Source organism: Micropterus salmoides, unplaced genomic scaffold (genome assembly GCF_014851395.1).
Source record: "Micropterus salmoides isolate LMB-PRFRI ecotype aquatic unplaced genomic scaffold, ASM1485139v1 Ms_hic_scaffold_2, whole genome shotgun sequence".
NCBI classification, from domain to species: domain Eukaryota; kingdom Metazoa; phylum Chordata; class Actinopteri; order Centrarchiformes; family Centrarchidae; genus Micropterus; species Micropterus salmoides.
In genome coordinates, this window is record NW_024041150.1 from 36963980 (window position 1) to 37085875 (window position 121896).

At 40.5% G+C, this 121896-nt stretch overlaps 4 protein-coding genes, 4 long non-coding RNA genes and 2 pseudogenes across 9 annotated transcripts in view; all 10 read right to left on the bottom strand.

Moving 5' to 3' along the window:
- The window catches only part of LOC119911947, a 4698-nt gene extending 4170 nt beyond the window's left edge, over window positions 1-528 (bottom strand). The window contains exons 1-3 of the mRNA XM_038730920.1: window positions 521-528; window positions 337-374; window positions 1-68 (exon numbers count right to left, since the gene is read on the bottom strand). The exon at window positions 1-68 is cut by the window's left edge and continues 117 nt beyond it. Coding sequence (XP_038586848.1) covers window positions 1-68; window positions 337-374; window positions 521-528 — 114 coding nt within the window. The remainder of the gene's footprint in view (window positions 69-336; window positions 375-520) is intronic.
- Window positions 529-14465: 13937 nt separating this feature from the next.
- LOC119913261 lies at window positions 14466-15019 on the bottom strand. Its single transcript, XR_005446421.1, has 3 exons — window positions 14937-15019; window positions 14695-14792; window positions 14466-14584 (listed from the first exon to the last, which is right to left on the bottom strand). It is a non-coding gene; the product is annotated as an uncharacterized LOC119913261 (long non-coding RNA).
- Window positions 15020-27024: 12005 nt separating this feature from the next.
- Window positions 27025-28430, bottom strand: LOC119913262. Its single transcript, XR_005446422.1, has 4 exons — window positions 28278-28430; window positions 28067-28154; window positions 27423-27657; window positions 27025-27256 (listed from the first exon to the last, which is right to left on the bottom strand). It is a non-coding gene; the product is annotated as an uncharacterized LOC119913262 (long non-coding RNA).
- A 16577-nt stretch (window positions 28431-45007) lies between these two features.
- Window positions 45008-51374, bottom strand: LOC119913263. Its single transcript, XM_038732656.1, has 9 exons — window positions 51273-51374; window positions 51052-51115; window positions 50082-50119; window positions 49625-49809; window positions 48447-48533; window positions 48030-48268; window positions 46291-46395; window positions 45828-45887; window positions 45008-45205 (listed from the first exon to the last, which is right to left on the bottom strand). Exons 1-8 carry the CDS (start codon window positions 51343-51345, stop codon window positions 45857-45859), a joined length of 822 nt encoding a protein of 273 aa, XP_038588584.1. The 5' UTR covers window positions 51346-51374; the 3' UTR covers window positions 45008-45205; window positions 45828-45856.
- Window positions 51375-51773: 399 nt separating this feature from the next.
- LOC119913264 lies at window positions 51774-52280 on the bottom strand. The gene is made up of 3 exons (XR_005446423.1): window positions 52198-52280; window positions 51935-52032; window positions 51774-51839 (listed from the first exon to the last, which is right to left on the bottom strand). It is a non-coding gene; the product is annotated as an uncharacterized LOC119913264 (long non-coding RNA).
- Window positions 52281-58458: 6178 nt separating this feature from the next.
- Window positions 58459-60569, bottom strand: LOC119913265. The gene is made up of 2 exons (XR_005446424.1): window positions 60396-60569; window positions 58459-59457 (listed from the first exon to the last, which is right to left on the bottom strand). It is a non-coding gene; the product is annotated as an uncharacterized LOC119913265 (long non-coding RNA).
- A 6087-nt stretch (window positions 60570-66656) lies between these two features.
- On the bottom strand, window positions 66657-106856 carry LOC119912515 (F-box/WD repeat-containing protein 7-like). Of its 2 annotated transcripts, XM_038731737.1 has the most exons (14): window positions 106560-106856; window positions 104147-104752; window positions 81244-81326; window positions 80886-81021; window positions 79855-79989; window positions 79596-79719; window positions 77245-77378; window positions 77046-77159; window positions 73034-73215; window positions 72264-72489; window positions 72036-72102; window positions 70954-71097; window positions 69275-69424; window positions 66657-69182 (listed from the first exon to the last, which is right to left on the bottom strand). In XM_038731737.1, the coding sequence occupies exons 2-14, from the start codon at window positions 104690-104692 to the stop codon at window positions 69049-69051; spliced, it is 2175 nt and encodes a 724-aa protein (XP_038587665.1). In that variant the 5' UTR covers window positions 104693-104752; window positions 106560-106856; the 3' UTR covers window positions 66657-69048. The 2 variants fall into 2 exon arrangements, with proteins under 2 accessions (XP_038587665.1, XP_038587666.1); XM_038731738.1 differs by lacking the exons at window positions 104147-104752; window positions 106560-106856 and adding an exon at window positions 85422-85711.
- Window positions 106857-111010: 4154 nt separating this feature from the next.
- On the bottom strand, window positions 111011-113526 carry LOC119912996 (annotated as a pseudogene).
- A 265-nt stretch (window positions 113527-113791) lies between these two features.
- On the bottom strand, window positions 113792-117657 carry LOC119912997 (nuclear factor 7, ovary-like). The gene has a single exon (XM_038732304.1). It carries the CDS (start codon window positions 117440-117442, stop codon window positions 116027-116029), a length of 1416 nt encoding a protein of 471 aa, XP_038588232.1. The 5' UTR covers window positions 117443-117657; the 3' UTR covers window positions 113792-116026.
- Window positions 117658-119289: 1632 nt separating this feature from the next.
- LOC119912998 lies at window positions 119290-121404 on the bottom strand (annotated as a pseudogene).
- Between the last annotated feature and the right edge of the window lie 492 nt (window positions 121405-121896).

Below are 121896 nucleotides of genomic sequence, written 5' to 3' on the forward strand. Positions count from 1 at the left end.
AATCTCCTCCGCCAACAAGTAGCTGTTGCCCCACAAAACATCAAACAGACTCAGACCGTGCATGATTCCTGAGACAGAGGGGGAAAAAATCAAAATGTTATTGCTATGTGATGTTTAATAGTCCTGCGTTATATTAAGAAGTGTTTCCAGTGTTCAGTCTATCGTACAGTTAGTGACTGGCAAAAGCTGCCAGTGGGAAAGATCTGTAAAAAGGCAGCAAGTGGACTTTAAGATGTGATTTCTTTGTCAATCTTGTATTTCCAAAGTCAGACATGGCTCAACAGTAATTTCTTTGCCATAAGTACTGGGATGCAAAAACAACCAGTAAAACGTTACCTGGTTTCCTGTCGCTGGGGAGGACTTCAGAAGAGGAGCTGGAGATAAACAGAGGAAATATTCAAGGTGAGCAAATAATAGAAAAAATATTTCAAGGTTCAAACATTTCATACATTTGCAGTCTAAAGCTTTCACAGGAAGCAGATCTAGAGTGAGCAGGTGCCACTGCTCCAGATCTGTTCACCTTTTCATGTTCAGTTATTGGAGAGACTGTGAGGTTTCCACAGCATATAATAAAATATTCCAGCAGCAAAAAACAAACTTTTTGCTGCTGGAATTCTTTACCTGACATAAAATTTGAACAAACAAACAACAAACAGCTTAATACCACCTTTTAAGCACACAGAGATTAAGAGTTTGACAAGGCCGGGACCCCCACTGACTCTCATTCACCCCTCATAGTACAGTGTACTTGCCATGAACATTTGTACACACCCCTGCACAAACTATAGTTTAAATGATATTGTACACATTCTTTATTCTTTTTTTTTACAATGTTTTTAATATTTTATCAGTTTTATTTTTTTCATGATTCTTTACTTGCAGTACCTGCTTTATCTTCCCTTACACCTTCTACTTGCTATGCTTGTTGTTATGCACCAAAATACCAAAGCATATTCTTTGTCTGTTTAAACCTACTTGGAAGTAAAGAGGATTCTGACCCTGATACTAGCGATGTGTGATACTAATTCTTATGTAATGCAATACCAAGTAATACCCAGGCTGGTATTGCCGATACTGATACCAATAGTTTTTACATATTTTATTTCTAGTTTAATGTGAACTCCCCCTCCCGTTTCTGTATTTAAGGGAAATAAAGAGGAGGCTGTAGGCTTAACAATTCCAAATAATGGCTGCATAATGAATTAAAACTACTGTCATATATTTTAATTATAATAAAAATATCCTGCTCAGAACTGCCACTTCATAACACAACGTCATTATTACCTTCACAGATCACAATGAAATATAAAAACAACAACGACTAACAATTAACAACAGATATGTGCAATGTGCCAGGTTTGTGCATGATATGAAATGAAATAGTATTTACATGTGCAGAAACATGTGTTATTTGAAAGGGGGGAGTGTCAGTGGGGGACCCGGGTCTTGTTGATGAGGCCAGCTGCAGATGGGAAGAAGCTGTTTTTGTGGCGGGAGGTTTTAGTCCTGATGGACCGCAGCCTCCTGCCAGAGGAGAGAGTCTGAAACAGTTTGTGTCCGGGGTGGGAAGAGTCAGCTGCAATCTTTCCTGCTCACCTCAGAGTCCTGGAGGCGTACAGGTCCTTAAGAGAAGGAAGATTGTAGCCAATCACATTCTCTGCAGAGCGAATGATACGCCACAGCCTGCCCTTGTCCCTGGCAGTGGCAGCAGTGTTCCAGATGGTGATAGAGGAGCTGAGGATGGACTCAATGATGGCAGTGTAGAAGTGCACCATCATTGTCTTGATGGAAGGAGTCCACAGTGGTGACTGGGGAGTCACTCAGCATGATGGGGGAGGGTAGGGCTGTGCTCTTTCTGAAGTTCACGACCATCTCCACTATCTTATGAGCGTTGAGCTCCAGACTGTTCTGGCTGCACCAGGTCACCAGATGGTTGATCTCCCACCTGTAGGCGGACTCATCCCCACCAGAGATGAGCCCAACAAGGGTGGTGTCATCCGCAAACTTCAGGAGCTTGACGGACTGGAGGTGCAGCTGTTGGTGTACAGGGAGAAGAGAAGCGGGGAAAAGAACGCAGCCTTTGAGGGGAACCGGTGCTGATGGTCCTGGAATCAGAGACATGTTTCCCATGTGCTGTTTCCAGTCCATCAGGAAGTCTGCAATCCACCTGCAGGTGGAGTCAGGCAGGGCCGGGATGATGGTGTTGAAAGCAGAGCTGAAATTCATAAACAGGATCCTGGCGTAGGTTCCTGGGGAGTCCAGGTCCTGGAGGATGAAGTGAAGGGCCATGTTCACTGCATCGTCTACAGACCTGTTGGCTCTGTAGGTGAACTGCAGGGGGTCCAGGAGTCGGTCTGTGATGGATTTAAGGTGGAACAACACAAGGCACTCAAGAGACTTCATTACCACAGATGTCAGGGTGACGGGTCTGTAGTCATTTAGTCCTGTGGTCCTTGGTTTCTTGGGGACATGGATGATAGTGGAGGCTTTGAAGCAGGCTGTCACATGGCATGACTCCAGTGAGGTGTTAAAGATGTCTGTGAACACCGGAGACAACTGATTAGCACAGTGATTCAGGGTGGATGGGGAGACAGAGTCCAACCTAGCTGCTTTGCGGGGTTTATGCCTCCTGAATAGCCTGTTGACTTCCCCCTCTGAGATGGAGAGAGGGGGGAGGGGGTGGGGGACTTTGGGTTTGTAGTTTGTGATCAGTCTGAACCCCCTCCAGACAGAAGTGGCATCGTTTGCAGAGAACTGGTCCTTTAGCCTTTAGCCTTTAGCCGTAGCGAAAGCAAGGCTTTGACAGGCGGAAGGAGAAATAGTTCCTATCAACTGAGTATAGGTAGACCATCCTGGTGACAATAAGATGCTTGTGATAAAACATACACTCACTCCAAATTACTGAGTTTAGATATCAATCCTTTTATTTAGTATCGAGAGCAGAAAATGTTAGTATCAAAAATATTGATACTTTAGAATTGATCCGCACATCCATATCTGATACTCAACAGATTTGTGTAACTTAAAGTAATTAACCTGAACACTCCCTCCAACATTGTTTTCAGACTTTAGCCTACCTGGTTGTGGTGGAGCAGATGTAGAACCTTAGCTCTCCACAGGGGGCGCTGTGCAGCTTTCCACCTGAACACAAAACACACACAAGGATTTAGTTTTTAAAGAGGAATAATGAAGTATTGTACAATTCAAAGAACAAATTACAATACATTATTTATTTATTTTGAAATAAAAATCAATTTATTAACTATTCTAATCCATTTATTCATTATTTTTTCTTTTACTTCTTGGTTCCATTTCCATGCAAGCCCCGCCTTCACTGGTATTTCCCTTCCCCTGATTGGTCCAACCATTCATCCTGAAGGGGGAGTTGTCACTCCAAAACCAAGAGCCATTCTTCAGACAGAAAAACAAAGACACAATGGAGAAAATTATCAGCATATTAATCCATTTGAAGTCAGATACAAAATAGCTCGAAATGAGCTCCACCTCAGCAACTACAGCGGTAAACTCCTGCTTTACATTAAGGCATGAGGAATAATAATCTGATGATGGGACAGTACCAAGGGACAGTTTACTGCATTGAGTACTTTTACTTTTAATACTTTATACTTACATACTCAAGTAACATTTTTAATGCAGGACTTTTACTTGTAACAGAGTATTTTTACAGTGTGGTATTAACAATAATAACAATAATAATAATAATCTTAATTTGTAGAGCACTTTTCAAAAACAAGTTATAAAGTACTTTGACAAGTGTAAAAACAATAAAACATATATAACCAAATACATATACATACAACATACACATTTAAAATAAATATAAATATACAATAGAACAAAATAAAATAGGATAAAATAAAGTCAAATAAAATCGGGAAAGGCTCTCCTATAAAAATATGTTTTAAGAAGGGACTTAAAAGAGTTCACTGACTCAGCCGACCGGATTCCCTCAGTCATGTCCAGACGTACCAAAAAGCCTCTTGGAGCAATGCCCTAAACCCAACAGAAAGTCAGCCATTTTGAATTTTATGGTCACTTTTGGATGATTTACACACTCCGTACTTTAACCAACTCCTCCTAGGGATTTAGTCTGACCGACTTCAGATTTGTGCTGTACGTTCTAAAGCCATATTAAGAGAGATCGACTTGGGCAAACTCTGTGGCATAGTTTTGTTAGACCTCCAGAAAGCATTTGACACCGTGGACCATCAGATTCTGCTAATAAAACTAAAAGCTCTAGGTTTTAACAGTATGGCATGTGAATGGATTCGATCATACTTGACTGTCTGAGGCTAGAGAAATAAAATGTGGTGTGCCGCAGGGCAGTGTCCTGGGTCCATTGCTCTTTCTTTTGTAAATAAATGACATGAAATCTGTTTGCAGTTGTAATCTTTTTCTCTACGTGGACGATTCAGCCAAGGTTTTCTCCCATAAGGATAAGTTATGGAGAACCATTTAAGTGATGAGTTAAAAAACATAAGCGAATGGCTGATGGAGAATAAATTGTCTTTGCGTTTAGGGAAAAATGAATCTATTTTATCTGGTTCAAAATAAGGTCGAGTAGGACACCAGAGCTCAGAATTTCTGTGGGTGGTACCCAGACTGAAGTTAAAACTTGTGTTCAATATTTAGGCTGTGATTTAGATAGTTCTTTGAGTGGAGAAAGTATGGGTCAATGTGTTATCACAAAAGTTAACCAAAGAATAAAATTTTTACCACGTATGGCTCATTTTCTAAATAAAGAAACTTTAATGTTAACTCAGCCACACATCGATTATGCCTGTAATACATGGTACAGCAGGACCCACAAGACGATAAAAGTTCAACTTCAAATGGCACAGAATAAATTCAGGTTGACTTTAAACCTCAATAATAGAACTTCTGAACTTCAGAATCTAAAATGGCTGACAGTTGAAAACAGTGTGAGGCTGTTGAAACTGAGATCAACATGAAAGATTTTGTATAGAAATGAGCCAAGTTATTTTAAAGATTATTTTAAGCTTATTAGGAACTCTCACAGCTACTCAACTAAAGGCAGTGCCACAGTCATAGTACCTTGTAGATTTAAGAGCTGTTCTGCGCAAAACACCTTTTTGTACACAGCAGCATTGGAATGGAACAAACTCCCAGTTGAGATTAAGTTAAGCCAGTCAGATCGCTGTTTTAATCGAGCATGTGGTGAATGGTTGTTTAACGCTAATTAGTCTGAGTTTTTATGTAGTCTTAAGGAATATTTATTATTGTAGTGGATATTTTTGAGTTTATTTTATTTTATTTTATTTGTATTGGGATGTGTTCGTTTTTTGTTGTTGTTTTGTTTGTTTGTTTTGTTTTTTTGGTCGTATTTTGTAAAGGTTGATTGTACAGGGTTCCTTTACACATCCGTAACTTGCCTTGCCATCTTTATCAGACTACAACGAGGACCACAATTCTGATACAGAAGACAGTGAACTGAGACAGTTCTGATAAATGTATAATATCACTGTGATAGCATCTTGTTATGCATTTATTTTTGTTACTGTCTACTAAATCAAATCAAAAATCATTACGAGCAAAGTGAAAAAGTGACTGAGGGTGAGGGAGAGAGAGCAGGAGGAGAGTGGAGGTGAAGCGGTAATCATGGAGTAGTTTAACAGGGACCTGTCAGGAGGGATCATGGAGGTAGGGTCATAGGTGTCATTTACACTCAGGACTCTGGGGACATGTCCCCATCATTTTTTGAGATGGCAGATGTTGTCCGCATCATTTTTTAATATAAGAAAGGTTTGTTTGCACATTAAGAAAACCTGCAATGCATTGTAAATATTGAAGAAACATTTGCGTTGTCCAAAAAAAAGTGACTTAGGTTAAAAACTGATTACTGCATTATATTCTATTATATTTTTATGTTCTGAATTGTCATCTGCCACCTGAATTTCATGTTTCAGGTAATTAAGTGTTTAATGCTCAAACTTTTTTGGGGGGGGGGAAACCACCACAACTCCCAATCGTATATTTCATCAATTAATATCTTTATCTAAATAGTATTAAAATATGTTCTAGTCTTGTTCTCATGACCCCAATCTTGTGCAATGTCACGTCTCATGGGCTAAGTGTTTTGTCACAGCCCTAATATGAGCCCTTACATGTCCCCACCACTTTTTAACACAAAGTGAGGCCCTTGGGTAGTGCCATGTCGTAGTGACAGTGATGATGATTACTTCAATTAAGGTCATTGATAAAAATATAATCATAACTGTTATGTCAGAAAATTGTGTCCTCTTACATTTAATCTTTTATGTATGTTCTTTTAATATTATTATTATTATTACCATTGTTATTACTATTATTGTTATGTCTTATAGATATGTATTGTGGTTTCATCCTTAACCTTTCCCTCTTCTATGAACCCGAGTACAGACTAGCTAGAGAGAGTAGACAATGGCAAGCGTCAGAATAAAGCGAGGACTGAGTCTGAATCCACTCCAAGATTTCCTTCACCAGTTATGAAATTGATGACTAAAAGTATTAAACATTAATGGAGACAGTGGGTTGAAACAGGTTTCCTCCAAAATGGAAGCTTTTGTCTAAAACTATTGGAGCAGCTCAAGACGGGTTTGGAGAGAAATTAGAGCAGAAATGCAATAGAGCATGCAGCCTTGTAAAAAAAAAGATGGGTAGGCTATTTGAAAACGAGAATCGAGGCCAAGAAAACCTCAGAACTGAAAATTAGAATAGATTCATCAAGGATCTGATTAGCCTATTGATGACTCATGAAAGAAATCACAAGAACAAATCAACCGATTTTATCTTCTTTAACCGAGGTACACAAGTCACGGAATCCATTCCCGCTGATCCTGTCCTGGACTCCGCTCCTCCTCCTCCAGTATGCTCCAGTCTGTGATCAAGTCCAGTAAGGCCCCATCCACACTACTCAGTTTTAGTTTACGGAGAATTAAAACAAATACGATCTCTGTCCACAGCAGCGTTTTAGCGGTGTATCAGAGTTGATCTCCGTCTACATTAAAACGACTGAAAACGCACATCTAATGGCCGTTCAGGTACACTGGGCATGTGCGTGCCAGTGTAAAAATGAAGCAGATGGTCCATTCCGTAGTTAAAGAAGATTTGGCGAAAGAATAAAGTAATGCAGACGAAGAATCAGACCAGATTTTTTTTTTTTTGCATGGACCAAAAACCAGCTGGGACTGTAACTGAATGTAACATGGGACAGTGGCGGCTACAACAGGGAATCGTTGCAAAGAAAACGGCGACATGCACAGTAGCCTACAAGTGTAGGCAGATAGGGCTAAGTGTTATTTACATGTTACAGAATATTTTAATGAAAATACCAACTCAAGAACTCTGTCAGTAGCATCGTGTTTCTGCTTTGTTTGACTTATAAGACCCAATCAGAGAGCCAAGCGTGAGCGTCATCGTTTCTAAAGTCCTCCATTTTTGCCCGTCTTCACTAAAACGATTTTCGAAACACAAAACGGAGTCGACATTTAGGACATTGTTGAAGCCGCGGCTCATGTGACCAGCCTAACTGAAACCTTTGACAGCTCCACAGACACAGGTGGAGCAGTTTGGATAAGGTTGTCAAAGAGTATGGCCCACAATGACGGAGATGAACACAGTGATGAGAAAATCAGATCAAGCTGGACTTCCACAAGATCAGCATTACAATAAGATAAAATGTTCCTCTGCAGTCCATTACAAGAAGCATGCTGAGATGACCAGTGTTTGCTAAAGCGGTTAGCTCACAATGGCCACCCACAAGGCTAGTCTGTCTCAATTGCAATTCGATAAAACTGGGACATGTGATCACAGTGAGAGTACATCTCTCCCTCTCACTGCATATAAGCCTTTTCCATCTATTCCAAAACCTATCACTATAAAGAGGTGATAACGATTTTGTAGACAAAGGATCCTAGTTATTAACAAGGTTGAGATGAATATCTCTCACATGATTCATGGTGAAAACCAGTGCACTTGACCAAATTGAAGCTGACAAAACTGAGATAACAGAGCCTCACTGACTGAAAAGGCTCTCCACAGTCAGCCATACTCAGGGACTATCAAGACCTCTAGGAGACATTATGGATACCACACCATTAGTCAGTTATGAATATGTGATACATGATATTTGACAGCCAAGGTTCTCATCCAGGATTAGCACAAATACAAATATGTTTGATCCCCTGCTTGTTCATAACTTAACAATGTCTATGTTCTGTATTTGGATGTTCAAATACAGCCAGAGGGAGGATTGTTATGGCAGAAAATTGTGTCCTCTTACATTTAATCTTTTATGTATGTTTTTATCCTTAACCTTTCCTCTCCTATACTCCTTATGTTAGTCTGTCCACATTTTTTTTCCACTCTTGTTGTTCCTCTCCTCTCGAGAGAGGATCCCTGTTTCCCAAAACATAGAAACCTACACTGTGTAAATGATGATGCATCCCTTTGCTCGGGGCCAGACGCCTGAAGCTGCCCTAGACAGCAGGTCTCTGCACCAGCTGTATATGTGTTTTAGTACTTCTCAAAGACAACAGTTGGTTGTTACTCACCAGCAAGATACAATTTACACAACAATAACACTATCATAACAAGAGACTGTCACCTACTGCTGGTATTCACTCACTGTCATACAGTGCTGTATAAACAATTTGACATTGTTTTTGTAGCTAGCATAGTTTCTTAATGCAGTCTTAACTTTGGCAAACTATCCTAATGGCTGAGGTGAGGTTATTTGTGTTGGTAAACCATTTTAAAATGTTGATGACTCATTCTGCAACTGTATTAATGTAGCATCCAATGCAAAGATTGCTGCTGAAGGACAGTGTTTCTGGGACTGGGCCCTGTGAATAGTGTACAAAAGTAAGTTTTCACTGATTTTGGTGAAATTGGATCATATTTGATGGAGAAAAATTATGGAACATGGAGAATTTTTGTTCTATTCTTCTCTCTGATGTCCCCTGGCTGCTCTGCCTCAACTCTGTGATTCACAGAGTGTCCTGATGGACAGATAGCTTTACTTATTGCTGAAGTTAGTTAACTGCTAACAAGCTGCAGTTTTTAGCTCAGTTAGCTGTGCAACCACTGGTCAGATGAGCTCACTCTGCCCTTACTGGGAGCTTGTGTTTACACCTTTACTCAAGCACTGGAGGTTTTCAGGCCAGGGTTGGGGGGCCAGCAGTGATTGTGAACCGGAACGGCACCGGGTGAGTGGGCAATTCACCCAGCCTCCCAGTGAACATGACCAAAAACAGCCTTAAAGACCAAGAGGGAATCCAGTACTGAGATGACTTACACAGAGCTTCTTGATGTATATAGTTAGTTTTACTTTTTGCTAAACCGCTAACTATAGCCTATCAGCCTGGATCTGTGGCTGGTTAGCTCAGTCGGTTACCCGTGCTGCTAGCGGTTCTATTATCTTACTCAACCCCGGGGTGCCAAGAGCCAAACCCGGCAAGGAAACCACTTCAGTAACATTACTGTATTCCCAGTGGTCAAACTGGACTTTGACGGTCTGGGAGGCTTTGCTCGGTCCCTGTCCAGCTGCTGTGTTCACTCACTGAGAGCTGCATGGACGTACACAGACATTTTGGGGGGCAGGGCAGTGAAAAAAACTTCTTAATATAAATGACTGCACAAAGGAGAGGGACATTAAAATTAAGTGTTTAAATACTTGTTTCACAGACAAGATAACCTTTAGCTTTACACAGCCAAGCAACAGAATACTGAATTGCCTGAACACATGAACGTATTGGTCAACCACAGGCACACGTGTGACAAGGACATACGCCAGGAATCCACTGACTCCGGCTACGGCACGTTACGGCTGTTCTGTGTCTGACTTCCTGTCTGGTTCGATCTGCTCTGTGCTTCTTGACGCAGCTAGTGGCAAAAATAGGCCTGCTACCTATTCTCTGCGGAGCGGAGAGCCGCTTCTGGGACATTTCTGGGACGCGCTGCGGCCGCATCTGGTGGACTCACAAGCACTGACTATAATCGCCACGATTAGCTACGGCGCAGCCATAACGCGGAGTCAGTGGATTTTAGGCTTTAGTTTCACATTTGAAGGAGGATTGTCTGTAGCATACTGTTTAAGGCAGGACACTTTTTTTCATGTATCAATTTTGAGATGTTGGTTTTGCTTCCATGTCTTCTTTTACTGTAATGGAAAAAACTTCCAAACTTCACATTTAGATGTTGTTACTACCCCCGTCTGTTTGCATCTGTAGATTTCTTCTAAATGAACCAAAACAGGCTAATCTGCATATTTAAACAACATTTCAGGGAAAAGACTCAGCAAGAGTCACTAGCTGTAATCGTTCTGTGGCAATGTGCCTGCACCTGCAGTGCTGTCAAATGTATACAAATAATCAACGCCTACTTGGATATCAATGTGGCAGTTGTGATGACATTATTATTTTAGACAGTGCAGACGGTGCAGCTGCACTGGGGCCCGCGCTGTACTGATGGCCCTCCTGCCAAGTTACAGGCTGGTCTTTGTCAGTTACATGGTAAAAATGCATTGAGTCTCATCAATCAATAGTAAACACACATTTCACCTCAACTTGTATTTTCAATGTCGATCAAGGGCTATATATACACTTATATGTGCATTTCCCCCTTTGCTGTGGTGTCTGACACCACAGACTTTTGTGTGGAGGTGAGTGGTGATCATAGACTGTAGGTGATGACGAACGAAAGACTAACAAACTACAACACACTGATTTGACGCGTTTCACCTATTGCTTCTTCAGGCTCATTTCACTGTGTGAACACTGCCTGTGTTAATGAATGTAGAAAAAGGTATTCACCAATACACAAGTTCTGGTATCTTTGAAGGTTCTCAGTCATCCAGGTCACAGTTATCCAACAAAGGCTGAGGTCAAGGGCAACTGGACTGGGTTTGTTAGTGAGTTGAATGATTCCTTTTTAACTTACCTATCAATAAAAATAAAATATTATTTTGCAAGTGCATTATCTCAGATTTTTTTTTGTCCACAGGGTTGGAAGCAATTTGGTAGATATTCTATTATAATACACAATGTTCTAGCTATTTTAGGATGCTGATGAAGACAGCGTGTCACAGGACCTTGCTGTACAAAGGAGGAAAATCTACATCATCAAGACTACTGTGTCAGAGGGTCTTGAAGACATTGGTATCGTGGTAGAGGGCGTGAAAATTCTGACTGCACTGGGTAACTTTCAAAGGGCTCCAAGGTTGTTGGTTTGGCGTGAATCTTGCCTATCCCAAGAAACTCAGGTACACGCTTGAATTCTTCCAGAAACTCCTCCTCAAGCTGGATTGTTTGTTCCCAAAAGTGAACAGCCTCAAAAATAATCTACTAGCTTAAGAAACGGGACCCTCACAGAATGAAATAATAAGTCACTGTCCAAACCGGCACATGATGACCCACTCACTGTGGAGGAGCTACAAACTGTGACTGAAGGAGACATTCTCCGAGTAATATTTGATGACCGAGTTGAGGTGTTGCTTATTCCATCAGGAATCCCACCCACTGTGGAGGAGCTGCAAATTGTTGTGAAGGAAGCCTTTGGAATTTCTGATGTGTTCAGTTTTCAGTATTTGGACTTGAAATCTAAAGATTACTTTATTCTTCATAAAAGTGACCAAATTAAACATAAGGACACCATAAAGACTGTTGCTCTGACTTAACCTGCTTTCACTTGATGAAAGTTTGGGCAGTGGTTTTGAACAACAGTTAACTGACTGAAAAATGATTGAGTTTCAAATGGTTGTTTATCAAAATCCAACTAGCCGTACTCATTTGATGGGTATGGCATTGTGTTTCTGACTTATACAGTATATATATTGGCACAGACAGCTGTTGGTACAGTTTGTGATTCCACTGTGTACACTAGGGATGCAAATTTGACATAAGTGATTTTTCAAGTGAGTCCCATTTTAGCAAGCAGTGAAGAAGAAAGGCAAAGTACTTGACCTAATCCCAGACTCCATTTAATTTTCAATCTCAAAGTTTTAGCCGTTTGATAAACCGAATGGCTCAGACGATTTTAATTGGCACGTCCATCCATCGTCAACCGCTTATCCTGTATACAGAGTTGCGGGGGGCTGGAGCCAATCCCAGCTTACATCGGGCGAAAGGTGGAGTACACCCTGGACAGGTTGCCAGTCCATTGCAGGGCCACACATAGACAGACAACCACTCAAGCTGATGATACATAGAGCAACTTTTAGAGTAATCGTACAGGTCAACGTTGTCGTCAATGGTAATGAGTAAAGATTACTACCATAATCCCCTTCCCCCACCACTCCGCCACCCGCCCCACACCGCCGCTATCTGTCCAAAACATAGTCGGACTTTCCACTAGCAACATTGTCCCGTGTATCATCAGCTTCACACTCACATCCACACCTAAGGACAATTTTAGAGACACCTGCATATCTTTGGATGGTGGTAGGAAGCCAGAGCACCCAGGGAGAACCCACGCAGACAAGGGGGAGAACATGCAAACGCCACACAGAAAGGCCGGGGAAACCGGGGTTTGAACCCACAACCTTCTTGCTATGAGGTGACAGTGCTAACCACTGCACCACCCTAATTGGAACATGTAATAAATAAAATATTTAACTGAAAATTTAAAAAAAAAAATTACAGTCTGAAAACCTTGTCGTACTTTAAATGCAACAGGACTAGGCAAAGGTTATTGGTCATTGTGCAGTTTTGGTTAATTTGTACTGGGTTTTTTCATCATTTAAAGTGAACATGACATACCTGGTAGTCATATATAGCTAAATTTGTCGGGTAATAAATCATTGTGGACAATTTAAGACACTGATGTAGTACATATTAAACACCATTAAATGATTAAACCTTTATTAAGTGAATCAAAAATGCCAGTTTATTGTATCCCTATTAGACATATACATGGTTTCTGTCTTTCATTTCTTATAGCCTCTCTCATAGTTGGTCACATTTTTTACAGTGCACCGCCACACAAGCCAAGAAAAACACACCTGGGAGAGGAGCTGGGAGGAGCTGCTGCCTGTCTGTGTGTCTGATGTGCCAACGTGCATGACGCTGCAGCGCAGATATGGGGAGAGAGGGCATCGGAACTGACAAAGTCTCATCTCCCGACCTGATATTTAGATTTTTATTCAATAAATATATTTGTTGGACACGGAAGCTGTGCGCAAACAGGAATAGGCCAATGTATATTAATTTATAGTAGTATTTAAAAGAGCACCCCAGACACTAGAGGAAGAAAAAGGGCAGGTGCTGAATCCCTTTTTTATGTCTATGTGTGCACGTGCCTGGAGAGCTGGGACTAGTCTGCACAGAGTCTGCAAGACAGGGTGGATGGGGGTGACGTTATCACACATTCGGCGCACCTATAAATGCCAATCAATGTCTTTGACGCGTCCCTCCCCAACTTTGTGTTTTTACAGAAACACACATATACCATGTACTATTTATAAAAAAAACACACAAGGTTTAATGGAAACTTTCTGCTTAAAGTAATCCCTATGAGTAATCCCCGATTTTTCAAAATGTTCCTGTAATCTGATTACGTAATTTTTTTTCTGTACTGTAACTGAATACCGTAAAGCTTGATTTATACTCCTGCGTAGCTACGCCGTAGGCTACGCACGTAGCCAGGCATTTATACTTGTGCTTCGTTGTGTCCGTCAATCTGCAATTACACCCCCAAACGCTAGTCGGCAGTAGCGCTACAGCGTCCACTGTCTTGACTTTTGCAGGCCAAGCAGGCTAACTTCCGGTTTAGCCCTCCGCTAACATGAATGGGGGTAAAATTGTAAATGTGCGGCTGGTGTAGCCTTTTCAAATGTTACCGACCGAATGGATCACATTCTGATAATGAAACGAGTCATTTCGCTCGTGTTGTGACTGTCAGATATATTGATCCACCGTGTTACAGCCGCCGTTTTGGCAGTTACTTCAAAGCACGGACCACTTCCTGTCGGCTCTGAGGTATTGTGAGGCTACCCAGCCGACCAATCACAGAGCTTATGGTGTGTCGACTCGACGTGTAGTTACATTTTTGAGGAGGTGCATGTCAGGCTAGGTGACGGCGTAGGGTAGGGGGCTACGCCGCCGATTTGACGCAGTAGTATAAATTGCACTTTAGCCTACTTTTTTTGTATCCTAATTAAGCATACGTAACACTGTTACATTTAATCCATTACTCCCCAACTCTGTACACCCACGGCACATAGTACTCAGCTGGTTTGGGGGAATACACGTTATATGGAAGCTTGGTGAGGGGTGTCTAACTAATTTTGGTCGGCCACCATGGCCAAAAATGGCCGATTTTTTGTCCTAGTCCAGCCCTGCTCTTACTGAAGGATCTGAATCTTCTCCTCCACTGGAGAGGTGTTTTTAAATAAAGTCCTGATATAAGAACAAGAGCACAGCACGCTGACACAGACACCATACCTGCTGTTCCTGGTATCCACCCAGCCACACAGGTGTGTGTGTGTGTTTGCTAGCAGACGAACAAACTGCCTCTCCTCTGGTGTGTGAAGCGACGCCAGTTTACCAGCTGCCTGAAAGCACAATAACTAACACACACACACACACACACACACACACACACATTAAACCACACTGAAGCCATGTAATACTGAATCTTCTATTTTATAAATTTAAATGTATTGTATCTTCAGTTTACATCGGCATCGCTCCAGGAGCTCCACACAGGGTAGAAAGCGAAGCATCTCTGACCAAACAGGAGCCACCGAGGTGGGCATGAAAAGACCTGCTCCGTCCCTGCTGACACGTTATTTAATTATTAAGTTTGAAAAAGCCATTTGAATTACATATTTATTCAGTACAAACCCACTGTGGAAACGAGAAATGTTATTATTATTTTTATGTGACTGACAGGAATCTCCATCTTACTGTTTTTCTTACCTGAAGTTGACAGTGAAGCAGACGTCTCAGTCAGGAGGACAGTCAAGACGAGAGGAACTAACACACACACCATCATTTACCTGTAACATATACATATATTTACACTATAGCAGAGACACATTTTAATATTTACTTTATTTAAAGGAAGTTGACATATATGAGGAGATAAGTCAGACACACCTGTGAGTTGGAGGAAGAAGAAACAAAAGCAGCACAGAGGAAAAGTGACAGAGGAGTGCGAGTGGCTAAAGGAGGACTGAAAGTCTTAATCCGGTTTGGGCATCTAGCCTCAAGAGAGAAAAGTATAGTGAAGTAGCTACAATTATAAAAAGTGGCATTAAGAGTGTGCATTACCTCACATTTAACCCTCAACCAAATGAAACCTGTTTTTGCACTGCCCCTATACCCTGCTGATTGCCTGAACAGAACTGAATTAATATATGTACCAATAAAATTTCACCATTTGAACAAGCCATTCTGAACTAATTCAGTGTGTTGTGACAAAGTTTTCATTCAGCAGAAAAAGCTTCAACCTCAGAAACAGCTGTCACATGTTTTTTAATAGGAAATTAATTATTATTCAAAAGAAGAACTTTTAACAGTTATTTATACTACCCTTAACTGCTAATAGTACTTTATCCTTAAAGTCGATTTCTTTAAATTAGTAAAATACTGAATAAAGGACTATGTTTTTTGTGGTAGTGCTTCATTTACTTATATACAGTAGTAAGTAAAAGTACTTCTTCTACCACTGAAGTATAAAAACGTGTAATCTTTCACTTCATCATCTTTTACACATTAAGTGCAAAACAGAGTTCAAAATATCCAAATGTTCTTATTAAAATTTATAACAGGATAAAATACAGGAACATTTTTACATGTGAAATATATGAAATGTCCAAATAACGATGGAAGTCCACTTTATCTAGACTACAATGAGCCTCATAAACAACACAGAGAAGTTGTTTTTAACTCCATAAAATAATCTGCACATTGATTTAACTTCAAAGATTATAAAATTCTGAGATATCAAATATTTTTTATACAAGTTTTACTTTAAAAAGCAACTCTTACCTGCCGTGAGACAAATGATGACTCTCCAGTTTGATGTTCTGCTGTTCTGTCCAACATGAAATTAGCGATTATGATTGATCCCTGGTGATGTTTCAAAGTATGTGCAAATCCTTTGTGCATAGATGGAATGACATGTACTTCCTATAGTGGAAATTCTACATTCCTGATGAGGGATTGACTCAATAATTAAGTAACCACAAATCATTGCCTTTGAAGAATTGTTTAATAAATGAGAATGACAGAGAAGAACTACAACAGGAAATAAACTCACAGAAAGACAGGCAGCAGCCCCTCCCAGCATCTGGCTTGTGAGGAGGTGAGTGGTGATGAACAAAAGACTAAAAATACCTACTAAAAGTAAACCAGTAAACCTCTAATTAAACAAAAGACAAAAGGTAAATACAGACCTAAACTTGCTTACATTTATGACTCATGAGCTGAGCTAATGTAATAAGTTAGCTGAAGTTTAGCTAAGGCAATATCTCATGGCCATACAGGCTAATGTAAAGTCCTACTTAATGGAGACAACATAGGTAAATACAGTAGGGCCTAACATTTGTGTCTAATAACGTCATCACAATCACCACATTGAAATGCAACATAGGTGTTAACTAATTCAAATGTGCTAATTTGCACACATTTGACAAGTTACTGCAGGTGAATAGGACAAACAAAATAATTAAAGCATATCACCACAGAACTTCCCCAGTTAATGACTTACATCAAGAGTATTTTCCTCTGAAATGTTCTAGTAAAGTAAATATGCAGATAAGCTTTAAAACAAGAAATTCCCCGAGCACAGCAACAACAATCAGGTGCTGGTAGATAGCAGGATGAGTCTAAGAACACGTTTCGCCTATTTCTTCTTCAGGTTCATTTCACTGTGTGAGCCTGAAGAAGCAAAAGGCGAATTTCTATGACTTTTTATGCAGATAAGCTTGTTTTGGTTAATTTTGAATAAATCTATAGATGCAAACAGACAGAGGGTTGTAGGCTTAAAACCAACACCATTCTTGAAGTATTATTTATATTAGAGTCAGGGGGGCCTAAACCTGGGGGGGCGCTGAAATGCTAGGGGGCTTCGGGGGCATGCCCCCCTGATTTTTTTTTTTTTTTTTAAATAAAGCACTTAAATGCTCATTTCTAATGATTTTTGAAAACAGAATTTGCTTATTAGTGTGGCTGAAAGAGGGTCTTTGTAGTGACAGAAGATGGAGAATAGACTGGAGAGGGGAGATTATGAAAACTCGAAGAGGGAGAGGTTCAGAGAGAGGGAGTATAATATAACTAGAACAAAACTGACTACATACCATGAAAACCATGGAACAGCTGCTAGTTAATGTAGCCACAGTACAAATGTATTTTGTCATCCTAATGTTACACTTGATGTAGCTGTCTGTGATATTTCCTGTGTTTCTTGGCCCTGACTCTCCCTGCTACAAATGTTTGTGAACACAGAACTGTCTTCAAAGCAAACTCTGATGACATGTCCTTGGAATAACAAAGTCTTTTTACTACGTGAGTTTTAGAATTTACTACGTCTACAAGCTATCCATACCTCTTCCTCTTAATAATAAATACTGAAGGATGCTCGTCTCTGTGAGAACATTTTGACTACTTTTACTACTCTTCATGGACACAGAGCAGAGACACATACACACCTCCTGGCATATGTTTTTAAGGTCAAGGATGGTCACAAACGGAGGTAAAAAAGTGGCCCAGGAGTTTGTCCCTGGTCAACCTGTTCTCCAGACAAAGCATTTTTCGGGGCCTCTGGGTCTTTAGAAAACTTTATTCCAGCATTCTTGAGAATTTTATGCAAGTAGAGTACATAACAAAATGAGCCATTAAAATACATTTTCAAAACTAGGAACATCCCTCTAACACTCCTAAGGTAAAGTAATCACTTCCCTTGAGTAGATAAATAAATAAGCCATATCATCATGAATCTTACCATAAACTGGTGCTTTGGTCTGTGCTGGCTTTGACTCTGTTCTGCTCGTGTTGATAAGATCACTTTAAAATATCATGCTGCCCAGCCAGCTATTGTTGCCTGTATCTTTTATTGTGAACATGTAGCCAACTAAGCCACTTGCTTTACAGAAGCACAGGCAGCCAAAACAATCTGATTATTCCTAAAGCATCTAAATAATCTTTACAATGCAAAGAATTATTGTGGCAGTAACACAGAGCAGCTCGTTGTTGAAGCAGGTAAAGCTGCATACAGAGGAAACTGTGCGTCATGCGTAAAGCCCAACAGGACCGTTTTATCCACCATATTTCCTCTCTGTGCATCTCAAAAATTATTGTTTCCTGATTAAATAACAGCTGGTAGCCGCTGAGTGAAGCCAAGATTTGTTTCACCGGCGACATTCTGTTCACATCTCTATTAAACAGTAACCAATGTAAAAAACAAAACAAAACAGGCAATCCATCAAAAGATGGATTGTTGTTGTTTCAATAGAACAATAAAGCCTTTAACTGAAAATGCATTTGCCTGATTTTCTAAATGTTTACACCTGCCCAGCTCATTCATCTGTGATAAGCGCCCGTCTCTGTACCACAAAGGAGACCTGGCGCTCTTCTGCGTTAACTGCGCGCACAGCCTGGCTGACAGCTCATTCGGTTAACGAAGCCTATAGCAGATTATAGACTGTTATGAAATTAAAAGTAGATTACTGGCACACAGAAAATACTGGAGTAAAGATTAAAAGTTGGCTACAGTTTTAAAAAAAGAATGTGAAAAGGTGCCAATCACTTTTTTTATTTTATTTATTTTGCAAAATTACGTTACTTGTAACAAGTCATTACCCACCCTGCAGCAGTCCTCCCCATTGCTGTCTTCAGGTACAAAAACAACAGCACAAAATAAACGTAATATTGAGGCACTTTGCCGCACCAGCGAACTCTTTTTCAGCACCGCATTTGCCTTCTGATGCATGTTTTCTATAGGCCTACATGATTTTTGTCCGCCTTTCAACCATTTAATCATGTCTGATGCAGAGTCTGTGATTGATTGATTGGTCACTCAAACCGCCTGGCTATGAGCCAACTCCAAAATCGCCATAAAAAAAGTGAGGGGGACAAAACATAGATTTTGAAATGTGGGGGGGGGGGGGGCATGTCCCCCTCACATATAATGGCTCCTACGCCTATGATTAGAGTAAAAGAAGACAAGGAAGCAAAATAAACCAAAGTCTCAAAATTGACCACTATGAAAAAGTGTCCTGCCTTAAACAGACAAAGTCATAGTTTTGATGGTAGGCTTCTCATCTGATATCTATTCATTCTATTAGTTTGTTGCATGCTGATAGATCTTGATACAGACAGCCCTCCCTCAAATGTGAAACCAAATGTCTGCGTATTTGATCAATACATTAATGTAATCAGAGAGTTCAGTATTCTGTTGCTTGGCTGTGTGAAGCTGAAGGTTATCTTTACTCATTTGGTATCTTGCTTGTGAAACAAAAAGTAAAAGTACTTAAATGTTTATTTTAATTATGCCTGCAGCCCAATGCCACAGTTTAGTGTGAAGATTTTTGTTGATTTTGAAGTTTTAGGTATTCCAAAAGAATTAAAACAATTTATTGCCTTGTGAAAAATAAACAAATTATTAATATAACTATGTCCCTCTGCTTGGTGCAGTCATTTATTCTAAATATATACTAGTAGCATATAAAACATGCACATTGTGGCATATAGTTTCTTTGCTGTCGCCTGCTCCTGTGATAAACCTAGTGAATACTAAAGAAGACCTTGATCTCTGTGTGAACTGATTATTTTGTAGAAAAGTAAAAATGTTGAGTACAAGTATTAAATAATTGTGTGAGTGTGAGGGAGTTAAAATAAATTGGAAGGAAGTCAGAGTTGTGTTAATGTCTGTATCATTAAGATCTATCAGCATATAACAAACTAAAAAAAATGGATAGTCACTAGATGAGGAGTCCACGATCAAAATAAAGTAGTTACTGTTTAAGGCAGGACGCTTTTTTCATGTAGTGGTCAATTCTGAGTCCATTTCGCTTCCATGTCTTCTTTTACCCTAATGGAAGGAAAATTTACAAACTACACATTTAGGTGTTTTTTGTTTTAACAACCCTGCGTCTATTTACATTTGTAGATTTTTTCTAAATTAACAAAAACATTATAATCTGCTTATTTAAATATAACATTTCAGAGGAAAAGACTCTTGATGTAAATCATTAACTGGGAGAGTGATACAAAACCACAGGGCATAAGTCGTAATCAAAAACAGACAGCTGAGGTCAACACAAACTGGCACAGATACAAAGAGAACAAGGGGAGATATGAGGCACAGGTGGAGCACATTAGGGTGGGGATTGATAATTACACATGGAGGGAAGGGAACAAGACACAAGATGAGTCACTGAAGCAAAACAGGGAGTGGTAACAGACCAAAACTGAACACACAACCTAACAGCAGGAGCTGGCCGAAGGACGTAACAAAGCGTAGCTATTGTCACGTTCTTCGGCGCCTGGTAGCAATGTACATGGCACACTAAGCTCCACTGTTAAAAGCTAAAAGTAGGACTACTATAAGTAACAGAAAAGTCAGAGTAAGGAGGTGGTTACAAAGCTTTTATCCATTACAATAAAAGGAGGAAACTGTTACAACAGTAATATGAACCAGGTGTGATGAAGTTTTAGAGACTGATGAAGACTTACACAGTATTTTTTAATGAAACTTGGCTAAGGAGATGAGAGTGCCAGACTACAAAGTGTGGACACGTGACTTCATGTCTGGGGATATGAATCCTTCATTCACTAAGTGTTCAAATAAGGTTATTGTTCACCCCTTTCTACATGTGTGAAGAGTCTATTCGTTCATATGAAGACACGTTGTGTGTCATTCAAGCCATATGCAACACTTTCTACAGAGAGCCGGTCAGATTGTCTATAATGAAACAAAATGAAGATAATCTCGACCTTGGGTTAACAAACAAATGGATAGCAGTACATTCTTATCAAGACAGCTCCTTCAGCCAATTGACCAAACAGGCAGAGAGGAATGACAGTGTCTGACCTATTGATTTGTCCCTTGCTGTCAGCTTTGTCTTAGCGCAGCAATTATCCAACGAAGGTTAAAATCAAGGGCAACTGGATTTTAACCGTCGCTGGATAACTATGACCTGGATGACTGAGAATCTTCATAGACATCTAGCTCAGCAATTGATTCCATCATGACCTGAGGTAACCTGTGACATAGTACCTCTAACTTCCTTCACAGAAACAAGTAGTGATGGTATGTTGAAATAAAAAAAACAAAAACACAAGGAGCCAAGACACTTCTTACATGCCTCGACATGACTGAGAAGATATAAACTGAAATTATAAATCGCAGAACAGCATGGTGCAACATGTGAGTCTCTGTGGTCGGGAGTCTACAGGTGAAGCTGTGTCTCTTCTCCACAGTCACTCTGCTGCTGACAGTATAGAGGTCATCAGGACCTCTGACTGTCTCTGTAGGTCCAGCAGAGAGGAGGTTTCCCTCACCGTCCAGCCAGAACACCTCAGGCTCTGGATACCAGCCTTCAGACTCTGTTTATTTACTCTTTATATAAATGTCCTGAAATGTGCATCTGAATTATTAGATTGTGTTATAAAGTCAACAATGGTAAGCATTTAGTTGCCTGTCAGAAAGCCTGTTGCGCTCTCTTGTGGTTGAAGTGAAACATTGCAGTGTGGACTCCAGCAGATCTGCTCCCCTTCTTAATGATCCAGTTTGTGCCTTCATGTGGATCAAACATGTCTCTTAGTGTCCTTGTCTTTATCTTGTAGATGTGCAGCTGGTGTTTGGGGTGATGGAGGTTACCCCAGCAGTGGAGCTGTTCATAAGGAGACCATTCGTGCAGAGGAAGAGGAGATGAGAGAGGATGAAGCAGTTAATGAAGACAACACATGAAGAGCAGTTATGAGCAAAGACAAAGCAAACTCTGTCCGAGTCTCTGGGAGGATGAACACTTGGATCAGAAACATCTGGATAACATCAGGAGCCATGAACTGACAGTCCTGCCATGTCTCCAGTTTGCTCTGCAGTTGATGAAGATCAGGTGTAATGTTTAGCAGCCGACACCAGCTGGTACTCTGTAGTAAAATTTAGACACAACTGAAGTAACAAGTCAAGTCACAAAATTGTCCAGAATTTCCAGTTAAGACTGCTTTATTGCCAAATTGTATGTTGTTCCTCATTTCAGAACCCCACACATCTACCACAAAGTAAGGCAACATATTACAATCCATTAAACCAGTCATAATAAAGAACTAAAGGAAAAATAAACACCACTATATTTAACAGGGTCACAAGGTGGCACCAACTAACCACCTTTTGCACACTAAATTATCACACTACAGAAAACAGTTGGCAGCTATTAATAAGGGTAAATTGAATGCAATTACATTAAGCACAGGCTCTAAAAATATGGAACTAGCACTGTAGATACTCACAAATTGGCCTAATTGACATGACCAACAGCAGCTAAAATTAGCTAGAGCAAGATTTATCCAAGAAAAGGGGAAGACTCTACCCAAACTATAATAATGAGACTTAACATACTTACAGTTCAATGGACGCACAACAGTCAGAAACAAAGGCATTAACACTCCTTTTTGTAACTTATGGGAACTCCGATCTCTCAATGATCTGTGAACTGCATTAGGCAGATAGAACATACCACTCTAAGAGGGGGGCGGAAAGTACCACTTGAAGATAGAGGGTAGAATGTTCCATGTGTTGCTGGCCTTTTTAGTCATGGACTGAAAACAAACCCTCAGTGCTACACAGTTATAATCCATATAAATAATGATTCCCAAACAAACAGACATGCCAGAGCATGAAACATGTGAGGACCCTATTAAATTGTAAGGATTATTGTTCCTCTCCCAAACGAATCGCACTTTTGATGGCCTAAATTACCCCAAAAACTCAAACTTTGCACACCTGTCAGGTCTGGTGAAAAATTACATATTTTCAGGGTCTTGCACATGGGCGTGGCAAGATGGCTCTGTGGCGCCACCTGCAAAGTTGGAAAAAAAATTTGGCCCCGCGCCTACTTCAACCTACATGCACAAAGTTTTCTGGGGACATGTATCATATCAAGACACAAAAAAAGAACTCCTACCCTAAACTCACCAGGAAGTCAGCCATTTAGAATTGAAAGTGCGATTTCAACCTCTTTCACAGTTTACAGGGTGCGTACTTTAACGAACTCGTCCTACAGATTTAGGCCGATCGACTTCAAAAGGCACTGACAATGAAAAGTTGTGTGTTTTGGTCAATGGTCAAGTCTGTGGCGTCCAAAATCAGTGATTCGCCATGACAAAGTTGTAATAACTTCAGTGTGCATGGTCAGATCTGCACCAAACGTTACATGTAGGATGAGAGTCCCGCCCTGAACACATCTGTATGCCAAACACAGTCATAGCGCCACCTGCTGGCAACAGGAAGTTTCATGTTTTACACTGTTATGTACTACTGCCAACATATTTGCCTCACCTGCTTCAAAACCATCTCAGAAGAGCCTTATGACATTGAGGATGCCATGTTGTGAATCTTGTTAGTTTTTGGATAACGGTGTGTCCTTGGCATCAAAGTTTGATGCTTCGCCATGACACAGGAAGTTGTTGTAACTTCACTGTACATGCTCACATCTGAACAAAACTTTACGTCCTTGATAACTGTCCAGCCCTTAACACATGTACATGCCAACATTCACCCACAGTCATAGCGCCACCTGCTGGACACAGGAAGTGACCTTTAACAAAGCAGCCCACGTTTCACCTGCATGTTTGAAATTTGTGGCACGTGTATCATGTCAAGATGTACCAAAAAGCCTACTGGAGTGATGCCCTAAACCCAACAGTAGTATTAATTTATAGTCACAGCGCCAAGTGCTATGTAGCACCATAAAGGGCACACAGGAATTGACGTATAACACCTTCATGCAGTCTCCGAAGCATGTAGCAAATTCACAGCTGCATCGGCAGAGCTCCAGAATATGCAACGCGGCTGGCTCACACCGCAATGTGCTACAAGTGCAAGGGCCCGCCCCACGCTGCTTGCAGCTTTAATGTTTATTTGTGATTTTGTGTGCTTCTGCTAGCGAGCATTTCAGAATATTGTTTAGAGTTAGTTGATTTGGGAAGTTTTCCTTGATTTTTGTGCTTCTACCGTGGTTAAGAAGGCTACATAGCTAAATTGTTTCTTTTGGTCCGTTTTAACTGTTTATTGTTGATGTATGTTCGGGAGTCAGCACAAGGCATTTTATTTTGAAAAAAATAGAAGTCTATGGAATGCCAAAAGGGTCACATTGCGCCACTTTCCTAGCTTGTTTTGGTTAAAAAAAATAAATAAAAAAAAAACCAGTGTAAAAAGCGGTTTGAAAAGCAAAACAACGCATTTTTCGTCGGTCTGGAGGCAGCAAAAAAAACGTTGCTCTACATGCTTATGTAACGCGTAGTGTTAAATGATAATCTCCATTCTGTCTTTTCCAAAGCCAATAAATTTTAACTGTTCACCTAATCGGTAAAGAACAAGAACAAACCACATTAATCCAACCCAGCACAAGGATGAGCTTCTGTGCCTTAGCTCATAAATTTACTCAATGCTGTAGAGCAGGGGTATTCAACTCGAATTCAAAGTGGTCCAGTTAGAGAAAATTTCCCGAAGCAAAGGTCCGGAACATCAAAACGACAAACTTACAAATAATATTTCAGTAAGTTTTCACATCAAACTGTAGGGATATAAATAACTACTAATAATAAATTCTAAATGTAACTAAAATAAAGTGCCTCATTTTGTGAAAAAAAATAAGTAGCTTGAAGTGATGAAGTGTAGTCTTAACCAATTTTATAATAAACACTAAACACATCACAAATAAACAGCTGTAATGCCTCCTCTTCTCTTTCATTCCTCTTACAGAGCTACCACTCCTACTTTCTCTTGTTCTGTGAGAAACGTGAGCTCTAGTTTGTCCTGCCAGCTAGGATTGGAGAGCTATGACATATTCTGTTTTGATTAAAAGCCATGTGAGATTGCTTTTCCCTTTCATCACCTCAATTATTTTCCTAAACATCTCTGGTGAATCTGGCGGGCTCGACTTGCAAGCATCGGAATGCACAGATTTGATTGGCTGAGCAGCGTCACGAGACGACTGGAGCACATGCGATTGGTTTGTGAGTTTCCTGGTCCGTTAAATCAGTACAGTAAATGATAGAAAAGCTGTGCAGGTTAAAATGGAAACGCTCCATCATGAGGTTGTAAGTCTCAATAATAAATTGGCTGTAGATCGGCGGTCCAGAGAGGACAGCGGCTGGGTTTGGACCGAGGTCCACCTATTAGTGACCTCTGCTGTAGAGTATGAAAGAAATGGATTAGCTCACTGCTAATGTTGCTGCCTTGTAAGAGAAGTCTGTGGGTTTGTGTGCTTCTCACATCTTGTTTTTTGGGAGAGGTTTTCTATTTTTGTACAGTTGGTTTTCTATTAGATTGCCAATCAGTAAACTGAAGTTGTAGGCAGAAAAATCCTTACTGTGTTCCTCTATTTATTAACCTAATAGAATCAATCCAATATTAATGTACCGACTGTGCTTACTATAAGGTGCAATGTCTGCAGGCTTGAGAAAGGAGGATGGTTGGTGTGCGAAACTGTCTGTTCAGCAAAAGCACAACATGTTTATAGAAGCTTTGAAACTGCAGGTCTTGGCAGCACAGCAGAATGGGTGATCAGACCAAAAGGAGGCAGAAAAGCAAGTGTGTTCCTACATGATGCACCTGGTCTGGTACAACTTTTCCACAAAGAGCATCTCTGATTATCTTTTCAGCCTTCTTCATGACATTATGGAGACGACTTCCTGTCCCGTGGAACGGCACAGCTAGGTCTCATCCATTTTCCACACTGATAAGTAAACAGTCCAGATCCTATCTTTTTAGATTTCGCTATTGTGATTTGATCTAAGTGAAACCAAGATTAGGTGATGTAGTTTAATGCATATGGGGATGCCTTTCTTATTTAATCCTAAAGCATATCAAAGTAATAAACTACATCTGAGTTGTTGTTCCATCTTCCCTTAACACACAGGTTTACGACAAAGATGGAGGTTAGGGGCAAGAGTTTAAGTTTGTGTTGAAAACTGACACTGAAAAAGTTATTAGCAAGCACGTAATTAAGGAGCCTAGGTAATAAGGAAAGCTAAGTTAACGTTAGAATACAGCTGGGTTGTCGAGGTTAGCACGTTGTTCGTAGCTGGTGCCACAGTTACACTGTCATTCTCTGGGAATGACTGGGATCACTTAACAAATCTGAGGTAAAACATGCAAAACAATTATGGTCAAGTAAATTTTTTTTCAGCTCCTTTTCCTTCAACAAATTAAAGTGCTGATTTGTTTGCGATTAAAATTAATTAGATCAATTCACATGGGACCTCATGGCTACATGAAAGGTACCGAGCTTCCACCTGCTCTGTCTCCGCAGACAGAGATTAGCAAACAGGCGAGAATAGGAACAGATGAGCGCAAAGGAAAGATGAGAAGTTTCGGGATGCCAAAGACTAAAATGTGGAAGTAACTTACTGGTGGCCCACTGCCTATCGTCAAAATTGACAGCACTTATCTGTGAAGCCGTACTCCAACGGCGGATTACATGCCGACAAAAATAGCAAATTGTTACGTCGGCAAAGGTCCAGACGATCTAATCCAATAAAATATTTAGTCCCAAAAGCATTATTATGTCAATGAATACACATGGACTGCTTTTGCATTGCTTTACATTAGCCTAACTACAGCTAGCATGTAAACAAAAACATCCACACCACATGTTGACCTTGTGAGTGACACCTTAATTGACCCAATAGAAACGTCTATGCCCTGTCCACGGCCTACAATAACCAATGAGTGTCCACGTCGCCAGGAAGTGCCAGTCCCCTTTCTTTCGGTATACACCAATTGTGCAGAGGAAGACTGGCGCTTCACACACACGCACTGAAAAATATGCAAGAATATTTTCCACAGACATATTTATATATTGTCGTATACAAAAATGCCTCTCCCCGGAATTCCGGCACAGCGCCGGAGGACTCTAAGCCGTGAATATAGTAGACTACTTTGTAAAACCCCATCCCTTTGTGTTCCCTGACAGAGGCTGTGTAAATGTTTGGCACACCACTATCAGCCATCCAGTCTCCCAATGTGCATTTGAGCTCCTAACTCCTCAGTGGTGCTGCATCTCAACCTGAGTAGAGCAATAAAGTTATATTTGTAGTCAGTATAGATATATATAGGTTACTGTGGACAAAACTTGTTTAGACAATGTTTCAAGATAGTAATGCAAGTGATAAGGAAATGAAATAACGTGTTATTTTTTTAAAACAAGACTAACATAGAATATATTAATTTACCTTTTCAAGCTTAATCTCCAATTCCTCTTCCTGGAAAATATCCAGATCAAAAGGTCATTTCTGGCTTCTGGCCACACATGAGCAGAAATGGGTTTTCCCAGGCATCGGATTCCTGGTCCATTTTGGATAATGGACCAGGCCAACAGCTTTCCCACAGTGTAAAACTTTTGTGCAAACGCCTGTTGGTCATAGCTGAAAAGTAGCCTCCCTGGTCTGCAGTTCAATCATGAGGAATCTGTAACAGAAACACAAAACATCTCAGATATGGTCTTTAAAATAATGGCACATCTGCAAAAGGTACCAATGTTCCCATAACCTTTTGAGCAGGATGCATCAAATTTTGAATTAACCTGAAATACTCTCCCCTTGAACCTCCTTAGTCTTCTGCCATCTCCCCAATGAACTCGATATGTGGCAGTTTATGCCAAGCAAAATAGCTTCTGCTTAAAGCAACACATGCACTCTGAAGAATGTTTTTGCGCCTGGCAATGACTGGGATAATGCAACTGAGGTCTAAATGGTCATTGTGAAAGTCATTCAAAATGTCAGCCAAACATCTGACATCCTGAGAACACAGAAAATAAAACAATGACCACACACATAATCAGGCCATGCAGAGTATACAAATTCAGATAAAATCCTACATTTGAATGCATTGAGGCCGTTGCACCTGACTGGAGAACGGAGAGAATTTCAACTTCTGATTCAGAGGAGTCCATGTAGAAGTCTTCCCTAAGTCCCACAGAATGTTACGGTAAGTGGTGGTAAGGCATGTTGGAGGACCCAAATGCAGGACACGTTGAGTGGAGCAGGTATAGTTCAAAAAGTTTAATAAACAAAGGCGAGCACACTTACAGGCGGAGCGGCTGATAACAAGTCCAAAAACAAGGAATCCAAAAGAAACCAAAAACCATAGAAACCGGAAGAGAACAATGAGCAGAGCAGGCTACACAGGACAACACGTACCAAGATACTGTAACACTGGGGAATCCACGCACAGAAGGTAACACGAACAATGACCAGACAGGTAAAAAAACTACAACTCATAACACAGAAGATGCAATATGATGATTAGGAAAGGCAGTTCAAATATTGGGATCAGCCAACAGCACCCAAACTGTTTTCAGCAAATTTACGAATATATATGAATATTTCAACCAACCAAAAGACAAACAAACCTCATATCCTCAGGATTATGGCTGCCAGTGCTAGCTGGAGCCCGGACTGGTGGTCCTGTGAATGAGTGGCAAATCAGAATTATTTTATGTGCATTACATGCACAGATATGAATCTGTTCCTGTGTGCTCCTGTTTGTTGTAAGAAAGAATAGAACGTTGTTTTTGCTGCATGACTTGATGTCAGAATGATGTTGCGCATGCAGGGTTATCTCCCCCTGCGTCAGTAATCTGTTCTAAATCGGCAGGATAAAATTACTACAGTCCTGATTCAGTGTGATCCTATGTAATCAGGACCAAGTGAGATACAGAGTTAAAATTAAATAATTTATTATTGAGGTGAAAAGGTGCTACATGCACATTTAAAGAGGTTACTTCCCCAAACAGAGATAAAAGAGAAGGGAAGACTAAATCATGACTCAGCAGGGATGATTTTAAATATCTACAGGAGAAACAGCAGCACAGAATGACTAAGAGCTGCACTGACTAAGGCCCGTTCTGAAACTACACCCTCGCCACTTCCACTCCGTTACGGAGTGAACTCTGGTCGGAATCACCCGCACAACCAAATCGAGCTCCCTAACCCTCATAGGGTATAAATTAGTGCTGGGCAATGAAGATTAATCGCAGTGTGGTATGGGCCTGATGGAAAGCCGTGCCTGCCTAAGTATGAGTTTCCTTATTATGCTAAGTTGACACACGGTAAAGACCATGTATGATTTTCTGCAATTAATTGCATAGTTATGCGCAAAATTGAATAATGAATTCTGCTATATAAACAAAAGTGTAATAACATGTGGTTAGCAAACATTTTAAACAAATAACGAGTAAAACACAATTTTTCAACCATAAGTTGAAAAACAATACATTACGTGAATTAAAATACAGTACAGATTTACACAGAGTTTACAAAATATTTACATAGACAAAAATGCAATGACTTTAAAATATATAAACAAACGAAATAAGGACTAAACGTAGAGATCTTCCTACAGTTAATCAAAAACAAGTGCATACATCCGTCATAATGTCAGATATTATTTTTTTAAAGGCAGCTAAGGAAATTAGCGCACCAATCCTAAGCCTATACTGTAGTTCATTCCAGGACGAAGGGCCATAGTAAGACAAACTCCTCTTTCCTGCTTCGGTCCTCATTCTTGGTACCTAACAAAGTAGTCCGTCACTAGATCTTAAATGATATGTACTTTGCATATGAACAAATTTTAAACAGATATAAGAAGGCAAAAGACCTAAAATAGCTTTATAAATAAAAATGTACCAATGTAGCATCTTGCACACTTTGAGTGATGGCCAATTTACCATACTGTATAAGATGCAGTGATGTGTCTGATAACCAGCATTTGTGATGAACCGCATGATAAAGAGGGTCAAGCCTTGACAGAGTAGATGGACATGCAAATTGATAGATGATATCACCATAATCTAGTTGAGACAGGAATAATCCTGCAACCAGTTTTTTACGTGCAGTCCTAAAAGGCAAGATTTTAATCTATATAAGAATGCCAGAGTAAATTTAAGTTTTGTAAGTATTTATAAGTATCAACAAGTTCAATGGCTTCATCTTGCAATGTGTTAATAGCAAGAGCTGGGTCTTTAGTATTTATAGGTGCAAATATTAGCGCCTTTCACTTTTTTGCATTTAAAAGTAGCTTCAACTCAAACAGGGAAGATTGTAATGAGGCAAATTGCACAGGCAGTCTCAGGTGTAGGCGCACACAAATACATAATTGTATCATCCGCATACAATTGATACTATGAGTGTTTAAACTTACTGCAGACATTGTTTATATAGATGATAAAAAGCAAAGGGCCCAGAACTGATCCTTGTGGGACACCCTTTTTTAGAGCAACAGGGTCAGATGTTACATTCCCACGCCTTACAATTTGCTTCCGTTCAGAGAGATAACTGTGAAACCAATTTACAGCTCTATGCCCAACACCAATATTCAACAAGGTTTTGATTAACATGAAATGGTCTACTGTATCAAATGCCTTTGTAAGGTCAATCAACACAGCCATACAAAATAACTTTTTATCAACTGCTAACTTTTAAACAACTTTTAAAGAGGCAGAAACTGTACTATGGCCAGATCTAAAACCAGATTGCATGTCGTTAAGAACATTTTGTGAAACCAGAAAAGTTTAATCAGACACTAAAATCGAAAACCTTTGAGTTAGAGTTTGAGTTTGAGTTAGGTCTATAATTATTTGTGTCAAATGAATCCCCAGCTTTCAGTAATGGCGTGACGCAAGCCTGTTTCCATGAAATAGGCACTGGATCTGTGTAAATGGAAAAATTAAAGATGTAAGTGAATGGCTTTGCTATAGTTTCTGCTGACATTTTTAACAAAACAGGATCAAGTCCATCTGGTCCAGCTGCCTTCATGGAGTCGATGCTCTGTAAAACTTGCAAAACATCTAACTCAAAGAATGGTGCAAGCTCAAAGGTCAAAGAAGAAACAGAAGAAGAAACCACTTCCCCCTGTAGTGACTGGGATCTAGGTTCAGCCAGGAATAAATTATTCCAAGCTTCCTGTGAGTTGGGTTCACCATGGGGAATTTCACATTTTATTACCTGGCAAGGCAAGTTTATTTGTATAGCACATTTCAACAACGCAATTCAAAGTGCTTTACACAAAACATAAAAGCAACAGGGAAACATAAAGAAGTTTAAAAGCAACATAGGGAAATTGGGGGGAAAAAACCCCACTTTAAACAGGGTAACACAGGACAGTAAAAGTTATAGTGCAGTGTACAATCAGGGTTAAAAGAGTTAAATGGAAAATAATAACAGGCTGAGGGGTTGAGCAAATAATTGAGTTACAATTATTTTGAAAAGACAATAAACAGAGAAGTACACTTAATCTATTCTCTCTAGCTAGTCTGTACTCGTGTCCATAGCAATCTTTGGGTCCACTGAAACTCCAAAAACCCTCGGACACTACAGAGAAACCAGGACATGTCTGTCCGCAGGCCACTTTGATCCAGTTATACTCTGGACCCACTTGCGCATTTACAGGTGGAGAGAGGTTCCTGCAAATCACTCAGGCGCAAGATTTAAGACCACTTCCTTCTGTTCAATCTCACTCATTATCTTTTCACTCAATTACTTACTCATTTCTCACAGTGTAAATATTTAATTAAAAGCAATGTTAAAAAGAAAAGTCTTAATTTAAAAGAACTGACAGTTTCAGCAGATCTGCAGTTATCAGGGAGTTTGTTCCAGATATATGGAACATAATAACTGAACGCTGCTTCTCCATGTTTAGTTTTGACTCTGGGGACAGAAAGCAGACCTGCCCCAGACGACCTGAGAGGTCTGGATGGTTCATAACGAAGCAGAAGATCAGAAATGTATTTTGGCCCTTAACCATTTAGTGTTTTATAAACTAACAGCAGGATTTTGAAGTCAATTCTTTGACATACAGGAAGACAATGTAAAGACCTGGGAACTATGTTGAACAAGAGAGGTTTTACCAAATGTATCCTCAAAGATATGTCCTGCCTTTTCAAAATTATGATTAAAAGCATTTTTCTTATTCTGTAATGCTCTAATGGTTTCCCAGAATGTTGAATGCAAACTAATTGACGTTTGTGCCAAATAGTACTCAGCTTTAGATTTTCTAATGAGCTGTACACTGATTTCTAAGAGTTCTAAAAAGATGCAAATTGTTACCACTCTGTTTTTCTAGCTATAGACCATTGATTATTTCTGGCATGGATTAGATCAGCTATGTCTTTAGAAAAGCAAGGGTTGTCTCTAATTCTTATCCTGAACTTCCTAATGGGGGCATGTTTATTTGCAAGCTTTAAGAAATGTTGCTGAAAAAAAGCTCCAGCATCCCCAATGGTAGGGATCAATCCTATTTGATACCATTTCACTAAATCTGGAAGGAAAGCTTGCTCCCTGAAACTGTTGTGGTGGCAGCCCGGCTGACGGTGAGTGTCTTGTTTATTTCTCCTTTTTTCTTGTGATTCTGTTTTCCCTTTGTGCTTTGGCCTGCCTGTCTGTGTCTCCTCTGCTCCCCTTGCTTGTGTTCTCCCTCTCTCTCTCTGCTCCTGAGCCCAGCTGACGATCCGCACCTGCACCTCGTCAGACACCTCCTCTGCCTGCCACACCTGCCAGCGATCAACTCCATCCCTGCCAGTATTTCAACCCCGGTTCGCCACACAATCGCTGCTTGATTGTTGTTGCTCCAAACCTGGTGCCACTACCTCACTCAAGCGCTAGAGTAACCCGCAGAAATCTGTTTCCCAGTTTTCCCCTGTGTTTTCCCAGGTTCACTCACTTCCGTCCTCCGTCAAGTCAGCTGGGCTCACCTACCTACCTTCTCCCCTCAGGTGTCTCCCACGGCACCCTCTCGGTTCTGCCTCGTGCCTCACTGTCAGCCTGCCACCACACTCCTCCACCAAGTTTCAGACACTACTACAACATCAGGTTTAGAGATCATGAACCAAGTTTTAAATATGTCTAATTTGGGTACAATACTTTTTTCATTTATGTGAAGAAAGCCAAGCCCATCTCTGTTACTAAATTCTAAGGTGGTCAAAAGCTGATGTAGACTTTCAGGAAACTATTCTGGACCTGGATTGGTGCTAACATTTCCAGAGACCAGAAGGTGTAAAAGGCATCCAGAACCAATAATTCAAAAGCAACAGTGCATTTTAATCTAAAATGAGCACATTGCACAGTGAAGCAGTGGTCAGATCAGCATTTAAATGTCCATTAGACACAGTAAAGAGACAAATTTTCATCACACAAGTGAACGCACGCACACGCCCGCCGAAGTTGAACTGATTTTTTTGTACACGATGCGGAGCACAAATCATTGGAAGAGAGACTGATCCTCGCTGTTTGCGAGTTTCCAGAATCTATTACTGTTTACTAAATAGGACTTCAACAGGAGGGAATTCGCGTAGCAGAGCATCCCCGCAAAACTAGATGAAGGCCTATCAGGTAAAGTTATGTAGCCTATGATTTTAATTTAAGTTAAATGGACTACAGCTGTGTAGCGCACAGACGCCGTTACCATGGTTACCATCCATAGAGCGCCTCCCTGTCTGATCACCAGAGCAAAGAACAACCCCGTGTTAATTAATTAATGCGTTAATGTGCCCAGCCCAAGTATAAATCCAGCGGCCAACTTTCGGACGAACTACCTTCTCCTCAACGTAAATAGGATCTGACGTTACCATTGATATTCATTGTAAAATTTTATGTTAGGCTATATTAAAAAGATTGCATTCACAAATACTAGATTTTTTAAAAATAAATCAAACATTATATTGAAGCATTAAATAGTCTGAATTTAAATCAGTTAAAAGACTTCACTATTTTTCCTTTTAATACTTTGTTGTTGCTTGTTACGCAATACCCCTGGTATCTAGTTGAGTAATCTATTCTGTCGTTTAATGTAGGCTATTTTGTTTTGGCTGAATTGTATTCATGTCATACTTTTTGTATGACATGAATAGGATTAAAAAAACAGTTGTATTGTCTATCAGACAAGACTATTTTATTTTTTTTTTTTACTTAACTCAGTTTAATTGTTGGGCTATGTTAACTTCTGAATGGCGACATGAAATATTAGTGTAGTTTCAGAATTTAAAAATCCTATCGACTGTCCTATCAAAGTGATACAGAACCCACATTTGAAAAAAGGTCCCCCATCGTGTCGCAAAGGGTGTTACACACCTTCAAAAAGCCAGCATCGGTGCTCACTCACCCACTACCACTCCATCCTCTTTGGTTTCGGATGGCACTCAATGTGGCGGACCCTCCGCATGAACGAGCAAACAGAGTGGAAGTAGGTAGGGAGAAGGAGTAGCAAGCATATTCAGAATGACCTTTAGATTCTGCTAAAGTTAGGCTATAGAGATGACAATTGTCACCTGCCACTTGAATTTTGTTTCTCTTTACATAACGAAAAATGCTTTCACCATAAACTGGTGCAGAAAAATTCATCAGAATGCAGGAATTAAAGTGTTTAATGCTCAAAATCTTACCTTTTATTTTTTTAATTACCTGCAGCCAGGCTGAAAGTGGCGATTGAAGCCTGGACTGGTGGTCCTGTGAATGAGTGGCAAATCAGAATTATGTGCATTTCATGTGTTATATTAATTTTCTTAGGATTTGTTATGTTTAGTTTATGGCCTTATATTTCTCAGAATATGGTTAAGTAGAAGTTTTCAACATGGTAGATGTTATGTGTTCATCCACATGTGGTATGAATCTATTCCTGTGTGATCCTGTTGTTTCTAAGAAAGAATAGAATGGTTTGTTACTGTGTGACTTGATGTCAGAATGACATGCAGGGTTATCTCCCACTGCGTCAGTAATCTGTTCTAAATTACCAGGATAACATTACTATGAGTTCAGTGTGATCCTATGTAAGCAGGACCAATGAGATACCCCCCCCCAGTCAGAGATCCAGAGGTTCTCTGACCTTCCCTTTATGTGCGCCATTGTATTGAATAAAAATTGTTGCTGATTTTTGTCCAACACTGCCTGACTGAGTCTCCATTTATCTGTAGGATTAAAAAAGATAATATAATAATCATCACCTGCAGTCAGGCTGAAAGTGGTGGCTGGAGCCTGAACAGACAGCTCTGCGTCCTGGACGAAAGTGCTCGACGAAACCTCGTTTGGTGGACCCTGAAAAGACTACACACTTAATACATACAGTGGGGGAAATAAGTATTTGACCCCTTGCTGATTTTGCAGGTTTGCCCACTTACAAAGAATGCAACGATCTATAATTTTAATCATATGTACATTCTAACAGTGAAAGACAGAATCCCAAAGAAAATTCCAGAAAATCACATCATATGAATTTATTAAAATTGATAACCATCTGATGAGGAAAAACAAGTATTTGACCCCCTGGACAAACAGCATGTTAATATTTTGTAGAAAAGCCATTATTGGCCAGCACAGATGTCAAACGGTTTTTATAGTTGGTGACAAGGTTTGTGCACATTTCGGCAGGGATGTTGGCCCACTCCTCCCTGCAGACAGCCTCCAAATCATTCAGGTTCCGAGGTTGTCGCCTGGCAACTCGAATTTTAAGCTCCCTCCAAAGATTTTCAATTGGATTCAGGTCTGGAGACTGGCTAGGCCACTCCAGAACCTTGATGTGCTTCTTCTTCAGCCACTCTTTTGTTGCTTTGGCGGTGTGCTTAGGGTCGTTGTCGTGCTGAAACACCCATCCTCGACCCATCTTCAGCTCTCTCACTGAGGGAAGGAGATGTTGGTCCAGAATTCCACGATACATGGCCCCGTCCATCCTCCCCTCAATACGATGGAGTTGTCCCGTCCCCTTGGCTGAAAAGCACCCCCAAAGCATGATGTTGCCACCACCATGCTTGACGGTGGGGATGGTGTTCTTTGGGTTGTACTCGGTGTTCTTTGCCCTCCAAACACGACGAGTTGAGTTGAGGCCAAAAAGTTCTATTTTGGTCTCATCTGACCACATCACCTTCTTCCAGGCCTCTTCTGAGTTGTCCAGGTGGTGAATGGCGAACTTCATGCGGGCCTGTACATGTTTCTTCTTGAGCAGGGGGACCTTGCGTGCGCTGCAGGATTTCAATCCATGACGGCGTAGTGTGTTACCAACCGTTTCTTTTGTAACTGTGGTCCCAGCTGCCTTCAGTTGATTCATCAGTTCCCCCCTTGTGGTTTTGGGATGATTCCTCACCGTTCGCATGATCAGGGACACCCCACGAGGCGAGATCTTGTGTGGAGGCCCAGACCGAGGGAGGTTGGCGGTGGTGCTTCTTCCATTTCCTGATAACTGCACCGACAGTTGATCTTTTCTCTCCAAGTTGCTTTCCGATTCTCTTGTAGCCCATCCCAGCCTTGTGCAGATCAACAATCTTGTCCCTGATGTCCGTAGAAAGCTCTTTGGTCTTGCCCATGGTGGTGATGTTGGATGCTGGTTGTTTGGGTGTTGACAGGTGTCTTTTATACAGGTAACGAGGTGAGGCAGGTGTATTTGATGTAGATAATTGGTTGGGATTGGGGCTGTGTCTTAAAGAAAGACTAACTGGCTTGTAGGAGCCAGAATACTTGCTGTTTGGTAGGGGGTCAAATACTTGTTTTTCCTCATCAGATGGTTATCAATTTTTATAAATTCATATGATGTGATTTTCTGGAATTTTCTTTGGGATTCTGTCTTTCACTGTTTGAATGTACATATGATTAAAATTGTAGATTGTTGCATTCTTTGTAAGTGGGCAAACCTGCAAAATCAGCAAGGGGTCAAATACTTTTTTCCCCCACTGTATATACTGTTTAATTAATACATTAATATACTAACCACTCATGTCACAACATATACAATTCATGTTACAAAATTACGTGATATGTTCAATTTAATGACCCATCTATATACACCATAAAACATTTCATAGTCTGATTTGACTAAAGGTGTAAGATTTACCTGCTGTAGGTAGATTATGTAAAAAATCTGCTCATAAAGGATTCACAATTACCCAAATATAACACATAGTAAGATCCACCAGATCAGAAACAAATTTCTGCTTTAATATGTAAATGGTTTTGCAACCAACCATTAATTATGGTACTGAAAATCTCCATACACATTTGCCTACCTGTGGACGAATGTACAGGTTTGACCTGCGCAAGGCATTATTCAGATGTATTTCACTGGGGCACATAGTGTTCAAGTTCAGAGGAATGACAATTTTCATTTCGTTGCTTTGTACCTAGTGACATGTGCAATGACAATAAAGTTGAATCTAATAGCAAGTGTGTTCAGTGGTGTGGTAATCACTTATTCAACTATCTAAACAAATACAGTAGGTTAATTAAAGTGAAGAACACATGCATAATGAGTAAGCCTAAACAATAAAGACCAAAATGTCAACAGGATAGACTTACCCATACGTGAAGTGATCCTCTGACTGGAATTCTTCAGAAGTGATACTTTAAAAGTAATTTAACGTCGTAGTGGTCCACTGCTCTAGGAATGCATTAGGAATTCATTGCATTACTTCATTGGGTTTCTTCTAAAAAGTTATTAACACTGTTTGCATTGAAAACATTTGTCTCATTTGTCAAAGTTTTTTTAAATCCAATTTTAAAATGTAACATCAAATGTTGAAAGATTATTTTCGTGCATAACCAAAGTGTTTCAAGCAATTTGGCCAGATCCTTAACTAAGCAGTTTACTTGGATTGATACAGTGAGTCAGCTCAAGAGCAGGCAAAACCTTAAGGAAGAGTCTGGCAAGGACCCCCTTGGTGGTCCAAGTTGGCCTCCAGTGGTTAAGTGTTGTACGAAAAAAGGCGTTAACGAAACATTTTATGAAGAGTCAAAATGTAGGACAGCAAATATTTTTTACCAGCTGTTGAGCATAGCTGTCAAGAGGGGATTTGAAAATAAGGGAAATACGACTGTCAATCTTTCAAGTGAAATACTTGCAGCGACAGCCACCCTTCCCTCCTCGCGCTGCTCTTCTTGTTGTTTTATTGACTGTGCCCATAGATTGTATGACTGTGCCACTGATTTCTTGTCACTGATGTAGCTAATGTTCATAGCAAACATTTCAAATACGGCCAGAATTTTTTTTTATTTTTTTATAGAAACGTTGAAAATACAGAAATTGACAGGAAAATATTTAAAAGGCATAGCAGCAGGATATAACGTAAAATGAGGGATAATACCGGGAAAATAAAGACCGTTAATGATATAAGTTAGTTGTTATAAGTTAGCGTTACACTTAGTTCTTACAAATTGGTAAAGTTAGCTTTAGTTAACTACACAAATGATGCTTTAGATTTGTGGGAAAAAAACATGAAGACAACGCCACATGCCCAACTTGCAAAGGTGGCAGCTTAATCATAGAGGGGTGCTAATACAGACAAAACTAAAGTTGCATAACGTAATATAAATATAAACGCAAATATTAAGAAAAGATTGTGCCTCCTGCCTTGATAAGACATCAGTTTCCTCCTTTCTTCGTTCATTAACCTTTTTAAATTGAGAGTTTATTCTATCTCAAGTCGTTTGTTCGCGCTCCTCTTAGCCATCCTCTCGCCCATAAAACACACTGACGGAAGGATCCGATGACAAATCTCTGGGGGGGGGGAAGAAAAGCGTGTTGAAAATGGGAAATATTTAAAGCACACATTTTAAAATCAGGTAATGTGCTGCAACCTGTTCCGTGACTGTGCTGTCCAACTGGAGGTACAGTCACTCTGTCAGACCAGTCTACCAGTGGTGCCCTTAAGGAAGAAGAGGCTTCTGCAGTCCCATCACCGTGTGGATCAACATCACCTCCCATTGCTCCTGCAGCATGAGAACTTCCCTCTGGTGCAGTTCTGGCACCAAAGATGTCCTGCATTGTAGTGCTTGGCCGTCTCTGCAGTTCCATGCCACCTCTTACAAAAAGGTGCAACGGGCTCTGATGCCTTTCTGTCCGCAACCCATGAGGGGGACCCCCCTGTGTGCTCTGGTGGTGATAGTCAGCAGGCAGAGACAGGGTCAAACAAAGAGCAGAATAAACAGACTGAGTGTCCCAACAGTTTGGAAAACACTGATAATCAAGAAAATGATGATGTGCGTGATAATCTGTCAGTGTGTGAGGACTTTGGTGAAAATGAAGAAATGTCTGATGATGACATGTTTAAAACTATGTCATCATCATGTCATCAAAAAGGACACTTTCAGAACAATTCCATAGCAATGCAAAAGCTATCAAAATAACTACAGGCACAAAAGCTGGGACATCTTTAGAGGAGCCAGAGAGTGATTTCTCCCTGACCCAGCAGGACCAGCAGGATCGGTACTCCCCTGCTAATGTCAGGAAGTTCCTGCAGAAAACTAAAGGTGCCAGGTTTGTGAAAGTGGAAGACCACTTTTCGGATCTGAAACTATTTGTTGAGTCAGCTAAGTCTCTGACAAAAAGATCAGGAAACTTTGAAGATGATGTCCGAACAGACCAGGAAATCTATCGTTTAAAGAAACTGATACTCAGAGTAAAAGCACAAACAGCTGATAATGTTTAAAATAAAAAACATGTGTTTCTCTCTTTTCTTGTTTCCTCTCGTTCTCTGCTTTTTCTCCATGTGTGATTTCAACATACGCACTTTGAACCTAAATGGAGCTAGGGATGATGTTAAAAGAACTGCTTTTTTAAAATAGATGTGATGTTGATTCAGGAAACACACAGCAGTATAGATAATGAAAGTGTCTGGAGAAGGGGGTGTGATGGGGAAGTCCAGCTGTAGTGGAGGAGTGGGAATTGTGTTTTCCAAGAGCTTTGTACCTTCTTCCTATAAAGTAGTTGGCTGCTGTTATCCATACTGATCAGACATACTGTGAGCCCGGCAGGCTCATAAGTGACAATGTCACTTTAATTCGTTTTGGAGGTCTCTAGCTCATTGGCTGTAGACACTGATCTGATTTCTATAGATCAGGAAAAGGCTTTTGACTGGGTTGAACACCAGTATCTATGGCAAACTCTAGCTGCCTTTGGGTTCAGCCCAGGTTTTATAGCCAAGATCCAGGTTCTGTATAGTGACATTGCTCCTTGAGTGCTCCTTTCAATATTCAGAGGGGGGTCAGTCAAGGCTACCCTCTGTCTGGCATGCTCTATTCTCTGGCTATTGAGCCTCTGCTCCATAAACTAAGAAACGATCTGAGTGGTGTCTGTTTTCCAAACTGTGATGTCTCTTTCAAACTGTCGGCGTATGCTGATGATGTCATTGTGCTGGTTAACACACAGAAAGACATTGATATGTTAGTGAATTCTGTAAATCTGTTTGGCTGCATATCCTCTGTTAAAGTAAACTGGGGGAAGAGTGAGGCTGTCATGGTGGGGGAAAGGCTGAGGGATCAGCTCAGGTTACCTGGAGGTTTGGTGTGGAAAAAAGGAGGACTGAAATATCTGGGAGTTTTTCTGGGCACTGAAATGTTTGTGCAGAAAAACTGGGACAATGCCTTGGAAAAGGTTAAAGGTCGGCTCATGAAATGGAAATGGCTCTTACCTAAAATGTCCTACAGAGGTCGCACTCTTGTGATCAATAATCTGGTCTCTTCTGCTCTGTGGCATCGGTCCCCCAGCTTCTCTTCTGGTACAGATCCAAAGGGTTTTAGTTGATTTCTTCTGGGACAGGTTGCATTGGGTACCTCAGAGTGTCCTGTTCCTTCCTAAGGAGGAGGGTGGACAGGGTCTAGTCCATCTGGCCAGCAGCGGCGCTGCCTTCCATCTTCAGTTCATTCTGCTCACTGGGCCGACAGACCTGGTCTGGAGACCTTTATCCTGCTGCATCCTTTGTTTTTGACAGTGAGGGGTTGAGCACATCATCTCTACCAGCTTTTTACAGGAGTGTTTTCTCAGTGTGGACTTTGCTGAGGAAGCAGAGGCAGCAGCAGGCTGACTCTCTGTACTGGCTCCTACAAGAGCCTGTGCTGTTTGGGGGACTCTTGGATTGCCCTAGCTGGGGGTGACCCACGCCATCCAGACGTCTTCACACTGCAGGGGTTTCTACTCTGGGGAAGGTGGTGGAGCTAGCTGGGCCTCGGTTGGACGACCCTGTTGGATTAGCTGATCGGCTTGGATTAAGGTCTACATGAGTCACAAGTCAGCTACTGAAACACTGGAAATAGAAGCTGACGGAGCATGATTGCTCTCTTTTGGTGGACTTTTCTGATGGAACACTGCTGCCAAACTGCACTGATCTCTATCCTGCCATTAGGCTTTTTCCTGGTTTTAAGAACTGTTCTGGTTTTCTACTTGAACCTGTGGACCCTGTAGGTGCTTCTTTGGGGGACGCCTCAGAAAAGACTCTCTATAAACTGATGGTGAAAACTTTGAATCAGAGAACACTGAGTGGACGTAGTGACACCCCATGGAGGGTTTTTCTGGACTTAGATCCTGACTTTAAACCAGCCTGGAGGTCTTTGTACAAATCTCCATTAGCAAAGAAACATGCAGACCTGCAGTGGAGAATCCTTCATGGCAGTGTAGCGTTGAACTCTTTCATCTCTGTTATTAACGCTGATGTAGAAGAAAAATGTGCCTTCTGCAGTGAGAGAGAGACGGTGTTTCACTGCTTGGTGATGCAGGCGGTGTATATGACCCGGAGACGAAAGGTGGAGGAAGGGTTAAGTGTTGATGTGGTTCTTGTTTTTGAGAAAATGGTTAAGTCCAGACTGCTGTTAGACTTCAGTTTTTACAGAGCTGCGGATGACCTGGATACATTTGAGGTGGTTTGGGGTTGTGGGGGGGCGCTCTGCTCTGTGACAGAGGGTCAATTAAGTTTTGAGATGTGCTGATCTAAATTTTTGCTACACATGTAAATGCAAAAGTATCTAGTATTGTAATATAGTATGTTTTTGTACAGTGCATATAGTAAATATATGTTGGTGTTAAAAATCTCTCTCTCTCTCTGACTGTCTGTCTGTCTGTCTGTCTGTCTGTCTGTGTGTAAGCAATAAAACTTTGCAGACATCTTACCTTATAAGTTTGTGGTTCCCATCAAGGTGCCACAAGGATTTTGGTCCGACCGCGCGGTATGCTCTTCGCTGAAATCTTTGCGACATTGTTCAGAGGGCAGCTGCCCTTGGATCAACCCGACGCATAAACTCTCTGTACACGAAGTCCCTGTGACCGAAGTTGTGCCCTGACAGCCTCCGGTCCAAGTAGATCATTCCCAGCTACAAAATCTTTAACCATTTGATCCAGGGCAGAGTCTGACATATCAGAGTATGATGCAGAGCGGGTCAAACTGAACTTCCTGAGAAGTAAATGAATTACAGAATCACTGTATAGCTTATATAAACAACTCTATCAATAAAATCACATAAACCACACATTTGTAATCCATCAACTGCTTGTCAAGTCAGCAATATAACGCAGCAATATTAAGTCCTAGTGCAACCTACCTGAAAGGTCGTTTGACTGTAGCTGGAGAAACACACAGAACATCTGCAATCTGTGACACTGTAAATCCACATGACTTTAGGAATGAGAGTAGCTCTGAAGAGTTGGAGAAGTGAGGCGGACCTCTAGCACCAGTCCAAGCCAGTGGTGCCTGGTAAGATGAACTGGCTGCAGCAGAACATTCAAGTTTGTGTGCTGTGTAGGTGTGTGAAAGTTGTGATCTTGATGTAAAGCTGTATTGTAATAAACAAAGGAAAACAATTCAGTGGAGTGCCAGTCCAGGTTTGACTTTTAACATATCTGATGACAATAAAATGTAAATAAAACATTTCTTCACATGAGAGCTCGTTCGATTTTTAATTCTGATCATGAACTATGGAAAAAGCAAGAAAACCTCTGAAAGACAACAGGAAGTTGTTTTATTGTTTTCCTTGAGATCCAGTTGATTCACCTGCGACGAGTGCATTAATTCTCGGATTCAATGTGCTATACTATAAAAGCACTCATGAATTAAACTTCTGACAACAGCATAATCTGTCTGCAGAAGACGAGTGCAGTCATCTAATGTCCACTTGCACTGGGAAAGAAAGGCCCATCTTTTAAAACAAAAGTTAGACAGTCATCGTTGTTGTTCTCTCCTCAGACTGTATAGTTAAATAGAGTTTAAAAGTGACTGCCCCCTTATTTCCGTTCCAAAAGTAAATTTCCCATTGATTTCCCCAAAAGCCTTTAAAGAATTTTAAGCCTTGAGCGAATCCAACTGGCTACGATATGAATCGTGACCACAAAACATTTAAATCAGCACAAAAAAATTACAGGAACAATGGAAAAGGCAAAGTTACAATGTGTACATCCTTTTTAAATGAGTAAAGGAACTACTACTCCCATAAACCATTGCGAACTGAGATAACCATGACGATTCCACACAGAAGTCCGTTATAGAACATGTTATCATAAATCATTTAGTATCATTAATAGGCTATCAAAGTCGAATCGATACATGTATTACATGCCAATTTGTAGATTGCACAATTAAACAGGTAAAACAAGACAAAAGTTTGGTCTTTGACGTTTTGATTTATTGGACTTTAATATTTGTAACCCACAGAAAACAATCCACAAATGTGTACTATGATGCGCAAATATTTGAATAGTAAACTAAATACACTACAAACATTTAGACTGAGTAGAGTCCAGTGGTAATAACAAATTGACAGGTAAAGATCCGCAAATGTGCAAAAACTGTTATGTGTGTAAAAATAGATCCACAAATGCGTAAATAAAACTTTGTATGTGAAATCAAAATATGTGTGTACAGAGTAAATTGTACATATTTGCGAATTGCGCTGTATTTTTGTGGATATGATTGTACACAACACAAATGTAAAAATACACATTTGTAGATAGTGAAATATTTGCGCACCATAGTACACATTTGTGGATTGTTCTCTGTGGGTTACAAATATTAAAGTCCAATAAAGGTTAGGTTCAAATGTATTTTTTAACATTACTGCATATGTTGGGCAGTGTAGCTCTGATGCTGCAGTAACGCGACGCACACGCTGCCTGTGTGACTCCGGGGTTATTGAACTACAGTATATATTTACATATTTACACACATACAATTGATGGTGGAAGAAGTATATAAGTAAAATACTAAAAGCACACTGTGAAAATACAGTATTTTTATTTTTAAGTAAAAGTATTATCAGCAAAATTTACTTGTTTCATTTGCAACAATTTCATTAAAAAAATTCAAGTTTACTGGAATTCAGATTCATACTAATAAATTCAATTTCAAATGATGCTATTCAGATTCAGTTTTTTTAATGCAGTTATTCAAGTTGAGCAATTCAAATTCATATCTAAATTATTAAAATTCAGATTCCACAAATATTAGCCCATAGACTGCTCCAAAAACTGTTGAGTAGCTAGAGAATGACCAACATGATCACAAAAAACTTTGTAATAGCCTAAATAGACGAGTTGTTTTTTTCATTTATTATATCATAAGTAACTCTTTACAGTTTCTCTCTCTATATACTCTATAGCTGTACCAATAAAAAAGGACCTGCAAGGAACTTGAAAAGACAAAGGACACGGGACAAAAGACACACACCTTGGTTCTTTTAGTTTATGTTTTATAATGAAATAAGTCCCCTTTACATTTTATGTACTGTAATTTACCCCTTTGTATACTTAAAAAGTAACTATAAAAGTAATATGGGACTGTTTAAATACGACTGCAGATGAAAAGTAGTTTCTGGCTCACTGGCATATTTTCAGTATTCCTGTCAAATAAAGTAAGACTAAACCTCTTTTTAATAATAAAGGTAAAGAGGAAATTTATCAGTTTGTTCATTATTTTTTCTTTTACAGACAAAAAGTAAATACAGTAAACAAGCTAATAATATCTTTCAATCTAACAAATGATAACCAAAGTTTTTTCCTCCACATTCACAAGAAAAACTGCATCCAAACAAGTGTAATATGATTTAATATGCGCTGTCCCTCAACTCTTTGAGGTTTGCAAACAAGGTCAACAGGAAGTAGAACACTTAAAAAAACATAACTCATTCTTGGCACAATGTATTGTGGTTACAAACACACTTGTAGGAGAGAAGTCACTTCCTTGATCGTGGTGGAGAAGAGGTCTGTTAGTTTGTCTGGGAAAATCCTGAAAATAGAGAGATTCAGTTGAAGGTGAGATGAGTTATCTAATGTCCTAAAAAAATAAATAAGAATCTAATTAAATGGCTTGTTAAATATTTTAAAATATTACTACTAATAATTATATTTTAGTAGTAGTAATAATAATACCAATGATACTTTAATTGTAATATTGATAATCTATATATCTTTAACTTCTATTAATACTATAACTAGTACCTCTAACCCCCACTACATTGACATTAGCTGCACCCATGCATATACTACTACAACTTCTACTACTGATAATTTTACTATAGTACAACTACTCTAGTAATACTGTTACTATTACCACTACTTCTTAACCCTTTTATTACCTCTCTAATATCTCTAATAAGTATTGGTTAGGGCTGGGCACGTTAATGCGTTATTATCGTATTATGCTTCTATACACCGTTCATCCAAATGGATTAGGATCTTTTACACCCCCCTTATGCTACTTCTTAAACTCCTAGTGCTATTACCATTGTTGTTATTATTATTATTACTGTTACAACTTCTACTACAAATCCAGTTATCTCACACACTATTTGTTGGATTGTAAAAAAATAAATTAAAAAATATATGTAATTTAAGATGTAATGACTCACCTTCACCAGGGGACACACCCTGCTCCTCTTCATAATTTTTCATCCTCTATATCACAGTCTCTGCAGCAGAAACACACATGTTAAAGACCCACACTGATCAATAGGGCTGTACTATTAATCCAAGTAATAATCCAATATTTTAAATTAAATATTGTCGTGCTACAAGTTAACTAAGTTACATACGTTGAATAAGTACCGTTATTGAACTTCATTTAAGTCATGTAGGTATTTTAAGCCAAAACATGATCTTTTTTAAAACTTTGGTGACTAAACCTAAACAAACTTCAACATTGGAAAAACGTTAGTTTGATTTTGAAAGTCTAACCAGACCTTACATAGTTATTCTTGCAAATTTGACTGCAAAGCCCTGCAAGTACAAAAACAGTGCTACAGGGTCTTGACATAGTACCCATATGTGGTGCCCTGATATGAGAACAGGATAGATCCATCATCAGATTCTTACACAGCCTTGTAGAAATTCTTCTGGTTCATCATGTGCTCGTGGAAGATGTTAATGGCTTTAAACACATCTATCTGATCCTGGTATTCCTCTAACACCTTTCTGTACCTGTCTCACACACACACACACACACACACACACACACACACACACACACACACACACACACACACACACACACACACACACACACACACACACACACACACACACACACACACAGAGTAAAAAGGATCAATTAGGACAACATAAAATAACTACCTAACCTCCTTTACCTGACTCTTGCTCAAACCCCATAGGCTCACAGATCTGGGGCCTCAGGTCAGGAGGGACTCATTCACTCTTCTGTGAAGCTGCTGAAATCAAACAGACCAAAACTGGAAAACTGACACTCAAAGTAGAGTGATACTCAAAGTAGGATGTCCTACAAAATACTATCACACTTTCTGGTGTTGCCTCGGGATCCCCCAGTCAGAGGATGAGAAGACTACTTCAGAGAAACCTATTACTGAAGCGTCAGCGTAAGCTATTTGTGTGAAGACCTACTTGGGTAAAGACCAGCGAGTCTACCTGTGCAAGTCCACTAAGCAAGGCCCCCTACAAGAATAGCTTTTCCTTTTCCTAGGAACACCTACTCGCTTAAAGCTTCTGGTAACAACTACAGTCAGGCCATGTCTCTAGGAATGACCATCCGTATCAGTCTGTTTTTAAGAGTGGCCACTCTACTGAAACGGCTCTTCTGTCTGTAACAGAAGCCATATAGACTGAATGGGGACACTCCCAGGCCCCCTCCAGCATCCTTGTGTGAGTGAAAAGCTGATCTGTTGTTCCACGACCAGGACAGAATCCACATTGTTCCTATTCAATCGGGGGTTCAACTGTCGGCCGAGACCTCCTCCCAGCACCTTGGAGTAGACTTTACCAGGAAGGCAGAGAAGTGTGATACGCCTGTAATTGGTACACCCTTTCTGGTCCCCCTTTTTGAACAGTGGAACCACCACCCCAGTTTGCCACTCATTAGGCTCAATGTCCCAACCTCCACAGGAATACTAGAAAATCTCTGCCGAAGTTGTGAGTTGAAGATCTCTCAGATAGATACCTCTTCCAAACGTTCCCAGTTCATGACTCAGGCTCCATCTACAGTACTGCATTTGTGTTTAAAAATGTTTTAAAACAAAAACGATCTCTATAAACACCAGCGTTTTAGTTGCATTTCAGAATTTATCTCTGTCTATATTAAAACAACTGAATGCACTTCAAGTGGTCTTCACACACAATGGGCATAAGCGTGCTACTACAGATGAAGAACTACACTAGAGATTTCTTTGCATGGAGCGACACCGAGGTGGAACTGTTACTGAAAGTAATACGGGAGTACAAAGAGACTGTGGTGGCGAAAAACAGACTGGGAAACCTCGCAAAGTAAATATGGCGAAAACTAAACAATATTTGAATAAAAATACCAAAACAAACACTGTCAATAGCATTGTGTTTTTTCTTTGCAGAACTGACAGGACCCAGTTTTCAGACTTCTACGTTTTAGGTCTTTGGATTTGTCGTATTAGGCTGGGCAGGAGGTTTTGAAACAATTGCATGAGTGTGAGGGAATTAAAATAAATTGGTAAGGAAGTCAGAATTGTGTTAACATATATATATTTTTTTTAAATTAAACAATTATGAGAAGTGCCCTATTTTTCACTTGAGACCCTGCCCCCTCAAAATGTCTGTGCACGTCCGTGTACCTGAGAATCCAGGTGACCTCCTTCAGACTCTCTACACTCCACTGCTGGTAGATGCTGCAGGCCTTATCCTCAGACCCAGACACCAACTTGGAACCAGGCTTGGGCTCAGCCAGGAAGTCCCGGAGGCAGGCCCGGGCCGACAGAGCCACCAGCCAATAGATCGGCTCCTCCAAAACCACAGAGTGGAAAGACTGCAGGGCGAAGTGGAGCCACTGTGGGGGAGGCGAAGTGAGGGGGCTCTGGAGGAGGACACAATCAAAAACTAAATTACAATATTATATATTTTTTATATAGCTTTATATTTCCATAGGTGTATGTTTAAAGCGAATGCATATGCGTAAAACTCCTTGTATGTGTAAAACTACTTGGTAATAAAACCGTTTCTGATTCTGATTTATTCTAATCAAGGTGTCTCACCTGGTTTCTGCTTCTGTAGTGTTTGAGTGTGTCCAGCAGCAGTGATCTTGTGTTCTCATCTGCTTCCTGTAAACTATACATCAGGGTCTGCAGGAACAAAAACATGACGCTTATATCTCCACCCAGTCACACCAGTTCAACTCAGACCTGGAATTAAAATCACCTTCACAGCAGTGCAAACATCAAGTCACTCAAATCATGTTTGACCATGGACCCCAATTTGAAAAGAGTCCCAGGATCACCCATTTGATAGAATTCTGACTTTTAGATGATTTATTTCAGAAAGTATATGAAATCCATTAACAATATAGTCATACATTCTGTCACTGTGTTACTTATGGATGTATTTTTTCCTGGGGACCCCCTGGAACTCCATCAAGGACCCCTGGAGGTCCCCGGACCCCTTTTTGAGAACCACTGCTCTAACTAACGAGCGAATCTAAAGTCTAATTCACCAGGAGACAGTTTCCCACGTGGCTGGCTGCCCCTGCCATCATTAGACTTGTATAACAAACTGCTCCAGATTTTTTTTGTCCCATAAAATCCTTTCTTGCAGGCTAAATCAATACAGTGACAAAATACCGGTGGTCCACAGGATAGTAACATGGGTCACGTTAGCAGGTGAAGTAATGTGGAAAGATATACAACTATAGTATTTGGCACCGGATAACATTAGCAACTGGTCGTCATTAACTAGGAAGCTAACATTATCCAACCTGAGCCAACTAAATCTCAATTACACAATATATTTTCATGTTTTGCAGTGATGGTAGTTCAGGATGAAAGCCAACTCTGGGTCGGTTTATATGTCTAAGACAAGCGGAGGTCTCTCCATGACTCAAACGCCTTTTTGATGTTGATTGAGTTTTCGCCTGAAATCAATCTGATTCTTGTTTGGCCTGACGGGCTTCAGCACATGAAACTTTTTTGGTGTAAACGAGGGTACGATGCAAGAGAGAGAGTATCAGCTGAAGTGTAAAGTTTAGAGTTTTTGCATGAAAATCTTGGAAACATACAGACGGCACCAACAGAGGCTGAAGCAGAGGAAGGAAACGAGAAAAAAATTACTGCTGGAGAGAGCTGAAAATCATGATGAGAGACTGATGAGAGACTGATGAGAGAGTGGACGAGCATCAGAGGATCAGAATTTAGTCTAGTACAGAAAGAAAACCTCTGACCTCCAGTGTGCTGCTGACACTGTGCAGATAGAGCGCCTCCTGCTGGATGAAGTTGTTGTAGCAGCGCTGAGTCAGCTGACCGGACTGGAGCTCATTGAGGAAGGAGGACGAGCGGAGAATCTCCTCCGCCAACAAGTAGCTGTTGCCCCACAAAACATCAAACAGACTCAGACCACGAATGATTCCTGAGACAGAGGGGGAAAAAATCTAAATGTTATTGCTATGTGATGTTTAATAGTCCTGCGTTATATTAAGAAGTGTTTCCAGTGTTCAGTCTATCGTACAGTTAGTGACTGGCAAAAGCTGCCAGTGGGAAAGATCTGTAAAAAGGTAGTAAGTGGACTTTTAGTTGTTGTTGATTGTTTTGTCAAACTTTTATTTCCAAAGTCAGACATGGCCCAACAGTAATTTCTTTGCCATACGTACTGGGATGCAACAACAACCAGTAAACTGTTACCTGGTTTCCTGTCGCTGGGGAGGATTTTAGAAGAGGAGCTGGAGATAAACAGAGGAGATTACAAACAAGCACTTAATGTTTGAGTTAACACACGATGACAGTGTTATTCACGAACATATTCACATGTTGTCGATCATCAAATATCAGGACTTTGCATTTTATTTTCATACATTTGCAGTCTAAAGCTTCCACAGGAAACTGATCTAGAGTGAGCAGGTGCCACTGCTCCAGATCTGTTCATCTTTTCATGTTCAATTATTGGACAGACTCTGATGTTTCCACAGCATCTAATAAAACATGTTGGATTTACCTGAAAAGTTGTCCCTGCTGAAATTCTTTAACTGACATGAAATGTGAAGAAACAAACTACAAACAGCTTAATACCACCTTTTATACATAAATATGTCGCACATCACTGCACAAACTGTTATTTAAATAACATACTGTACATATTCTTTATTCTTTTTATACTGTTTTTAAATATTTTATTGTCAGTTTTATAATTTTTGGGTGATTCTTGACTTGCAGTACCTGCTTTATCTTTCTTTATAACTTCTACTTACTATTTTTGTTGTTGCACCAAAATACCAGAAGCACATTCCTTGTATGTGTAAACCTCTTTGGCAGTAAAGATGATTTTTTAATCTGATACTCAACAGATTTTGTGTCCCTTAAAGTAAATTACCTGAACACTTCCACTAACATTGTTTTCAGACTTCTTCTTCTTCTTCAATTAGAATTTAAAGAGGTCCAGTTAGAGAAAATTTCACCAAGCAAAGGTCCAGAACATCAACTTGCGTTATCATTCAGTAGCCTACCATAATGTATAGCCTAGTTGTATCAACATGTGTTTTTAGTCAACAACTGACTGTCAAATCAGATACTATTTCAACAATATTTACTGTCAGTTTTCACATAAAACTGAAGGGATAATAAATAATAACTACTCTAATAATAAATTTTCGCCTACCTGACTGTGGTGGAGCAGATGTAGAACCTGAGCTCTCCACAGGGGGCGCTGTGCAGCTTTCCACCTGAGCACAAAACACACAGAAGGATTTAGTTTTTAAAGAGGAATAATGAAGTATTGTGCAATTCAAACAGCAAATCGTATGGCATTTGATTTCATATTAAAATAATAATCCATTTATAAATTACATCGATCCATTCAGTCCTTGTTTTTTCTTTTACTTTTTGGTTCCATTTCCATGCAGGCTCCGCCCTCGCTGGTATTTCCCTGCCTCTGCTTGGTCCAATCACTCATCCTGAAGGGCGAGTCGTCGCTCCAAAACCAGTTCTATAGATGACAAAAACAAAGAGACAGGTGTCACTTTGGGCTCTGGGTAATTGAGATAGTATTTCTCACAGTTATTAAAATGTTTACATATCAAACAATCAATAGATTAATGGAGAAAATAATCAGCAGATTAATTCATAATAAAATTAATCATTCGTTGCAGTCAGATACAACAACATTTTTAATGCATGATGTTTACTTGGAACAGAGTATGTTTAATGTGGTATTAGAAAAGTTGCTTAAGCATCAAAGTACTTCCTCCTCCACTGGAGAGGTGTTTGTTTAAATAAAGTCCTGATATAAGAACAAGAGCACAGCACGCTGACACAGACACCATACCTGCTGTTCCTGGTATCCACCCAGCCACACAGGTGTGTGTGTGTTTGCTAGCAGACGACAAACTGTCTCTCCTCTGGTGTGTGAAGCGACGCCAGTTTACCAGCTGCCTGAGAGCACAATAACTAACACACACACACACACACACATTAAACCACATTGAAGCCATGTATTGAATTTTCTATTGTATAAACTTAAATGTGTTGTATCTTCAGTTTACATCGGCAGTGCTCCAGGAGCTCCACACAGGGTAGAAAGCGAAGCATCTCTGACCAAACAGGAGCCACCGAGGTGGGCATGAAAAGACCTGCTCCGTCCCTGCTGACACGTTATTTAATTATTAAGTTTGAAAAAGCAATTTGAATTACATATTTATTCAGTATAATGAACAAACCCACTGTGGAGACGAGAAATGTCATTATTATTTATGTGTAATGTTATTTATGTGACTGACAGGAATCTCCATCTTACTGTTTTTCTTACCTGAAGATGACAGTGAAGCAGACGTCTCAGTCAGGAGGACAGTCAAGACGAGAGGAACTAATAGACACACCATCATTTACCTGTAACACACATATATTTACACTATAGCAGAGACACTTTTTAATATTTACCTTTTTATTTATTTATTTTTTATTTATATACTTTATTTTAAGTTTTACTGTTTTATCCTGTTTTAACTGTTTTAACCCTATGATCGTTATTTTGTTTTTGTAAAACACTTTGAAACCTTGTTAAGAAAAGTGCTGCATAAATAAAGTTTACTGGTACTGTAAACAAAAAAAGCCGAATAGCTCTTTTAAACTTCAAAAAGGAAGTTGGGGAAGATGAAAGGAGATAAGTCAGACACACCTGTGAGCTGGAGGAAGTACAAACAAAAGCAGCATGGAGGAGAACTGAAAGAGGAGTGAGAGTATCTAGAGGAGAACTTAAAGTCTTAATCCAGTTTTTGGGCATCTAGCCTCAAGAGAGAAAAGTAGTGAAGTAGCTACAATTATTAAAAGTGGCATCAAGAGTGTGCATTACCGCACATTTAACCCTCAACCTAATGACACCTGTTTTTATACTACCCAATCAGCAGGGTAGCTGATTGCCTGAACAGAACTGAATTAATTCATTAAAGTTATCAATACAATTTCACCATTTATAAAAAGTATTCTGAATAAACTAAAGTTTTCATTCAGCTGAATAAGCTTCAACCTCAGGAACAGCTGTCACATGTTAAGGCATCAATAAATTTACAGGAAATACATTTTTATTCAAAAGAACTTTTAACATTTCTATAACCTACCTTTAACTGTTAATACTACTTTAACCTTAAAGTAGATTACTTTAAATTAGTAAAATACTGAATTAAGGCGCTTCATTTACTCACCTACTGTTAGTAAAAGTACTTCTTACACCATTGAAGCATAAAAATGTGGAATCTTCATCATCTTTTACTTATAAAAATAAATAGTTTTGACGTGGAGTACAAACCAGAGTTCAAAATTTCCTTTAAATTGTTAAAAAAAATTTAAAACAGAAGATTTTTCCATGTGAAAAATCTGAAATGTCCAAATAATGACATCCGCTTCATCTAGACTACAAAGAGCCTAATAAACAACACTGAGAAGTACAGAACACCATAAAATAATCTGCACCTTGATTTAACTTCAAAGATTAGAAAATTAGGAGATATCGAACATTAATAAACAAGTTTTACTTTAAAAAGCAACTCTTACCTGCAGTGAGACGAATGCTGACTTTCCAGTGTGACGAATATGAAATGAGTTCTCGTAAATTCTTCCTGGTGATGCGTCAAAGTGCAGATTCTTTCTCAATAGATAGATGGCGTGACAGGTACTTCCTGTAGTGGAAATTCTACATTCCTGGTGAGAGATTAAGCAAATAATTCAGGTAAAACAAACTGTTGAAGAATTTATCACTGCCATCACACTTTATACATACTTTAAATGAGCCTCTGGGGGCCTGTTTAAGAGCTGCTGTGGGGCCCTACATAATAAACAAAAAAAAAAAAATAAAGTGAGGAACACTCTTTCCCCATGACTTCAGCTGGTTTGTTGTTTTTCATTGTGTTTTGCCTTTGCCTTCCTTTTCTCATTCTGCAGCGATGTGTATATTAAAACCAAAAAAGGTTAGGAACGCTAACTTTTCACATTTCTTTTTTAAACTTTTCTTTTAGTCTCGAGCATTTTTCAGGCCAGTAACCTACTTTAACTTAGCTCCATTAGCATTTTTCCTTCATTACAACTAGTTTGTTATCTACAGTGTATTTTCTGAGTTTTAATCGGTGCACCTGTGCCACATACTAATGAGCTGGGCAGATGCAAGAAAAGGGGAAAAAAAGAGACATTCAGGCAAATACCTTCTCAATTTAAGGTTTTGTTGTTCTACTAATTTAACTCAAATCCAGTAACTGTGCCACTGGTGTTGGAAAGCAGCCTGCGTCTCTTTTTCACAAGCTGCAGAAATACTTCCCCTTTCCATTAATGGCATATTAAAAGTGTATTTAGTCTCTGCAGTATAGAAGCCCTAAGAAGCCATCCATTTAAATATTTATTTTACTCCAATTTCATTTTCCTCATGATCTTGAGATAACGAATGTTGTTTTCCTGTGATAACGTTAAATGGATTCCCCTGAACAAGAAGCACAGGAATTTCCTCTGCCTGGAAATGATGGCGAAATGAAAAGTGCACAGGTTGATGGATGTGGACCAATCGCCAGTCTCTCAATAAGAACTTTGTTGAAGAGGATTATGCAAAAGTTTTTTAAAAAAGTCTTCCATGAGGATTAATTAACTCCATAGTATGAGTCATATGCTCTACCAACCGAGCTAACCAGTAACACTGATACTGGTAGTGAAATGACCATTAAACTACTGTGTTAAATGACTGCTTTATTGTATCAAGATCACATGAAAATTATCCCGTTATCACGGGAAAACAAAGTAAAAAAAGGTTTGAACTGATGGCCGCTTAGGGTTTCCGTACTGCAGAACAAATGTAGGAAACACACTTTTACATCTAAGTCATATGATCAGTTGATTAAAATATTTTATTAACAGAACCATCTCGTTGCACACTGTATGGCTTTCTGTTTGCTGGAATTATTTTTTCTAATTGGCATTGGTTGCTATTTGTTTTATGGCATTGTGAATAAAAAGTGTCAGCCCCAAATCATTTCTGTACACATTTCCTCTTCCACCTGTCTCTATTATTCATGACATGTGGTCGATTTGCAACCTAATAATATCCTACTAGTAATGCTTATAATCAGTTATTTCTTTGCAAGCTCTTCAATAAATGTACACATCAGAAGTATTAAAGTGCTGCAAAAACTGTCACTTTCTCCACGTGGGTCCTGAAGATGCAGGAAGACAATCACCAAACTGTCAAAGAGTTACCTACCAGTTTGTATGACTTCATGTTGATGACTCTTGGTTTGTTTGTAAAAAAAACAAAAACAAAGATAAAGTGTGAATAATGGGGGTTAAGCGTTGCGAAGAGTATCAGGAACAGATGCTACACTGCTCAAAAAAATAAAGGGAACACTTAAACAACACAGTGTAACTCCAAGTCAATCACACTCCTGTGAAATCAAACTGTCCACTTAGGAAGCAACACTGATTGACAATCAATTTCACATGCAGGTGGAAATTATAGACAATTAGCAAGACACCAGCAATAAAGGAGTGGTTCTGCAGGTGGTGACCACAGACCACTTCTCAGCTCCTATGCTTCCTGGCTGATGTTTTGGTCACTTTTGAATGCTGGCGGTGCTTTCACTCTAGTGGCAGCATGAGACGGAGTCTACAACCCACACAAGTGGCTCAGGTAGTTCATCCAGGATGGCACATCAATGCGAGCTGTGGCAAGAAGGTTTGCTGTGTCTGTCAGCGTAGTGTCCAGAGCATGGAGGCGCTGCCAGGAGACAGGCCAGTACATCAGGAGACGTGGAGGAGGCCGTACGAGGGCTACAACCCAGCAGCAGGACCGCTACCTCCGCCTATGTGCAAGGAGGAGCAGGAGGAGCACTGCCAGAGCCCTGCAGAATGACCTCCAGCAGGCCACAAATGTGCACGTGTCTGCTCAAACGGTCAGAAACCGACTCCATGAGGGTGGTATGAGGGCTCGACGTCCACAGGTGGGGGTTGTGCTTACAGTCCAACACCGTGCAGGATGTTTGGCATTTGCCAGAGAACACCAAGGTACGCCATTAGGTAGCGAGATGAGATCCTCAGACCCCCTGTGAGACCATATGCTGGTGTTGTTGGTCCTGGGTTCCTCTTCCTGATACTGTAGAGAGCAGTCGTGCTTTTCCTACTCTCCCCTCTTATCTTGGCTTGCTCCTATTTTCTGTCTACTTTGGTCGTGTGGAAACTTTTCTCTTTCGACCACCTGCCTGCTGTTCTCCTGAAACCATGAAAATGGAATTGATCAACTGGTCACTCAACGCTATTGACAATATTTTCACCTAGAAAGGTGCTTCACCGGGTGAGCCTAACTGTCACAGTGGAACATTCGCTGCAGGCTACGCTCGTGACTCGTGGGAGACCTGGCAAGCGGTTTGCTTGGATGTTTTATCTGTGGAGGACATTGAAGATTTATGGATAATTGGAATTTTGTTAGTGGGCTTCCTGATTATTGGGCTTGGAATCTCCCTAATATGTCAAAATTGGTAAGACAGCCACCAGTAAATTTACCCAAAATCTGTCTGGGGAACTTAAAGAGTGCTTAAATGGGGTGAATGAAAAGCTGAAGGTTTTACATCAAAGGGCTGATCAGAACGGTGAACTGTTTCGTAACATCTCCGTCTGTGGAAGCGCAGAGGAGGATTGACACCATCGGGGCGCAGTCTGGTGAGCTGCTGAGAGTAACCACTGATCTGACAATGAAATTAGAAGAAATGTTGAAATCACTACATGAACTGGATGCACATATGACGCTGAGGATGAGAGCGATTGAAGGACACTGATCTGGATAAATGTTACCGAATCAACCTAAATTGGATAAAAAATTATTGCCTTAGTGCCCCTTCCCTCCTCCACCCGAGCATAGTCAGTCTGAAGTCTCATACTTCACAAACACAGACTCATTATCTTACTCACCCCCCCCCCCGAACTGACTGCCTCGAAACCGCCCTCTTTATTTCTTTTCCTCACAACTCACCTCAAAAAATCCCACCATGTGACCGCATGTAATGTGTGTTGTCTCGTGTATTATTATGTATTGTATGTTGTTATGTCATGTATACTATGTTGCTGTCTGCATTAATTCTTTTCTGGAAAGCAAGTGGCGGCGCTGAATATAGCTGCGGCCCGGAGGCTTGCTCCAATAGAAATAGATTTCACTGTGTACTTGTGCATGTGTGACATTAAAGCTACCTATGAACCTAATGCAACACAATGCTAGACCTCATGTGGCTGGAGTGTGTCAGCAGTTCTTGTAAGGGGAAGGCATTGATGCTATGGACTGGGCCGCCCGTTCCCCAGACATTAATCCATGTCTCGCTCCATCCACCAACGCCACGTTGCACCACAGACCAGTGACTGTCCAGGAGTTGGCAGATGCTTTAGTCCAAGTCTGGGAGGAGATCCCTCAGGAGACCATCCACCACCTCATCAGGAGCATGCCCAGGCGTTGTAAGGAGGTCATACAGGCACGTGGAGGCCACACACACTACTGAGCCTCATGTGTTATTTTAGTGTTCCCTTTATTTATTTGAGCAGTGTGTATTTTTACAAGTATCATCAGTAAAATGTATCAATATATGGACCTTTTTTTTTAATCCAACCGTTCATCTGGTCACAGTAATCTTTTGTATCTAATTTTATCTACAGTATACACCCTTACTGAATTAATGCAGTTATTTAGTTTTTCTTAATTTTATTGATTTATTGCTACACACGTTGTCTTGTTAGGTGACCTTGAGTGTTTTGAAAGGTGCCTATAATTAAAATGTACTAAATGTAAATCACTTGCTAGTGTAACCTACCAAATTAAAATAGCACATACACTTAGTAATTACTCATGCCATGACAAGGGGAATGATCATTGTAATTACAGGCAGGCTGTTGGCAACGGTCCAGATGAAGTGACAGCTGAGCTACAAACACCTTCTTGAGTGTTTCCTAGTACCCTCTGCTTGATGAATGTCTTTACAACTGAGCTATTGTCGCCCCAAGCTAACATGCTCACAGTGACGTTGGTGTGAATCTGGTTGCGTTACTGCAATGATCGTGCTTCTTCCTGACACTTGTCTGCTGACTACTGTTCTCACTCTACCACTCTAAGTTCTTGTCTTCAGAGCTTCTTCTATGTCTTTAATCTTTTTAATATAGATCAACCGGTATTTCTTACAACTGGTGAACAACAAAACAGGGCATTTGTTCTGACATTTTAATGTTTTAAAAGAAACCAGTGTTAACCATTGAGGACTGGAACTACATGCCACTGTCAAAATGAAATGATTGGGTAAACGGAGCAAACAGCCTCGTTTTAAAAGGAGTACAGTCTCTGATAGACAGACTGACTCCAATAGACTCAGGCCTCCAGTTAATTACTGGACAGTGTCTATAAACCAAGTCACATTTCTTACGTGACGCTTTAGATCCTCATCTAAGGGTTGTGGTTGTAACTACAGAATAAAAGTTAAAGTTGGTTACAAAGCTTTAAGGAAACTGTTAAAACACTGAAGAGAGTCAGGTTCAGGTGATGTAAAAGAAGTTTCAGAGACTGATGAAGACTTATACAGTATTATTTAACAAAACTCGGCTGAGGAGATACAGTCCCAGCATACTAAGTGTGAAAACATGAGTTCCTGTCTGGGGATATGTATCCTTCATAGACCCATAGAGATTCACTAAGTGTTCAAATAAGAGAGCCAGTCAGTTTGTCTGTAATGAAACAAAATGAAGTTAACCTCGACCTTGGGTTAATAAACAAATGGATAGCAATAAATCCTTATCAAGGCAGCTGCGTCAGTCAGTCGACCAAACAGGCAGAGAGGAGTGAGAGTCTGACCTATTGATTTGAGTCCCTTGCTGTCACCTTTGTCTTAGCGTTAGCTCTGCAATTGATTCTATCATGACCTGAGGTAACCTGTGACGTAGTACCTCTAACTTCCTTCACAGAGACAAATAGTGATGGTATGTTGAAATAAAAAAAACAGACCAACAAATCCTGGAGCCAAGACACTTCTTACATACCTCGACATGACTGAGAAGACAAACTGAAATTATAAATCCCAGAACAGCATGGTGCAACATGTGACTCTCTCTGGTCTGGAGTCTACAGGTGAAGCTGTTGCTGTGTCTCTTCTCCACAGTCACTCTGCTGCTGACAGTATAGAGGTCATCAGGACCTCTGACTGTCTCTGTAGGTCCAGCAGAGAGGAGGTTTCCCTCACCGTCCAGCCAAAACACCTCAGGCTCTGGATACCAGCCTGCAGACTCAGTTTATTTACTCTTTATATAAATGTCCTTAAACGTGCTTCTAAATCATTAGATTGTGTTATAAAGTCAACAATGGTAAGTATTTAGTTGCCTGTCAGAAAGCCTGTTGTGCCCTCTTGTGGTTGAAGTGAAACATTGCAGTGTGGACTCCAGCAGATCTGCTCCCCTTCTTAATGATCCAGTTTGTGTCTTCATGTGGATCAAACATGTCTCTTAGTGTCCTTGTTTTTATCTTGTAGATGTGCAGTTGGTGTTTGAGGTGATGGAGGTTACCCCAGCAGTGGAGCTGTTCATAAGGAGACCATTCATGCAGAGGAAGAGGAGATGAGAGAGGATGAAGCAGTTAATGAAGACAACACATGAAGAGCAGTTATGAGCATAGATGAAGAAAACTGTCAGAGTCTCCAGGAGGATGAACTGAGAAAACTTAAAGACAAAGGAACAAGAACACAAACAGAAAGTGAATAGCAACTAAAAAATATGGAAAAGTTCATAAAGAGGAAAAAATTTGATAAAACCTCAAACACCACTATGACAGTACAATAGTTCTGCATTCAAAAAAATTTATTATTATTGTAAATGTAAGTATCTAAGTAAAATGAGTGTTCTGTTCCCCATTGCAACTGAAGGAGTACCTGCTAGCACATCTAGCACTAACAGTAGCTAATGTTACAAAAAACACTAATGCTAGCTAGCTATGGCTACATAAAATGCTACCTAAAAAGCAAAGAAACACCAAAATTATTGCTTCCGCTACTAATGCTGCAAAAAACAAAATCTAATGTTGACTTTTTGTTTCATATGGAAACCCAACTCCAGTCTCCTTGGTGAAGGTTGCCTAATTTACTAACTACCCACTCTACAACTCAAAAAGAAGGACTTTCTGGTTATTTATACCCTACACCTGGTGTTTTTTCACATGCACTTTGTCCCTGGCCGCAAGAGGCCACACATAATGTAAAACTTAAACCCTTTGTGGAGGTGGCCATGGTTTTAATTGATCTCCTACTGCTGCCAGGCAGCCTCCACTTGGTGCTGGTGCATCGCTGCATTCTCCCCCAGCATCTGTGCCAACAATGCCACGCTGCTGCTTTCTTGGGTCCGCCATTCTCCTGACGGTTGTACTGAGGTGGGTGCCAGTGTAGCAGAACCCTCTAGCTACTTCTACTTCAGTACAGACACTGACACAGGAGCATGTTGCAAACAGTACAAGCTGCCACTCACCCACACACCTCCCAGCATAAAACTTCTGCCTGCACTGGGCCACACGCTTCCCAGCTTGCTCCCGCCGATCTCTTCTGGGCAGTTCTTCACAAACAATAACTACAGTCTCAAACTCACAGCCCCCCTGGCTGTTCTCCCTATATGTGAGTCACAGCAGGCGGCAGACATCGGAGGTCCAGCACACTACTGCACACTATTGAAGGAGATAATAATTAGTCAATGGACAGCAGCTGTGACTATTTACTCTACCTGGCTCTGCTTACCTCCCCCACCTCTCCCTACTACAGCTGAATGTAAACCACCTCCTCCACACCCTCACCTATCAACCTATGTTGTTGTTGTTTTCTGGGTGAGGAAGGGCTGATTTTACCGCTATAGTTGTTGAAGGTTGAGCTCATTTTAACTACTTTATAGCCTGTTGGGTAGTTTAACCTACAGTAATGCATCATGGGCTATAAGATCGTTATATTTTTAGCATCACTGTCCTGTAAAAAACCACATATCTCTTAACAACTCAAATTTTCATGAGCTCAGAGAAACAGCCCTCTGTTCAGCTTTGTGACAATGCATTTTCCAGCTGATCCGAGAAGGGTTTAAAAATGAGCTTAAACAGGAGGAGGCTTGTCTCAGCCTATGAAAGAACACACATCTAATATCACCACATTTGGAAACACGTGGTTTTCACTCTACAGGAACGGTATGAATAATTGCATTCTGTAGGGGTTAACATAGCTCCTGTCACCTCCTGTTTCTAGCAAAGGATGGACAGATAGATAGATAGATAGATAGATAGACGGAGTGGTCCTGATGGTGTCGGTTGCCATAGTAACTGAAACTACTTCAGCCAATAAGTGTTGCTCTTAGTTGAATTACATTGATCTTTGAGTGTGTCTCCGTCTCACACAGTAAACACATTTGATCTAGATTACACATTACATCCACTTCAGTCTGAAGATTCAATTTGGCTGCATGCATTCACTAACTCACTTACACAAACACACAAACACACACACACACGCACACACACACTCAGCCATGTGTCGTTATCTTTGTGAGGACCCGTCAGTGACTGGGTTCCAGCGTTTTGGTCCTCACAAAGATGTCGGACCTACAAGTATATTGGACTCCCGGTGTTCAGACCCCATGAATATAGTAAAACAAGCCCCCAAACACACACACATTAATGAGTCCCAGCCTGATGTTTTGATTGCGTTTTACTGTCTGCTACTTAGGCTGAGTGCTTTCTCTTGACTTTATTAGGCATTTTAATCATCTACACCCACACACACACACACACACACACACACACACACACACACCACAGCCACAGATAATCATAGCTGCTTGTTTGGTATGCCCTCTGTTTGTGTATGTATGTGTGTGTGTAACCTATATTTTATTTTATTTTTCTGGTTCACAGTGAGGGTTGATTGATTATGTATGTTGAGCCTGTAGCACTGTGTGTTTGTGTGTGTGTGTGTGTTGTCAGGAAACACAGGAGACTCGTTTCATCTTCTTCCTCGCTTCCAGCCATGATCTCACACACACACACACACACACACAAACAAACTCGTAGAAACAACTGAGACTCCTACTGAGGGAGTACAGATGGACAAAATAACACAAACACCTTTACAATCTAATGCAATGCAACGCAAGAGTCCTGCAACACATTATACTGTTGTGAATGCACGCACATTTGTTCTGTTATACTTGTGAGGGCCTCTATTGACATAATGCACTCCCTAACCAAACATTAAACTGCTTTAACATTCAAAACTTAATCCTGAAACCAAGCACCTCAGCCTTTTAAAGCAGCTATAATTCCAGCCTGTTTATATTCCCAGGGCGTCAGATAGCTACGCTTTGTCTTTCAGTGTCTGGTACCAACACACATGGCACCCTTTAGCGCCATTGTTCAACACTAAAAGTGGGCCGCGTATAAATAACAGAAATATCCGAGTAAGGATGTGGTTCGGACGAAAACCAGATTTTCACCCAGGAAAACAAAAAGTCAACATTGATTCCTTTTCCTTTATCAAGTCATGTCACTTACAGTGGTATTACTTAACTTACATAATTTAAGTCACAGTTATTTTAACCAAAACCATGATGTTTTCATAAACCTAAACAAACTGCACTGTTTCACAATGTTAACCACTACTTTTATTTTGAAAGTCTAACTTGATGATGCATAGGTATTCTTGCTAACTTGACCGCAGAGCCCTATACATGCAAAAAACGATGCTAAGGTAGCCTGGGTGTGAAAAAGTGACGTCAAGGGGTCTTGACAAAGCGTCCATATGTGACGCCCTGGGAGGAGAACGGGTTGATTCATGTTTTTAATAATAATGGCAGCCAAATCTGCCTCACTTTAGGGTAGTTTTTTATCTGTCCATCTGAACATTTACAGTTGTGGTTCACTCAAGCGTTCTCTGTGCATCGTTTTCAGAGAAGAAGCTGTAAAAAGCCACTGTACTGTACCTGCTCAACAGCAAACAGCAGACAGGCATAGTTATGGACGAGCTGGTGAACACAGTGGAGCATTTAGCAGCTAAAGAGCTAGATATTTCCTTCAGGAGGTGGTGGAGACCAAAAACAGAGCTAAAAGAGAGCAAATATTGGACTTTCATTCATCAGGTGACACAAATACGACATTCAATATATAAACTTGAAAGGTGATGTCAGTGTTGTGTTCACATCTTGTTACTGCCCCCAAGTGGCCAAAACATCAGTTATTGCACAATTAAAGAAGTGAGGATCAGACAGAAAAGTTTTTTCCCCTGCAGGAACTCAGAGGAGAATTTCAATCCCAGGAACCAGACAGAGTTCCTGTAGTATTTAGTTTAATTTAGTTCCAGGTGTTCCGGCTCCACTATTTTAATGTATCTTTTTAGGGGTGGAGTTGGCATCCCCAACTGGTCAAACACAGACGGCCCTGCTTCTTGAACTTGTGCACCACTTCATTCATAAAATGAGGAAGGATTGTAGGATCATTATTAGGACGAAAGGTGGGCGTTTCTTGTTGTTTATTAACGTTAAAAATAAAGTAAGGAATTGTTGGACAGCTTCAAAACTTTAAAAAAAAGAGCGAGTGAGTGAGCTAGAGAGAAAAATAACGATTAGCTAGTTGTTTCATGGCAGTTACATTCCAAACAGAAATAAATAACCGTAAAACACTTTGTTGGTGCACGAGATACAAACAAAACAGAGATATACAGAATATACTTTTTATGTACTTCATCTAGTATATATTGTTGTGCAATGAGGATCTGTAAGAAATTGTTTTAGTACATACAAACCACAGAGTGTAGAAACACATGGCAATATTGTGTCTGTGATGTTACCCAGAAAATCTGCCTAAAAACCAAATTATTTAATCACTCAGCGAACAGGAAATGGATTTTACCCATAAAATAGTAAAAATATCAACCAGGGTTTAAAATATTAATGATTTTCAGAAAGAAAACAAGAAAATATCTTTTCACTTAGAGGTGTGTGTGTGTGTGTGTGTGTGTGTGTGTGTTTGTGTGTGTGTGTGTGTGTGAGTGTTTTAGCTGGCCTTGAGGGGCTTACTATTGTGCTGTCAACACGCTGCAAAGCCTCATGGGTAATAGGAGAGAGATTTTTCAGATTCTTGCTTGCATCCACATACACATACACATACACACACACACACACACACACACAGAGAATGTAAAGTGAAAGAAAAGTGTGTTGGTTGAAGAAGTCACATTGAACACTGCACATTAAAATACAGAACACACATTAGATTCTCTGCAGCTCTTCTACTAGTACTTTCCTTTCTGCTTCTCTCCTTTTTTTCCTTTCTTTTTCTCTCCATTTCCTTCTTAATCTTAATCCTCCTCTCCTCTCCTCTTCCTCCTTTCCTTTCCCCCCCGCCTTTATTCTCCCCTTAAAGCCTCCTCTCCTCTCCTCATTTCCATGTCATTTTATTTGCTTTTCTTTCCTCACAATGTTTTATGTTGATCACAAACTCAGCTCAGGTTTTGCAGCCGTCTGCTTGTTATGTTGCCTCCATATTTTTAATCAGTTGCAGATATCAGATTTTAAAGCTGTTCTTGATGCAGCTGCAGATTAAACTCTCTCATGTTGAACTTTTTATTGCCTCAAAGGCCATAAAAAGGAAACCCCCGTAACATCAGACTCTTTCTTCTTTCACGTGGTTGCAGTGAGCAGGAACAAATCAATCCAGTTGTGCTAACATGCTAGCAGGCTAGCATGCTAACATGCGACTCAAAGAAAGCCACTGAACATTTATTTTATTAATTTTATCAATGAAGCTCAAACAAACATAAAGCACCTCCTACGTGTTTCAGTTTGTTACTTGTTCAGGATGTTGAAGCCAGTTTTGTTGCATAATGTTATCTGCTCGCTCTCCCACCAACGCCCACGTATCCTGAAACACAAAGCTCTGCTGTGAGCGCTGAGACAGACTGTGAAGCCGTCAGGAAATGTGGAGGAAGATGGAGGAGTTTAGTCTCAGTTAAAAAACATTTTTTTAAAAAGCTTTGTTTTTGCTGATTTTGAAGGAAGTTTGGCCAAAGACGTTTGACAGCAGCAGCAACAAAAAGTGAAATTTAAAGTTAATTACAGAGAGAACATCACACCCGACTGACTCTTCTGATGAAACAATTTGCATTTTACATTAAAAAGACTTTAAAGACTAATAAAGTAACAAAGGTCACATTCACTCCATGGGGTATTCAAATGTTTTACTTAAGTAAACATAGCAATACAACAGTGTAAACATACTACAAGTAAAAGTAAAATAAAAAAAAATGCATGCAAAGGTTCACTTATGAAAGAAAACAAAAGTACTAGCAGCAAAATGTACCTGAAGTAAAAGTACTTATTATGCAGAATGGCCCATTTCAGAATAAAATATATCACTGGATTATAATTTGTGATGCATTAATGTGTTAATTACTTTAATGTTGCAGCTGGTAAAGGTGAAGCTCATCATTTTAATTACTTCATATACTTCAAGTTGTGAACACATTCATGCAACAATAATTATAATCTAATAATATGAATTTGAAATGTGTCCTAATGCATAACAAATACTTTTACTTTTTGTACTTGATGTACATTTTACTGCTAGTACTTTTTTTCCAGGTATCACTTTTACAAGTAAAAGAGTACTTCTTCCACCACTTAGTATATATTGTATGTGGTATATCATTAGATATACTGGGCACTTTTCTGCTTTGAGTACTTTTACTGTTATACTTTAAGTACATTTTCCTGATGATACATAAACTTTTACTTATAACAGAGTATTTTTACAGTTTCGTATTAGTACTTTTACTTAAGTAAAGGATCTGAATGCTGAACACTTTGAATGCTTAACGATTTAGTCTGTCTTTCTTTCTGCTTCTTTTGCAGCTTGCAGGTTTTTTGTTGAAAGCCAATTGCCTCTGACGCTTAGTTGCGCTGCCCCCCACCCCAGCATCGTTACCATGGTAACCTCCCCATCAGTTTCTGGGCCAAACAGGCTGAATAAACACAGGTTGTGTGTGGCTGCAGTGATTATTATTTTCATTTTAACTTGTATTTCTGCAGCCATCAGGATCACTCTGATTTACATTCACACAGATGCTCCAGTTCTTTGGTTTACTGCCTCCATTGGTAATTTTCTGAAGTACTGCTCCATTTAAACCCAAGTTAATATTAATTATTTATCCATAAATTAGTGGACACTTCACTCTTCATATACAGTACGTTGAACTGTGTATTTATGCTTGTTCGGCTGACCTGCTGTGCACTGATTAAAAGACTCTCAAGGTTACACTAGCAATTACTTGCAATTAATTAATACATCTACTAATTAAACACTTATCTTCCATATAATTAGGTCGAAATTACAAAGCCCTTCCCAGGAAACATCGAAACGAAATTACAGACCTGTGAAATAATGTATTACCCACTTCTCTAAGATTAAGTTGCATTCTAGGTTGCAGCCATCATCGACTTAATTTTTGTGCTTATAAAACTGAACAGATTTTATAAAAGTGTCATTAAAAGAAATAGACTACTTTTATATGCTTGCTGTAAGACAATGCTTCAGTTTATCTTCTAGCTTCAGTGAACTGGTTAACACTTTTATTTGTGAGAAAGCGCAACCATAGCTTGAGACATCACAGCTTGCGTTCTTTCTAAATAAAAACATCAACTTGAAAAGTATTGTTCATAAAAGTGCGTCAGACATTTCTGAGAATGAACAAGTCGACTCAGCGGTTTATAAAACTCATCTTTATTGATCCATAATTCATCCCCTCCCTCCTCTTCCCATCAAGAACAATATTTTCTTCTTATAAAAAGCTGAATATTTACATCCTCTTTGTATTTACAGTATTTTACATGATAATGTGATCAGGACGCCTCTGCAGAGCCTCACACCTGCAAAGGTCAAGTTTACAGGAAAATCACCGCCTAAAATACCACCTGTTGCTGGGGGAAATATCACCCAAACCTCTGCTTATTGGCTGGAGTTGTTGCCGGGCAACGACAGTTTATCGGATTAATATCTGGTAGAAGGAGCTGTTTTAAATTATTTATCTTTTTTTTTTATATTTCACAAGCTGGAAAACATGAGGAGTGACTCTTTGGAGACACATGAAGAAAAAAACAGCTTAGAACAGAAGAAATAAATCTTCTATGGAAGCACAGAAAGGCCAAAATAATTACAATATTATATTTAATTATGAAAAATAACCCCATAACCAAAAAATAATAACGTTTGCAATTGTTCTGCAATTTTACAAAGTTACATTTTGAAATTCACAAATCACATAAATTCAGATGTTTTTCAAAGTTAAACATTCTTTAAATTAAGTGGTATTTACATTTCAACATTTAAATGTTAAGTAGTGATTAAATGTCACAAGTGGTTAGATTCAATGGCCTTTCTGCGCTTCCTAAGACTTTCTGTATAAGTAGTTTGGTTCCTCCGGTTGTTTCTGTAGTCTTTCTGAATATTGAGTATACGGAGTTAAATAATGAGCAAAAACGTGTAACAGAAATATGCGGAAAAAGTGAGTGAATAAGTAAAAATATTTTTAAAAGCAGGTTTAAGAGTAAGGGCGGTTCCTTAAACCTGCTTTTCTCACAGATTCAGTTCAGTGTTCAGTTGATTTTCACTAAAGATTGTAGGAAAATAAAACATATAAAGCAGTTTTATAGCAAACGACTAGTTGTTTCTAGTTGTTTTACATTTTGATAAATGTTATTTTACATTTAGCTGAACAATCTAACACCTTTTAAACGAAAACATTTGATTACTGATTGAAACTAGTCGAGTCTTTAGTGTTCAGTTACAGATCTGATGGACACAGGCGTTACTGATGACATTAACACTGTCTCCGTTATATTCAAGTGTAACTTAAGCAGCTACATGTTATTCAGCCATCATTCATGTCATAATTTCCACCTGTGCGTTTCCTGCTGTGACATCAAAAGGCCGTCTGTGAAAAAGGCAGAACCAAGGAGTCGTCTGTGCCGTCTGTACTTTTAAACACATTGTTCTGCATTTAACTTCACTTTTGGCAGGAATACTGAGGATTTGTGACATATTATGAGCAAAACTGCACTATAACTCACAGAATCGTGTGGGTCTGTGAGTGATTTAGCGCGCAGTAAACTTTTACAGAGGTGACAAGCAGCTTGGAGTAGTAAAAATAATCCTCCTCTGCCTTTACAGTAATGTTTTTTACTATAAAAAAGGTCGTCTGTAAAGCTTGACTGAAAGTGAGGGATTGTTTGGACTCTCTTTAGAGATGTGAGGCTCTGGCGGTGGCTGGATTATACAGTTTAGTCCTCCCTCTCTGCCTAATGGGAAACTTTTATTCCCAAACATTCACGGTTTCACCCGCTGAGTTGACGTTTCTTGCGCCGTCACCGGCTCTTGTACAGCTCCAAACACTCCATATGTTACAGTACTGCAGGGCCGAAACACACAAAGTACATTTAGAGGCAACAGAGACGGGAAGTTTCACCGGCAACTAAACAAAAAACAAGCCAACTGAAAATGGCTGCTGGTATGAAAAACAATACTGACTGATTTCTGATTACTGTCTTCACATTCATGTTGAGCATGTTGCCCGTTGCATGTTGCCCGAGCATGTTGCATGTTGGTTTGTTTAAATAGCGTCGTTGACCTCCTCATTGGTTCAGCAGCAAAGAAAAGTCAATGCCCTCGTCGTTGCATCCTCCGTCAGTTCAATTCGACCACCATCGCGGAAAACATTAACATCCATGTTTCTGTCCGTCAAGGGGTCAAAAGCATTCTTCTGTCGCCACAGCTCCCGCCAGGCCGAGGCCGCCACGTTGGAAGCCATTTTGTACGGTCCATTTGGCGCCGTCCGTGTCAGCGCAGCCATTTTATTTATTAACCTTAAACTTTTATCTTTATTTATCTTATCATTCACAGCGAGCATCCAGATTTAAGTTTGTCCATCTGTCCGCCCAGCTGTCCTCTTTAATGTGTCCGTTTATCAGGATATGTTGTAACATTCATGTCGGACTGTTGGAGAAACTGGACGTTGCCATGACATTGGTAAAAAAAAAGAAAAAAGTCTGGCATCGCCATTTCTGTCCTCTTGTCTCTGATGACATCACTCTGTCCTTCTTCTCAGTCCGTCTCTTTCTTCTTGTCGTCCAGGTCGAAGTCCAGCACCAGCAGTTTGGTTTCCTCCGTCCCGTTCCTGCTGCCGGCGGCGCACACCAGCCGAGTGTCGGACGCTCTGATTCGCCACACAACTCCACCTGTAAAGAAAGAAGACGGTTGATTTAGTCTGTTAACGGGTGAGTGTACAGTTACCCCCCTCGCCCCACCACTGTATGTTCGCGGCTCTGACCTGATCCCCGGCTCTGCAGCGCCACCACGTCTCTCAGCCAGGCCCCGGTCTTCAGGTCCCACAGTTTGACCGTCCCGTCGTCGGAGCTGGACAGGACCAGACCTCGGCAGAACTGCAGGCAAGTCACGGCCGACTGGTGCTTATTGGGACCTGAAGGAAACATCATCACACCGTGACCTCTGACCTCCTCAACACACCAACACATAGACAACCAGTAGCAGTGCCACAGTCAACAATATAAAACAGAAAAAAACAGCAACTATTCACATTTGAGATTTTAATAATCAAAATACTGTAGTTCTGAATTAACTTTTAGTTTTACAGAGTTTACGTAAGTGTTGTGTATCTGTGCTGCTGATGACACTGAAAACTGTCCAGTACAACGAATGTAAACCCAGTCCAGAGGCGCAGAGCCTGTTAATGCTACCAAGATACTTTTGAAGTTGCATTAAGTGACCACTAGAGGGCAGAAAGGGTCCAAACCAGACAAACAGCCCTGAGTTGTTATTGATAACCAGTAGCCTTTTTGCAGCAGACACTGAACAATATTATCATTCATTTGGAGTCGTCCAATGTTCTCTCTCTCTTTTAGCTCTAGTTTTGGTCTCTACCAACTCCTGAGGAAAACTATCCGGCTCTTTAGCTCCTAAATGTTTCACTATGTTCACCATTTTGCAGAGGTAGAAGACGTACTCAGATCCTTAACTACTGTGTACCACACTGTGAAAATACTAATAAAAATATTGTAAATATATAGTTTTCACACTTGTGCAGGCCACTCATCTCATTCTGCCTTTGTTTCCCGTTTCCTTCCATCATTCCTTTCTACTATTTGTCCTCGTTTCCTTCATTTCTACTGTTTTACCTTGTTTCCTTCCTTCCTTCATTTCTACTGTTTGTCCTGGTTTCCTTCCTTCCTTCATTTCTACTTTTGTCCTGGTTTCCTTCCTTCCTTCCTTTCTACTGTTTGTCCTGGTTTCCTTCCTTCCTTCCTTCCTTTCTACTGTTTGTCCTTGTTTCCTTCCTTCACTGTTTGTCCTTGTTTCCTTCCTTCATTCCTTTCTTCTCCTTGTTTCCTTCCTTTCTACTCTTTGTTCCTCATATCCTTCCTTTCTACTGTTTGTCCTTGTTTCCTTCCTTCATTCCTTTCCTATTTGTCCTTGTTTCCTTCCTTCCTACTGTTTGTCCTGGTTTCCTTCCTTCCTTCCTTCCTTTCTACTGTTTGTCCTTGTTTCCTTCCTTCCTTCCTTCCTTTCTACTGTTTGTCCTCCTTCCTTCATTCCTTTCTTCTATTTGTCCTTGTTTCCTTCCTTTCTACTCTTTGTTCCTCATATCCTTCCTTTCTACTGTTTGTCCTCCTTCCTTTCTACTGTTTGTCCTTCCTTTCTACTGTTTGTCCTCGCTTCCTTCCTTCCTTTCTACTTTTGTTCCTTGTTTCCTTCCTTCATTCCTTTCTACTGTTTGTTCCTTGTTTCCTTCATATCTCCGATGTTTCCTCTCTTTCTCCCGAGGACTGCAGCTTTTGTGTCAGTGTGTTTTAGTGCTGAGTCGACAACAAGATGGAGGTTGTCATACACACACACACACACACACACACACACACACACACAGCTTTGCGCTGCTCTCATTGTTTTCTCGGACACATACACTCTCCCAGGGGGGACACTGTTCTCGCTCACCTTGCAGTGTGTGGAGACACTGTCCCGTCCTGACGTCCCACACTCGGACGGTTGAGTCGGCGTTGCCGGACACCAGGATGTTATCACGCAGCTCCATGCCGCTGGTCAGCGACTGGTGGCCCGTCAGCGTGTGGACACACCCACCTGGACAGGACAGGTTGAGTTGTTTAAACCTTTCATTAAATGTGCTTTAACATGTTTTAAATGATTCTGATGACATGACATTAACATTTTTAATGAGACAATCAGAGAGAAAACAGGCAGATTTATAAAAACATTACAAAATTTAATATAAGGTCTCGGGGGGAGTTTGTATTTCTGTTGTTTCATTATTATTATTATTTTATTTTAATTTAATCTGATTATTTTGATGTTATAATAAGAAATGCAACGCAATTCTGCCACACAAAATAAAAACACCGCCTGACAAAGTACTTATAGTACACTGATTAGTAAAATAATACTGCAACACTGAAGTAATACACCTTCAAACACACACAGACGTGCAGCTGTAGCTGAAGCAACAGGATGTCATAATTTACATAATCAATGTGTCTCTCTGCTGACACACAAACGTCCTTTTTTAATTTGAATAATTAAATGTTTAAATTAAAACTATTTCAACACTAATAGAGATTTATTTGAAATTTAATAAGAATGTAATTTAACACCTTATAACTCACGTGCATTACATATAATCTAAATTCTTGAATACTTTTTTTTACATGAAGTCATACCTATTTTCTTGACATTTAACAACGTATTCTAATTATGATTGTAGTGTAATTTAGGGTACGTAGTCAACACAGTTCCCTTATGTCATTGCAAGCAGTTGCCAGTTTATTAGGTACACTCAGGGTAGACAAAATATTGGAAACACAAATTACAGCCTTGAGAATTACAATAAAACTGTGACTGAACATTTTGAGGTTGAGGATTTATTGCCAGGTCGTGACTTTGTTTTCTAGCTATGCGTACCTGATAAACTGGTAATTATGTACCAAGCGTATATATTTACTAATATATAAGCTTAATTAATTTAAATTCATGTCTGGACTGAACAGAGTGATCTGTGTCTCTACCTGTCTCTGCGTCCCAGACTCTGATAGAAGTGTCCAACGAGCCGCTCACCACAAACATGCCATCAAACTGGAAAGAGAGAAGATCATGCGAGTGTTTTACACGCCTGCAACCTCCAGGGACGGACATTTTATCTCAGACACAAACACACAGGCTTATTGATTATGTTGGTCAATAAATATCAGATTGGGATCAGACTAGAAGACAGTGGATGAAAAAGGCGTGAGTACCTGCAGCGAGTACACTCTGTTGGTGTGTCCCTGCAGTGTGTGCAGACACGCCTCCGTCTCGGGGTCCCACACCTTCACCATGTAGTCGTAGCCGCCCGACACCACGCGGCGCCCGTCGTACTGGACGCAGCGCACCGCCGCCACGTGGCCCGTCAGCACGTGCTCGCAGCGGCCCGTCGACACGTCCCACACGCGCAGCGTCGTGTCCCGAGAGCCCGACACCACCCTGAGGGAGAGAGGGGGAGGTATGACATCACTGCACTGTCAGCTAATCAGGTCAGCTCAAGTTTGTCTTATTAGAGTGAAGCAGAGGTCTGTGTGTTTGTGTGTGTGTGTGTGTGTGTGTGTGTGTGTGTGTGTGTGTGTGTGTGTGTGTGTGTGTGTGTGTTCATGCTGTGTGACCCAGTTTCATCATTTCTGTGTTTCTGTGTTTTTGAAGTATGTAGATGTGTGTGTGTGTTCCTGTGTATATGTATGTCATGTGTGTTCATGCATCTATTTAATATGTGTGTTCACTATGTTCAGTATGTGGCTGTATATTTGTATTTATTATTGTGTATGTGTGTGGTTTATGTATGTGTGCGTGTGTGTTGCTGTGTGTTTTAAGTTTTGTGTTTGTGTGTTTATGTGCAATTACTTCACTATATTAATGTTATGCCGGTTACCATGGAGACGAGCTGTAGGCAGTGGGCATGTTTGTCATCAGAGTAAACGTGCGTGTAAATATAAGTGGGTGTGCATAAGTGTGTTTGTGTGTGCGTGTGTGTTACCGGTTGCCGTGAAGATGCATGCAGCGCACAGTGGACGTGTGTCCATACAGCGTGTGGACACACTCGCCCGTCTCGGCGTCCCACACACGCAACGTCCGGTCGGTGGAGCCGCTGATCACCGTGGCGACCGCCATCTGACTGCACCACACGCCGCCGGAGTGACCCGTCAACGTCCGCAGACACTGAGAGACGGAGAACAGAAGCGAATGGTTTTAATGAACAGACGCATCATTCATTCTTTTAAAGGGACAGTCCGCTGATTTCACAAATAAAAGGTCAGTTACGTAACGTCCGCCTCAGCCTGTGAAAACGTAACCCTGATGATGTCATCGTGGGCTCGGAAACAACTCTCTTGTAACAAAAGTCTGTGTTAAATCGCAGGGATGCCTTTTAAACACTATGAATTACTGAATTCATACAAGCCAGGTCCAGATGGCCACGTACACATTTTCAAACAACAGTCCAAAACAAACACATCACCGATGAAAACATTTACCATACTGCTGGAGAAATCTAAATAAATATGAATGAAATAACTCTCCTTGACCTCTTTTCCAGGCTTCCAGGAGTGTCAACAATCACTTAAATAACGTTATTTAAAGTGAGCCTATGTAACATTTGCAGAACAGCGACTACAACTGACAAATACAGCATAAGGGTGAATGTTAAAACGCCATGTAGAAGTACTGCAGCTTCTTTTTATATTGTTACTTTATTTTGTCATTTCTGCCACCGAATGTTTTAATTATGTTGCACTTTTCACTGTCAGCTATCAATGAATAATTAATAAAAATGTAATAATAATACCTCTGAGTAAAAAATAAAAAAAACAATAAAAAAAAAAAATCACATTTTTATATTGTCGCCTTTGAAGGAAAATGTTTTGCAACAACAGTGAGGTGCTGGTAGGTCGCAGGATTTATGAATGAAAAGTCAGAAACAGGTCACCTTTATTGTGAACTGTTCCCAGTAAATACAAAAAAGTCATTTCAGAGTGGGGTGGCCTGATTTTGATTTTTAGTTAAAACAGAAGCCAAACCAGAAAACTGAAAAATAAATAAATAAATAAATTTATCACTGTTCACTCATGTATTTCAATCATTTCTGTGTGTAATGTCATAATTAGCAATTTCACATTTGCTGAGCATAATTACACAAATCCCCCAAAAACTTAATAATAATAATAACCCAATAATCCAGATTAGGTAATGGTGCTATTTAGAGTCTTCTGGGCAAAGACTGTTTTCTACATCCAGTATATCTTTGTCAACATTTGTGTGTTTTAAATGTGTGTGTGTGATGAATCTGTGTATATAAAAGTGTGTGTGTCAATATTTGTTCTACTTTTACAGCTCCCCTTGAGGCGCATATACACACACACACACACAGAAAATGCAGTTTCACCTTGAAGGTGTTGTAGTGGTAGTTGCCGCGGCAACAGAGGAAAACTTTTTCTGCGGTTACTGCTGTGATCCGGGCTGTGGGCGGAAGTTAAACTTCTGCCAATAAAGGTTATTTAAATTGAACTGTCTCAGAGAGGACGAGTGGAAACACACACCTCATCGTCCCTTCAGGGTATAGATGTGTGTGCGTGTGTGTGTTTTTATCTGCATGAAGAATCTCCTAACACACACACACTCACTAACACACACACTCACTAACACACACACACACTAAAGGGCAGGTCCAGACGTAGGACAGAGCAGGTGTGTCCGGTTGAAGAATGTTTCACCGAAACCAGACAGAGACGCCGAGTTGGTGGGCGTGTGTTTCAGTGGTGAAAGAAGTATTCAGATCCTTTACATAAGTAAAAGTACAGACACCACAGTGTGACAGTACTCCACTACAGGTGAAAGCGAAACAGTAAAATGTTTCCTGTCAGTGTTTCACTTTTATATCTGGATGTATTCCTGGATTGAATATTCTGCTGCTTGCATTGACACTACAACAATGCATCATGGTCTATAAGATCATCATGTGTTTGTAGCGTTGCTGTCCTGTGGGAACCACGTATCTCTATCAAGTCGGCTTTTCATGAGCTCAGAGAAACAGCCGTTTTTATCTTTGTGACGATGCATTTTCCATCTGATCCAAGGAGGGTTTCAACAGATTATTTAGCTGAAGGAGGAGGATTTTCTCGCTCCGTCGCTACATTAGCTGTGAGTTCTGTTATACCTGTTGTGTGACGGGTTTGATTCTGTCTTCATCAGTGTAGCTGTGTTTGAACAGAATTTTTGGTTTTCATGCTGATACCTCAGCTGGTTCAGGCCTGTCGTGGTCAGCTGACTGCAGAAGTTTTTCATAATCTTCATATTCCGTGCCGTGGTTAGTTTGCGGTCTTTAACGGCACCCGATTTTTGACATAGTTTGCTGATTGACGTCTTTTGAGCAACATCCATCGAGCCAGGCTGATCCACCTCTAGCGGTACAATCAAAAGACGTAGATTGTTTGGCTGGTGGCGTCAGTGTTTTAACTCCTGGTGCTGTTTGTTCACCCATTTTTTACTTCACTCATGATTTTTCCAGCTTGTTTAACTCTAGCGCACGTGATCTGCATGCATGACGCAATGACAGAGCGGACAAGGTGTTTTTTAATTGTTTCTAGCAAAGTGAGTGACGTAGCCTATTCGATAATGTCGGCTCACAAATAGCTGAAAAAACAATTAAGATATTATTGTAGACAACACATATCGCACACCTCCACTATAGAGGAACACGGCGTCCTTCAATTTATCACACACACACATTCAGGATCACCACATTTGGAGATACGTGGTTTTCACCTGACAGTAATTGTAATCTAAAACGTAATGAGTAACTAAAACTGAAGTATAAAGTCTGAAGTTGCATATAAAAATGAAATACTCAAGTAAAGTACATAAAGCGGTACTTGATTAAATGTAGAGCCCACCTCTTGTGTGTGCGCGTTTGTTTGATACAGGATAAAGTAAAGAGAGGAAGGGGCGTGTGTGTACAGCTGAAATATATATCTGCTAAGAGAAAGAGTCTTTTGACAAACACTGTAGGCCGTGGATTCAAACGGAGACGCCTCAGGCTGCGGCGTACACAGATGGTGTTTAAATAACATTTCAATGACACACACTGACTAACACAACTGGTCTGCCTGCTAGTATCGTTTTTTTTCACCGCATCCTTTTCTATTCAGCCATCTAAGCTTTACAGTGTCATACTGGGTCATGCTGACCTACATAAAAGGCATCTTTTCTATTTTATTATTCAAATTTATGAAGCACTTTCAAGTAGAGCCCGACCAATAAATCTGCTAAATGTTGGCAACAAACACGTTTGGAGCCACGTTATCTTGGTGAGGGCCAAAAAAACCACACATAACAAATGTGTCGGATTTTAAAATCACAAAATATCAAAATCGGTACCCGTCTTAAAAATCCCATATCTGTCGGGCCTTCAAGTTCAAGGGTTGCGACTAATGATTCTTTCCATTATCAAATACTGTGTGGATCATATTCTTGATTAAAGTATTTATCGTTTTGCATTAAAAAATGTCTGTAACCATGTCCCACAGGCCAATGTGACGTCTTAAAACGTCTTCTTTTGCCCGGTCAGCTGTCCGAAATCCAACAAACAAGACAAAGAAGAAAGGAAAGAATGTTTTTCCATTTTTGCTTTAAAATAAATTCCCTAAAATGATTATTAGATTATCAAAACAACTACAGATTAAATTTTCATGTCTGACAAACTAACAACAGGAATCATTAAACACTGGAAATTATAAAAAATAAAAGTTCTGCTTGAACTGATTCAAAATAAAAGCACTGCTTCTAGAAAGATAAGAAATGCAACGCAATTCCGCCACACAAAATAAAAACACCGCTTGACAAAGTACTTATAGTACAGTGATTAGTAAAATAATACTGCAACACTGAAGTAATACGCCTTCAAACACACACAGACGTGCAGCTGTAGCTGAAGCAACAGGATGTCATAATTTACATAATCAATATGTCTCTCTGCTGACACACAAACGTCTTACCTTGCCAGTGATGGCGGACCAGACTTTGAGCGTGTTGTCGTCGGAGCCGCTGACAATCAGGTCGCCGCTGAGCTGGAGACACGTGATCACATGATCATCGTGACCTTTCAACACCTGCAGAGAGAGAACGTTTATGTTTACATATCAATACACGCTGGCCAGCTGAACCAGGGTGCACGTGACTGAGAGTGTAGCGTACCGCGGGTTCTCGTGTGTCCCCCTTCCTCCAGTTGTTCTCTATACGGTGTTGTCTTATGTAGGCCGATTTCCACGGACTGACAGCGACGCCCGGCCGCACGCACTTCCTGCGACGAGACGCAGACTCTGATACACCTGTGGAGAGACAATTTTGATGACTGATTAATAATTTAAGTAAGAAAAAAAACAACAACACTATTTTCACTGAAGTTGGCAAAGCTAAAAGTATGTTTAATTTTATGAGAGCATGTCAGCTCACACCCCATCAGAGAAGCTAATTAGCAACCACAGTTTTAGCTACTGAGTCTTTAGTTGGACTCAGTTTAATTACTGTGTTATACGCTAACATTGGCTAATGTAGTTTCTACTTGTAATCTAAGCCAACTTAAGTTTAGTTGGCAAAGGCAGAGTGTTAAAGACACTTTTGATGTGGGAGACCTGGGTTCAATCCTCCACCAATGTGTCCCTGAGCAAGACATTTATCCACTAGTTGCTCCATAGGTGTGCTACTTTATTTAGCAATTGTAAGTGGATAAAAAGCGTCAGCTAAATGTGTAAATGTAGTAACTTCTATTGGCATGCCTGGCTGTAGTAGAGTTCCTACTGTAAGCTAACATCAGCGCTATTTCATTATTATGTAACAGGCTAATGCATTGGCTGCATTTGTATTCTCACTAACGCCAACACCGTTCCCACTGGTATGACACGGGTGTAGTGCAAATACAAATTAGCCTTATTTATGAAGCTGGTGAGCTGCAGTTAACACTGGCTTCATTAGTATGGCTGTGTCGTGGTGCTAACACTAGGTAGGCTCATTGGTATGGCTGCTGAGTGCTGGCAGTGAATCTCGGCTGACTGGCACAAAGCCCAGAGAGAAAACAACACACACACACACACACACACACACACACACACACACACACACACACACAGAGCCACTGCATTGCGCTGAATGAAAGAGGAGTGACTGAGTGTAGCCGTGTTTGCATGTTACACTCAGGTTAGAAAGCACTATACAAGCTAAGCTCCCGTCTTGTATTCTTTTACTGTACATATTTCCCCTGTGAAAACACACCAACAGAGCCCCAGCCGAGGCAGCATACGACGAACTCTCACAGCCACAACGGGAAATACAACAAATTTTTCAAGGGTTTGGAAGAAGATGTGCCAAAACAAAACACTATGAAAGAGCGATAGAGAGAGAAGAGGAGGAGAAAGGAAGGAGCCATGCACAGTTAATGTTATTTTAGAAATAAGTCTGGTAAAATGATATATAACAAATAATATATAACAAATCCTATAAAAAACCCAACAATGTATTTATTTAAAAAGGGACAGCGCACATTAATGAACACCAATGATGTAAATATGCCAGATTTAGCCAGAAGGCTACTTTTCATCTGTAGCCCCCGGTCAGTAGATACTGTTATTAGGTGATCCTGATAACAATATCTATCTTATACATCTGTAATTGTTCTGTCTGTCCAAAATATTTACTAGAGCACAAAATGAAAATAGTCCCCAGCTGTAATTCACTATTTTCTTTGTTTGTATTTTTGCCTTATAAAAGTCACATTTAAGACATTTTAGTTAAGTAAAATATATATATCAGAATCAACTTGTGTCATTGTGTTACATTAGGGAAAATACACTTTGTGTCATTAAATCCACCAAATTCACAGAAATAATATAACAGGAGTGACCTCGGTATCTTAAATTGTATCTGCAGCTTTAATGGGCTTGAGGCGCAAGCCACAGACAGGAAGCACTTTGAGACACATTGTTGGTTTTGGTCTTTTCAGGGGATTTGTTGACGCTAAGAAAAACAAATTATAAGACCAGACTAAACCTACAATGTTTACATTATGTTGACTGAGTAATTGCGATGTTCATATATAATTTAGCCATAATTATGGATCCCTGGCAGAAACAGATTCAAGAAGGAAAATAAGTAAAAAGGAAATGACAAGAGAAGACAAGTAAGACAGCCAACAACAAGTACAACCAGTACCAGTGTGTCCCCTATATTCACTCAGGATATGCTGAATTACGAGCGCTGCTACTAAAATTTGACACGATCGATAATAAAAGGGTTTTTTCTGGCCATTATCAGGTGGTGAGGCCCAAAACAGGCTGAGAGAGCTTCTATCTGATCTAGCGTTTGTTCACACAGATCTAAATGTGAAATAGCATTTCTTTTTAATTGGAAAACATAACATTTTCTATGTTTGCACCAACGTACTGTTGTTTTATATGTAGATATAAAGCAGGGTGCGCTTTACATACCTGTCCTTGGCACTGAGTACGCAGTGAACCGTGTATTTACTGTGTCCAGTGTGTGTTAGTGTTTACCTTCCTCGCGGCACTTCTCCCTCCACAGCAGGTTGTCCTCAGCCAGGATCCTCCAGTACCTGCAGGTCTGAGCAGCCTGCAGCAGGTCTCTGGGAGCCAGGAAGGTCAACACGTACAGAGCTAACTGCAAACGCACCAACACACATGCATTTAAAAAGCTGCTCCCAACGCACACACGGTCATGCAGTCATCCTGATTTCATATCTGATCGTTACGGCGATACATTTTAGGACAGACAGATAAACGTATACGTGGGTACCTCTTTGGGCAGCAGGGATATGAAGTCTCTCTGGAACTGGGGCTCGATGACCTGCATCATGTGCTTCACCTGACTGGTCTCGCACCTGTCAATCAACTCATCCAGAGCCAACAGCCTCTCAGGGCCGCTCCACGTCTGCAGGAAGGGGGAAAGAAAAGGAGGATGAAGAAGCGTGTGTGTCTAGGAATAATTTAGTTTTTCTTTTTCTATATGTTGATGTTTTGTTGTGTGTATTTCTGTTTATGTCTTAGTTTTGTGTGTGTATGTGTTCTTCTAGTTGTGTGTTTGAAAGAGTTTCCGTCTCTGAAATCGTTTTAACTTCTACCCCAAGCTAGAAAAGAGAGGCCCATGTTTTTCCATTTGAATGCACGTGTGTGTGTGTGTGTGTGTGTGTGTGTGTGTGGGGGGGGGGTGTTTATTAGTTATATAAGAACAGCTCGAAGGCAGCGTTCCTCTAAACCTCTGTATATACGTGCAGGAAGCAGAAGAAATTCACATACACACTATACTGAGATGTGTGTGTTTGTTTTGGCAAGTAATCTTAACAGGGTGTAGCTCGTTTCAGCTCATCGAGCGTTACAAGTAAAGCAATGTCTTCATGTTAAAAATATGTAACTGAGCTTTTGTTAAAGCCCCGCCCAGCTACTGTTGCTATGCCTGTAAAACTTCTGCTCTAGCGGGGCACATAATGCATCTGCACTAATAACAATGGCAGATTCACCATCGCAGTAAATGAAGAATGAGTACTTGATTCTAGCCAGACAAAATCAGCTTCTCATTTATAGTAGCTCAGTGCCCCCCAGGCTGTAGCTACTGAGCTGACTAAGCTAACATTACCTGCAGTGTTATTTGTTCTAACATAAATTTCCCTCTGGGGATCAATACAGGCTTATCTTATCTTAGCCCATCATCTTGGATACCGAGTTCAGTTGCAGTTGAAACTTCCCCAAATTTTTTTTACAAAAAAAAAAAGGGGTTAGGGGTTTAGCGAGCTGTTGATTAGTAAGGAAGAAACATGTGCGTGTGCTGACCTGGAAGGTAAGAAGCCAGTCCTGCAGGCCAGTGGGGGGCGGGCCGGAGGTGACGCGCCGCCGCTGAGCCGAATGCCCATTGGCCAGCCGCAGGTCTCCGAACGTGGTGGGCGTGGCCTGAATCAGACTGGCAGGACTGGGGAGAGAGCGACAGGGATGTTAGCATCTGCAGCAGTTAGCATTTCCGAGCTAGTGTGTAGTCAAAAATCCATACGGAGAAAAATGACAAAAATAAGAGCAAATGTGTTCATTGACGATCTCAAACTTTTCACTGTGTTTCTTTAAATTGTTGTTAGGTAGTTAACAGCTGATACAGTCTATAGGTAGAGCCGTTTGTTAGCTAAATAAAATGTGTTACCTCAGGTGGGTGTTGCCTTTGCAGTGCTTCTTCCCTGAAGGGAACGGCCGGCCGTCTGGACCGTGATCCAACTTCCTCTTCATCTGGTAGTTGAAAGGCAACGACAGAGACAAAGAAGAAACAGTGAGAGACAGCTTTTCTGTATCAAAGGAGACAGAAGGTAGTGATCAAATCACTCTGACATTTATTCTTCTAGTCATTTAAGTAGCTTCACTGTCTGAATGCAAGAAGCATATGGTCAGATGTATTTTTAAACCTACATATATGTTCATGTTAACCTTATCATGGCGGTTTCACACACAACATTTTGCGCAGCATGATTACAAACTCAAAGCAAATGCGCAAATTTGCAACAGAAAAAAACGTGCATTCTCAACCTATCTGCAGCAGTAAGCTACCTAGTTGCTCTGTGATAATACTTCATATACAAAGAAACCGGACCAAACAGGAGATTGTTTGGAGAAATGTAAGCGAGGAAGGTGAACTACCTTGTAAGTTCAGAAAATGTGTGTCTGTTACTTGAATCCAGCTATCGTTGTCCAATGAAACAAGTTAGCATAGCATAGCCCTGATCGATCAGAACGCCATTTAGAAAATAAACATTTTAAAAGATGTTTGATTGTCATTTTGCGGACAGACCTGATAAAGCATGAATTCATACATTTAACAAATCGGCATCATTTTGATCCATTTACTGCAATTAAAAGAGCAAAATGTTTATTTTGGGGGCAGTCCTCCCCCTCCTGATACTGAAGCCTACTCAGGTTCAAAAGCCAGGTACCTAACCTCGGATTCACCCTCATATCTCATGTTTTTCAGCAATTCAAATATATCACAACCTAACCAACTGGAGCTTTGTAGGCTGGGTTAAGCATGAGAACGGCATCCTACTATGTCAGATGAATGATCACAAAAATGTGACCAATTGTGGATGTTGATTGAAGCAGCTATACAGGTTGTTGTAAATCTTGCTTACAGAAATAACAACCAACATATTTCTTCTATGACACAAACGTTAACTGCACCTGGCAACTGCAGCAGGAGCTGCTGTGTTGAACGAAAAATAAAAAACACCAGGTTCACCGCATGGCCATTGTATATGCTAATTTGAATATTTGTAAATGAGTTACACTACATAAGTCAGTGTAAACCACTGAAATACAACATCAACAAAAGCGAGTCTGGTATTATTAGATCATTCTGTGACCTGTCTTGTAGGTTTGTCTAAAGAGCTCTATTATTTTAGTTTATATGGTGCTCACATGGTTTATATTCCTGATTAACATGGAGTACTGGTTGCACTGGAACTTGGAGACAACACAGCACGTACACATTGCACAGAGGTAAGTAGGTGGAGGGTCAGTAGGGACACAAAAGCTAATTTCTGCCCCAGGGGCCTCTAACAGCTTAATCTGACCACGTCCTTCCTCAACAGAAATCAGATAAAATGAACACATCATGGATAACAGCTACAGATTCTGACATGGAAAAAAAACAAAGTAGATGGAATCAGATTTCTTATCTACGTAAATGAGACGTGTGTAGTGTACTGCAAGTGTAAATTAATGTAAATGTAATGGTCTACAAATGTTATCTGGATATGGAATTGCAGGGGAAGTTCCTGAGTTTCTGGATGTTCCTGCGAGGTCGCAAGTCAAAGCCGAGCCCACGTTACAGAAGGGACGCTACAGCGTCTCTGTAACTTTACTATGGCGACTTATGATGAGTCTCTGATAATCAGTTGAGGGTTTACTGTCACCTGTGTGTCATTGCCAGGCTTTGCTGTGAAGTATAATCTGTACTTTAACAATGCAGGGATGCAAACAATTTTAATTTCTATGGTTGTATTCTTGTAGTTTTAAACTATAGCCGTGTTTTCACCTGAAATACTATGAAGTTTTATTCCTTCATCCACCCTAAAAATGCAGTTTATAGCACGTCCTTAAACAGAAATCAGCTAAAATGATCAACTAATTACATTTTGTCTGCTTATCAACAGCTATTTCTAACATGGAGAAACTAAATCAGATCAAATCAGATTTCTTCTCAACTAAAATGAGACGACATTACATGTGCATCACACATCATGTGTTAATGCGGCCTGGGGAAGTTCCTGCACATGTCTGTGGGTTTCTGGTAAAAAAAATGACCATATAAAGACCAAACAGCTGTTGCAGACCCAACATTTACCCAACATCTGTGTGACTGTGGAGACGCTGAAAACACCCACGCTGTGAAGTAACACAAACGCAGCGAGCCAGAGGTCTGAATCAGCCTTCTATCTCTTTCCTCTCTGTGTCTCTCTCTCAGTGAATGAACGCAGGAATGCAGAAAATCAGAGGAATGTCGCCGCTGCAGCGCTGGTTTAAAATAGAGCAGCACGCGCTAACAGGCTGCTGCTCCACACACACACACACACATATATATATATATACACACACACTGGAGGCTGGAGATGTACAGGACAGTATGTGTGTCCTTCCTCTTGGCATCTTCATGTGAACCACAGTGTTTTCTGACTGCCTGCGTAATCTGTGTTATAAAATAAAATACAAGAGGAAGCTGCTCATGTAAAATCTTTCATTGTGTGTGGATCATCTAAAAAGGGGCAGAATCGAACCGCCAACCTCTGACAAAGTCACCGTTTCAACATCAAACAACCGTCACTTCAGCTCTCAGCTCCAACATACACTCATAATCTGCTTTTCATTTTCAGATTTTCTGACTTTTTTTTACCTACCCCCCCCCCCCCCCCCCCCATGTCACCGGCTTTTAATAACAGATGTCGGGTCTGTGTGGATTTCATTAAGCCAAACTTTACTTGAGGATGAAGAACAATGAAAATGTGTTTACTGTTAAAATCAGAATAATTCAGCCCAGTCTTGTGTTTCAAAGGGTAAAAGACAACTGTGTCTTTATGTAAAATTTTTAATATTTCTAAAATAAACTTTAAGATACTTGCTGTGCATCTGTTGACACTTCCTGTTGGCATCACTACAGAGTTACTATAGGGGCTTACAGTTCAGCTATGACATCTAAAATGGTCATTTACGGTGACTTTATGGCATATTTTCTACATTTTAAAGCTATAGCATCTCTGTAACGTTACTATGGTGACATGTGATGAGTCTATGATAATCAGGTGAGGCTAAAATGTGAACTTATACTGACCTATGTGTAACTGAACCAACATTTGCTGTGCAGTATCCCTCTATAATCCGCATTTTCACACAGTAGGACAGCAAGTCTTTTTCTATGGTTTTACTCTTGTGGTTTGTAGCTTTTAAGATCAACACGCATTAGATAGGCTTAATAAAGTTATTTTTGCTGCTTTATTTGACCCAAAAAATTGCAGTTTACAGCAGCTGTGTGGTATCACTCTTGTAATTGTGTTTTCACCATGTAAGGAAGCAGAAAATGTCGATTTCTATGATTTTAATCTTGTGGTTTGTAGCTTTAAAGATGAATATGCATTACATACTAAAGGTCTGCTTGATTTTTATTCATTTACATTAGTTGTTCTGTGTTTTTACAGTGCAAGGAAGCAAAAATGTTCAGGTTTAATTTGTGTGGTTTAGGGCTGTAAAGATGAACAAGCACAGCATATTAAAGTGAAGCCAGATATTAAGCCCTTTTCATAGATAGTTTGGTTCTGTTTTCTCATATTTTCTTACAGCAGCTGTACAGTGTCCTATGACTCTTAAAGGGAAGAAAAAATGTCACTTTCCCTTTAATGAACATTAGATACTGAAATTTTCATTTTGTTCAGACAGTCACTCATTTATTTGCTTGTAAAAAAAAAAAACAATTTACTTTACCAAAAAAAAAAAGCTATTTACAGTTGTTTTAACAAGGATTCAAACCCATAACAACAACAATGCCTGTGGTGATCAATAATCAAATCAGAGAGAGAGAGAGAGAGAACATAAAATTACTTGTCTCTTTCTCTCTCCAAGTTCCGCAGTGGTCCACACACGCACACACACACACACACGCACGCGCTCCCGAGGCATGCCGCTGTCAGAGAGAAACGCCTCGTCATCCCGGTGCTGCACGAGCCTGACAACCTTGAATTCGCGCACGACAGTTTTCAATAAAATAATAATGAGATAAAAGAGATTGAGCCGCAGCTGCTGACGTCAGCTGATCGATCGACCCTTCCTCTGATCAATACTCACTTTGTAGAAGATGAGCTTCAAGGTGCCGTAGAAACCCATGGCTCCCCCGGTCGGTGAAACCCTCCCGGAGACCGGTGAATATACAGAAATATTAGGCTACAACTAAAGACTTTACGGCGATTAAATCCCGAAATCCGACAGAAGGATGTCCGAGAATTAGACGGCGTGACGTCAACAGTCCATCCGGTAAATCGGTGGATCGATGAGAAGTAATAGATCAATCAGTCAGAGTGGAATCAGTCCGTGTTGCGCTCGCGCTGCTGCCTAAGAGGACTGACACGCTCTCTCTCTCTCCGCTCAGACTGTATGTCGCTCGACCTCCTCCGGAACACGTAGGGACATGCCTCTCTCCGCCTCACGAGGGGAGGGGGGGGGAGACGGAGGGAGAAAAAAGTAAAGGAGAGAGAGCGAGGGAGGAAGGAAGGAAGGAAGGAAGGAAGGAAGGAAGGAAGGAGGGGAGAGACAGAGATAGAGAGAGGAGGAGGACAAAAGTCCCAAACAGCTGAATAAACTGCATCAGTTTCACATTGATCTCTAAAAAAGTTCAATAACAGTTTATCATCAGTGAAGCAACAAGTACTCATGTAAAGTACAAATACCTTGTACTTGAGTCCATTTTCTGCTCCTCCACTACACGTTGGAGGTAAATATTGCATTTCTTTGTTGGCTTCAGTTGAAAGTAATGAACTCACCTTTACAGTACACCTTATGCATAATCCAGTTATATAATATGCAATATAACAAGTACTTTTACTGTTGTTACTTCTGAATGCAGGTCGCTTTTTTAAAATGTGACATAATAAAGATCACATGAAACAGAAAGCAGAGAGCTATCTGCTTCTACCTATTTATGTATTTTTCTGTAAAAACAAGCTTCCAGTGAGTGAACACGGCGGACGAAACAGACCAGTTTGACGACTGGGATTACAGTACTGTGGTGGTTTTCTTGACAGCTTTCGCTCTTGGCAGCCCGGGGCTTAGTCAGCTTACAGGACCGCTAGCTGCACAGCTAACCAAGCTAATTAGCTGTAGATACAGACAGATAATGTACAGTTAGCAGCATTTAGCGGTTTAGCAAAACACAAAGTTATCTGTCCATTTAGAAACTCTGGCTGTGTCCGAGATCACCACTCATTCACTACCCGCTATGAAGGGAGGCGTATGTAGAGGACTATATATCTATCAGCGCAATGCCTGATGGTCTATAGGGCTTGGTTAGTGACCATCCACTACTTTTCAAAATGCATTCTGGGATACACTGAGCGGACTATATAGGGTATAATAATTATCACTATACACTCAGCACTCATTACTGTATTCCCCTGTCGGTCTTTGAGGCTGTGTTCACAGTGAGGCTGCCAAACGCAGTGCCGTTGCCCGCTCGCCTCGGGTTCGAGTTCTTGTGCCCATTTTGGCGCCGCTTCCCGCCATCATTTCCTGCTGAGTCCGCTTGCCCCTGGCTTGAAAACCTGCAGTGCTTCAGTGCACTCGGCAGATGCTCCGAGCTCCCAGTTCGCAGAGTCAGCAAATATGACTATAAACTGTAGAATATGACCACTAGCTGCACGGCTAATGCCGTTTCACCGTCGGCTGACGGCCGTGGCGTTCACACTACACAACTTGCCGTCTTGTGACGGGAGTCTTGAAGTCGCTGTGGCGTTCACACTACCTGACTGATTGGTGACAAGGGGGTCACACACTACACGAGCTGACAGCGGCTCTGTCACCCGACGCAGGTCTCCAAACCACGTTTTGTAAAGAAAACACACGGGAAATGTGAAACGGGAAATGACGCAAACCTACAGACAAAACAGCTGTTGTTTGTTATTATAAAGATCACAATTATAAATACAAAGAATCTGGGTGAAAGAATGGATTAGCACACGCAGGTAGCAGGGATCGTCTGAGCTACAGAGAGAGCTGGAGGTGTTTTGTGGTGAAAAAGCAGCTGCCTGCTCTCATTGGCTGGATGTGGAGTCGGCCGACCTCATATTTGGCATGGTAGATATCTGGCAGACGTCGGCGATGTGTCGACTGGCGACCGCCCGCTGATTTACCCCAAATCACAGCCTAACGGTCACTCAGCGGCAAATCGGGCTAAAAATCGTGTAGTTTGAACGAGGATAGATAATTAGACAATAGCAGCTTGGTGGCAGCAGTTACAGATTACTTCAGCAACAAGTCAAATTATCTGTCCATCAGGAAAATATTTTCTCCATAAAATATGATACAGTTTCACCAAAAACAGTACATTAAGTTGTGCAAGTCAGCTGCCAGAAACACTATGATCCCGTGACCTGAATACAAATTGAGAAAGCTTTTCAAGGAAATGAGAAACTCTAAAATACCCTTAAGAATACCTACAAAATGTTTTTTTCTCATTGATGGGCCAGATACTGGTGTATTGGTGACGTGTAGTGCAAGGAATATCATATAAAAACACTTAAATATTGATTTTCATTTCATGTGGACTTTTAAATAAAATATCTCACCACTGTTTGTCGTTAACTGTGGCTCCCTAATTTACTCACCCCTTGATCTTTAATTATAATTTTGTTTTTTATTGTAAATGCATTTAAATGACAACACATTTGAGGAGTCTGGCTTATAATTAACAGTTGTTTATTTACACTTCCAGCAGATGCCGAGCAACGTTAGCACTCACTTGTAATCCTGCATGATGAATCTAAGTCCAATATTCGCTCTTTTTTAGCTCTGTGTTTGGTCTCCACCACCTCCTGAAGTAGACATCTGGCTCTTTAGCTGCTAAATGCTCCACCGTGTTCACCAGCTCGTCTCTGACTGTGTCTGCCTGCTGTTTGTGGGAACTTTGAAAGGGACCTTAAATATTTATAGGAAGTTTCATGGCTTCATCCTTCCAACAGCCTGACAGGCCGACGCCACCATCCCCAGAGCCACGCTGCTGGCACGGATTAAAAAGCAGATCGTCCAGACTGATATGAAGCGATAGTGAAATGTGCACACATACCTGCACACACCGTTTCACACAAACAGTAATTTTCACAAACACAAACCCAGACGCCCAGCAGGGGGGTTGCTGGAGGTCGCAGTTTTCTCACACAGCTGATTGACCTTAAGGTCGTCACACTGAGTGTCCCACAGGAGTACACACACACACACACACACACACACACACACACACAGTGTTAGGAGGTGCAGAGGGATAATTTGAGAGGTCAAGCCTCCCCTCAGAGCCTGGAGAGAGACAAAACATACAACCGCTCTCACCTGTTCAGCCTCCTCGTCTTGTTTTCTCTTCTATCCTTCTCTACCTCCTTTTCTTTATTCCTACATTTTCCCCCCTTGTCTTTACCTGGAGGCCTCAGGTTGTCGAAATAAAACCTGCCACTTTCCTGTTCCCTCCCTGCATTATATTAGAAAAGCCCAGAGCAGATTTATCTTCACATGACTGAAGTTGCAACATACACAACTCAAGTGTCCAGAAAAGTGCTGCTGTAAAGTAATCCAATGCAACAGCCCTGCAGCCAGTCGTGTATGCGTTTCTGCTAAATACAGGACTGTAATGTTGCTGTCGTTTCTCATATGTTGTTCCCCTGTGTGTGTAGACTGTGTATTGGAAAAACCTCTCGGTACAATGCATTCCAATCCTAAAACGTAAAACCGCTTCACACACTGGTTGACTGTTATTACCTGGATGACGTCGATGGTTAAGTGTGGGGTAAGTGATTCGAATGAAATTTTTTTTTTTTTGCAGCAACTGTAGCGGCAGTTTGCAAACCCACAACTTAGCTAACGTACTTTTGTATCATGGGATCTGTCAAGGTGCTGTATTTCTCCAGAAATGTTTACTCCACCTTTAACTCTGCATTTCATTCACATTTACAGACAAAATCCAAAATGTTGTCTCCAAATACAAAACATAACAAAACTGATATCCAGAAGAAGTTTGTTCTTAGCGTAACCAAACACAAAATATTCCTGCAGATCGTCACAACTCTTTTCATCATTTGTTGGCCGTTCCCAAAGTGACGTCCTTATAGATTCTTCTTCTGCTGGAAATCACTGCATTAATTTTCAGCTTTTTTAGTTTTCTTGTGAACAATGCGACCAGAAAGAAGCAGACTTGGGTGCACTAGGTTTGGAAAAGAGGTTTATATTACTAAAATTTAAGGTGAAGCGCACACCAAACATACTTATAAAATCTCACACACACCTGTTTGTCTCACCAAACATGCCTTGCCAGTGCTTCTCACACACCTGCTGTCAATCACCCCGAACCTGCTCTGATCCCGCCCCCTGGCTCATCAGGGCCCAGATGACCTTTGAACCTGTTAATCTGTAAATCTCTCTCCGTGTGTCATCATGTCAGTTTCAACCCCTGATCAATCCCATCATGCCCTGGTCACCACTCCTTACTTCCTTTTTTCTCTTAATTTACTGTCTTTCTTTGAGCCTCCCGCCTCACTTAAAACCTCTTCCCCCCCGTTTAACTCCCTTGTTTTCTGTTTCTAAAACCTTCTTCTCCTCTCCATCCACATTCCTTTCTGCTGCAACATTTTCTCTAGCGTTCTTTCCTTTCCTTTCGGTCTGTTACTAATTCCTACCTCTTTCTTTCTCCTCCATCCCTCTCGGTCTCTACGTAACTCTGATTCAACATCTCCTTCTTTCTGCTTCCAATTTACGTCCACCCTCTACACCCGCTGAGTTTTCCTCGCAGTTCACTTAAAACATGCTGTTTCAGGAAAACAGATTACATTTTTTGTATTTAAAGAAACATTTCAAAGGAAATTCAATCAAATCACGTTACTCAAACAGGAGGAAATGGTGCATAAACCTGCATCTCATGCATTTATTATGCATTTTAACCATGTACTGTGTACTTAACGTGTATTTGGTTAGGTTTAGGCACCAAAACGACTTGCCTTGTTTAGCAAAGATCATGGTTTGGTTAAAATAACTGCGTTACTTAACTTAAGTAAGTTAAACTTTCAATGCTGACTTTTTGTTTGACACGGGAAACGAATACCGGTAGTTGAAAGTCCAGTTTCTGACAGTTTTTTGTTAGTGGTACTTAATAAGAGTAAGGACCTTACCCCATCTAACCGGATCAAAGTAACTTGATTTGCAATCAGAGTTTGTAATAGAATAAAGATCGATGATGAAATTGGAGGACAGCGCGGCTACTTCCTGTTGGCTGCATCCTCGCAAAGTCAGCTAAACTACCTTTGAACCAGACGCTGGTAAAAACCTTCTCCAGTGTCCAGTGTGAGCGACTCTACAACTAAAGCAGGATGCACACTTTTTATTCCTCTGTGTGGAGGAGATTTCACATCACAGATGGTAAACTGTTTCAGGTAAAACATGACTGTGCTATAGGAGCTAAGTGTGGGGACGGCAGCTGCACTGCACTGTAACCGACACAAAGGAGCTGGCCGGCGTCCATGAATAATTCATTTATCTTAAGTTTAGGTAAGGTGTATATAAAAATTTAAAATACCTACAAGTGTGAAAGAGCCTGAGTCTCCGTCACTTTTTCATCTGGTTTTCTCTGCCCCTCCTCTTTTGTCTTTTAAAACCTCACAGCTCCCCTTTCTTTTTCTCTGGTATGCAGACCCACTGAGCCTCTCCCTCTGATGGTCTTGTAAAACCTGAAACTGGTGTGTGTGTGTGTGTTATTAAAACAGCTGACTCTTTCCCACACTACTTGGGGACTGTTTGTGTGTGTTTCTGAGACTATGTGTCAATTAGTCCCGTCAAAAAGTGAATAACATCTTAAAGTGTGTGTTGACAAAACCTCTTATAATAAATAATAAAATGTACATATGTGTGTGTGCGGGTTTTATCCTTAACTGCAGTCAGACACTGGAAACAGAGAAAACCACTTCAAAGACTGAGGCAGATGTGGCCTTTGTTTATTGTGTGTGTGTGTGTGTGTGTGTGTGTGTGTGTGTGTGTGTGTGTGTGTGTGTGTGTGTAGCATAAGATAGCTGGATTAGCCTACAAGTGTGTGAAGAATCAATAAAGAGAAAGAGAGAGGGAGAGGGGATCAGAGGAACGTGTGAAAGATTGATTTTCAGCAGATGATGTTTCAACAGTACAGTAGAAACTGACTCTCACTTTCTCTGCATCAACCACATGACAAACAACCTACAGCGAAAGAGGTCTCCAGCATCAAAGCTTTTTTGAAGTTGAGCTGAAATTATCCCCCCCCACACACACTTTTGTATTTGAATACACGACCCATAATATCTGCAGCATTTTTCGCCCATTTTATTGAGGCTGTCGTGAGCTCAAAGCTGCGTTCAGTTTCACCAAAAAAAACTCTGAAACGTCACTTATTAGTTGTGTTACTGTTCTGCAATGAGCTGACAAACCTAAATCCTGCATTAACTTACAATAATCAGGCTGCAAGATATGGTAAAAAATTATTCTGACAGATTTGTGATATGATTCACGGTAAGTGGAAACGACCGTTTTTGCATCAGAATTTTCATTTACATTTAAAAGACGATTATCTGTTGATGTGACATTTGTTCGAGTCGGTACCAAACAGCTTTTCTCACATCTGAAGAACGAGATAAGCAGCCATCTGTGCCTTCATTATAAGGCTGTTTTGTCACATTTTACCTTCATCAAAAAAACCATATTGCAATGTCAATAATATTTTCATAAATTGTGCAGCTCTAATATATCATAAAATCTTGAATGCGACTGTTCCCTTAGTGATGTTATTCTGAAAAAGGAAATGTGCAACAGATCCACATTCAGCTAATAAGACACTTTGAGAGGCTGATAAATGGAGTGATCACCGCGCAGTGCGGTTCATTGGGGTCCACCTCGAAGGGGTGGTCTCAGACTGCTGTCAAGTAAACTCTGGAACGGTTCTTATCTGATGTGAACGCCATTCGAACCAAAGACAGGAAGTTTATTATTCTGTGTCTTTTCACTGGTTAAAAAAAACATTTCTAATCCTGCTTTGGTGACCAAAATGTCGACTAGCAGTGGACTCCTGAATATTTGGGCTGAAGAGAGCGTTTCTCAGTTTCTAGAGAAGGTGCAGAAGACCTGGAGGTATTATTAATATTCAGCGATAAAGCGAATTGGTTCCAGCAAACTGTTGAGAAGCGTGTCAACAGTACATCAAAGTACTGTAGTATGAAAGTATTCTGAGCGAGGGGTTACCAACCGACAGTCTGACCAATAGTCAAACCGGAGCTGAATTACCACCACGTCGCCTCTCCAAAACAAACGAACATGGTCATTAAAACATTAAAAACACTAAATAAAGCAGTTTCAATCTAAAGGTGAGCCGAACTCTTGACAGGGTAAGAGCTGCCAGCTGGAAATGTTTTAATGTCAGTCAGAGCTTAGTTAAAACAGGTCGAATGCAACATAACTTTTAATTTTTATTCATTAATAGGGCCGTGCTGCTGGACTAGAGCTGCCCCGACCTGCCAAACTGTTGCATTATACTGTTGTGTTTCTTTTTACACAACAACGCTACGGTCTCCGTTACTAGGAACAAAGTGGACCCATGAAGACTTCTGGCCTGAACTGAATGTGTTTTGACAGTAAAGAGGTGCCGAGTCGATAGACAGCAACGGTCAGAGGAGAAGATACTGTTGGTTATCGAGCTGACAGGATCTGGACACAGAAGCCGCTGTGTTTCCTGTGGGACAGATTACAGAGGTGCAATGCAGCAAACAACAGGTGCTTTATGAAGCAGATAAACACTTGGCTGCAGAGAGACGTGTGTCTGTGTTCATCAATAATGAATGCAGAGAGTGTTGCAGGGATGTAAGGGACTTAGAGCTCATGTATATTTTAATGAGTAGCTGTGTGTGTGCGTGCAATCATTCTCAGGGGAGAAATAAAGATTCATCAGTGATCACAGTCAGGACAGAAGAAAGGAAAGGAAAGATGGAGGAGAAAGAAACACGTTCACAGAAGACATCTCATGTCATTTCTATGGAAAAAAAAGTCTCATGTCAAAATGAACAGCAATCTTACTGAGTCGGATCTGGAACATTTCCGTAACAAAGAGTTTGTTTCCATCAATCTGTTGCTTTTTTCCACACTTTATATTTAGCGCACTAATAAACAAGAGTGGGAACCAAATGCAAACGTCTGAGTCTGAAACGTGAAGCCCCGCATTCTTTCTCACGGCCAGCAGGGGGCGACTCCACTTGTTGCAAAAAGTCAGACTGCACTGAAGTCTTTGAGAAACTGAGCCTACTTCTCCGCTGAATTATTACCTCAGTAAACACTTTCCTAATGAGTTTATGGTCTCAATCGCTAGTTTCAAGTCTTCTTCAAAACAGCATGATGTTAATTTATTAAATAATGGTCCCATTTAGAAAGAAAGAAACGATAAAGCAGGGTATGCTTTGGGGCGGGGCTATCTTGTGATTGACAAGTCACTACCATGGCGACTTGTCAATCTGGCTAGAGGCAACTCGTATTCACTGCACGGTGTAAATTTAACCAGCGGCGTTGAAAAAGCTTATTAGGAGTCGTCTGTTAATTTTTCCATTAAGTACATTTTGTTTTAAGCCTGTTTAGATGCTAGCCATCCCACTTAAAATGACAATTAACGTTACGGATGCACCTTACTAACCAAGCTAGCTAGCTCCACCGTCTTGTAACCAATCAGATAACGCTGTGGGTGGGACACTGAGCGAGACTACAGAGTGGTGACTACAGACCGACAGAGGCAGCTACATCAGAGCCAAAATAGCACAAAATTAACTCCTAAGCCTAACTTTTTATTTTCTGTCAGTTTTGTGATCTGTTGAATCTGCCGAAGTGCAATGGAAACATGAAGCACGTGACTTAAACGTCCAGATCTGTGTGGAGCGATGATGAGGCTGTAACCTTCCTCACATTAATACATGAAACAAACAGAAAGATGTTTGAGCTTCGACTGGCACCCTATTAAATGATCTCATCTCGTTTCTCCTCTTCCGCAGTGGTTTAAAGGCAGCGACTGGTGGATTATAAACTGTTGCTCTACATGAACCACCTCCTAAAATTCAAACCATCACCATCTGTGGATGGAAAGCATTAATTTGTATTTTGTTTTGAAGATTTTCTGGAAATTCTGTTGAAATTTTATGCCACATTTGGAGCGGGTAAAATACACAGAACAAGATGAAACTAAAATCCGTTTAAAAAAACAACTACTAAACACTGATTGATCAGCTGTCCAACTTTCCTTCATGCCAAGAACAATGAATGAAAAATATCCAGTATAACTCTTTTCACAGCGTGTGAATGAGATCCCCAATGCCGCCATTAAATGCTCACGCCTGTCAGATTTTAAAAGCAGATTTTACTCTCTAATAAACACTGACATTTACGACTTGAGAGAATCAGGGGTGAGTGTTCGTCACACAGCAGGTCATCAAGTCTTTAATGGAAAATACATAGAGAGTGTCAGTGATGTAACATAAGAGAAAACACTGAATGGAACTAATTAGAAAATTTACATGATATTTTTATATGAAGCTGTCAAACATTCACTTATTTCAGCTTCACAATTGTGAGAATGTTTTGCTTTTGAGATTGTAAAATGAATATATCCAGCTTTTGTTGTTCAGAAAATACATTTTTCTAACTTTTTATAGACTAAACAATTAATTAACTAATAAGAAAATATGACATTGTGACATTAATCATTAGTTGCAACTATACACTCCTCTTTCTTTACATAATTCAAATGTTTCAGCCATGGGGCTCAGTCGCAGGTCTTCTTGTTAATGTGCTGAAGCGGTTTTCAATCAAATAAATCACACATGACAAAAAGACGTCACTTTAACAGCTTGATGAAGCCAACAATGTTTCCTATTCCACGTGTGAAAAGGGCTGAAAGGAGGAAGTGTAAGAAAAAGGGAGGATGAAGACGGGAACGCGCTGAAAAGAAAAACAAAGCGGGGGCAGTGCGAGAACGACTTAAGACTGAAGGTTTTATTGGCATTCTTCAGGTGTCGCCTTACACACTGTAAATCACTGAGCGTGGGCAGAGACAGTAGAGCACCTGTTCCTCATTGTATCCTGTCCACACACACACACACACATCTACAGGTCAGTGGGACCGAGTACACAGCACCAACCAATAGGGACACGGCGATGTACGGTTACCACAGTGATGATGCAGACAGGGAAGAAGAAGAAGTCTGAAAGCTCTCTGACGGCTGTTTCCAGGGACAATCCTGTATATCTGAGCTAATGCCATGCACACTACAGGTTTTACCAGGGATACCGCAGATGTAACGGCAGAATTATGTTTTAATCTTAAGAGCACGCACACGATGGTGCAGTGGACGAGACACATTCCTTTGTGTGGGAGACCCACTGCAACACATCCACCAATGTGTCCCTGAGCAGGACACTTTACCCCTACTTGCTCCAGAGGCGTGCGACCGCTGACATTTATAGCAGTAGTAAGTCGCTTTGGATAAAAGCGTCAGCTCAAATTACTAAATGTAAACCAAAGAATTCAGTCCAGATGCAGGACCACACACTCTGCGTTTATACTAAACGATTTCAGAGTCTCACAGAATCTCATGTGATCGAACGTGACTTTAACATCAACAAACATGGAGGCGGACTGTCGTCATCCGCTGGGTGCACACAGAAAACAAAAAAAAACTGTGGATGAAGTCGAGGCCGAGAAGAGAGAATCAGCCCGATTTAAACATTTTAAAGCGTGAACAAATACACAACATACTGTCAGTGTCACTTCCCGTTCCCCTCGCCCTCGTTGGCTGTTGCGGGTTTCTGATCATTTTTCTGTCGCTGTTCCTTTTACACTGCAGGTAATAATCCAAGCCTCCGATCCAGTCGGTGACTTTAAGATTATGTCTGTAAACATGTCACACAGCAGGATTATTTGGGACGATAATCTGTCCAGACCAGCCTCGGCTTGTGAACGCCCGAGAATCTCTGGAGGGTGAATCAGACTCTTAGTCACCCCAATGATCCTTTAGTATGCGGCCAGCATAACAAAAACTAACTGTTACATTTTCAATTTGTACTAATTTACATAATTATTTCCAGGAAACCTCCTGTGACATTAAAATAAGGAGATTATGGCCCCTGTCAACCTAAAAACAAACTCCTAAAGAGCATAGCAAGGTGACAACTGAGCGAATCAGAGCTTTGGAGGCTGGATTAAGAGCGGCAACATTATCATTTTCATGCTAGCTGACCTGGAGAAATAACTCTTCCTATAAGTCTACCACACCTTCATTCAGACTGAAAATGACTCTGGAGCAGCGTCACTTGTTGCTTACTGGTTTTCTAAACAAAAACAACCTACTTCCAAAATAGAAACTGATCATCAGGCTTCTGATCAAGACTGATGGAGAACAGCTTGAGCACTGCACCATCTTCTAAGATGAACAACCAAGAAGACAAACCCAAACCAAACAACAACTGTGTTGTTTTTTATTGCCTGCACCAGAGGTTTTCACAGCGGGGGGGAAAGTGAATGGACGTCAAACAATAACTTATACATTATTTCTTAGGGAGATATGAGTATTCAGATCCTTTACTTAAGTAAAAGTACTAATACCTCACTGCAAAAATACTCCATTACAAGTAAAAGTACTGCATTAAAAATGTACTTCTAATCAGGAAAATTAATTAAAGTATTAAAAGTACTCAAAGCAGAATAAAAAATATGCTGTGACTGTTATTATATCACCAGATAATTATTACTCATGTATTAATGCAAAAGCAGGATTTTACAGTTGAAGTTGAGTTTGAACTATTTTGTATCAGACTGCACAAACTGTTGGGTAGTTTAATTTACAACAAAACTATTTTTTTAAGTCTTCAATGTTTTGTGTGTAAAAACCTTATGTAAAAGTAACTAGTAACCAGAGCTGTCAGATAAATGTAGTGAAGTAAAAAGTACAATATTTCCCTCTGAGATGTAGTGGAGTAGAAGTAGAAACAAATTGTATATAAATACCTTTACTTTGCACTAAAGTACAGTAAATATACCAAGTTCCTTTCCACAACTGGGGATCACATAGAACAGCCTAAATGTGTGATTTGGCGTTTAGGGTATTGGGGGAAATGTTACTGCCTTAAACCAGAGAACTAATAAATGCCTCAGGACAGACCTTTTTTATGTATTTGGTACAGTCTGAAGTTCTGTCAAACTCTGTCAAAGCAATATTAGACTATCTTGGCTCAATTGTTGAGCGTCTGAATGTAGAAAAATAGCTTAAAGAACAAACAGGGTGTAGATAAAACAAACCCAGCTTTTAATCCGGCCCGGGACTTTTGGACTCCCCCTCTCTGTCCCTCGTTACTGTGAGCTGCCCAATAAATGCTGACAGAGCAATCTTTAAGTGGCAGCTGGGAAAAACTCACTCAGCTACTGACTTTTTAAATATGTGAAGTCACGCTCGCTTTAAATGTAAGCAAAACCTGGGTGGAAATGTGAGGCCGTCAACGTGCCCTAGTTAAACTGAGGATGTGAAAAGAACTTGATTAATTATCAGAACCAGATCGAACCCGGCACAAAGAGACTGAACCGTATAGGTCGCAGGTTCAAACCTCCGTCCTGCTGACGAGCACAAGACTCCGGGAATGCTGCCGCAGAGCGAGGAATGCGTGTGTGTGTAGGGCGCTGACTCGGCGAGATCGGCGTGGTGGACCTAACAGGCTGGAAAGCTGCCCGGTGCTGGAATGTGACCCCGTGCGTGAGAGAGAGAGAGAGAGAGAGAGGCACACTTTATATTTCTTCATCATCTTGATGGGATCCGACATGAACACACAGTCTGTCAAAGTCAGATCAATACTGGTTTTATCTCTGGTTTGAATCGGGCAGGACTCAAGAAGACGTCACGATTATGAGGCTGAATTTATAAGTAAGATTTATGGATGGTTATCTGCTTTAATCCCTGCTTAATATAAAATATCAAGACTGAGGCTGCAACTAAGGGTCATTTTCATCACCAATTAGGTCTGCCGATTATTTTCTTGATGAGTTGATTGATCGTTAAGTCTATAAAATGTCCGGAAATAGTGAAAAAAACCCCGAACCTTAAAATATTCACTTTATTTTAACATAAAACAGAGAAACGAAGCTGGAGCCAGAGACTGTTTGACATTTTGGCTTGAAAAATGTTTCAGACGCTTACCTAATCGATAAATCGACTACTCATTGCAGCTCTGATCAAGACTCCATTCATGCTACCAGCTCTGTGAGGCTGTACTGAGCTAAATGCTAACATGCTGATGTTTAGTAGGTATAATGCTCACCACGTTAGTTTGGCGTGTTAGCATGCTAACATTTGCTTATTAACACTAAACACAAAGTACACAAACTATGGGTCAAGGCTTTGCTTAGCAGCAATGCAAAAATCTGAACAGAGGCCTCAGACCCTCAGGGGCCCAAAAGCTCCAGGTTCAACCTGTGAAAATCTGGTAATTTAATCAAATACAAATGTTTTTAATACAAATACAAACCAATAAAGCACCAGGATTATTACAGGATATAATCAGAAGGGTGGAAAGTAAAATGTAGTTTTAAGGGCCGTTTTTATTTTAGATGTAATTGCTTATATGGTGCATTTTGCTAAAGTATGCTTGATACAACAAAGTACATGGACCAAAAGGTGGAAGTGGGGGGTCAATAGGGGCCCACAGCACATTTCTGCCCAGGGCCCTTGTGGTAAGTTAATCCGCCCCTGACTGACGGGAATCTCAATAAAAAACATTAGAGATTCAAATTTGGAACGATTAGTCGTTGACTATTAAATAGAGAGCTATTTTGATCGACCGACTGATCAATCATTAAAGAATAAAAGTCAGAAATTTGTGACTCCTGCTTCTCAAATGTGAATGTTTACTGGTTTCTTTGCTCCTCTCTGACAGTGAACTGAATCACTTTGGGTTGTAGACAAAACAAGACATTTGAGGACGTCGTCTTGGGCTTTGGAAAACAGTGATCGACCTTTTATCCTACAGGAAAGGTCAGGGGATCGCCGCAGCCCTTCGTGTAGCATGAATGTACTAAATATCACCGTAATCCATCTAATAGTGGCTGTGAGATTTTTCAGTCTGAACTACAGTGGTGGACCGGCCAACTGATATCCATCCACAGAGTCACGCTGCTAGCATCTGTCGGGTTTCTCAGTCCATCAACAGTTTCGACAGATTTTGTGCCAATGAGACTCATGAATGAGGCGTTTTTGTTTCATGAATGAATGACCTGAATGACCTACGCTCTGTTACGCTCAGTAAATGTTTTTTTTTAACCGCATTGCAGCTGCTTCTCTTGTGACGGTTGTGTGTGTGTGGAAGAAATCCATCTGGGCCAAAGCATGTACCAAAAGGAGCAGCGACCACGACATGAGTGAACGCTCCCACGAGCTCCTCTGAAACGAACCGCGACATGCTCATCCTTTCTCCAGACTCGCAGGAAGTACAGCGAAACGCAGGGTGAGGGGAGGCTGAAATGAAACGCGCGAGTTCACATACCAGACATGCCACTGCAGCCCTAATGTGCTTCCATTCACACCAGTCATCTGACCCTGGCATGATCAGAGACTGTGTGTGTGTGTGTGTCTCAACAACAACACACTGAGGTCATGTGTTTCAGAGAGAAAGTGTAACATCTGAATGAATTATCTAAAAGATTGAAATTGTCAAAACACACTAAGTGATTGAAAAGGAAGATAAAAGCTCTAAACTTAAAATCCGACTGTATTTTACCTGTCTGTGTGTGTGTGTGTGTGTGTGTGTGTGTGTGTGAGACAGATGGAAAAACTAGGGCACTAATCTGGTGAGACATGCTCTGTAATCTAGGAGTATTTTTTTTCTAGATTACTACACATATAAGAGATTACACACACACAGAGAAATCACCAAATCTAATCTTTAAAAATCAGCTTTCATGCTCTTTGAACTGAATCCAAACCACAGCGCTGCCTCTAGTGGTCACAGAGACAAACTACAGTACATACAGAAAATAAATTAATCATCAAATATCCCATCATGCTTAGGGTGTCATACTGGTCTGGTACCAGTATGGCTGTGTTTGTGTGTATATATATATATATATATATATATATATATATATATGTGTGTGTGTGTGTGTGTGTGTGTGTGTAAGCTAACAGTTCCCATGAGAGGATATTTTATATCCCATGATCCCGATGCAGGAATCTGAGGAATGTTCACTGCTGCACATTCCTACACACACACCTACTGTCTGCGTGTGTGTGTGTGTGTGTGTGTGTGTGTGTGTGTGTGTGTGTGTGTATATAATTAATTTTGATTATGATGAAACTGGTTATTTTGCTTTCTTTAACAATAGTAGTAAAATACAAACGCTACCTAAACCTATGACACGCATTTATTCAAGTAGTGTACTGAAGTACACATTTGAGATACTTGTACTTAAGTGTTGAGTGGTACTTCTTACTTCACTACATTTATTTGATACCTTTAGTTACTTTTCAGTGAAACATTTTTAATGTCAAAACATGTGATCATGTGTGACAACCTAGATGGTATTAAACTAAATATATAACGAATGCAACACTTTGAAAGAACAATGTGTGCGCACTTTGCTGCTAATGCTTTTAAGTGAGTGTTTTTACTCTGTAGTATTCGGTAATATTACTACTTTTACTACATGAAAAAGATCTGAGTACTTCTTCCTGCCTGATACTTTCTGGTGGATAATGTTGTATTTGCAGCTTCATTGTAATTAAAGTATCTTTTACTCAGTTCTAGTCTATTTAGGAGAATATTAATGTAGAATAAAAACAGATTAAATGTGTTTTTAATATAAAGAAACTCAGTTTGCAGTAATTTTTTTGTCTCAAGTAGTTTCTAAAAACTACAAAACAAGGAAAACCAAGTATTTTTTAAACTTTTTAATAACTTTCTTAAGCGACTGTTTAATTAACTAGTGTGAAATAAAGCATTTTAATTTCAACTTAATTTTAATGTTTTCATTAAAATTTAAAAGACTAAAACAAAATACCGTTAAACAATTTTGATTTACTGGGTATAATAAGTAATGTAACTTTAATTTAGTTGTTAAGAGTGAAAGGAGGAAACACATACGCACAAACACACTTTCTCTCACACTCGGCCTCCGACACGCAGCAGCTGGTGTTCAGCTTGTTTATAAAGACAACAAAACAGGAGACACAATGGCACCTGAACGCCCCTTACACACACAGACAGGCAGACGCTGATGTCGTCGGCTGGTACCTGAATGTCACAAAGACACAGCTCACACGATGAATCACTGAGCCAGGTGTTGTGTGTGTGTTCGTTCACAGCGAGGAGATAAAGTGTGCAACGCCGCCGCCTTCGTGCTGCATTCAGACAGTTCAACTATCATTCACCCTGTCAGGGTGAACTAAGATCTTTAAAGTCTCCTTCAAATTAAGTTTTGTTCCTTCAGTTTGAGCGTCACTGTTCACCTTAAACCTGTAACACCTGGACGTACGGTGGAAGCCAATCATTGGTCCAATCTGATACCTAAATTTCTTATGAACTTGAATCGTGTATGTCTTCATTATCCTCACACGAGATTACGTCACAGCAGTTTCGTGCAGCGTCACAGCTACACTGAGGTGGTTTTATATCTGCAGTGGAAAACGAAGGAAGGAGCATCAAAGTCAGGCAAGTAGAAGTGAGTTGAGCTGGGACCACAGGGGCTTACACAACTGTGATGTGGAAACCTGAAACCTCCAGTGCAAAAACACTGAGATTAGGCTCTACACCAGGGGTCGGCAAATAAGTCTGGCATCGTGCCAAATTTTTTTCAAGCCGTTATATGGTGGGCCGTTGATAAAGTCAAATGATTTCAGGTCTTGTGCAGGTTTAGCTCAGCTGGTACTGTGCTGGGATCCCGTTAAGTAGATTGAAGGGACGTTTCCATCTTAAAGCAGATATTTTTTTCTCCCTTGTTAAACAAATTGAATAAAAGGAAACTTTTGCACATACTCACTATAAAGCATGTGCTGCAGTGTGTGCGCGTTCCGGCGTTTGATCCGCATTCATAAACCTATGGACACTTATTTTCATTTCCCTGAGAAAATTAAGGGGAATCCGATCGAGGTGTGTCAAGCAGGCCAGAGACTCTTTTGAATGTCCTTCAGAACTCTTCAAAGTAAAAGCTCTTAATAAACTCGACATGAAGCATTGCTGCAAAGAACGTTCGTGCTTTTATTTTAGAGGCACAATCACTTAGTATGTGATTGTGTGAGTAACTGTTGCTGTCATGACTGAGATCTATTTCAATACCAGCCACTATAAATTTATTTATTTTTCTGCTATCAAAGCAATCTGGCCGCGGGCCAGATATTATTGCTGGTGGGTCCGTTCTGGCCCGCGGGCTGCATGTTGCTGCTTAAAAAATATATATTATATTTGCATATGTATATATTCTGGGTTTTTCAATGATGGAGAAGCAGCTGCTTTGAGACACACCTGTCCTTTTAAAATGACTTAAAAGGACAGGTGTGTCTCAAAGCAGGTGCTTGTTATCATTCCACCTGTTCACACTTAACTTCCGGCACAGAGCAATACTTATATAACTTATATGTTAGTACGCGTGTTTGACACAAGCGGGAACCTCAGGGTCTGAAAAGTGAAGCCAATGCTTAAGTGTCTTAAACCCGCATTCTTTGTAACAGCCAGCAGGGGGCGACTCCAGTGGCTGCAAAAAGAAGTCAGATTGCGTAGAAGTCAATAAGAAAATTACTATTCTTCTATCCTGATTTATTACCTCAGTAAACACCTTCCTCACACGTTTATGGTCTCGGTCACTAGTTTCAAGTCTCCTTCAACACAGCAAGATGTTCATTTAGAAAATAACGGTCCCCTTTAGAGGAAAATAGACAATGAAACCAAGTATGCTTTAGGGCGTGGGTGTCTCCGAAAACATGACGGAGACACCCAAAATGCCAAACTCGCGCCCCATCAAGAAAAGAAAATTTTGTACATTTTAAGGTTAAATTAATTAATTTGGTGCACTTCAAGAGCAAAATTTGGAGGCTAGATCTATGAAGAACTTTGCGTTCTTGTATTTGATCATAAAAACATTGTACAGATATAAATGGTGAAGAAACAGCAAAAAAGTCAACAAATTTAGTTACTGTTTTTCCAGCAACCTTTAAATCAAAGACGCAAGTAATTTCCCTAAAATTTAAGTGTTTTCTGTTTTTAACTTTTAATGGACGCGTGACATGTTTTACAGTTCCTGTATTAATAGTCCAATTAATGTCCAAAAGGTTCACCAAGTCCGACGCAGTTTGAAATATTATATTGTAGGTGTTGCCCATCTTGCGTACAATGAAGACTTCATAGCCTCTCTTCGGGGAAGACTTTCATATAGTAACACTTGTATAGTGAGATAATTACAAAATAAAGTCGCTAAACCTGCCTGTCAGCTGCAGTTACCATAAAGGATAGAATACATGTGCACTCCAAATTAAGGTGTTGCTACCTTTCTCGTGTTCTCAACCACAAACGAGTGACAGTGGATCCACTGTACGCTGTTCAAACCCTTAAAGTTACCGTAGTTACCGCAACAGAAAAGTGGTTGTCTAGAGTCAGATGCCAAAGTGTGATATTGTTCGAGCTTACAGAAGCGGGGAGCAGCGGTGCAAAACACAGAAGTGTAAAAATATTTTCGGTTTGCTTTGAAACTATGGTGGAACAAATTAGACAGTGGCAAGGATGGGAGTCAACTGTCTTACCTGGCTCTGCAGGTGAAGCGACGGTGCCGTCACCTCTGCATCCTCCTCTCTGTCGTCACTGTTCGCCTCCTCCCCTTCATCCTCCTCCATTCCTTCGATCTCTCCTTCCTTCTCCTCCTTTTTGTCTCCTCCGTCAACTATGCGTGTGATCCGATAGGCCGTTTCCAGGTGGGCGGTCCCGAAAGGCTCAGACGGACAGGACTCGTCCTCGATTGTGACTATGGCGACTCTGACCTCGTCTTCCTCGCCATCCTCCTCTCCTCCTCTTCCTCGGCAGAGAGAGGAGGAGAGGAGGGGAGAGGAGGTGAAGGAGGAGGAGGCGGAGATCGGAGTGTGTCGACCAATCAGCTCCCTTCGTGGTTTGTCTTTGGCGCCTGCCTTTCTCATCCCTATCTCCTCTTCCTCCTCCTCCTCCTCCTCCTCCTCCTCCTCTTCTTCTTCTCTCCTCCTGGATGGAGTTCTTAGTGTTCCGTCCTTCTCTCCTCCTTCTCTCTCCTCCAGTCCATCCAACCTCTCTTCCTCTTCCTCTCTCCTTTGTTGATCCATCTTCTCCTTACTCCTGTTTCCTTTTTTGTACTTCACACTGCAGAAGAGCAAAGAAGCATCCTGAGAAGAGAAAAGCGATCGATATCAACACATTAATGAGAATAATAATAAGAAAACTAACAACTAAACTACTGGGATATTAATTATACTGGCTCCAGGCTAAAGACACATCTGTAGCCAAAACATAAACGAATCTGCTCTATGGTAGTTATTCTATGGAAATAACTAGAGTAGTTATTCTATGGAAATAACTAGAGTAGTAACTGATGGAAATAACTAGAGTAGTTATTCTATGGAAATAACTAGAGTAGATATACTATGGAAATAACTAGAGTAGTTATTCTATGGAAATAACTAGAGTAGATATTGTATGGAAATAACTAGAGTAGATATTGTATGGAAATAACTAGAGTAGATATTGTATGGAAATAACTAGAGTAGTTATTCTATGGAAATAACTAGAGTAGATATTGTATGGAAATAACTAGAGTAGATATTGTATGGAAATAACTAGAGTAGTTATTCTATGGAAATAACTAGAGTAGTAACTGATGGAAATAACTAGAGTAGTAACTGATGGAAATAACTAGAGTAGATATTGTGTGGAAATAACTAGAGTAGATATTGTATGGAAATAACTAGAGTAGATATTGTATGGAAATAACCAGAGTAGATATTCTATGCACCTCACATTTTAAAGCCTCACTAATCAGTATTCCTACAAAACATTATAAAACACTCTGTTGAAACGCTTCACACATTGAGAATAACCAAAACACTGCAGCTCTGTAAAGCTTTTTAGCCTCCTTCAGCTCATTGTTTTGGTTTTGCAGCACATTCACTGCCGGCAGCAAACAGCAGACAGAGTTAGAGGCGAGCTGGTGAACGTGGTGGAGAATTTATCAGAGAGCCAGATATTTCCCTCAGGAGGTGGTAGCAGAGAAACGCACCGGTTTCCACTGCTTAGCTCGTAGTTCATCACTCCTTGTCTGTGAATATTGAACTTCAGTTAAACTAAAAAAAAAATCTCAAATCGAATCGTAATCACAATATCTGGCAGAAAAATCGCCATTAGATTTTTTCTCCCAATCGCCCTAGTTATTGATCAGATATGATAACAGATCAGATATCTGCGGTATTTCTACAGTATATCAGAGTTATTGATCAGATATCTGCGGTATTTCTACAGTATATCAGCGTTATTGATCAGATATCTGCGGTATTTCTACAGTATATCAGCGTTATTGATCAAATATCTGCTGTATTTCTACAGTATATCAGAGTTATTGATCAGATATCTGCTGTATTTCTACAGTATATCAGAGTTATTGATCAGATATCTGCGGTTTTTCTACAGTATATCAGAGTTATTGATCAGATATCTGCGGTATTTCTACAGTATATCAGAGTTATTGATCAGATATCTGCGGTATTTCTACAGTATATCAGAGTTATTGATCAAATATCTGCGGTATTTCTACAGTATATCAGAGTTATTGATCAAATATCTGCGGTATTTCTACAGTATATCAGAGTTATTGATCAGATATCTGCGGTATTTCTACAGTATATCAGCGTTATTGATCAGATATCTGCGGTATTTCTACAGTATATCAGAGTTATTGATCAGATATCTGCGGTATTTCTACAGTATATCAGAGTTATTGATCAGATATCTGCGGTATTTCTACAGTATATCAGAGTTATTGATCAGATATCTGCGGTATTTCTACAGTATATCAGAGTTATTGATCAGATATCTGCTGTATTTCGCAGCTAACCGTAAACAGTTTCTAAAATACCAACAACACACTTATACATATATGTTTAATCCAGCGTTAAAAGTTGGTTAACAAACCAGACTTACCTTTAAAACACAGTCTTTCTCCTGCAGCTCTTCTGGACTTTAAATTTTAAACGCCGGGTTTCTTCTTCTTCTTCTTCTTCTTCGTCTCTTTTTTTTCTCCTTCGTCTCTTATTAATTTGTTTTCCACGCGGGAGATTCGACGTTTTAGCCCATAAATCAAACAAAGCGGTTTTACGTTCAACGCCACCTCACCCAGATTTATGTTTTCATAGTTTTTCCATCACAAACAAGACAGAGAACAAACTTTCTCCGCGTCGTTGTTTTCAGCTCGTGCACATGGAGCTTTGTTTGGCGCGCGTTGATGACGTCACCCGCCTCGTTTCCGCGCGCCGCTGTCATGGTTTTTTATAACAATTTAGCTTATTTCTCTTTTCTTTTCATGTCAGTTTACAATACGGTTCTGGCAAAACGTGAAAGGACTGGCTCAGTGTCAGCATAGAAAACATGAATAACTTTGAAGCACACCATATTTTATTATACAACGAAAACCTGTCCAAGAAATATCTGAGATGGTCAACACATTATCACAGTTATGGGGAAATATATTCATGTATGCGAATGAAAAATGCAGAAACCCTCGGTGATTTGTTTCAGGAATTAATTAAAATTGTATTTATCTTTCTACAAGTATTGTCGGACACACACCAGCCAATACAAAACTTGTGTCACACTATGTTGTAATATCTATCGTTTTAACTTGGGACAGACAGACATCCTACATATCACCTGGATTACTTCTGTTACGGGTTTGGAACTAATGTAACTCATTTGTAGGAAGATCTTAGCAAAAGATCTGGAAAGACACAGATTCTTATACAGATATGGAGTAATTGCAATGAGCCGGCTGATGATTACAGACAGATCATCATCGGTCTACACTCAGCTTAAATTTAGAAAATGAGACAGTTTTTGTTTTGTTTTCTCTATTTGTTCATTGCAGAAACAAATCTGCTACCTTTCCAGTATGTGCAAGAGTCTCAAAACAATAAATACACACTCACCTAAAGGATTATTAGGAACACCTGTTCAATTTCTCATTAATGCAATTATCTAATCAACCAATCACATGGCAGTTGCTTCAATGCATTTAGGGGTGTGGTCCTGGTCAAGACAATCTCCCGAACTCCAAACTGAATGTCAGAATGGGAAAGAAAGATGATTTAAGCAATTTTGAGCGTGGCATGGTTGTTGGTGCCAGACGGGCCGGTCTGAGTATTTCACAATCTGCTCAGTTACTGGGATTTTCACGCACAACCATTTCTAGGGTTTACAAAGAATGGAAAGGGAACAACATCCAGTATGCGGCAGTCCTGTGGGCGAAAATGCCTCGTTGATGCTAGAGGTCAGAGGAGAATGGGCTGACTGATTCAAGCTGATAGAAGAGCAACTTTGACTGAAATAACCACTCGTTACAACCGAGGTATGCAGCAAAGCATTTGTGAAGCCACAACACGCACAACCTTGAGGCGGATGGGCTACAACAGCAGAAGACCCCACCGGGTACCACTCATCTCCACTACAAGTAGGAAAAAGAGGCTACAATTTGCAAGAGCTCACCAAAATTGGACAGTTGAAGACTGGAAAAATGTTGATTGGTCTGATGAGTCTTGATTTCTGTTGAGACATTCAGATGGTAGAGTCAGAATTTGGCGTAAACAGAATGAGAACATGGATCCATCATGCCTTGTTACCACTATGCAGGCTGCTGGTGGTGGTGTAATGGTGTGGGGGATGTTTTCTTGGCACACTTTAGGCCCCTTAGTGCCAATTGGGCATCGTTTAAATGCCACGGCCTACCTGAGCATTGTTTCTGACCATGTCCATCCCTTTATGGCCACCATGTACCCATCCTCTGATGGCTACTTCCAGCAGGATAATGCACCATGTCACAAAGCTCGAATCATTTCAAATTGGTTTCTTGAACATGACAATGAGTTCACTGTACTAAAATGGCCCCCACAGTCACCAGATCTCAACCCAATAGAGCATCTTTGGGATGTGGTGGAACGGGAACTTCGTGCCCTGGATGTGCATCCCACAAATCTCCATCAACTGCAAGATGCTATCCTGTCAATATGGGCCAACATTTCTAAAGAATGCTTTCAGCACCTTGTTGAATCAATGCCACGTAGAATTAAGGCAGTTCTGAAGGCGAAAGGGGGTCAAACACAGTATTAGTATGGTGTTCCTAATAATCCTTTAGGTGAGTGTATGACGCAGTAAAGATATGGTGACACAGAAGGATCTATAAGATGACCTAAACAATAACTGTTGTTCACAATAACTTAAAAAATAGTTTAAGATTATATTAGATTTTTAATGCGGTACTTTTAATAAACGTCACGATAAGATAATGAATAATTCATATTTTATTATTATGAACTCATACCAAAATAATAATCAAATTCTAGGGCAATACATGTAATTAAAGCACATTCAAATAAGGGTTGCTTAGGCGATGTGAATGACAATTAAACCAGTGGTGGAAGAAGTATTAGTAGAGTAAAGTAAGATCCTTTACTTAAGTAAAAGTAGTAACGTAACACTGAAAGGTAGGCTACTCCACTACAAGTAAAAGTCCTGCACTCTTAATGAAGTAAAAGTATGTAAGAAACCTATTATCATCACTATACTTAAAAGTAGGTACCAAATGTAAAAGCAGGCCTTCTCATAGTGCAGTAAATGTCAGTGTTTCACTATAATGATGTTTTTAGATAGATTGATAGATCTACAGTAATGCATCATGGTCTAAAGATAATCATATGCTTGTAGCGTCGCTGTCCTGTGAGAACCACATATCTATAAAAAGTAAACTTTTAATGAGCTCAGAGAAACAGCCCTGTTTTCAGCTGATCTATTGTCAGTTTTATTATTTTATTTAGATTAATAAGTAGGATCATATTCTCAACGCTGGAAGGAAAACTTCATCCTTCACTTCATCAGAAAATTTGGTGAAAGCCTTCATTGCTTTCACTGGACAGGAAACGTATGAAATATAGTAATTTAAAAAGTAAATAGTAATTAAAGCTGACAAATGTTGTGTAGTAAAAAGTACAATATTTGCCTATGAGATGTAATAGAGTAGAAGTATAAAGTAGCGTAAAAGGGAAATACTCAAGTAAAGTACAAGTACTTTGAATTTGTACTTAGCATATAGTACTTATGTAATTGTACAGTACCTTACACCACTGAATAAACAAAGAAAAGACGAAATGGCAACTATAGCTTGAACACAAATGCCACCGAAAATACAGCATAGTTTCATAGTCACATTCATAGTCACATTTAGGGTCCAAGCACCAAGTGGTTTCTGATTCAATTGCATTTTTGAGGAGGGATGTTTGAAAACTCACAAAACTTGTCACATAAATCAGTAGCGGAGATATTTGGTATCTGATACGGGTTTTGGGTTTGGCTGTGGCAAAGGAGCACGATAGCCCCATATGAAATTTCAACAAGGTTTCCAGGTGGGATAAAATCAAGTGCAACTGATTTTAAATCACCTGGATAACTATGACCCGGAGGGCTGAGAATCTTCACACCCTTGTGGTACTTTTCACCTAGATGTACAAAATCAGACACATAGGCCTATAACATTTCGAGACCATAGACTGTATTTAAAGTACAATGGTCCAGACTTATTAAAAATCCTCTTGGTGCTGTGCCCTGCCGTCCAGTGTGTAATATTTAGGAGGATCTATGGACAGAAGTGCAATATAATATACATACAGTAACTATGTTTTCAGTGGTGTATAAAGAACATAAATAATGAACCGTTATGTTTTTATTACCTTAGAATGAGACATTTCTATCTACAAACACTGCGTGTCCTCTTACATGGACATTGCCATGTTGCTCCACCGTGTTTCTACAGTAGCACAAACGGCTCTACAGAATGGGTTTTTTATCCATAGACCGTATGTAAGAAGTGGACGTAGTCGTCTTGACGTCACCCGTTGTGGACTGCCAGGAAGTGCCCAGAAGTGACCATATTTGGATGAGACGGTGGAGCTAACGGCCATGTGTGGAGCTACCTGGCTTGCTTAGTTAGGTACATATGTAATTCACATTAACTGTCACTTTAACTGGGCTGATAACTTTGGCTAGTCTTAAAACTAAATGTACTCACCAGAGAAAGTGAACAGCCAACCCCTAATCAGCTTTTTCAACAGCGCTGGTTAAATTTACACAGTGCCGTGCTGAGTCACTCTTGCCTGATTGACAGGTCGCCATGGTAACGACTTGTAAATCACAGTAATCCCGCCCTGAAGCACACTCTGCTTATAATCTATTTTCCTCTAAATTGGACCATAATTTACTAAATGAACATCATGTTTTATTAAAGAAACCAGCGACTGAGACCATAAACTCAAAAGTGAAAGTGTTTACTGAGGTAATAAATCAGCTGAGAAGTAGGGTAATTTTACCATTATTTCTAATGGAGCCGGACTTCTTTTTGCAACCAGAAGAGTCGCCCCCTGCTGGCCGTTCAATAGAGTGCAGGTTTAATGGAGTTCCGCGTCGGCTTCGCATCTCAGACCGGAAGCTTCTCTCTTGGTTTCATCACTACGTTCAGTACGCAGGAAGAAGAAGTAGTAGTAGTAGTAGTAGTAGTAGTCAACTGGTTTATTAGAAGGAAGAAGACAAGTGAAGTTTGGACAAATCGAGGACCACACGCACAAGAGCCGACAGAGCGTGTCGGCCACCATAGCTTCTCCTGCACGCTTGGAAAGGGAGGAGTGAGCGGTGAGTGAGCAGTTAGTTGCAATTCGCAACCCTCGCCTCTTGATGGCACTAAAACTTACACACTGAACCTTTAAGAAACTCTTCCTGGGAGATTTAATGGATCCAACTCAAAGTCTAAAGACTTTCTAAATCCAAAGTTTTGACATGGAGGACAATTTAAGTGTTTCGCCATGAAACAGGAAGCTGTTATAGGTTAACACAACTTTACATTTTTAAATCTGCCCCAAATTTCACATGCTTGATCTTGAAGAGTCCAGATTTACGGGCCAATATTGAGTAATAAGCATATCATCAACTGCTGTTAACAGGAAGTCAGTATTTCCACATCATTCGATTTACATGAAATCTGCATTGTGTAGTCTGCATTTTATCTACAGCAACATTAGTGTGTGTTCTGTAGCATCACATAGTGGGCACAGGACGTATTGTGAATGTGACTTACATTGGAGGAAGGCTTGTAAGGCACATCACCTGCCTTTGGCTTTGGCTGCTGATATAAACTCTTTGTATAAGCTGTCCCAGAACCTGCAATGCCTGAAAAAACTGAGGTTTCAATGTTTTATGTACAATTTTGCAGTTAATGTGTTTTTAAAGCCAGCCAGTCAAGTGTCTGCACAAAAATGTTGTTTGTTCCAATCACACAAATCCGTTAATTTTATGGACATATACCTAGTTATCAAAACAGTTATCAAGACACTTCATCATCATTACCATAATCATCTACATCTCTAACACTGTAGTGACTTTGACTGGTGATATCCTCAGTGGCGCTGTAGTTTGTGTGTTAATGAAGGGAAACAGCTTCTCAGTGAAAGTGTTTGAGAAGGTGTACAGGTTTGTTTTGGTATCCGGATCAGAGAATGTCACTTTTCTTCCGTTGCAGTCCAGAAACACTCTGATCCTCTGCAGCAGCTTCTTTACAGAAAGAACTTTATTTGTAACAGATGGAAAGTATGCTCTGTATTTACCGTCGCAGAACCATATCTCCCAGTATCCAGTGTGAGTTTCTCCCTTCCTTGGTACAGACTCTGCTATCACACCAACTGCCCAGTTTGCATTTGTGTAAGTAACCTCCACGTCCCAGATGTGAGTCCCCGAGTTAAAGCCCTCAGATCCCACCACTGTGGTGTAGTATTCAAACCTCTCTGGGTTTTTTGGAAGAGTTTGCTCTGTAACTCCATTTATCACAGTGGCCAGATCTTCTGACAGACTAAGGTGTGGTTCTGCAGTGTTGGGGTCCAGGATCACAGGAAAATATGTAACCATCTCCTCCATCTTGCTCCAGATGTTGAAGGTCAGGTTGCCCAGGTGTTTGGCCACGTCGATCAGAGCTCCTGGGCCCAGCTGTGGATCATCCTGCAGGAGGTGCTGCTGGACTCTTTCCACTGCAGCCTTGTAGTTCTGCAGGAATGAGACATTTCCAGTTTCCAGCTCCTCCTCTGTGGCTCCGAGTGTGTCACTAATATCTGATATCTCTCTGTTCAGATCATCCATCTTCTGCTTCATCATTCGACTCTTCTGCTCCTCTTCCTCCCTCAGAGCAGTGATCCTGGCCTCCTCTTCCTCTTGTAGAAAATAGTGAAGCTTCTCAAACTGCTCTTTAATCAGCCTCTCTGTGTGATGAGCCTGGACTTTAATTTCTCTTGCTGTATATTTCCAGTTAACTGTAACTTGATTAAAGAGACAGTTTCTCTTCTAAGGGCTTCAGGCAGTTCCTGAGCCTCCTCCTGTAATCCAGTGCAGCTTCATCAATGGGTCTGAATCTGTGGTTGTTGTGCGTTATTGAATCTCAACACACCAGACACACCGGCTTCTGATGGTCCAGACAGAAGAGCTTTAACTTCTCTGAGTGCAGACTGCAGAGATCCTCAGACTCTGCAGGAGCTTCATCTTCTAGAGAAAGTTTCTGTTGGAAGGCTTCACACAGGTTCTTTAATGCCAAGTTACACGGTGGGTCACTCTTTGAAGATCTTCTTTTACAAACTGGACACTGCTGAATCGGGTTCACATCCCACCAGCTCTGCAGACAGTCTTTACAGAAACTGTGGCTGCACGACAGCACAACAGGATTTTTAAAGATGTCTTGACAGACTGGACAAAAGAAATCCATCTCAGCTTGAGAAACCAGAGCAGCCATTTCTGGGCGATGCTGAAAACACAGACAGATATTGAAACAGGAAATCAGTTTTGGCTTTTCACTTTGAGTCGTCGCTCGTTTAAAGTTCTCCACTCTTGTGAAAGCAGCAGTATTCCCAGTGCTCGTTACTTCCTCTCTCTCTCTCTCTCAGTAGAAGTTGTGGTCGTCGGTCTCTGTCCTCGAGAAACAATAAAAACAGACTATGTTTCCTGGTTTATATCTCTATAGTCAGAGGACTGAATAACTGTAACCAGGAGTGTTTTGCCTTTCAAATTATTCCTCTCTGTGTAGGCTACTTTGGTTATGGTGGCGTCACAGTAGCCAAGTGAAGACAGAAGAACAAGAGATCTAGACTCAAACGCAAATTCAGTTTTTATTCTTTAATAACCATGAGAACAACTTACATCACAGGTGAGGCAGGCAGTCCAAACAACTAAATCCAAGAATGGTTCAAGCAGTAACCCAAGGTTAAAGAAGTCCAAACACATCAATCCAAATGTTGTGGAATTTTCTTAAAATATTAAAATAGAAACTTCCACCAACAAAATGTCATTCTTGAGTGTGTTCATTACAAAGAAATCTCAGCTAAGAGGCAGAGTGTCTGACCACCATTGCAGAAAACAAACGTTTTCTAGGCAGGAGAAGAAACTCTGTACTTTTGCAATTCTCTTTTCTGAGAACAGCTAGACACTTACTCTTGCTGGCTGGGGCAGATTAGCTCCATATCAGCAACAAGCATGCAAAACCAATGTGGGAGGAGCAAACAATCTCACTCGCAGGTAGTTCAGTGCAAGCATAGTGAGCAGAAACAAGAGGAGTGTCACCGTCGGTGGGTGCGTGAAGCAGGAGTGAGCCCAAATGCACGACACTTATCGCTGAGTTACAGTTCAGGGGTGTTTAATCCAGGGCAAGACAAAAACAGGCATGAACCAAACTCACAAGTACAGGGGAACTGGTACATCCAAAAATGCAGACCTAGGTGGCACAGTGACTGCTGGAACACACAACTTACAACAGAGCATACAGGCAACATGCGACAATGACCAGAGGGGGAATGAACAGAAACACCAAACATTTAAACACAGGGACTAACGGGCAGGGCGGGAGCAACACAGGTGACCGGGATCAGGGCTAATGAGGCAGGCAGAGAGACAGCAGGGGGGAACAGAGAGACACTCACAGATGCAAAACAGAAGACCATACATTAACTGGAACTCAAAGTATTTATTGGACAAGCAAGCAGAGGAATTACTGGGGGAACAGACACAAGCAAACAGATCACAAATAAACACCAACAAGGAACACAGACAGAAGCAAAGATAAAACAAAACTCAGAGCAGACATGGGCAAAACACAGAAGTACACAGACCAGGAGTAAACACTAAAGACATGAACTAAGGTACAGGACTAAGAACTAAAGACACAAACTAGGAACTAAGATACGAGACAAGACAGATATGAAGTAACTTAACGATGCAGGGGAATGAAATAATAAAGGCTACAAAGAGACTAAAGCAGAATGAAGAAAATCAGATTAATTAATGAAACTGGTAAAGAACATAAATGACACCTAACGAACATACGGAACCCAGACACAGAGAAACCAAAATCAAAACACAGAGAATGCATGGCCAAAATAATATAACCCAGACCAGCTCAGGACAGGATCGTGACAACTTACTGCAGACACTGTTGGTTTAAATCAGAGACACTTTAAATATCCCCTCGTCTGAACTAATCACTCTGTTAAAGACTTCATGATTCTCGGTTATTTAGCAGTCTACGTTGTTAACCAGGTCAGATGTACAGAGATTCCACAGCTTCATTAGTGCCCTATACCAAAAGGAAGTCAGACAGAGTTCATGTAAAGTGCATTTTATAGGCGTTCTGCTGAACAAAGTCCTCTTGGGCGATTAAAGGGATCCACCCTTTATACAGTTTATGGATCCACTGCAAAGTCTAAAGACTTTCACAATGTAAAGTTTTAACAAAATGGATAATCTCTCATGTTTCACAAAGCAGGAAGCTGTTGATTCAACTTTATTATTAAATCTGCCCCAAATTTCACATGCTTGATGGTCTAGATAGAGTCCATATCTACATGCCAATACTGAGTCACAGGCATAGCAACAACAACTGGCAACAGGAAGTCAATATTATGTCATCATTCAAACATAATTTGTATTATATGAAATCTACATTGTGGTCTACACTTTATCTACAGCAACATCCTGCAAGATGAGAGTGTGTCTGCCCCACGTAGTGGGCACAAGAGGTGATGTGAATGTGCTTCCATTCCTTTGAGTTACGTTGGAGAAAGACTTGCACGGCAACTCACCTGCCTCTGGGTGTAAGTTTGATAAACAATCTTTGAATGAGTTCTCCCAAAACATGCCATACATAGTTTTAATGTTTTATGTACATTCAAAACCAGCCAGTCGACTGACTTCCTGCACAAATATGTTGTTTGTTCTAATCACACAAATAAACACACACATATCTGTTAAATTAGATTAAAATAAAGTAGTTAATTAAAACACATCATCATCCTGATAATCCTCATTAACTTTGTTAGCATAATCTTCTACATCTCTAACAGTGCAGTGACTTTGACTGGTGATATCCTCAGTGGCGCTGTATCTTCAGTTTTGATGAAGGGAAACAGCTTCTCAGTGAAAGTGTGTGAGAAGGTGTGCAGGTTTGTTTTGGTATCCGAATCAGAGAATGTAATTTTTTTTCTCTTGCAGTCCAGAGACACTCTGATCCTCTGCAGCGGCTTCTTTACAGAGAGAACTTTATCTCCAACTGCTGGAGAGTATGCTCTGTATTTACCATCGCGGAACCATATATTCCAGTATCCAGTCTGTATTACTGCTTTCCTTGGTACAGACTCTGCTATCACACCAACTGCCCAATCTACATTATCTGTAACCTCCACATCCCAGCTGTGAGTCCCCAAGTTAAAGCCCTCAGATCCCAGTATTGCATTGTAGTCTTCAAACCTCTCTGGGTTTTTTGGAAGAGTTTGCTCTGTAACTCCATTTATTACAGTGGTCAGATCTTCTGACAGACTAAGGTGTGGTTCTGCAGTGTTGGGGTCCAGGATCACAGGAAAATATGTAACCATCTCCTCCATCTTGCTCCAGATGTTGAAGGTCAGGTTGCCCAGGTGTTTGGCCACGTCGATCAGAGCTCCTGGGCCCAGCTGTGGATCATCCTGCAGGAGGTGCTGCTGGACTCTTTCCACTGCAGCCTTGTAGTTCTGCAGGAATGAGACATTTCCAGTTTCCAGCTCCTCCTCTGTGGCTCCGAGTGTGTCACTAATATCTGCTATCTCTCTGTTCAGATCATCCATCTTCTGCTTCATCATTCGACTCTTCTGCTCCTCTTCCTCCCTCAGAGCAGTGATCCTGGCCTCCTCTTCTTCATGTAGAAAATAGTGAAGCTTCTCAAACTGCTCTTTAATCAGCCTCTCTGTGTGATGAGCCTGGACCTTAATTTCTCTTGCTGTATTTTCCCAGTTTAATGTAACTTGATTAAAGAGATACAGTTTCTCTTCTAAGAGCATCGGGTATTTCTTGAGCCTCCTCCTGTAATCCGGTGCAGCTTCATCAATTGGCTTGAATCTGTGGTTGTTGTGCGTTATTGAATCTCGACACACCAGACACACCGGCTTCTGATGGTCCAGACAGAAGAGCTTTAACTTCTCTGAGTGCAGACTGCAGAGATCCTCAGACTCTGCAGGAGCTTCCTCTTCTAGAGAAAGTTTCTGTTGGAAAGCTTCACACAGGTTCTTTAATGCCAAGTTACACGGTGGGTCACTCTTTGACGATCTTCTTTTACAAACTGGACACTGCTGAATCGGGTTCACTTCCCACCAGCTCTGCAGACAGTCTTTACAGAAGCTGTGGCTGCACGACAGCACAACAGGATTTTTAAAGATGTCTTGACAGACTGGACAAAAGAAATCCATCTCAGCTTGAGAAACCAGAGCAGCCATTTCTGGGCGATGCTGAAAACACAGACAGATACTCAAACAGGAAATCAGTTTTGGCTTTTCACTTTGAGTCGTCGCTCTTCAAAAGCTCTCCTCTTCGGTGAAAGTATAATTCCAGTATTCCCAGTATTCCTTACTTCTTGACTCTCAGTGGAAGTTGTGGGCTTTGTATCCTGTTGTCTGTTTCTGTGTGTGTCTCTTTCCTCAGTGAGAAACAATTAAAACAATGTTTCCTGGTTCATATCTTGATGGTCAGAGAGTGGGTGGTTTGTCAAGAAACATTCCTTTCTCATTGCTCATTAGCTTTTAAAGTTTCAGTTGTATTTATTCCTTAAAAGATCACTAAACCATGTCGTCTGACTGTCAGATGGGAGTTGATCAAAATGTTAAAATGTTGATTGGAGTCTCCTTAAGTTATCACCCTGCACTCACACCATTTAAGCTTTACAAGCGTTAGTGGGTGTTTTTCAACATTTTATTTACCCTGGATTTTGCTTCTTATAAAAACTGCCCAACCTTCTGGTGAAGGTTGTTTAAGCAAGGCTGCAGATACTGCTGAGGTTTTTTTTGAGGGGGGGAAATCCCCCTTTATTTATTTTAAAGATGATTCTCTTAAAAAAATGTTCATCATCTTGTAGATCAATTCATTGGAAATAATGTTGAGTTTTTTCTTTGTCAATGTCGTGTTTCTATTAAGGAAGTTACAGGTGTTTATTGGGTTAGTGCACTAATGCAGCAATGTAGCTGGACTTTACTGGTATACTAACATTTTGGAAAGCATGATAACCAAATGAATTGTGATTTCTTTGCTAGATGATATTTTCTACTTTCCCAGTGTAGTGTGATGTCTATTGCTTTCATGAACTGCATGCCGGTTTACTTCCAGTCAACTCTACAGTAACGTTACCGTTTCACAGTTAGCTTTGAATAATATTCATCTCTTGTGTTTGCACATAGTGTTTTTAATCATTTTGAAAATCCCTGAGTGACGTAAATAACCATAAGGGACGTTCCACACCTGAACTGATGAGAGGCCTGACGAGTCCCTGCTCAGTCTCTCCCTTTGTTTGCTGCAGCATGTCTGTCTAAATGTGATATTGCCAATCTTCCAGTTGTTTGTGCACCAAATGCTTTATTGACTGTTAAATCATCTGTGTTAGTCAACTACTTCACTTTACTTTAGTCAACTAAGTGGGAATCTTTTAAAAACGATTAACTGTTCAACGGCTGTCATCTCTGGTATAAATTTGCGTGCTATTGCAGAGGCTTTTGAAATAATCCAACTACCACAAAGTCAAGTTTCTACATGGTCTTTCACTGGAGCACTTCGTCATTGGGGAGAGCAGGGAGAGCAGCATGATGAAGAGGGACCAAGGTGTGGAACACATCAGAGGTAAATGCACTATGAGCATCATCAAGCCACTCCCCCTCCCTTGATGAATTACATTTTCATGAGGCTGAGTCTATGAATTGAAGACAGCCTTGCCCAAATTGAGCAAATTTTAAATATGGTCATGCATCTTCTTAATAGACAGGATGCATTAGAGAAGCAGCAAGGCTCACTTACATAGATCTTATCCCCTCAAGTGATTCAGGTGTTGAGTCTGAAGTTGACTGTAATGTTAGCATCCCCAAACAAAGCAAACTCAAATACACGTACACAGTGAGTGTCAATTGGCAATTCACCAACGTGATGATTACATGCCCAACGTGTATTTTCAGTTGACAGTTTTGAATGAGCTCTGATGAACAGAAACAAAGGGCAGTGTTTTGGAGGAATAATACTTTATTAATGAGTAGATAGATTATATATCAACTATTAACTTCATAAATAAATAAATTGAGGTACATTAACATGCGAATATCTCTTGACACTGCAGACACTGTTGGTTTGAATCAGAGACACTTTAAATATCCCTCGTCTAAACTAATCACTCTTTTAAAGACTTCATGATTCTCAGTTATTTAGCAATTTAATAATAAGATTTCTATTTTAATCAGGCCAGATATACAGGGATTCCTCAGCTTGGTCATTGAGGGTAAAGGTGCAGATTCAAAAAGGCATTTAAGACATAAAGAAATTAGGAATCGCCCAGCTGGGATTCAGTCATGTCCGTTACCAGAAGCACTGGAGAAATTACAAGGTCATGAAAAAGAAACCTCGTTCCACATTTGTAGATGCAAATGTTTATTTCCTGCCTTCATCTTCCCATGAAAAATGACCTAAACATGCACACCTTCTCACACACTTTCACTGGGAAGCCTAAATAAACACACTCATATCTGTTAATTTATAGGAATAGAATAGTGGACATAAAATAATTTGTTAAAGAAATAGACTCATCATCATCATCATCATCATCATCATCATCATCATCATCAGAATCCTGATCATCATCATTACCATCATTAACATAACTAACGTAACTTAACAATGATGTTCACTGGTGATATCCTAAGTGGCGCTGTATCCTGAGTGCTAATGTAGGGAAACAGCTTCTCAGTGAAAGTGTGTGAGAAGGTGTGCAGGTTTGTTTTGGTATCCGGATCAGAGAATGACATTTCTCCTCGACAGTCCAGAGACACTCTGATCCTCTGCAGCGGCTTCTTTACAGAGACAGCTTTATCTGTGTCAGATGGAGAAAATGCTCTGTATTCACCATCTTGAGACCATATCTCCCAGTATCCACTCTGTATTTCTCCCTTTCTTGGGACAGACTCTGCTATCACACCAACTGCCCAGTTTCCATTATTTGATACTTCCACATCCCAGATGTGAGTCCCCGAGTTAAAGCCCTCAGATCCCACCACTGTGGTGTAGTATTCAAACCTCTCTGGGTTTTTTGGAAGAGTTTGCTCTGTAACTCCATTTATTACAGTGGCCAGATCTTCTGACAGACTAAGGTGTGGTTCTGCAGTGTTGGGGTCCAGGATCACAGGAAAATATGTAACCATCTCCTTTCATCTTGCTCCAGATGTTGAAGGTCAGGTTGCCCAGGTGTTTGGCCACGTCGATCACAGCTCCTGGGCCCAGCTGTGGATCATCCTGCAGGAGGTGCTGCTGGACTCTTTCCACTGCAGCCTTGTAGTTCTGCAGGAATGAGACATTTCCAGTTTACAGCTCCTCCTCTGTGGCTCCGAGTGTGTCACTAATATCTGCTATCTCTCTGTTCAGATCATCCATCTTCTGCTTTATCATTCGACTCTTCTGCTCCTCTTCCTCCCTCAGAGCAGTGATCCTGGCCTCCTCTTCCTCTTGTAGAAAATAGTGAAGCTTCTCAAACTGCTCTTTAATCAGCTTCTCTGTGTGATGAGCCTGGACCTTAATTTCTCTTGCTGTATTTTCCCAGTTAACTGTAACTTGGTCAAAGTGCTCCAATTTCTCTTCTAAGGGCTTCAGGCAGTTCCTGAGCCAACTCTTGTAATCCAGCACAGCTTCATCGATGGGTCTGAATTTGTGGTTGTTGTGCATTATTGAATCTCGACACACCAGACACACCGGCTTCTGGTGGTCCAGACAGAAGAGCTTTAACTTCTCTGAGTGCAGACTGCAGAGATCCTCAGACTCTGCAGGAGCTTCCTCTTCTAGAGAAAGTTTCTGTTGGAAGGCTTCACACAGGTTCTTTAATGCCAAGTTACACGGTGGGTCACTCTTTGAAGATCTTCTTTTACAAACTGGACACTGTTGAATCGGGTTCACATCCCACCAGCTCTGCAGACAGTCTTTACAGAAACTGTGGCTGCACGACAGCACAACAGGATTTTTAAAGATGTCTTGACAGACTGGACAAAAGAAATCCATCTCAGCTTGAGAAACCAGAGCAGCCATTTCTGGGCGATGCTGAAAACAAAATCAGTTTAGGCTTCTGAGTTTGAGTCGTCACTCTTTTAAAGCTCACCACTTCTTGTAAGTGCGAGAGGTTGGCTTGTCAAGAAGAACTGTACCAACCAGGAGTGGCTTGTGTTTGAAAGCATTCCTTTTCCAATTGCTCAGTAGATTTTAAAGTTTCAGTTTCACTCATTCACTAAAAGATCACTAAACCATGTTGTCTGACTGTCAGGTGGGAGAAACTCGGAGTTGATCACAATGTTAAAATGTCTCCTTATGTTATCACCTGTTCTCACAGAATTCAAGTTTTACGAGCATTAGTGGGTGTTAATCAAAAATGAGTTTGCGCTGGATTTTGCCTCCCATACAAATGCCCTACCTTCCAGGTGGAGGTTGTTGTGGCAAGGTTGCAGACACTACTGCGGTTTTGGGGGCAAAAAAATCTTTAGCTGATTAAATTTAAAGCTAATTCTCTTATAAAAGGTGTTGATCAACTTGTTGATCAACAGAGCTCTACAAATTTATTGAGCTTAGAGGTTCATTGCTAAGATTGGAAATGGTAACGTTATGTTTTTCTTTGTCAAACATCAGTTATCTATCACGGAAGTTACATTTGGCAGACGCTTTT

Bases quoted from the DNA above. Each gene is read 5' to 3' on its own strand.
- LOC119913263 (XM_038732656.1), bottom strand. From the start codon at position 51,345: ATGAGTGATTGGACCAAGCAGAGGCAGGGAAATACCAGCGAGGGCGGA. The intron at 48,269-48,446 runs GTGAGACACCTT...GTCCTCCTCCAG, and splicing joins ACTACAGAAGCAGAAACCAG to AGCCCCCTCACTTCGCCTCC. The intron at 46,396-48,029 runs GTACACGGACGT...TGTGTGAGACAG, and splicing joins GAGGTCACCTGGATTCTCAG to GTACAGAAAGGTGTTAGAGG.
- LOC119912515 (XM_038731737.1), bottom strand. From the start codon at position 104,692: ATGGATCAACAAAGGAGAGAGGAAGAGGAAGAGAGGTTGGATGGACTG. The intron at 79,990-80,885 runs GTCAGCACACGC...CCCTTCCTGCAG, and splicing joins ACTGGCTTCTTACCTTCCAG to ACGTGGAGCGGCCCTGAGAG. The intron at 72,490-73,033 runs GTAACACACACG...TCTCTCCCTCAG, and splicing joins ATGCATCTTCACGGCAACCG to GGTGGTGTCGGGCTCTCGGG.
- LOC119912997 (XM_038732304.1), bottom strand. From the start codon at position 117,442: ATGGCTGCTCTGGTTTCTCAAGCTGAGATGGATTTCTTTTGTCCAGTC.